Below are 144,179 nucleotides of genomic sequence, written 5' to 3' on the forward strand. Positions count from 1 at the left end.
GGAAATCATGTAAAATAAGGTTAAAATCATAATTAATAGTATTAGATATTAGATATTATAATGATGTCTAAGATAATAACAAAAAACTGCAAAATTTTTGTAAAATTACTAACTCAGGGGCAGCAACCCAATAAAGGGTTGTCGGATTCGTCTGAAAATTTCAGGGCAGATAAATCTAAATCTGATGAACATTTTTGCCACCTGTTAGATTTGCTCTAAATGCTTTAGTTTCAGAGATATAAACCAAAAACTGCATTTTGCCCCTATGTTCTATTTTTAACCAAGTCGGCCATGATGGTTGGAAGGCAGGGTCATCGGACAAATTTTTTAAACTAGATACCCTAATAATGATTATGGCCAAGTATGGTTAAATTTGTCTCAGTAGTTTCAGAGAAGAAGATTTTTGTAAAAGATTACAAAAATTTACGAAAAATTGTTAAAAATTTACTATTAAGGGCAATAACTCCTAAAGGGGTCGACTGACAATTTTGGTCATGACAACTTATTTGTAGATCTTACTTTGCTGAACATTATTGCTGTTTACAGTTTATCTCTATCTATAATAATATTCAAGATAATAACCAAAAACTGCAAAATTTCCTTACAATTACCAATTCAGGGGCAGCAACCCAACAACAGGTTGTCAGATTTGTCTGAAAATTTCAGGGCAGATAGATCTTGACCTGATAATCAGTTTTAACCTATGTCAGATTTACTCTTAATGCTTTGGTTTCAGAGATATAAGCTAAAATCTACATTTTACCCCTATGTTCTATTTTTAGCCATGGCAGCCATCTTGGTTGGTTGGCGTGGTCATTGGACACATTTTTTAAACTAGATACCCTAATGATGATTGTGGCCAAGTTTGGTTAAATTTGGCCCAGTGGTTTCAGAGGAGAAGATTTTTGTAAAAAAGCTAACAACGACGACGCTGAAGACGACGGACGACGGACGCCAAGTGATGAGAAAAGCTCACTTGGCTCTTCGGGCCAGGTGAGCTAAAAAAGGAAAAAAAATACCCCCCCCCCAAATTTTTTGAACCCCCTTATGATTCATCACCCCCAAACTCAATCCCAGCCTTCCCTTTGTGGTATGGTACCTTGCAGTACAATTTCAGAGAGATCCATACACTTGAACACAAGTTATTGTCTGGAAACTAGAAAAATGCTTGTTTTTAGACCCATTTTTGGCCCCGAACTCCTAAACGTTTAGGGCAATTACCCCCAAAATCAAACCCAGCCTTCCCTTTGTGATATGGAACCTTGTAGTACATTTTCAAAAAGATCCATACACTTACACACAAGTTATTGTCCTGAAATGAGAAAAATGCTTTTTTTCCCCCTTTTTGGCCCCTAATTCCTAAAATTTTGAGGCAATTACCCCCAAAATCAATCTCAGCCTTCCCTTTGTGGTATGGTACTTTGCAGTACAATTTCAGAGAGATCCATACACATGAACACAAGTTATTGTCTGGAAACTAGAAAAATGCTTGTTTTAGGCCCCTTTTTGGCCCCTTATTCCTAAACGTTTTGGGCAATTACCCCCAAACTCAATTCCAGCTTTCCCTTTTGTGATATGGAACCTTGTAGTACAATTTCAGAAAGATCCATACACTTACACACAAGTTATTGTCATGAAACTAGAAAAATGCTTGTATTTTGCCCCTTTTTTTGGCCCCTAATTCCTGAAGTTTTGAGGCAATTACCCCCAAAATCAATCCCAGCATTCCCTTTGTGATATGGAACCTTGTGGTACAATGTCAGAGAGATCCATACACTAACACACAAGTTATGTCTAGAAGTTACAAAAATGTTTATTTTTGGCCCCTTTTGGGCCCGTAATTCCTTAACTGTTGGTACCATAACCCCCAAAATCAATCCCAACCTTCCTTTTGTGGTATTGAACCTTATGGTAAAATTTCATAGAGATCCATTCACTTAAACTAAAGTTAGAGTGCGAAAACCAATGTGTCTTTGGACGACGCCGACGCCAACGTCATACCAATATACGACCGCAAAATTTTTTTTCAAAAAAATTGAAATCCAATTTGAGATAATACACGTGTATTGAGCCATTTTATTGCTTAAAGTTCAGAAGAAAATATATATACATACTCAACCCTACCATAATATTTGGCCTACTGCAAGTTGGTCAGTTTTCACTGTTACTCTTAAATGATGGGCGCTTGGAAAACCAAATAGTTCCGAATTATTTATCTGAAACGCTAAGCTTATGTTAGAGATTTTTTTAAACGTAAATCAACTTGTTTAATGCATGTTTAAATTTTTTTCAATAGATGCAAAACCTTAAAAAATTCAGGATAACTGTTATCTCATGTGATGTCCAATTTGTTTTAAAAAGACGACTTCTACATTAAATTATTTATTTTGCAATTAAAAATGATTTGATATATTTCGTGCTTTTTATTCCTAGCTAAGAATGATCATAATCAGAGCCGTGCTTCTTGTTTTAAAAAATGAATTCTCTGCTTTTGAGAAATATTTATTTTGTTTTCCAATTTTTCACCGCTTACAACATTGTACAACTGTCTGCCTCTGGTTTCATTTTATACATTAACTTTTAAGTAAAAGTAACTGTTTAAAATTTATTTCATTCTGTTTCGTTTCATTTCGGTTTTTTTATTCTGTTTTGCAGTTTACAGGTACCCCACTTTTCACCCCTTTTCAATTTTGATATCTTAATCAAAAATTTAAAATTCAAACTTTCAAAAAGCAAAATAATCAAAACTGCACGTTAAGATTAGTACTTCAAAAGTTTGATCAAATATCTTAACTATCAAATTTTAAAAAGATTTTTAGAATTTTAAAATTTTAATTATTTGGTGAACTTTTCAAAATTTCAAAACTTTAAAAAATTAAAATTAAAAAAAATTTGGAATTTTGATATTTGAAAACTTTGATCAAAATTCCAAAAATCTAAAATTTGAAAACTTTTTAATATTTTGAATTGATAAGTGTTACAAGGACCATTTAGATGATAACACAATGTTGACTGCTGTACCCCTATTTTTGACATTTTTACCTATTGTGTCTGTTTGTTTTGTTCACTCATTGTGTCAGTATAATGGAATTTGATGTGACTGTCATACAAGTGAGAGGTTAAGCTAGCTATAAAACCAGGTTCAATCCACCATTTTCTACATAAGAAAATGCCTGTACCAAGTCAGGAATATGACAGTTGTTAGCCATTCGTTTGATGTGTTTACAATTTTGATTTTGCCATTTGCATAGGCGGATCCAGGGGGGGCTGGTTGATTATATAGGGAATCACTGAAGCATGACTGGAGCCCCCCCTTTTAGGTCAGTCAGCGGCCCCCCTTACAAAAAGTTCTGGATCCGCCACTGATTTGATTAGGGACTTTCCTTATTGAATTTTCCTTGGAGTTCAGTATTTTTGTGATTTTACTTTTTTCATATCTTTCCAAAACCTTATGGCTCTATTCACAAAACAAAACCAAAAAAAAAAGAACATATGATTTAAATAAGCTATATCATTATTAAACATGTTAAAGTAATGACTGCATTTTAATTTAACTTCATATCTAGTGCACATTTTGTTTCTCTTAACATTTCCCCTTTTATTTGTCAGTTGAGAAGATGGTTATTCTACATAAAACTATTAACAAAATACCTGCAGATCTTGTCGCCATAATCAAGATACATGTATGGATATATATGTAATACAAACTGCCTTTGAATATTCCTGAAGGCATTCTGTTGATTCTTTTAATCTCTCAATATTTGATCTCCAAACTATAACATAAAAAACAAGAGTGCACACGCTGAAATGTCTCGCCTTCTTTACTAATCATTGATATTATGTTGATAGTCCTAAATATAAAGCTTTATTACAACTGTCACATAAACTTAACATTAACCAAGTAAACTAAACATTGACCAATGAACCATGAAAATGAGGTCAAGGTCAGATGAACCATGCTAGGCAGGCATGTACAGCTAACAATTCTTCCATACAACAAATATAGTTGACCTATTGCTTATAGTTTAAGAAAAACAGACGAAAACACAAAAACTTAACACTGAGCAATGAACCTTGAAAATGAGGTCAAGGTCAAATAAAACCTGCGTAACTGACATATAGATCATAAAATATTTCCATACACCAAATATAGTTGAACTATTGCATATAGTATTAGAAAAAAAGACCAAAACTCAAAAACTTAACTTTGACCACTGAACCATGAAAATGAGGTCAAGGTAAGATGACACCTGCCAGCTAGACATGTACACCTTACAATCATTCCATACACCAAATATAGCTGACCTATTGCATGCAGTATTAGAAAGAAAGACCAAACCTCAAAAACTTAACTTTGACCACTGAACCATGAAAATGAGGTCAAGGTCAGATGACACCTGCCAGCTAGACATGTACACCTTACAATCATTCCATACACCAAATATAGTAGACCTATTGCATACAGTTTAAGAAAAACAGACCAAAACACAAAAACTTAACTATAACCACTGAACCATGAAAATGAGGTCAAGGTCAGATGACACCTGCCAGTTGGACATGTACACCTTATAGTCCTTCCATACACCGAATATACTAGACCTATTGCTTATAGTATCTGAGATATGGACTTGACCACGAAAACTTAACCTTGTTCACTGATCCATGAAATGAGGTCGAGGTCAAGTGAAAACTGTCTGACGGGCATGAGGACCTTGCAAGGTACGCACATACCAAATATAGTTATCCTATTACTTATAATAAGAGAGAATTTAACATTACAAAAAATCTGAACTTTTTTTTCAAGTAGTCACTGAACCATGAAAATGAGGTCAAGGACATTGGACATGTGACTGACGGAAACTTCGTAACATGAGGCATCCATATACAAAGTATGAAGCATCCAGGTCTTCCATCTTCTAAAATATAAAGCTTTTAATAAGTTAGCTAACGCCGCCGCCGCCGCCGCCGCCGCCGGATCGCTATCCCTATGTCGAGCTTTCTGCGACAAAAGTCGCAGGCTCGACAAAAATCAAAGTGCTTATATGGCTTGTGAGCATTAAATGGTAAAATTGCATTCATTGTACAGTGGAAAGGCAAAGTTAAGCATTGCACTGTATTAAGTACCTTATAAGTATTATTAATGGAAGACAATAATAGTTGGTTCAACAACAATTATGGACAAATGAAGATAACTCAAATCTAAATATTACTTAATGACATCATTAATATTTTTAGAACAGATACTAGGCTCATACACCAGCACACTTTCTGTAATCTTCTTGACAAGTATGGTTATTTATATTTCTTTGCTAAATTTTTTTGAAATTTTCATGGATAAGATTGTGCTCAATGCACTATGATTTGTATGATTTATTTAGTGATAAGTTCTGGAAAATTGATAACTACATGTATCAAGCCAGCAACAGAATGGTTTTGATTGCATGATTTCAATCATAACTCCAGCAGCACTTCACTTATTAGTTCCCTTGATCTAGGTAAATAATCAAGTTTTAAGCTTAAATAAAAAATTAAAAAAGAGTATTAAGAAAATAAGAAAGATAATGGTCATGATGGTAGGAAAAAGTGTTAGTTTGAGAACTTGTAAAATTGAACATGTTGAATGAGCTTAGCCATTATATATAACTGATATGTGCTTTACCTTCCTTGCTTCCGTCTTCTTGTAAATTTCATCATCAATCTATTTTATTGTTGCAATGTTTTGTCCAGCTGACTACAAAATATAACCAAAGTATGAATGCACTGAAAAGGCAGTTACTTACAGGATCTGTGATTTTAAGGCCCGAATTGATTATAATCAAACATATTACTTATCAGGAAAGGCTCAGGGTTGGCAAAGTATTACCCAGGCGGGAAAACCAAGGTCCCGGTTTTCCGGGGCTGGGCAATACTCCCAGAAACGGGTAATACTGGGCAATACTAGGCAATATGATTTTTTAAGCTTATTTTTACACTGAATAGTAAAGACTTGTTGTAGTTCCATAGTATTATAGCTGAATATATACATGTTATACAGATAACCATTGAGAGTCATTTTTTAGAGCACTGAAAATTCAATTTCTTCCTTTTTCCCAATAATTCTATGTAAGTAGGTATAGAATACAAGTTTTGCATAGTTTGGATGCCTTGTTAATTTCCAAGCTTTCAATTATCCAAATATTAAATAAAATGCTCCGCTGGGCGCAGCTTGATACGACCGCAGAGGTCGAACCCTGAACAGTTGGGGCAAGTATGGACACAACATTCAAGCTTCAGCTCTGAATTTGGATTGTGATTAAATATTTGACACAGCATAGGTTTCTGACACAGAATGAATGTGGTCTAAGAACTTAAAAATTTTTAATTTACCTATTATGGTCCAATATCCAAAATCTAAATACATGGTTAGATTCAGCATATCAAAGAATCCAAAGAATTCAATTTTTGATGAAATCAAACAAAGTTTAATTTTGGACCCTTTTGACCTCAATAAGGACAAATTTGATAAAGGGGCCCAAAAAATCAAAAGACATGGTTAGATTCAGCATATCAAAGAACCCCATATATTCAATTTTTGTTGAAATCAAACAAAGTTTAATTTTGGACCCCAACTTGGACCAACTTGAAAACTGGGCCCATAATCAAAAATCTAAACACATGTTTAGATTCAGCATATCAAAGAACCCCAAGAATTCAATTTTTGTTAAAATCAAACTAAGTTTAATTTTGAACCCTTTGGACCTTAATGTAGACCAATTTAAATAAAATGCTCCGCTGGGGCGCAGCTTGATACGACCGCAGAGGTCGAACCCTGAACAGTTGGGGCAAGTATGGACACAACATTCAAGCTTGATACAGCACTGAATTTGGATTGTAATTAAATATTTGACACAGCATAGGTTTCTGACACAGAATGAAAGTGGTCTAAGAACTTAAAATTTTTTAATTTACCTATTCAAACCATATCATTTTTATTTGCTTTTATCATGTTTATATATAAATCAGAAATAACCAATTTAAAATAGAAAATTTTAAAGAAAAAAAAAATCCCCCCCCCCCATTTTTTGAACCCCCTTATGATTCATCACCCCCAAACTCAATCCCAGCCTTCCCTTTGTGGTATGGTACCTTGCAGTACAATTTCAGAGAGATCCATACACTTGAACACAAGTTATTGTCTGGAAACTAGAAAAATGCTTGTTTTTTGGCCCCAAATTCCTAAACGTTTTGGGCAATTACCCCCAAACTCAAACCCAGCTTTCCCTTAGTGATATGAAACCTTGCAGTACAATTTCATAAAGATCCATACACTTACACACAAGTTATTGTCCTGAAACTAGAAAAATGCTTGTTTTTTTGCCCTTTTATGGCCCCTTATTCCTAAAATTTTGAAGGAATTACCCCCAAAATTAATCCCAGCCTTCCCTTTGTAATATGGTACCTTGCAGTACAATTTCAGAGAGATCCATACACTTGAACACAAGTTATTGTCTGGAAACTAGAAAAATGCTTGTTTTAGGCCCCTTTTTGGCCCCTTATTCCTAAACTTTTTGGGCAATTACCCCCAAACTCAATTCCAGCTTTCCCTTTTGTGATATGGAACCTTGTAGTACAATTTCAGAAAGATCCATACACTTACACACAAGTTATTGTCATGAAACTAGAAAAATGCTTGTTTTTTGCCCCTTTTTGGCCCCTAATTCCTAAAATTTGGAAGCTATTACCCCCAAAATCATACCAGCATTCCCTTTGTGATATGGAACCTTGTGATTTAATGTCAGAGAGATCCATACACAAACACACAAGTTATTGTCATGAAACTAGAAAAATGCTTGTTTTTTGCCCCTTTTTTGTCCCTAATTCCTAAAATTTGGAGGCAATTACCCCCAAAATCAATCCCAGCATTCCCTTTGTGATATGGAACCTTGTGGTACAATGTCAGAGAGATCCATACACTTACACACAAGTTATTTCTGGAAGTTACAAAAATGCTTATTTTTGGCCACTTTTTGGCCCCTAATTCCTTGACTGTTGGTACCATAACCCCCAAAATCAATCCCCACCTTCCTTTTGTGGTATTGAACCTTATGGTAAAATTTAATAGAGATCCATTCACTTAAACTAAAGTTAGAGTGCGAAAACCAATGTGTCTTCGGACGCCGACGACGATGCCAACGTCATACCAATATACGACGTGGTATAAAAAAACCATTCCAGTTCATCATGATGGCTTGGTGTGAATTTATCTCAAAAACATTGAGTTATATAATAAAAAAATGATGTATCTCTAACATGTCTAAGTGTCCACTCTTTCCAAGAAAATCGTTATTCCTCAAAAAATTACTCTGATGTCTGAGCAAAAAAAGTAAACAATTCCAAGTATGACTCCAAGAAATGACCATGTCAGGTCACCAATTATTGTTACATGTATGCAAGCCAAGTAACTTTAGAACTAGAGGCTCTCAAGAGCCTGTGGTATTCACCTGTATCTACTGTGGGTTTGGAAATCATGTAAAATGAGGTAAAAATCATGATAAATAGTATTAGATACCCTAATAATGATTGAGGCCAAGTTTGGTTTAATTCGGCCCAGTAGTCAGTCAGAGCTCAGACATAAACAAGTCGATTTTTGTTTTTGACTTACATAAGTCAAAAAATGTATTTATTATAAAAATGTACTTTTATTTTGAGACTTATTTAAGTCAGAAAATGACAGACTTGTTTAGGTCTATTTATGTTTATGAAAAGACTTAATTTTAATTAGTGGCCAAAGTGCACCACCTATGACATCACAAACCTGTGTGAGAGTTCACAATGACCTGAGCTATCTATATTTAATTATCTAATTTAACATTTTTACTTAACATAGATTATTTTCCTCATTTTGTGTGATTACAGATGGTTGCATTGTAAGTAAATAAACAATTTTCCCATAGACTTCTATAGTAAACCCCTATTATCTATTTTTAGCCATAGCGGCCATGTTGGTTGGATAACAGGGTTATCGGATATATTTTTCAATCAAGACACCCTATTGAAAATTGTGGCTTAGTTTAATTCTATTTGGCCCAGTAGATTAGGTGGAGAAGATTTTTGTAAAAGATTACAAAAATTTACGAAAAATTGTGAAACCTTGACATTAAAGGGCAATAACTCCTGAAGGGTATGTCAATTGACAATTTTGATTATGTTGACTTATTTGTAGAGCTTACTTTGCTGAACATTTTTGCTGTTTACAGTTTATCTCTTTCTAATATAATATTCAAGATAATAACAAATAAATTGCTTCGCTGAGCGCAGCTGGATAGGACTGCAGAGGTCCGACCCTGAACAGTTGGGGCAAAAATGGACACAATATTCGCACTTGATCATGTTGATACAGATCTTAATTTGGATTGTAATTCAATATTTGACACATAATAGGTTTCTGACACCGAATAACTGTAGTCAAAGAACTTAGAATTGGTAATATGATTTGAATTTATATTCAATTTTTTGCTTTTGTGCAATACACTATGCTGTTGTGAATTGACCCCCCCCCCCCCCCCCCCCCAAAAAAAAATATAATTTACCACCCCAGCCTTTTTTCTTGCTTTTGTGCAATACACTATGCTATTACAAATTGACCCCCCCCCCAAAAAAATTTTTTTTTTTGACCCCCCCTTCTTTTTCCAAAAAAAAAATCCCCCCCTTTTAAAATTTATTAAAAAAAAATTGAGAAAATTTTGCTTTTTGATTTCTGAAATCTCGAGGAGAAAACATTGTGCCCCCCCCCCCCCCCCCCCCCCCCCAAAAAAAATTCTTTCCCTCAAGATATGGTCATAACTTCAATTCAAATTTCCAATGGAGTTTGCAACCATAATAACCCATTTAAATACATCATAAAAGTCTTAAAATAGAAAATGACGTACATAATCATGGCTAAAATTAATATACCTTAATCAGCATGTTTAAAATTATTAAAATAGTAACTACTGAAAATATATTGACAGCTAATCACCTCAGGACAATACAACATTTCTTTATACATAATTTAAAAGCAGTATAAGGGAGGTAATTCAAACACAACATTGTACTTAAGTAATTGTCCATTAACCAGGACACCCTTGTTTTTACTCACTTTTTTGCCCTTAATTCCTAAACGGTTTGAGCCATATCACCCCAAAGCCAATCCTAACCATCCCTTTGTGGTATGGAAACTAGTGGTATAATTTCAGAGAGATCCATACACCATTCCACAAGTTATTGTCTGGAAACTAGAAAAATACTTATTTGGGCCCCTTTTTGGCCCCTTATTCCTAAAATGTTGGGACCATAACCCCCAAAATCAATCCCAACCTTCCTTTTGTGTTATAAACCTTGTGTTTAAATTTCATAGATTTCTATTTACTAATACTAACGTTATTGTCCAGAAACCAAATGTCTTCAGACAACGACGACGATGTGATACCAATTTTGAAGTCGTATAAAAACTGCAAAATTTCCTTAAATTTACCAATTCAGGCAATTCAGGGACAGCAACCCAACAACGGGTTATCTGATTCGTCTGAAAAATTTCAGGGCAGATAGATCTTGACCTGATGAACGTTTTTACCCAGTCTGATTTGCTCTAAATGCTTTAGTTTCAGAGATATAAGCCAAAAACTGCATTTTACCCCCATGTTCTTTTTTTAGCAATTGTGGCCATCTTGGTTGATGGGCGGGTCATAGGATTCATTTTTTAAACTAGATACCCTAAGGATGTTTTAGGCCAAGTTTGGTTTCATTTGGCCCAGTAGTTTCAGAGGAGATTTTTGTAAAAGTTTACGGGCGACGACGACGGACACCAAGTGATGAGAAAAGCTCACTTGGCCCTTTTCCCACTGGGCTGGCCAATACATATAAAACCCGTGTTTTTGCCAACCCTGGAAAGGCTAATTACAAAATGTATAACAACATCAGGTATTTAGACGTTTTTCAATTATTATGGCATGGAAATGATGATGCTGCATTTCCAAAGAACATATTATTGTATTAGTATATTAATGCACTAATAGCTCTTGATTTAAAATTTTATCGTCTACCATGTCTACAGAACAACTAAGGATTGACTTTTTTCTAAAATCAAATGGATTTTTATTTATACTCAATAAAGTGCAAATGAATATGGAGTGTCAATTTCGATTTTCACCATTTGTGGTTATTCACATTTGAGATTAAAAAAAACCATTCCAGTTCATCATGATGGCTTGGTGTGAATTTATCTCAAAAACTTTGAGTTATATAATAATATATATGATGCATCTCTAAGTGTCCACTCTTTCCAAGAAAATCGTTATTCTTCAAAAAATTACTCTGAGCAAAAAAGTAAACAATTCCAAGTATGACTCCAAGAAATGACCATATCAGGTCACCAATTATTGTTACATGTATGCAAGCCTAGTAACTTTAGAACTAGAGGCTCTCAAGAGCCTGTGGTGCTCACCTGTATCTACTGTGGTTTTGGAAATCATGTAAAATGAGGTTAAAATCATAATAAATAGTATTAGATACCCTAATAATGATTGAGGCCAAGTTTGGTTTAATTTCGGCCCAGTAGTTAAATTTAAAGCAGGTGACCCAATTCTAGTCTTACAATAGTTACTGAAGACCCCTTATCATTATTTAAATTAGCTTTCAAGTTGTGACCATTTGAAATTGTTTTTTTACAATTTTCCCATAGACTTCTATAGTAAACCCCTATGTTCTATTTTAGCCATAGCGGCCATGTTGGTTGGATGACAGGGTCATCGGATACATTTTTCAATCAAGATACCCTATTGAAAATTGTGGCTTAGTTTAAATCCATTTGGCCTTTTAGTGGAGAAGATTTTGTACAAAAATTTACGAAAAATTGTGAAACCTTGACATTAAAGGGCAATAACTCCTGAAGGGGTCAATTGACAATTTTGATCATTTTGACTTATTTGTAGAGCTTACTTTGCTAAACATTTTTGCTGTTTACAGTTTATCTTTATCTATTATAATATTCAAGATAATAACAAAAAACTGCAAAATTTCCTTAAAACAAGAAATGATTGTAACAGGATGCTGTTACGAAGTCTCCCAAACGAAGCTCCCATAATTGGTAATTCCAAGGGTCGCCTGACATTGGGCAAAGTCCAGTCAAAATTGGTTTGGTCCAGTAAAGTTATATGCATTAGTGATGCCTGGGGACTAACCCTGTATATCATTCAAATCATCTTGGCATGACAAACCAGAATATATATGGTTTAGAGGTGGGGATCTCGACTATTTACAAGATACTAGAACATTGGGGGTGGGGGGAACCCCTGGGGACTGACCCTATATACGTCATTCAAATGTTTGAGACATGACGAACAGGAATATATATGCAGTCTTCACGCTTAACCACAAGTCCTACGGCATTGGCTTGTAAAATTGCTTTCGGGCTTGTAAAATTCTGCTCTACAAGCCAACAGAATCCAACTGAAATTTTCCAAAAATTGAGCTTCTGGCTTGTGGTCTCAAAAAGTTAAGCGTGAAGGCTGTATATGGTTTAGGGCTGGGGATCTCGACCATTTACAAGATGTTAGAACATTAGGGGTGGGGGAAACCCCTGGGGACGGACCCTATATGTCATTCAAATGTTCGAGACATGATGAACAGGAATATATATGGTTTAGGGGTGGGGATCTCAACCATTTACAAGATATTAGAACTTTCTCAAATGATAGGGGGTCGGGATGACCCCTGGGGACTTACCCTGTATATCATTCAAACTATCCTCGCATGACAAACCAGAATATATATGGTTTAGGGGTGGGGAATTCGACCATTTACAAGATACTAGAACATTGGGGGTGGGGGAACTCCTGGGGACTGACCCTATACGTCATTCAAATGTTCGAGACATGACGAACAGGAATATATATGGTTTAGGGGTGGGGAACTCGACCGTTTACAAGATACTAGAACATTGGGGGTGGGGGGAACCCCTGGGGACGGACCCTATATGTCGTTCAAATGTTCGAGACATGACGAACAGGAATATATATGGTTTAGGGGTGGGGATCTCAACCATTTACAAGATATTAGAACTTTCTCAAATGGCAGGGGGTCGGGATAACCCCTGTGGACTAACCCTGTATATCATTCAAACCATCTTCGCATGACAAACCAGAATATATATGGTTTAGGGGTGGGGATCTTGACCACTTACAAGATATTAGAACTTTCTTAAATAGCAGGGGGTGGGGGTGACCCCTGGGGACTAACCCTGTACATTGTATCTTTTATTAATTTTAAAACCAGTATAAATATACATGTATAGATTTGATTTAATATGTGAAGCCTCAGATACAATATCACGATTAAATCTCAAGACATAATAGCATACTATATCAGCCAGCCTTTCATAGAGGCTTAAGAAGTGCTAACAATATTCATGCAAGTCACAAAACATATGAAGAAATATTAACCATACTATTAAATGTACTTAGTTTATATTTTTCTTAAATCTGAGGTCATCTTAAATTTGAAACAGTTTAATGTATCTCTTCTTACGTCTTTGTTCTATTAAATAATTGAGGGTCACCACTTTTTCCCCTTTTGTGACCATCCGACATAAAGATTTATTCAAACTTAATTGTTAACAATAAAAAAAATATTAACTAACTATCCAATTTGTATACAAATATCAAATTACCACATTAATTTAAAATAAAGGGAATAATTTAAATTAAGGGACAATAACTCTTAGACTAGTAAACATATTACCATATGCTGAATTACCAATCATTGTCTTAATAATAGAGCATGCTTATATTTCAAATATACAATGTCCCTTTATCTATTCTACTTTTCAAGAAAGAAATTATGGTCTTTTTAAAGCAATTTAGGCAGACATGTTTTTGACTTTGATGCAGCTTTTTGTTACCTATTAATTAAATCCCAAAGGTGGATTTAGGGGGGGACAGGGGGCCAGGGCCCCCCTTTTTGTGGGAAAAATTTAGTTGCTTATATAGGAAATCACTGAAGCATGACTGGAGCGGGCCCCCTCTTAGGCAATCAGTGGGCCCCTCTTATGAAAATTTCTGGATCAGCCACAGAATCCCTAAATTTGTCAGCAATACATGTACACCAAACTACCAAACAACCATGACAACCTGGCATTCTGTAAGATCAATATATAAATGAGATGGCTGTAGAGCCTTATGAAAATCAAAGTTGATTTGGAAATGTTACACCAATTTTTAAAGATGACTATCTGAATTTAGCCTAAACTGAAAATTGTAGCTTCTTTTACCTATTAACTAAATCCATAAAAATGACAGCAATAAACCAAAGTCCCAAACAACCTGACATTCTGTAAGGTCAATATGTTAATGAGATAGCTGTAGAGTTATATGAAAATCCAAGTTGATTTGAAAATGTTATAAAAAATTTTAAAGATGACTATCTGGTATTAACCTAAACTGAAAATTTAAGCTTTTTTTTACCTATTTATTAAATCCATAAAAATGACAGCAATACACTAAACTCCCAAACAACCTGGCATTCTGTAAGATCAATATATGAATGAGATAGGTGTAGAGTTTTATGAAAATCCAAGTTGAATTAAAAAAGTTATAAAAAATTTTAAAGGTGACTATCTGAATTTAGCCTAAACTGAAAATTTTAGCTTTTTTTTCTTACTTATTAATAAAATCCATAAATTTGACAGCAATACACCAAACTATCAAACAACCTGGCCATGGTATTCTATAAGGTCAAAATACAATTGATATGAAAATCCAAGTGGTTTTGAAAATTTATATAAACTTTTAAAAGTGACTATCTGAAATTAGTCCGAATAGAAAATTCTAGCTTTTGTATTCTTTAATGAAATCCTTAAAATTGACAGAAATGAACTAAGCTACCAGTTTGTTGAGACCATGTCTTTTATGTTTTGTGTGCCTGCAAAAGAAATTTCCTACACACCTGCACCGATAAAATTGATAGCAAAATTTTTTCCTATAAAATAAGTTTTGGCCCATCCAAATATTTCCACAAAAAAAGTGCTTGCCCCGCCCCATTTTGCACCGGCCCATCCATCTGATAAATATTGAACAGTCCCTAAGAGGGTACACACTAGTACACCTTATCGCTATTTGTCCGCCATTACTGGACATCACACAGGTTCCCGTAAAATTTTGACTTCATAATACAAAATATCTGACGCCACAATGGAAAAGTGATTGTTGTATGACGTCAATAGTTCAAGCGGGACAGATTCTCGGGTCAGCCGGGAATAGCGATAAGGTATATAGAGGGGGGGTAGGAGGGGTCCTGATTCCGAAATCCCGGTCTTAAAAACATGGAATCCCGAGGTCCCGACATCCCGAAATTCGAAAAAAGAATTCCTGGATCCCGAAAGGATCAATCCCGAAATCCCGAGCTTAAAAACACCCGATCCCGGAGTTCGGATAAAGGTCCTACCCTCGCCCCCCCCACCCCCACCCCCTGTATACATATAGTATATTATAATTATTGTATGGCATTCTGAACTTGATGTTATGAAGCGTAAATGTTTTTTTCATATAGTCTCGATATATATAGAAGAGCTGGGATGTAAAATAGTTTATAATCCCACTCAGTGGCGATCCAGAACTTTTCATAAGGGGGGGGCCCGCTCCAGTCATGCTTCAGTGATTCCCTATATAATCAACCAAATTTTTCCCACGAAGGGAGGGGGGGGGCGGGCCCCCCAGGGCCCCCACCCTGGATCCGCCTATGCCACTCGGACTTGATTGGTGTCAGTGTAACTGTTAAAATCACCCTCCGGCCTCCGGCATCGCGTCCTTATGAGTTTACTATTACGAATGAAAAAAAATCTTATTAATTCCGGAGTCTTTTTGTCTATTGAGGCCAATTTTAGTCATTTTCAAGCATTTTTATATTCCTTTAGGCTTACCTTTTAAATGTGTCTGAAACAGTTTTGAAAATCGCCGTAACATGTGCAAAGTCAGGGGGCAAAGTTCTGTAGTTTATTTAGGAAGCAGAACAAATCGCCCCACTGGCAAATCGCCCCACACCAAATCGCCCTACTTTTCAATGGGCTGGGGCGTGTGGGGTTAAACATGTTTTCGTAGGTAAATAATATTGCTGTAGAACTTTTTTTTTTCATGAGAGTGTAATAGAGTATTAATTTCTGTTGGGTGGAATTGTGAAGTAGAAGTCAATACGTTCTTGCTCAATACTTTGTCGCTTTGAAGGCGTCATGCTTGTCATCCTCAGCCTAAGCAATGTGTTACTGTAATTTGAATTTAAAAATGACTGAGTGATTTTTTCGACGTTTTGGTCAACTCCACCGTAGCGAATCACATGACTTTGACATAATCAATAATATATTACAGTAAATACGAGCGAAAAATATCTTTATAAGTAAAGAATTGTCGCATAAAAATTAAATACACGGGAAATGGCAAAGTTCGCGAAGTCTAGTCTGATTAATCATTTTACAAAAAAAGAAAAAAAAAGTGCAAGCAAAGGGGGGGGGGGGGGGGGGGTCTCTGATATTGATAATTTATTAACGTCTCGCCATCAATATTACAGTATACAATTTCACATTGTAAAAGTAAAGTTTAAAAAAATATTAATGCCATTCTAGAAAGAATTAAGACGGATTAAAAAGGAACTATAGTACTTTACACATTCTCAAAAAGCTATTATAAAACAAAACATAAAACATATTTACATCTATTATCGGTATAAAAAACGTCTTCTACGGTCTAAAATAAGTTTGCAGGTTTTGGCACAATTGTCATTCGCTAAAAAAAAATGAAAGTTTTGCGGAATTCGAATTTTTATATACTTCTCTATGTTTATTTCTTATTTTAAACAAATCCATTCTATTTTTGTAGGTCTATTATCCACTAATGACCACTGATTAGTATATTGTGTGCTCATAATTATTTAATATGCATATCAAACAAATTGCCGTTTAAACAATTTCATATAATCAAAAATTCAAAGGACTAACGTTAATGATTAAAGGGAAAATTCGCGATGTTTTACTTATCATCTTATTATGTTCATAATACCATAAAAAACATATTCACCAAGTTTTATCTGGATATGAACACTAATATGCCAGCTTTACACTGAAATGCAGTCAAGTTTAGCGATTGATAATTCATTGATAACATTCTGGCGTATCACAAACAAACAACTTGTAACGTCTCACTTCATTGGCCGAAAGATTTAAATACAACAACAATTGTTGTGTGCACGTGAATTGACACAGGTGACCGACAATGGAATGTACTACGTTACTACGAACGTAAAAAACAATGATTTTTGGTCGAAATAATTAAATAAGTATTTTGTGAATTTCAAATAGTGGGGTCGAAATTTTATACTAATAATTTGTGTTAAGTAATATTCTTTATGCATGCAGCACTTGTACCGCACTATGAAAAATATAAGGATAAAATAAAATACATGTGCCGCTTTTATACGGATGAATGTATGAACCACTTTAATTTCTTTCATATTGACGCTAGGTTATTATCCAGACAATGTCGTAGTTACTTATAATAAGGATCTCATAATACTGATCCATTTCAAATTTATGATGGGTTGCACATTCCTCTTTTATTGTTTTCATGCTACAAAACGAAAATAAAGAAGCTAAGCGTTTGTTCTTCAGAAATGACGTGTCATAAACGAGCAAATTGTCCCCGAAAGATCGTACCATGTGTGCACGTGAATATAGATGTACTATGCAATGTACTATCATGGTCACCACGAAATTCAAATGTATTCAGTGAAGGCATGTTGGTGTAAAAAGGTTTGAAATGTTTCATCGGCGAAGATTTTATTTTTGCATGTGTGGAACTAAAAAATAAATAAATACTTGTGAGAAATGTCGTAGTTTATAAGGAACTATATAAATGTACTGTTTTCGATTTTGATTGGTTGAAAATTTATCCTTTAATTTCATACCGTAAGAATAGAGCTTTGCATAACATTGTTGAACAATCCGCCTAAGTAACGTGTGGCATGCGTGCGTATTAAAATGAAATACAAAATCAAACATGTATGATTAACTTATAAACGAAATATTAAGAAATTAAGGATGACTACTGTAAAAGTATGTACAAAAATGGAGTCACCTTTTATCAATACATTTAGTGAATAACCACACTGTTTAAAACTGATTGTTTTCTATGCAACTATTTAAATATTTACAATATATAATTTTCAACCGAGGATAGCAAAACAGTTAATTATAAATTAAGAAAGTATATCGCTGGAGTTTATAAAGTACATTTCCTTCCACTGTGCCATGGTTTGCCATCTCCATTTTTTCTCTAAACAAAGCATGGCTGGTTACATGTTCTGAATTTACTAAGAATTTCGGGATTTTTTTTTCAAAATCAAGTAAACTAAATCAGAAAAAAAATCACACTATCCTAAAACTTATGAAAGAATATGAATAATGAACATGACAGTTTATAACACAAACGGGCCCATTTACTATAAAAATCGAGCAATATCTTTAGTATGTAATTTGGTTATTTTTGTAGTTAAGTACGGTTTCATTTCAAGTACAACGTTAATTCATCAAGTCCATTGAATAAAAGATAAGGCAGGGTGAGCAACTTGACAAAAAAAAAGGCAGGATGACGATTTATGTAAAAAATCAGGATAAACGAATAAATATAGTCAGGACCTAACAGACTGAAAAATAGAAAGACAGGACAGAGATAACAACTAAAAAAAATGAAGGACAAAATGTTTCATCCAAGTCCTTCACCCCCAATCAAAATAAAATGGTAGCTCCCTTAATCCAGGACCAATATTGAGAGGAGACAGTTGAATTAAATATTTCGACGTGACTGTTTAGATTAAAGTTTAAAATATTACATGCACATGTATAAAAGCTAGAATTGCCATGCGATAATCAAGAACACAATCATGTTCAGGAATACGACGATGGAAGTTTTTAACGACCTTGACCGGCTACGTGAATACTGATCAGTCCATTCAGCTTTATAGTACGCGTGTTCTATTTTCGCAGGTGTGAGGTCGAAGGTTTGAATTGACCAATGAAAACGATCGTTCCTTAACGAGTTAATCTAATAAAGTTTGTTTGACTGATTATGTTGCACGACCTTTCGCTAAGCTTGACCGCAGTTCAGTGTAGCTGGCACCAGAGACATATTATATGTCTCTGCTGGCACTTATGGTAGAGGAGCATCGAATTGGAATAAAGAACGATAACTCTCTCTACATGATCAATCGGAACTACTCGGCCTTTCTGGTTGCACGAAATAGTTATTGTACTGCATAGCGAGAATGGCCGAGTAGTTACGATTGCCAGACAGTGCTGTCTGTTATCTAGGGGTTTCCCCATTATTTTTCCCGCCAAAATTGCACATGTGACATGGTTGTCAACAAAAGAAAACATGTGGTCAGGGAATTCATTTGATTACTGGATTTTACTGCTTTTGATTATTTAGTTTGGATATACATGCATTCCATTTAAGGTAATCAAGCATTTGTTTTTAAAAAAAAGTTTGCAAACAATTTTTACTTTTCAATTTGACAAAAACTGGGTCATGATCCTTCATTGGATGTAACCATGTTCAACCATGTGAGGCAATCAAAATGTATATAAAGCAATCAGCTGCCAATGTACTCCCTTGAGATTTCTTAATTGTCACTGACGAGATGTTTGTTCTTAAGAAATGGAAAACAGCTGCTGACAGATGTATATCAAAATTATTATATTCAATAAATTTATATCAGACACTTGGTCCTAGACCTAGATGACTCAGAAAATAACTGGACCAGACTCAAAATTACCTGACATTTGCCAATGTCTGACGGACCTTCGGAATCACTGATATATTGTCATTCACTGATCAGATTAGTAACGGTTTAAAGATGTAAACATATCATTGAAACTGAGTAAACAAGTTCAATATGATATTGACATAATGAAATATAATTATTAAATTCAAATCAAATTATAAAAAAGAAGATGTGGTATGATTGCCAATGAGACAACTCTCCAGAAGAGACCAAATGACACAGAAATTAACAACTACAGGTCACCGTACGGCCTTCAACAATGAGCAAATCCAACACCGCACAGTCAGCTATAAAAGGCCCCGAAATGACAATGTAAAACAATTCAAATGAGAAAACTAACGGCCTAATTTATATACAAAAAATGAACGAAAAACAAAATATGTAACACATAAACAAACGACAACCACTGAATTACAGGCTCCTGACTTGGGACAGGCACATACATACAGAATGTGGCGGGGTTAAACATGTTAGCGGGATCCCAACCCTCCTCCTAACCTGGGACAGTGGTGTAACAGTACAACATCAGAACGAACTATAAAAATCAGTTGAAAAATTAGTTTTGTTTTCCCAAGATATTGTGATTTACTGGACATTGCATTGGATAGTACAGACAGGGCTTTGTGACATATAGACATTCTTATTTTGGCTATCTTAAAACTGACAATCCTTTCTCTTGAAATGTTGAATACCAATTTAAACAAATAGAACTTTTTTTGTGTACACTTGTACTTTTTGATTAAAAAAATGTTTTAACATGGTTAGGGTTATCTGTATTTAAACAAGGATTTGATGGTCATATAGGCTAAGACAAGCCTGTACTTTGTACATTGTATACATCTTATGTGAATTAAAAATCATTAACAGATGTTATAGAATGAAAAAAAAAACATGTAACAGATTTTAAATGGTTGGAGCGCTTTTCTGGATTTACCTTCATCTGTAACACTCAAAGCTGAATATTTGAAAGACAAGAATGTATTACATAAATTATATATGCAGTACCAAATTAAAGCAGGTGGAGAGCTATTTAACTAAATCAGACTTAAAATAAAGAGGATCATGTCTCAATCTGTTATGATTTAAAAGTGTCTGTTTAAAATAAGAACAATCATTTCTCTTTCTCAGAGCTTTAGTGCTTTTGAAACCACTTGACTAAACAGTAACACTTATGCTTTATCATCAGGTAAAGAAAGGAGATGGGAAATGTAATGAATTCCCCATAAAGAAGTGTTCTTTTCATTTCAGATTAAAACAAATGTTACAGCTTGGAAAAGAAGGGTCATGGCTCAACAACTTAGGGAGTCCTTCAATAATGAGACCTCTCAAGAATATCAAGTATATCTGTCCCTACCAGTGAAACATCAAGGTCATTTACAAGGAGAGGTAGTAATTCTTTTGGTACTTGAAACCACTCATATGTGATAAACACAATTGTAAACATATTTTTTGGACTACATGTATATGAATAACTTCTTCTTGGCATACATGATTTCTGTCCTATGTCTATAATTCAACCAGTGTAAAACCTGAACCAAAAATATACAAGTGCAAACTAATTGTTCCAAGATATTTTTTTTACTAAGGTCATGCATACAGAACATAACCAGCAATTTTCAGAGCTTTTACATTATCAGACTGTCAGGTTAACAAATTACATATATTTAAACCCTCAAAAAATTCAAATTAACATTTTGGATTACAAATTTCCCCTTTTATAAACCCCAGGCAAAGGTTAAGCAGAAGTAGTTGTGGTTCCCATTACAACATGGGGAAGAAAAGAATCAGTCTGTATGCATTTTTAAGCAATATTGATTCTTTTTTATGGGTATTTTCATATCTTGGGGGAAAATTGTGTTTCACAGAGTCCCGTTCAGTTGCATTTCTTTTTTTTTGATTGGTTAAATTTTTAGCCAATTTGGATACTTCCAATGTGAATTTAGATATCAACAGAAGTCTGTGTATTTATATATTGAAGTTATCATTGCACAAAATGAGATTGTTAAATAGTAATTTTTCTAAAAGGCAAACAAATAAAATGTAGGGTTGCACTTTTTTAAACTTGTGTCAGTCACTGAAACTCATGAAAAAAATTCCAAAAACTGCCCAAGGTCATTTTTCCAAACATTCTCTAAAAAAAACCTTTTTTAATCAAATAGATCAGAACCAAAATAAGAAAAGGGGTAATCCGAAGGCTCTGACCTCCAAAATTTTGCCAAGGACCTATACCAGTTTTTAGCTTATGCCATCACTTGGCGTCCGTCGTCTGTCGTCGTAAACTATTTAAAAAATCTTCTCCTCTGAAACTACTGGGCCAAATACCTTCAAACTTAAATAAATTTTCCTTAGGGTATCTAGTTTATAAATTGTATCCGAAGTTTTGATCCATCGACAAACATGGTCGCCATGGCTAAAAATAGAACATGGGGGTCAAATGCAGTTTTTGGCTTATATCTCAAAAACTAAAGCTTTTAGAGCAAATCTGACAAGGGATAAAATTGTTCAATTGGTCAAGATCTATCAGCTCTGAAATTTTCAGACGAATCGAACAACCCATTGTTGGGTTGCTGCCACCGAATTGGAAGTTATAACAAAATTTTGCAGTTTTTTGTTATTATTTTGAATATTATTATAGATATATATAAACTGTAAGCAGCAATAATGTTCAGCAAAGTAAGATCTACAAAAAAGTTAATATGACCATAATTTTCAAATGACCTCTTAAGTAGTTATTGCCCTTTAAAGACAATTTTACACAATTTGTTCATCAAGTTTGCTAACATTTAAAAATCTTCTCCTCTGAAAATACTGGGCCAATTACCTTCAAACTTTAACTAGATGTTCCTTAGGGTATCTTGTTTATAAATTGTATCAGAAGTTTGTATCCATTGACAAACATGGCCGCCATGGCTAAAAATAGAACATAAGGGTCAAATGCAGTTTTTGGCTTATATCTCAAAAACTAAATCTTTTAGAGCAAATGTGACATGGGATAAAATTGTTTAATTGGTAAAAATCTATCGGCCCTGAAATTATCAGACGAATCGAACAACCCATTGTTGGGTTGCTGCCACCGAATTAGTAGTTTTAACAAAATTTTGCAGTTTTTTGTTATTATTTTGAATATTATTATAGATATATATAAACTGTCAGCAGCAATAATGTTCAGCAAAGTAAGATCTACAAAAAAGTTAATATGACCATAATTGTCAATTGACCCCTTAAGGAGTTATTGCCCTTTAAAGACAATTTTACACAATTTGTTCATCAAATTTGCTAACATTTAAAAATCTTCTCCTCCGAAACTACTGGGCCAATTACCTTCGAACTTTTAACTAAATGTTCCTTAGGGTATCTTGTTTATAAATTGTATCCGAAGTTTGTATCCATCGACAAACATGGCCGCCATGGCTAAAAATAGAACATATGGGTCAAATGCAGTTTTTGGCTTATATCTCAAAAACTAAATCTTTTAGAGCAAATGTGACGCGGGGTAAAATTGTTTAATTGGTCAAAATCTATCTGCCCTGAAATTTTCAGACGAATCAAACAACCCATTGTTGGGTTGCTGCCACCGAATTGGTAGTTTTAACAAAATTTTGCAGTTTTTTGTTATTTTTATTTTGAATACTATTTTAGATATATATAAACTGTAAGCAGCAATAATGTTCAGCAAAGTAAGATCTACAAAAAAGTTAATATGACCATAATTGTCAAATGACCTCTTAAGTAGTTATTGCCCTTTAAAGACAATTTTACACAATTTGTTCATCAAGTTTGCTAACATTTAAAAATCTTCTCCTCTGAAACTACTGGGCCAATTACCTTCAAACTTTAACTAGATGTTCCTTAGGGTATCTTGTTTATAAATTGTATCCGAAGTTTGTATCCATCGACAAACATGGCTGCCATGGCTAAAAATAGAACATAAGGGTCAAATGCAGTTTTTGGCTTATATCTCAAAAACTAAATCTTTTAGAGCAAATGTGACATGGGGTAAAATTGTTTAATTGGTAAAGATCTATCGGCCCTGAAATTATCAGACGAATCAAACCCATTGTTGGGTTGCTGCCACCGAATTGGTAGTTTTAACAAAATTTTGCAGTTTTTTGTTATTATTTTGAATATTATTATAGATATATATATAAACTGTAAGCAGCAATAATGTTCAGCAAAGTAAGATCTACAAAAAAGTTAATATGACCAAAATTGTCAATTGACCCCTTAAGGAGTTATTGCCCTTTAAAGACAATTTTACACAATTTGTTCATCAAGTTTGCTAACATTTAAAAATCTTCTCCTCTAAAATACAGGTGAGCGATTCAGGCTCTTGAGAGCCTCTTGTTTGTTGAGCCTGCAACTTTTGATCTCATTTTAAAGGTTCATTGGTTAATGTTAAGTTTTCAGGGTTAAGTTTGTTTCTTAGATACTATAGGCAATAGGTCAACTATATTTAATGCATAGATTTATTGTACATGTATATGTCTGTCTGGCATGGTTCATCTGACCTAGGTCTCAATTTCATGGTTCATTGAACAATGTTAAGTTTTCTTGGTAAAGTCTATCTCTTAGAAACTATAAGCAATAGATCAACTATGTTCTTTGTATTGAATGCTTGGAAGGTGTACATGTATTTCTCTTTGGTTTATCTGACCTTGACCTCATTTTCTTGGATCATGTTAAGTTAATGTGATACTTGTAGTAAAGCTTCATATTTCGGACTATCAACATAAAATCAATGGTTAGTAAAGAAGGCGAGACATTTCAGCGTGTGCACTCTTGTTTCTTTTGCAATAGAAATTATAGTCCAGTAGATTTTCTTCTGCATTGAAATCTTCAACCCCATTGATGCCTAGGTTAAATTCTGCAATTTAAAGCATTCATAGGTGTTTTGTCTTAAGATCAAATAAAGCGAGTCATTTCATGTTAAAACTCTATCTTATCTTGAATTATTCTAAACAATTCAACACTGTTAAAATATGTCTCATATTGCACTGGTTCTTGGTAGTTTGAAATTACAAGAACTGGTACTTCTGATCTGGTCAACAGGGCAAATATGCCAAATTTAAATTTCTTATGTTTTTAGCTCACTTGGCCCTTTGAGCTTTTCTCATCACTTGGCGTCCGTCGTCCGTCGTCGTCTTTGTTGTTAACTTTTTACATTTTGAACTTCTTCTAGAGAACCACTAAATGGAATGAAACCAAACATGGCATGAATGTTCCTTATGAGGTGCTGACCAAGTGTTGTTACTTTGTAGCTGATCCATCATCCAAAATGGCCGCCAGCGGGGGACTTAGTTTAACAAAGGACCTTAGGGGAAATACATACAAATGTCTTCTTTTAGAGAACCAGTTAATGGAATGAAACCAAACATGGCATGAATGTTCCTTATGAGGTGTTGACCAAGTGTTGTTACTTTGCAGTCGGTCCATCATCGAAGATGGCCGCCAGCGGGGGACTTTGTTTAACATAGGACCCTATGGGAAATACATACAAATGTCTTCTTTTAGAGAACCACTGAATGGAATGAAACAAAACATAGCATGAATGTTCCTTATGAGGTGCTGACCAAGTGTTGTTACTTTGCAGTCGGTCCATCATCCAAGATGGCCGCCAGCGGGGGACTTAGTTTAACATAGGACCCTATGGGAAATACATACAAATGTCTTCTTTTAGAGAACCACTGAATGGAATGAAACCAAACATGGCATGCATGTTCCTTATGAAGTGCTGACCAAATGTTGTTACTTTGCAGTTGGTCCATCATCCAAGATGTCCGCCAGCGGGGGACTTAGTTTAACATAGGACCCTATGGGAAATACATACAAATGTCTTCTTTTAGAGTACCACTGAATGGAATGAAATCAAACATGGCATGAATGTTCCCTTTGAGGTGCTGACCAAGTGTTGCTACTTTGTTGCCTATTTACTGTTCAAGATGGCCACCAGGATATTTTATTAAATGACGGGACCAATATTAAACCAAATTTGGCCTCAATCATTATTTGGGTATCTGTTATGATTTTTATCTATCTTTACATGATTTCTAAAACCAAAATAGAGTCAGTTTGTGACACAGGCTCTTGAGAGCCTCTAGTTATTATTCAAAAGAAACTTTCAAGCATTATTGTACTGTGATCCCAAGTCGCAAGTTTTCATTTTATACAAATATTTTACTTATTGTCAAAGTTACAGCTAGCTATACACCATGCTATACATTGAAACTATTTTGTTAAAAGTATGAACTTCTTTCTTGTTTGTTCTTTTTGACAGGGCCTGCAGTGGCAGTTGAAAAAACTTCAGAAACCATTTAGTATAAATATGCATACAACTTCGCTACTGTGGATTCCTTTTTATTTGTGGGATACCAATTTTCATGGTTTTCATTGGTACAGGTGCACCATGAATTTAAATGTTCCAACGAATCACAAATTTGCTATTGGGTTGTTTTAGGACTTTGACAAAACCATGTATTCCAATATCTCAAAAATGCAAGATTTCCTCAATCCACGAAAATTGCTACCCATGAAAATAATTGAATCCACAGTATTTTGTAATCAACTTCTCTCCATGAGACAGGCCACAACAACAAAAAATGTTGTAGTAATTTTATAAATCCTGTATAAGAGTTACCTTTGATTGTCACCTTGATTAATTATTGTTACAGCTTGCTGGTTTCTGTCTACCAGTTGATAAAAGATTAATTACAAAGATTAAAGATTTATACAACCAAGGAATACGAAAAGTGTGGGATGTTAGAAATATGTTAAAAATATTTGTTGAACAAGAGCTTAACATAGATGTCCCTCCCACAACTCGTAGGTTCAACCCTACAGACAAAGACATCCGAAACCATTTATTGCTAACAGCAGCAGCATCCAGGTAAGAGCAATTTATAATACATTATTTGAACTTTTGTTATATTTCAGACTCCGGAGAATAGCTAATTCTGAGACCAATGTTATTTTTCAAGATGAAGTAGATCAACTGAAGAAATCTGACATCTTTCTGCAAAATGTGAACTTTCAAAATTATTTTAGAAATCAATGGCTGAGTGATTCCAAGGTTTGTATCATTTGAGTTATCTTGAAATACAAAATAGAACATTCAAAAGCTATAGAATTAAGAAAACCAAAGTTAATGTTCACAAGAGAAATTATTGAAAAACTGCTGTCCTTAAAACACTGCCCCAAAAAATGGAGATTCATGGCGGGTTTAATTGCTCATTAGGCATTTAGGGTCACACATCTTCTTGTTCATTCACAATTTATAATCCACTTATCAATGGCTTTGTTGCAGTCATTTCTGTTAAAATTTGAGTTTGGTTGTTGTCTACAATTGACAGAGTCAAAAAGCATCACAGGTATGCAGTTTTGGGCGTCGGCATCAACAACAATGTATTATTTTGTGATTACGTCACTTCGGCTAGTATATGGTGAACCACCAGTGGTTGTTCAATGATATTTGGTTTGCAGATGTATAAACAGTTGCACTTGTCCTTTCCATGGTGACTATTCAGCCGCGCCCCTTTAGTCGTGGTCTGATAACTTTTAAATCTATGCTTTGGTTACATGTATTATTTTGTCTACAGCTTTAAAATATAGAGTTGTGGAGAATAAGCCATTGCTATATCTGCCATGTATCCACTTCCTATCTGGTGATTGTTTGAAATATACCAGCACTCATTGTACAAGGAAAACTTTCAATCAAAATCGAAAGGTTATGATCAGTTATGCTTCAGTTTACATAAGAGCCTACATTTTATGGTTTTTGTTTCCTTTTGCAAAGTATTTCTATTTCCAACAGAGCTCCAGATAAAATGTGTATTCACATGATAATGCAATAAAAACAATTGAAAACCCAATTCCATTGACAGTTTCAGCATTCAAAAAAAGAATTCATTAAAATGAAAACCCAATTATATGTCATAGCTATGCTTTCTAAACCCTACATGTCCATGATGTCACTGTAGTGTGTGTTATACACCCATATTTATAAATTGATGTTGCATAAATCTGTGTATGTAATATTAGGAAATCTACTTTCTTTTTATCAAATATCTGATATGGGTCCCTGTTGGAAGGAATTATCCATTACTCAAACTAGTATTCCCGGTAAACATAAAGGACCAGTTTCTAAAATGTTCTTTTGCAAATCATGAGTCAGAGTGGCAAAGAAATTACTGCTTGAAACAAAGTCGTATTTTCTATTGAACTATTGACAACAGACTGCAGTGCTGAAGCACAAAAGTACATGTCACATTATCAATTCCTTACTGGAGAAGGAGAAATCTTGGGTAAATAAAATCATTTAAACAGGGGTCTCGTATATATATATTGCTCTGAAAGAAAGTCAATTGTGATCCGCTGATACAAGAAATTCACAACATGTACAAGTGTTTTGGGCTACAAAGGGACCCCAAATATTTATATGTCAGCAGTGACAAGAGTAAATGAGAGCGCTAAACATGTGGATATCATCACTCAAGATTAACACATTGCAAAACTTTCCTTTAATAATGTATGTGATAATAATGAATCAGAGTCTGACTCAAACTTTATTTTTATAAAACATGGCAAGATTTTGTTCAAAAGTATTCACCATACTAAAAAAAAAATGTACAACAGCAATGTCAACTGAGTGTTATAAATCAACAAATATCTGGGGTTAATCATTTACCGTCTCACTAGTTACACTAATTTATTTAAATTGACAGAAAATACAAAACTGTCTGAATAGTTGTGGCCAAGTAGTCAGAAATTAAAGTAAAAAAATTGTTGGCAGTGTTTAAACCAAATATAACAGCTATGACATATTTACTTGAAAGACACATAATTAAGATAACAGGGAATACAATGATTAAATTATGACATTCCTCAATTCAATATTTAGATTTATAGAATAAAAAACAAAACATTTAGGAGCTTGGTGGTGAAAAAACAAATTTCATATTTGCTGGAGGGGTGTTTTGGAATTAATAAAAACTACTTCACTCAATTACTTCAAAATTGGTGGGTAAAAAAACCCATTACTGTATTTTTATCTGGAGTTCTTTTTCAATACTTATTTTTCATATTTTTTTTAGTGCTGGGTGTACTGTTTTCGTTCTGACATGTTTAATATAAAGATAAACAAGACCAATGGTTAAGAAAAAATGCATTGTGACTTAAAATCAAAGTACCTGAAAAACATACAGGATGGGAAATCATTATCTTCAATGGTATCAATCATAGTGAATGAAATGATGCCTGAGAGTAATAACACGTATGTATTTTAATAAAGATCTATTGCTGAATCAAGATATTTCACCTGAAGAATACAGGCATACATGGCTACAGTTATCATTCTTATGAGCAGTGAAATAAAAAAGAAAGGTGGATTTCTGCATAAAAATTGAAGAAAAACAGCACACTGGATAAAAACCTTTGTAAGATGCCTTGTCTCAAATTCTTTAATTTTTCTAAAAAGACGCATGCCTTTTCAAAATATTAAAAACAAGTAGTGACTCACCTGGTTTATTCATATAATAATCATGATAATGGTCATGAAGGACTCTCTCTAATATACATTATTTATATTCAGTCCAGTGATTATGTAAACCAATTCCATATTTAGGAGACTCACATCTCAGGATCACAACAACGATTATGAACTCAACCAGTCGATAAAGTACTGTATCAAAAATCCAAAAGATAAAAGTCTGAGACTCGCTTCTGTTTTACTTTAGACACTGTTACACAAATCACATTATAGTAACAAATTAATTTATATCATTAAAAATGTCTATTTCTTACCAACCAGAACACTAGAGCAAAATTATCTCTTCTGCAATATTTGTTTGTTTGTTTACAATTTGAATATTTTTATACAATATTATATAAATAAGATACAATTTGAATATTTTTTATACAATACTAGTATTATATAAATAAGAAATTTACTATCAAAAGAAAAAGGTGCATTTTAACCTGATTTCCCCAAGAAAATTCAATTATTGATTTGGGGAGATATGGCGGCTGTATGTTTTGATACACATGTCACTATAATAAATAATTTACTTACTTATTTACTTAGTTATTGTCAGGCATTTAAAAAAATTTCAAAATCAGTAACACAATTATACTTAATCGAGGTAAACCCCTCATGAACATGTCTGCATTTGTTTACTTAATTTTTCAGATACATAAGAAAGAATCTCTCCTATATGCATGAGAACAGGTCATATTCTTCGAATGTTCCATCATTTCTGCAAAATAGACCTAGACAGTTTGTGACACACTGTCTGGATAGAATGCCACCCAGTGTATTAGAAATTCCACCTGGCAGTATAATATGTACAGAAGATGGCTTCAATGTTAGAAGCCCTGAATCTGACAATTGGTACACTTTGTTTATCAATACTGGTGGACCATATTGTGTCTGAGAATTAATTGAACTTTATTTGTTTATAGTCTTGACAACAGATTTACTAAGTATTGCACAACAGCAAGAAATCTTTAATTGAATATAAATTCAATTCATATAACCAATTTCAAGTTCTTTGACTACATTTATTCAGAAACCTACACAGGCAAATTTTGTTCACGTAAATTTCACGTGAAAATCACGTGAATTTCACATGAAATTTTTCACGTGAGATTCACCTCAAACGAGCTTATACATGAAACTCATGTGAAATTTTTCACGTGAAACTCACGTTAAATTTATGTGAATTTCACGTGAATCGACCTTTCACGTGATATTCACGTGAAACTTTTCACATGAAATTAACGTGAATCGAGCTTTCACGTGAAATTCACGTTAAATTTTTCACGTGAAATTAATGTGAATCGAGCTTTCACATTATTTTTTTTAAATGAAATTAAGGTGAATTGAGTCTCAATCACACAAATTTCACAGTATTTCAGCATATTTTAGATAAGTAAATGCTAATCTAGTACACATTCTATTTTGATATATATAAATATTCTTCTTGGTCTTGAGGATGAATTCATACTTCCATTCTATTTTACTTTCTCTTTGTATCTTAAATTTCTTGGTCCTAAACAATACACATAATATTTATTCATCAACTCCAACTCACAATATCTTCAATGCAGCAGATAGATTCAATAAAACCAAGAAGGCAAGCAAATATCCAGGGCACCATAGTTCACTCCTAGAACATTTTTGGTTGTGTTCAGGTCTCAATATTTTTGTTAATTTGATGTATGGAAGGTGATTTATTTATAGAAGATGTATGCACTGATGTATATTTCATTTTTAATATGTATGTATAAGTCTTTTTGTGTTCATCAGTTTTGAGACATTCCAATCACATTATGGACAAGTATTACTTGCAAAAGATGCCAATTCTTCTTATGAGTTTTTTGAAGAAAAAAGGTAGTTCACCCTGCCACATACTCATGTACTCTGGTCAATTAAAACAGATCATGACATATTGTTTCGACACCTGTCTATTGTTGAGGACTTTTCAGGTGTTTTTGTTGTTGTGTTACTGTCGGATTGATTTATACCTCAAACCTCATTGTATTAATAAACTGAAATAGAAAGTTCTGTGAAATATATTTGATATACCATATTGAAAGTCTTGCTGTTATTTACAACCATTTCTTTCTTATTTCATATATGGTTTTCAGTTTTTCATTTTACCACTGATCTTAAGGTTAAGTCAAAAAGAAAATAAATGGTGACAAACAACAGGCATATACCATTAAAAGATCTCAAAGTTTGGCTTCACAATAAGCTAAAAATTCTTGTTATTTATATATTTATAAAAAATTCATTTTAAAACAAGCATTTTCCATTTTTAGACAGTAACTGTCATGTTGACACAATAATTTGAATTAGAATTGTATGATATACTGAAAGTACTTGTAGTTGAAAAAAAATATATACAATATTTAATTCCTGGTGTTTAGATTTCTAGAATGCACCACGCCCATATCATGACTACATGTTAGTAATGTTTAAGTGTTCTCTCCTGCATATGTAATTGCTACATGTATTTATACACAAGGCTTCCTTCATACATTTGCACTTATCCTTCTAAGATGTTGCTTCCATGATAAAATCCTGTAGTTGCATAATCAGCCATAAACTCTTGGAATACATTTGCTGTAATAAAAAAAAAAAACCAGCATATATTATTTTGTAAAATATACATCAAATTAAATATTGCCTTACTATTCAAGCAAAAATGATAACATCAATTTAATATTTAAACTTACCGGGTACATATATGTATATACTTTTATAAATTGAGACTTGGATGGAGAGTTGTCTCATTGGCACTCATACAACATCTTCTTATATCTATGTATATAATCATACATGTATATTGTGTGTCGGATTAACTGGAGTGGAATATTAATAGTTGTTGTTTGTTGCTGCACTACTTTTTGATTACCTCTGCTATGGAGCTTGTGGAGGTTTGTAATGGTTGAAATTTGCCATGAAATCTGGAATTTGTAAACATTACAGATGGAAATCAAAATGCTCTGATCATTCTGATGATATAAACCTATTTAATATTAATTTCATAAAATTCTAGCAAGAATTGTACACAAGAGCCATAACAATGCAATTTTCCAAATAATTAATGTTTCCAAGGGGCATAACTCTTTTAAAAATGAATGATTGGCACTGATTTTAAAACTTGTCAGACATTGTTGATATAACCTATCAAAATAAGTTTCCTAAAAATTTGACAAGAATTGTACAAGACATGCAAGTGAGAGCGCTTATAAGGCCAAAGGGATAGACAGACTCCAGGTATTTGTATGTCCCCTCTGTTTTATGGTGCTTGTCCTAAAGATACAAGAATAATTATAAGTTTACGATAAGGACCAAATATACTTAACATTACCAATGATTCATAAAAATATACTGTCAAGCAATTCATATTAAGGTCAAGTTCAGATAAACCAAGCCAGACAGACATGTGCACCTTACAACATTTACAATTATTGCATACACCAAACTAGAGGCTCCAAGGACCCTGTGTCGCTCACCTGATATTTTTATTTACAATTGATGCATGAAATAATGTAACTGTTATACTTTTGCTTTAGTTTCAGAGATACAAGTCAAAAACTGCATTTTCCCTTTATGTTCTATTTTTAGCCATGTCTGCCATGTTTTTAAAAACTAGATCCCCTAATGATGATTGTGGCCAAGTTTAGTTTATTTGTCTCTGTTGTTTCAGGAGAAGACTGTTGTGAATTAAAAAAAATTACGAAAAATTGTTAAATTTTACTTTAAAGGACAATAACTCCTTATCAGGTCAATTGACTATTTTGGTCATGATGACTTATTTGTAGATCTTGCTTTGCTGAACATTATTGCTATTTACAGTTTATCTCTATCTATAATAATATTCAAGATAATAACCAATAAAATGCTTCGCTGGGCGCAGCTTGATACGACCGCAGAGGTCGAACCCTGAACAGTTGGGGCAAGTATGGACACAACATTCAAGCTTGATACAGCTCTGAATTTGGATTGTGATTAAATATTTGACACAGCATAGGTTTCTGACACAGAAAGAATGTGGTCTAAGAACTTCAATTTTTTTAATTTACCTATTATGGTCCAATGCCCAAAATCAAAATACATGGTTAGATTCAGCATATCAAAGAACCCCATATATTCAATTTTTGTTGAAATCAAACAAAGTTTAATTTTGGACCCCAACTTGGACCAACTTGAAAACTGGTCCCATAATCAAAAATCTAAACACATGTTTAGATTCAGCATATCAAAGAACCCCAAAAATTCAATTTTTGTTAAAATCAAACTAAGTTTAATTTTGGACCCTTTGGGCCTTAATGTAGACCAATTTGAAAAACGGGACCCAAAATTAAAAATCTAAATACACGGTAAGATTTGGCATATCAAAGAACCCCAATAATTCAATTTTTGATGAAATCAAACAAAGTTTAATTTTGGACCCTTTTGACCTCAATATGAACCAATTTGATAGCGGGCCCACAAATAAAAAATCTAAATACATGGTAAGATTCAGCATATCAAAGAACCCCATATATTCAATTTTTGTTGAACTCAAACAAAGTTTAATTTTGGACCCCAATTTGGACCAACTTGAAAACTGGGCCAAAAATCTAAAATCTAAATACATGTTTAGATTCAGCATATCAAAGAACCCAAAGTCAATTTTTGTTGAAATCAAACAAAGTTTAATTTTGGACCCCAACTTGGACCAACTTGAAAACTGGGCCCATAATCAAAAATCTAAACACATGTTTAGATTCAGCATATCAAAGAACCCCAAGAATTCAATTTTTGTTAAAATCAAACTAAGTTTAATTTTGGACCCTTTTGACCTTAATGTAGACCAATTTGAAAATGGAACCAAAAATTAAGAATCTAAATACACGGTTAGATTCGGCATATCAAAGAACCCCAAGAATTCAATTTTTGATGAAATCAAACAAAGTTAAATTTTGGACCCTTTGGACCTCAATGTGGACCAATTTAAAAACGGGGCCCAAAATCCAAAAACTTAATACTTGGTTAGATTCAGCATATTAAAGAACCCCAAGAATTCAAGAATAAAACCCCATTGAAATTGATCAAGAAATAAGCAATTTATACGAAGTATCTTCTTTTGCACAATACTGTGCAATTGAATATTTCTTGCTATTGTGCAATACTGTACAATTGACAATTTCTTGCTATTGCGCAATATTGTGCTATTGGATATTTCTTGCTATTGCGCAATACTGTGCAATTGAAGATTTCTTGCTATTGCGCAATACTGTGCAATTGAAGATTTCTTGCAATTGTGCAATACTGTGCAATTGAAAATTTCTTGCTATTGCACAATACTTATTATATAATAATTTACACATCCTGTTTGGTGTGTATCTCCTACCATATCATTATTATTTGCTTTTAAATATTAATCAGAAATAACCAACTTAAAATGGAAAACTTTAAAAGAAAAAAAAAAGGAAAAAAAGAAAAAAAAGAAAAAAAAATCCCCCCCCCAAATTTTTTGAACCCCCTTATGATTCATCACCCCCAAACTCAATCCCAGCCTTCCCTTTGTGGTATGGTACCTTGCAGTACAATTTCAGAGAGATCCATACACTTGAACACAAGTTATTGTCTGGAAACTAGAAAAATGCTTATTTTTGGCCCCTTTTTGGCCCCTTATTCCTAAACGTTTCGGGCAATTACCCACAAACTCAATTCCAGCTTTCCCTTTGTGATATGGAACCTTGTAGTACAATTTCAGAAATATCCAAACACTTACACACAAGTTATTGTCATGAAACTAGAAAAATGCTTGTTTTTTGCCCCTTTTTTGGCCCCTAATTCCTAAAATTTTGAGGCAATTACCCCCAAAATCAATTTCAGCCTTCCCTTTGTGATATGGAACCTTGTGGTACAATGTCAGAGAGATCCATACACTTACACACAAGTTATTGTCTGGAAGTTACAAAAATGCTTATTTTTGGCCCCTTTTTCCTTAACTGTTGGTACCATAACCCCCAAAATCAATCCCAACCTTCCTTTTGTGGTATTGAACCTTATGGTAAAATTTCATGGAGATCCATTCACTTAAACTAAAGTTAGAGTGCGAAAACCAATGTCTTCGGACGACAACGACGACGCCAACGTCATACCAATATACGACCAAAAATTTTTTTAATTTTAGCGGTCGTATAAAAACTGCAAAATTTTTGTAAAATTACTAACTCAGGGACAGCAACCCAACAACGGGTTGTCGGATTCTTCTAAAAATTTCAGGCCAGATAAATCTAAATCTGATGAACATTTTTGCCATGTCAGATTTGCTCTAAATGCTTTAGTTTCAGAGATATAAACCAAAAACTGCATTTTACCCCTATGTTCTATTTTTAACCAAGTCGGCCATGATGGTTGGAAGGTGGGGTCATCTGACAATTTTTTTAAACTAGATACCCTAATAATGATTATGGCCAAGTATGGTTAAATTTGTCTCAGTAGTTTCAGAGAAGAAGATTTTTGTAAAAGATTACAAAAATTTACAAAAAATTGTTAAAAATTGACTATTAAGGGCAATAACTCCTAAAGGGGTCGACTGACAACTTATTTGTAGATCTTACTTTGCTGAACATTATTGCTGTTTACAGTTTATCTCTATCTATAATAATATTCAAGATAATAACCAAAAACTGCAAAATTTCCTTAAAATTACCAATTCAGGGGCAGCAACCCAACAACAGGTTGTCAGATTTGTCTGAAAAATTGAGGGCAGATAGATCTTGACCTGATAATCAGTTTTACCCTATGTCAGATTTACTCTAAATGCTTTGGTTTCAGAGATATAAGCCAAAATCTACATTTTACCCCTATGTTCTATTTTTAGCCATGGCGGCCATCTTGGTTGGTTGGTGGGGTCATCGGACACATTTTTAAAACTAGATACCCTAATGATGATTGTGGCCAAGTTTGGTTAAATTTAGCCCAGTGGTTTCAGAGGAGAAGATTTTTGTAAAAAGCTAACGACGGACGACGACGGACGCCAAGTGAGGAGAAAAGCTCACTTGGCCCTTCGGCCAGGTGAGCTAATAAATGGCAATTAGATGTAGATTTTTAATTACAAAGGAAATATATGCAAGTGTATATCTGAAATGATACTACTGCGCTTACTAAATTAGTAGATGAATGGTTAACAAATATAGACAATGGAGAAATAAATGGAGTTATATTTTTAGATTTAAAGAAAGCTTTTGATCTGGTTAATCATAAAATTTTATTGAAAAAACTTAAATATTATAATGTTTTCCAACTGTACACTAGACTGGTTTAAGTCATACTTGTTTTAAGGAAGTCAACAAGTTAAGGTCAATAACATCATGTCTAATACTAAATGCATAATAAAATGCTTCGCTGGGGCGCAGCTTGATACGACCGCAGAGGTCGAACCCTGAACAGTTGGGGCAAGTATGGACACAAAATTCAAGCTTGATACAGCTATGACTTTGGATTGTCATTAAATATTTGACACAGCATAGGTTTCTGACACAGGATGAATGTGGTGTAAGAACTGGAAAAAATTTAATTTACCTATTATGGTGGAATATCCATAAACTAAATTGTTTGTTAATTTCAATATATCAAAGAATATGTAGAATTCAATGTTTGATGTAATGTAATAAAGTTGAAATTTGGACCGTTTTTGTTCAATGTGGACCAATTTGGTAACATGTATAAATAATCAAAAATCTAAATACATGGGAGCCCATTTAAATACATCATAAAGGTATTAAAATAGAAAGTGACATCATAGTCATGGCTAAAAATAAACAAAAATCCTTAATCAGCAACATTTAAAGTAATATCTAAAAATAAAATTCCTTTGTAACCATAAAAGCCCATTTAAATACATCATAAAGATATTAAAATAGAAAATGACATCATAGTCATGGCTAAACATAGCAAAAAACCCTTAATCAGCATCATTTAACAGTAATATCTAAAAATGGAAATTACATCATAAAGGTATTAAAATAGAAAATGACATCATAGTCATGGCTAAAAATAAACAAAATCCTTAATCAGCATCAGCAACATTTTATAGTAATATCTAAAAATAAAATATATTCCTTTGTAACCATAAAAGCCCATTTAAATACATCATAACAGATATTAAAATAGAAAATGACATCATAGTCATGGCTAAACATAGCAAAAACCTTAATCAGCATCATTTAACAGTAATATCTAAAAATAAAAATTTCTTTGCAACCATAAAAGTAAAATAGAAAATGACATCATAATCATAGCTAAAAATAAACAAAAATTTTTTTATTGGCAAATTTTAAATGGAGTTTATTATACTAAAACAATAAATTTGCAACCATAAACATGATAAAACCCCATTTAAACACATCATAAAAGTATTAAATAATTCAACTACATCATAAGGCTATAAAAATAGAAAATGACTTCATAGTCAAGGCTAAAGGTAAACAAAAAACCTTCATCAGCAAAATGTTATATTGGCAAATTTCCAATGAAGTTTATTACACTAAAATTGTTGGCAAATTTCCAATGCATTTATTAACAATAAAGTTATTGGCAAATTTCCAATTTACATAATTTAAAAGCAGTGTAGATGAGATATTTAAATGAGTTTGAATTACCAACCTTACACTGCTTTTAAATAATGTTCTTTACTCAATTATTTGTCTATTAAAATGGAAACCCTTGTTTTTTAACCTTTTTTCCCCTTATTCCTTAAACATTAGAGCCATAACCACCCACCCCCCCCCCCCCCCCCCCCCCCCCAAAAGCCAATAATTACTTTCCAAAGTAACCTAAATTTCCAATATACATAATTTTAAATTTCAATTCCTCATGATATATAACCGCATCATTATTATTTTCTTTCATATATAAATCTGAAACAACCATCTTTAAATGGAAAATTTTAAAGAAAAAAAAAGGAAAAAAAAAAATCCTACCTCCCACACATTTTTAACCCCCTTTTGATTCATCATCCCCCACCTCAATCACAACCTTCAATTTGTGGTATGGTACATTGCAATACAATTTCACAGAGATCCATACACTTGAACACAAGTTTTTGTTGCAAACTACAAAATCCTTATTTTTGACCAATATTTGGGGCCCCTTATTCATAAATGTTTGAGCAATTAACCCCAAAACTCAATTCCTACTTTCTCTTCGTGATAAAAAATAACTAACTTAAAATGTAAATTTTAAACAAAAAAAAAAGGAAAAAAAAAAAATTACCCCTTTTTTGACCCCCGCCCCCTTATGATTCATCACCCCCACCCCCCTTTCCCCCCAAACCAAGCTCAATAACAGCCTTGCCTTTGTGGTATGGTACCTTGTAATACAATTTTAGAGAGATCCATACACTTGAACACAAGTTATTGTCTAGAAACTAAATAATGCTTATTTTAAACCCTTTTTAGGCCACTTATTACTAAACGTTTTGGGCAATTACCACAACACTCAATTCCAGCTTTCCCTTTGTGAAATGGAACCTTGTAGTAAAATTTCAGAAAGATCCATACACTTACACACAAGTTATTGTCATGAAACTAGAAAAATGCTTGTTTTTTGCCCCCTTTTGGCCCCTTATTCCTAAAATTTTGAGGCAATTAACCCCAAAATCAATCCCAGCATTGACCCTTTGTGATATGGAATCTTGTGGTACAATGTCAAAGAGATCCATATGCTAACACACAAGTTATGTCTGGAAGTTACAAAAATGCTTATTTTCGGCCCCTTTTTGGCCCCTAATTCCTTAACTGTTGGTACCATAACCCCCAAAATCAATCCCCACCTTCCTATTGTGGTATTGAACCTTATGGTAAAATTTCATAGAGATCCATTCACTTAAACTAAAGTTAGAGTGCGAAAACCATTGTGTATTCGGACGACGACGCCGGACGACGACGACGACGACGACGCCAACGTCATACCAATATACGACCTCAAAATTTTTTTGCGGTCGTATAAAAACTGGTGTACCACAAGGCTCTATCCTTGGTCCTCTGCTATTTATTTTATCTATCAATGATTTACCACTGAACATAGAAAATTCATTAATAGATTTATATGCAGATGATTCTACATTACATAGTAAAGGTAATGATATTCTTCAGTTAACTGCTAACCTTCAAAATGATATTTATGTAATTGAAAACTGGTGTTCGCAAAATTGTATGAAACAAAATGCCAAAAAATGTAAATCAATGATTATTGGTTCAAAACAGAGGCTTTATTCAACTGGGAACAGTTTAGATATCAATATTTCAGATGAACAAATATATAATGTAGATTGTGAAAAACTTCTTGGTTTATATATAGACAAGAACCTAAATTGGAATGAGCAAATAGATAAAATGTCAAGTACAATATCAAATAGAATCAACTTATTACAAAAGATAAGAAAATATTTACCTATGCATATATGTATTATTTATTTTAATGCTAATATTCTGCCATTGTTTGATTATTGTTGCAATATATGGGGAAGTTGTTATGAAACTGGAATAAATTAACTAGCTGTCAGTAACTGCGAGTACTCTCAGATCTGTACTAAGTGTCTTTTTGTTGTTTGAAGGTACGGGTGCCCGGCCACGTCCACTTCTAATTGTGGTGTTTGAGTTGAGCCTCTTTCAACTGATTTTTATAGTTCGTTCTTGTGTTGTACTGTTGCACCACTGTCCCAGGTTAGAGGGAGGGTTGGGATCCCGCTGGCATGTTTGACCCCACCACATTCTGTGTGTGTGTGCCTGTCCCAAGTTAGGAACCTGTAATTCAGTGGTTGTCTTTTGTTTTTATGTTACATATTTGTTTTTCGTTCATTTTTTGTACATAGGTTGGGCCGTTGGTTTTCTCGTTTGATTTGTTTTGCATTGTCATTTCGGGGCCTTTTATAGCTGACTGTGCGGTATGGGCTTTGCTCATTGTTGGGGGCCGTACGGTGATCTATAGTTGTTAATTTCTGTGTTATTTGGTCTCTTGCGGAGAGTTGTCTCATTGGCAATCATACCACATCTTCTTTTTTATAATTAATAAGTTATTAAAGAAATCTGCTAGGGTTATAGTAGAAGCTGACATAATGACATCCTCCAGTTTATTGTTTAATAGTTTAAACTGGTTAAATGTGGAAAAACGCATTCAATATCAAAAGGCAATACTTGTATTTAAATCATTAAATGATATGGTTCCTAACTATTTACAAGAAAACTTTCATTTTACCGATAATCAAAATTATAATTTATGTTCAGCTAATGTAAAACTTAAATCTTCAAAAGCCAAAAACAAACTTTTTGAAGAAAACATTTACATATTCTGGTTCTCAAATATGGAACAGTTTACCAAATGAAATAAAAAATGAGTAATACACTTGTATCTTTTAAAACAAGATGTTACAAATTTTTCATTAATTGTGCAAATTAATATGCTTTTTCATTATTATCTAGATTGTATATTGTGTATAATATGTCATTTTAATATTGTATGAACTTATAAATATGTTAATATTATTTTGAGGACTCTCAGGAAGATTAGTTTTAACTAATGGGATTATCCACTTGAAATAAAGATTAATTATTTATTTATTTTACAAGTTTGATCGTTTATATAAATATACATTGTTAATTTCCATTGTGAAGTGCAATGTAGGCGTACATATAATAATAATTTTGTAGCTGATATAATAGTTTTAGGTAAATAAAGTGAAGAAAAACTACGGTTTCTTATTGGTGCATTCTGAATAAAATTCGGATCTATCATAACTTTCATTCGTATACACCTCTATGTCTTGCATTGTTATGGACATAATATTCAATTTCATGTATGATAATATATAGTATCAACATATGCTAATCTTACTTCAAGCATACGGATTCATTTCATCTCTATGGGTAGCAGATTCTGCTTAACAAATTTTATTGGTTTTAAAAAATATCGGATGCCTATATAATTCTTTCATTGCCTTTTGTAGTTGAGAGGTTTTTTTATTCAATTAACAACTATTATTTTTGTATACAGGATATTTTAAAAATGTGTTGGCGGATTATACAAAATAAATGGAGAATGTGTCCCCATGGACACAGATGATGCCCCTGCTTGCATACAACATTATAAAGGGACATAACTCAAGAACAATAAAAGTAGCGCTACCCAAATTTGTACTTGATCTTAGTTTTGTGGTAATAAGTATTGTGTATAGGTTTCATGTTTGGTTGGGGCAAACTTAAGTTACAGAACGGAAACTAAAAATTTTGCAATTTTTCGATTTATAAAGGGGCATCACTCAATAATGGTTAAAGTGACACTACCCAAATTCAACTTGATCTGTGTTTTATCAGTGGAAGGCAAAATTAAACATTGCATTGTATAAAGCATTAATTGTAGTTGATTCAACTATAATCATGGACAAAGGAAGATAACTCCAATTTTATTAAAATGCTCCGCTAGCTTGATACGACCGCAGAGGTCGAACCCTGAACAGTTGGGGCAAGTATGGACACAACATTCAAGCTTGATACAGCACTGAATTTGGATTGTAATTAAATATTTGACACAGCATAGGTTTCTGACACAGAATGAATGTGGTCTAAGAACTTAAAAAATTTTAATTTACCTATTCAAACCATATCATTATTATTTGCTTTTATATATAAATCAGAAATAACCAATTTAAAATGGAAAATTATAAAGAAAAAAAAGGAAAAAAAAATCCCCCCCCCAAATTTTTTGAACCCTCTTATGATTCATCACCCCCAAACTCAATCCCATCTTTCCCTTTGTGGTATGGTACCTTGCAGTACAATTTCAGAGAGATCCATACACTTGAACACAAGTTATTGTCTGGAAACTAGAAAAATGCTTGTTTTTTGGCCCCTTTTTGGCCTCAATTTCCTAAACGTTTAGGGCAATTACCCCCAAACTCAAACCCAGCTTTCACTTTGTGATATGGAACATTGTAGAACAATTTCATAAAGATCCATACACTTACACACAAGTTATTGTCCTGAAACTAGAAAAATGCATTTTTTTTGCCCCCTAATTCCTAAAATTTGGAGGCAATTACCCCCAAAATCAATCCCAGCCTTCCCTTTGTGGTATGGTACCTTGCAGTACAATTTCAGAGAGATCCATACACTTGAACACAAGTTATTGTCTGGAAACTAGAATCAAAGAGCTGAAAGCTCTGAGGAAAAATGACGCCACTGTCTCTAATATTGTGATATTTTTTATGCAAGTCTTGATTTTCACATACCGTAATTAGTTTAACATTCCAACATGTCTCGTAAGCGTATAATTGATATTCGTATATGTGTGTGTTATGTGAAGATGACAACTGGCTGTTTTTTTAGTATAAATGTATAGGTCAAGACTACCTGAATGATCTACAGTATCCAATGACTACTGGCTGTTTTTTTCTATAAATAAATAGGTCAAGACTACCAGAATGATCTACAATATCCAATGACTACTGGCTGTTCTTTTGTACTAATAAATAGGTCAAGACTATTTGAATGATCTACAATATCCAATGACTACTGGCTGTTCTTTTGTACATATAAATAAAGACTACCTGAATGATCTAAAGTATTCTAAGTAATGTGATTTTTGTCTTACAATTACATTTTTCTAAATCAAGAATATAGACTACTAGCATCCTTTTCAAACCAAATGATTATGAAGAGCCTGTTGTTATCAAGCTCTTATACCCCACATACTCATTAAATAAGTTACTAGTGACCTAGTTATTTCTGTTACTTGAAGCAAATTATATTTCTGTAGATTTAGACAATAGTATAATATTGTTTTACTAGTTTTATTTCACCTTGAAGATTAGACAAATAGGGATACTCCTTTGATTTTTTATTTCATGTCAGTCAGGTCGCTTTATATGAAACTTGAAACCACTTCTCTGCCATATTGTTATTTCATAACAACTCTGCCCTTGACCATGTTGACCCATGTAATTGATATTCATTCTTTAACCATATATCATAGTCAGTTAGTTTTTGATTTTGCACTCCCACACCACCTTTCAGGCCAAATGTCTGTCTCCATTTAAGTTAATGACATTGAACAATCATGGTATTAAACACAATTTCAATAGTGATAATGCTGTTCTAGTAGGTCACCATATATTCAACTTGGGACGCATTCCAGTTATTGAAATTTGTGTCAGATTAGAACAATGATCTAGACCTTTAGGAATGGATCTTACAATTTAATATGGAGCCATAGTATGGGACCCCAACACGGTAACAAAAAAAAACAAGCTTGAAAGGATACAACGTCAAGCGGCAAAATCTATCACCAGAAATTACAAGTCAAGAGAGGATGGACGGGATACGTCTCTAAAATGCTTGCCTAACTGGAACTACAACAAGATCTCCAGACAAGACGAACAAGGAGTTGAAGCCAGAAGTTAATATTTATGTAAAAAGTAGTTGAGGGGCTGATTCCCGCTATTGAACCATACTGTCATTCTATAATATTATTGCGTAAGTATTTCTGTATTGTCCTTGTTATTGGTCCATGTCTTGGTGTATTGGTCTGAGGCGAAGCCGAAGGCCAATACTGCTGGCCGAGGACCAACAATAAGGCCAATACAGAAATACATGTAATAGTATCTTTATTAATTAACTGCAGTGTTACAATATTTTTTTATTTCATTTCACAAGAGATAAACATTTTTACCTTGAAGTGGAACTATCCAAATCTCAGTTTCTTTTTATAAGATGCAATATCTAATGATTTGGTGCCGTTTCCATGTATCTTCAGCCTTTTCTCATCTGATGAATTTTTCTACCCTTTCCAGTCACTATAAAGTGTTACAACTTTAATTTAGACACAACACATAAATAGTAATTGGAAAGGTACTGCCATTGCATGTGTAATGCAAATATATTTAAAAAAAAAATAATGTAAGAGTTGAAATTGATACAACTATCCATAAGCCAATTGACCAAAGAACGAAGATTTGCGCAGAATGCATATGCCTGGTTCGGGTTTAAAAATAAAAGACCGTTTACAAAACATGAGAAGCGAAAGTAAACAGTAAAAATCGATTTGTACCATCGACATGATGAAATTATGAGGTCGTCAAGAAATGAACTTTGTGATAATTTACTCGTTCCCCAAACCTGAAATAATTCCATCGTCTACTTTCAAAATGCTTTTCAAATGAATGGGACCGTCTTTAACATAACATATATGCCATACTGAACGTTTCAGCTTGTTTATGGTGAGTAAATAAGAACTGCGTCGTACAAACAACTGTTTACTTTCAGTTTGAGTTTTATCGTGACTTACGATCTAAAAACTAGAGACGTTCCGAAATCCTGTTTTGGCCGGATCAGAACTCGGCCAATACGGAAAAAAAATCTGTATTGGCCGAGTTGACATCTTATATTGCATATGCAGTTTTCATCATATTAAGTACAATAACAGTGTAGTTAATTAATAATGATACAGTTACAGACTCTGCTGCTATAACTTTGTAAACAAAGATTCATACGCACCGCGTGGGTATAACCGTATTACTAATTTCCGATTATTAAAATCTTCGTAAATCTGGATAAAGACCAGTTTCTATCCAATGAATATCAAGATGATTCCGATTATTACTTTTTTAATGATTGTAAAGTTGAAATGGCATGAAAGGCTGACATTATTTAGGAGAACTATTTTGTCTAGCGATTGCTGATCATTGGAGGGTAAAAAGTCCAACACCATAACAAAACGGATCTATTTATCATGTATACATACCGATTGTTTACGATTGTAAGACATGTGCATAAAAGTCAAAGCTCGAATAAATATGAAAAATATAACAAAGGGATAGCTCCAAATACCATTTAATAACAAAAAACATATGGACAGTTCAAGATATCTTTTTGGTAAATAAAATAACGTATGTAAACTGGTTCCCGTCCGACTACAACACTTTGTTCGAGTGTAGCGAAATACAATCAGATTCCAGTCAGAATGTTAAATAGTAAATATGAAACCGAGTGCGGTAGGCGGAGGCATAATCAACTTCCGTTAGTTCTGGTCAATGGTATCGGAAACATGCCGCTGATAGCGTCATTTTCCAAAAATGCTTATTTTTGGCCCCTTATTCCTAAACGTTTTCGGCAAATACCCCCAAACTCAATTCCAGCTTTCCCTTTGTGATATGGAACCTTGTAGTACAATTTCATAAAGATCCATACACTTACACACAAGTTATTGTCATGAAACTAGAAAAATGCTTGTTTTTTGCCCCTTTTTTTGCCCCTAATTCCTAAAATTTGGAGGCAATTACCCCCATAATCAATCCCAGCATTCCATTTGTGAAATGAAACCTTGTGGTACAATTTCAGAGAGATCCATACACTAACACACAAGTTATGTCTGGAAGTTACAAAAATGCTTATTTTTGGCCCCTAATTCCTTAACTGTTGGTACCATAACCCCCAAAATCAATCCCAACCTTCCTTTTGTGGTATTGAACCTTATGGTAAAATTTCATAGAGATCCATTCACTTAAACTAAAGTTAGAGTGCGAAAACCAATGTGTCTTCGGACGACGACGCCAACGTCATACCAATATACGACAGCAAAATTTCTTTGCGGTCGTATAAAAATTACTTGAACAATTGCATCATTAATATTTTTGGAAAAAAATGAAAAATTGCTATTGTAAAGGGCATAACTCTAGAACAGTAAAAGTAACGCCACCATAATTCAAACTTGATCTGTGTATTGTGGTGATAAGCATTGTTTATAAGTTTCATAACATTTGGTTGAGGCAAACTAAAGTCAGAGAACGTAAATGAAAATTTTTGCAATTTTTCCATTTATAAAGGGGCATAACTCTAGAAAGGTTAAAGTGACGCCACCAAAATTCAAACTTGATCTGTGTTTTGTGGTAATAAGCATTGTATATAAGTTGGTTGAGGCAAACTTAAATTAGAGAACGGAAACCAAATTTGGGACGTACGGACGTACGTACAGACGGACAAGGGTAAAACTAAATGCCCCCTCCGCTTTGGCAGGGGCATAAAAATATGGAAATAGCATATCCATCTTTGCAGGATGCTGATATGGCTTTATAAAGTTCCATATTGAACACACCATCATTTGGATGCTGGCATCTAACATAAATATAGACTTTGATATACCTTTTGTTTGGATGATGGCATCCCAATTACATGTATATGCATGCAGACTCAACTTTCTCTTTGGATGATGCCATCCCATGAAAAAAAATGGATGTTCATCCTTAATCTCAGGGATGCTGGAATCCCAGTTGTAAGTAAAAGTTGTCTCAACACATTATAAATTGAATGCTGACAGTCATTTCCTTTGGATGCTGGCATCTGTTTCTGTGAAAGCTGGTGGCTGTTTTGTTTAAAGGCTGACATCTTTGCATTATATGTTTCTTTATATATTTGATCAGGTGACTTAAGTTTAATCGCTCAATTGAAAAGTCTTTTATCTTTTAAAAACAAATTCACATATTTGGTGTTTGTTTATTATTTACAGTATATAAAAAATATATAGGAAAAGCACATAAATCTAAAACTGGTTACTATTATTGTGAGGAATTACAAAAATACAAATAAAACGAAACAGTAATATACAATATTATATTGTATTAAAGAGTGTTTGGGGTTACCAGGTTACTGAAAGTGAGCTTAACCTCATAGCCTGCTGAAATGATATCATAGACATACACTCTACTGTTCAGATTGGTGACTGCACTTTATTAAGGTGCTTCATATGAAGTCTGTAAGCCTGCGTTATAATTTTGTGTCTATGACAAACCCCCATTTTTAATTAAACTATATATTGGCATTCAATATATAAGATATCATAAGGCGATCTGTCTTCCCTAGTTGCCTGCATACAATAATACAGTACTGGTTTAATAACAATGCAAAATCTTTTAAATTTTTATTTTAATTATCAGTACTGGTCTCTTTCATCTGTACGTACTGGATATTGTCAATATCACTGGACTTGCTATATGCACATCATGTCATGATCTGTTTTCATTTCACAAGGAGATCTGTTTTCCCCAGTTGCCTACATACAATAATACATGTCATGCATGTACCACTTTGATAACAATGCAAAATCTTTTAAATTTTAATTTTAATGATACGTACTGGATATTGCCAATATCACTGGACTTGCTGTATGCAACTTCCCATGTGTAGGCACATCATGTCATGATCTACTTTCATTTCAATCACAAAACTTACATTTTCTGTATTACGATCATTGTTAAGCTTTTTTCTGTATTCAATATTTATCAATCATCTAATAAAATCGGTTACATGAACTAGAGCTTTCTAACTTTCTTTTATCATTTATTACTTATCTGAAATCAGCTGGAATCGCAAATGATCATAATGATCTGGTGCTGTTTGGATGTTTTGTCGCCTAAACTCAACCTGTCCAGTAACTATAAAGTGTTACGATACATAAGACACAACACATGAATAGTAACCGGAAAGGTACAGCCACTGCTTAAGAAACACTGAAACGAGAAATGAAAACAGTATAGTTTTTAATACAGATAAATATTCTGACCAATATAAATGTTTAAAGAAATTGCTTAAAATGAGTTTCCTGTTGCTTACATCTTTCATTCAGGACAATTTGGGCTCATATTTGTCTCTAAGGCAATTATACCACATCTCCTTAGTTTTACATTCACAGTAAAATATAAACTGGCCTCAAACAATCAATGATTCTATATTCTTCATATAAAATCTTGCAAATATATGACAGATTGTCAACAATAAATTTTTGTTGTAACATCACAATACTTTCAAAGTAGATATTCATGTAGAATATAGTGTTAAAAATATATTGCTTTCCTCCCAATGTTCAAAATGACTACTCGTGGTTGCAAAAAAAAACTACTTACACCCTCCCATCCTTTTCCACCTCCAAGAAAATGCATGATTGTTTGAAGAAAACCTCCATTTAAACTTCACTTTACCAAAGATTTCCATACCAAGCCTGGTGCTTCTGCGTAGTCACAGATAAATCTATTAAAAAAAAAAATCTGAACCACTAATTAAATCGAATTATAATTTAATATAACCCTAGTCCTAAAACACAAACATTGTGTGGCGATATTTACATTTTCTTTAATTTTTTTGTATTTTCTTTTTCATTCATTTTTCTATTTGCTATTTTCAACTTTTATAATCAAGCTGTAACAAGCTTCAAAATTAAAAAAAAAGCAAGAAATGAAAATATCAGCTTTAAAGAGGCATGAGCTACGAGATATGGTTTAAAAATACTTTTCCATTTTGTTCAATCATTAATCATTGTTAATGAAAGTGAAATAGCGAAATGATAATTCGCTTTTAGCAGCCAGTTTGATTCAATTTTGTCAAAATAAGCTAAGAAACATCGCTGATTAATTATTCACTTGCAAGTGAATAATTCGACCTCATTAAATCCATTTTTATGTGACCTTCAATAAAACCCCTTAGCTAGAGATTGATTAGACATAAACTAGGCATGTTCAGCTAATAAAAGGAAAAGAATGTCAACATTGAAACTCAAAAAGTGAAACAAAACTAAACCATTTGGTTGACCGATTCAATCAACAAAAACTCATTCTTATACAGGAAAAAACGATGATTAACATAGTTTTTTAACCTACAATTTGAAATCAAACAGACCAAGAAAAATCCATTTGTACGTGTTTACTATCTATTTGTATCTGTGTTTATGTTATATCAGGTTACATGACCGTCGGCAGTCTTGGAGGTCACCTCGATGGTTAATTAGAGGCGTCTAGACTAAAATACACACGAAATTCTGATACATATTATCGAGTTCCTATATTGCAAATTGTATATTTAAGACTTTTTTTAAATTGGGATATAAGTTTTAGTATGTTATAAATCAAATATGAGAATTTGAGTCATATTGGTGAACATGAATTTGACAGTTAATGCCCCTTTAAAAACACTAAATAACTAGATATCATTGAGATGGGAGCCATCTCTGTGGGCCCCGCTGTGAATAATGTGTGGTAAAAAATTTATATCTTTATCATTGGACATGGGGTTGTCAACTGAAACCGAAGTTTATGACCTTGACCTTTGACCTAGGAAGTTGTACATAAATTATGACACACCCTCTGGTGTTGGTTTATATACATGTCAAGTATAAACTTTGAAATCATAACGGTTCTCAAGATATAGAGCAGACATGATCTTTACCATAGGACAGGGGGTTGTCAACTAAAACCAAAGTTCTTGACCTTGACCTTTAACCTAGGAAGTTGTACATACATTATGACACACCCTCTGGTGTTGGTTAATATACATGTCAAGTATAAACTTTGAAATCATAACAGTTCTCAAGATATAGAGCGGACATGATCTTTACCATAGGACATGGGGTTGTCAACTAAAACCAAAGTTTTTGACCTTGACCTTTGACCTAGGAAAATGTACATACATTATGACACACCCTCTTGTTTTGGTTAATATACATGTCAAGTATAAACTTTGAAATCATAACGGTTCTCAAGATATAGAGTGGACACGATCTTTACCATAGGACATGGGGTTGGCAACTAAAACCAAAGTTTTTGACCTTGACCTTTGACCTAGGAAGTTGTACATACATTATGACACACCCTCTGGTGTTGGTTAATATACATGTCAAGTATAAACTTTGAAATCATAACGGTTCTCTATTTGTATAGAGCGGACACAATTTGTTAAGGACGGACGGACGGACAGACGGAGGGATGGACAGACTGATCACAATAGGGCGTCCGCCATTCGGCGGGGCCCTAATGAAAAGATGACGCATATATATAGGACTAGCTTGACCCATAAAAACATGTAGCAAATTAATTTCTTCAAGTACAAAAATATATGTATTAAGTAAATTTTATTTTAAGTGATAAATCTATATGTGCTCCTTTCTTAAACATTATTTACATAGTATTCATAGTGACATTCACCCTTTAATATTCATACATGACAATGCAGTAAGGATTTTGCTCATTGTTGAAGACCGTACGCGGTACCCTATAGTTGTTAACTTCAATGACATATGGTCTCAGGCTGAAGGAGAGTTGTCTCATTGGCAATCATACCACATCTTCTTATTATTATATATGCTGTAGCTCTGGTTCCTTAACTGATTTAGGTCCTTTTCAACATTTGTATTAGCTGTGGAATCGCAGTGACGGATCCAGGGGGGTGGGTGGAACCCCCCTTTTTTTTTGACGGTCAATGCATTTGAATGAGGACATAAAGTTGGAACCCCCTTTTAAAAATGGCTGGATCCACCCCTGAATCATGACACATATGATCTTTGTGATTTGATTCGACCCTCAGTTTTAATGATATGAACTATTAAATCAACCAACTTGCTAGATGAGCACAGTATTATCAGACTTTAAGGTAAGCCTCTATAGTAACAGGTGAAAATGAATGTTATGTCAGATAAATCCCCCCCTTCCCCCACAAAGAATTTCAAATACTTGTTCCCTTCAGACCCGTGCAATTAAGATGCGAACAACATATTCAACTTTCTGGTAAACTGGATAGACCTTATCGCTATTTGTCTGTCATTTCTGGACATCACAAAGGTTCCCGTAAAATTTTGACTTCACAATACAAAATGTCTGACGCCAAAAAGGAAAAGTGATTGTTGTATGGCGTCAATACTTCAAGTGTTCTGATATTCAATTAGCGATATGGTCTATTGTCTCCTGGTACGAGGAAAATTCTCCCTTAAATTACAAACCCGAAAATCAGTAATTCATGGAATTTCTTTTGGTTTATATGGCTTTTTTTTGTGAGGCATTTTTTTCAGGGCAAATTCAGTCTTTGAAAAGCTTCTTGACTTTCTAGACCGAAAATCAATCTTAAATCAAATTTCTTATACTTTACATTGCCTGTATTAAAATTAAAACTTGTAAGGCCTCTTACCAGTGATGAAATTTACTGGTGTAGGTTATATGGCTAGTGGTGAACAAAATAATTTAACTGACCAATTTTTATATTGGCCATGGCAGTAGGGCTTGTTGTTAATCGTAATTAGAGACATAGTCTTGGTGGGGTGTCATGTGCATCAGATTTTTGTCAAATCTATTTATTTCTCTGCAGAACAGCTTAATCCCACATATTTGCATGATAGGATACATATTTTTAAAATATATGAAAAGGGAAATGGATGGCCCAGATGCTCACCGCTACTACAAAAGGATCGAAGTGCTATATGCACATATCATTGGCCAAATTAACGACATGTCCTAATCAGTGTTTTTAAAACTTCTCAGAAAAATATTGACTGAAATGAGGAATGAGTAGTGAAAAATAAATGAAAACGGAACGACTCTGATTACAAAAACGGATGTTAGATATACTGTAGATTTGGGTTGATATAAATATAAACAATGTTATATTTTTGTCCAGTTTCCCAGGTTAAATAATTAAAATAAGAAGGTATTCACCTTGCAGCTTCATTTTCCGGCGATGCTGAAATATATAAATGATATAAAACAGGATAAGCGTCTTGGACCTACTTTATCTCTTTATTCGGATACTTGCGGTTATCTTCTCAAAGTTCAACAGGAATATAAGAAAAGAACCCGGATAGAACCAAGAAGTTGGGTTTCTATAACCAAACAACCCGGATGTTGAACCAGTTACCATGTCCTAATTTGGTGTAGATAAAACTTCGAGAAAAATATAGAGGGAAATAAGGGATGAGTGGTAAAAAATAAATGAAACTGACAGTTTCTTACCGACTGATTTGATGCAAATACATGAAAACTGAACCGATAATCTGTCCTGCTTTATAAACTATTGATGTCATGCAACAATCATTTTTCAATTGTGGCATCAGATATTTTGTATTGTGACATCAAAATTTTACAGGAACCTGGGTGATGTCCAGTAATGGCAGACAAATAAAAATAAGGTGTATAGGAAAACATGACCTAACACCTCGTTCATATAAGATGCAAATACATGGAAGCTGAATGGTTGAATGTGTTCAATATGAAAATAATAGTTAAAATGTCAAAATCACAAAACAGCCGTTGGACTATGAGTATGACTTTTGAGCAAATTTGGAGGGAAATGGGGAGTAGAGGGGGTCAAATAGTGTTCAAGGGAAGCAAATGCTCTTTAAATTATTCGTGTTTCAAAAATTGAGGAAAAATTACAGGGAAAGTTGGGTCAAAAACAGCCGTTGGACTATGAGTATGACTTTTGAGCAAATTTGGAGGGAAATGGGGAGTAGAGGGGGTCAAATAGTGTTCAAGGGAAGCAAATGCTCTTTAAATTATTTGTGTTTCAAAATTTGAGGAAAAATTACAGGGAAAGTTGGGTCATCTTTTCAGACTTTAGTTAAATAATGACTAATGTACTTACCTTCTATAAATTCTATCCAGGATGTACAAAAAAATCACAACTCAGAACAGGAACAATAACACTGTCTATTTTACTTTGACTACTGATCTGCAAACCTACAAACAGACACAAAAATATCATAAAATAGTGAAATATAAGATTGATTGCACTTTGTATGGATAATTCCCACACGTGTTACATGGGGAGCCGGTTTGTTTACAAAAAATAATGTCACGTGATCGCGCACTGACGTCACAAATTTGCATCGCCCTTACAATACACTACACAATTCACACATATATAACCCATTTATCATGCAAAGTGAATGTGATTGGTTGTCAAATAATACAAAAATATCGCATGTACAGTTAATGAAGAAATTAGTTCATCAAATAGAGAGAAGATTTTCACTCATGACACAAATCGACTGGGTTAACATTTCTGTCATCGGGGATAATTGATAAATGGGATTAAACTGACCGTCAAGAAGGTCTAGAGAACCACCTCTGGAGAACCTTAACATTGATAAGTAATACTTACCAAAATTACTCTATATTATTAAACGCTATTTAAATGAAATGTCAGACAGATTACGATAGAATACTGATGCAGGCAGTGATGCAGGTTATTTTGGCGCGAAAAATATTCTTACTCCTATTACTTGACGTAATAAAATTTGTATAGAATCAAATTTAACTAAAGTTCAGCGTAAACAAAAGTGAATATGCAGAAGCATGACAATATATTAATGATAAAATGTGTATATATTTCTGTAAAAGAAGTTGCCAGTATACTTCACTAAGAATTACATTTGAGCGCAAGGAGATCTCTATTTGTCAATTGGTTTATTAACCCCGGTTGAACCCGTGGTTGAAGTTCAACATGTTAACATATCAATGGAAATTTACCTAATTGCATTCGGAATTCTCATGACTTTTTATACCTTCAACGTATTTTGCATTCAGAATTCTCATGACTTTTTATACCTTCAACGTATTTTCCAAATCATTTATTTATTTAGTATATATTAACGGAAATTTACCTAATTGCATTCGGAATTCTCATGACTTTTGATACCTTCAACGTATTTTGCATTCAGAATTCTCATGACTTTTTATACCTTCAACGTATTTTCCAAATCATTTATTTATTTAGTATATTTATATATAATTTAAGAACATGTTCGCCCAACCTGTTCTTAATTTAAGGACAAGTAACATATTATAAGTTGGCAGTTGTTACTTAAAATGGTGTATACAGTTTCTGCAAGTCATAGAAACACAACTATTTTCATGACATGTCTTCAACTTAGAATTTTACACCATCTCCAAATCCAGAGTGATCACATAGATCCAGCTTGGCTGAATAAAAAAATGTGGTTACAGACAAGGGACATATAATGGATGAAAACATAAGGCATCTGTATACACGTGTGAAACACGCAGGTCTTCTACCTTTTGAAACCTGAAGCTTTATACAAATACTTTACGCCGCCAGATTGCAATTCCTATGTTTCACATTCTGCGACGAAAGGCATGTCAAAAATGATTTAATCTATTTAGACTGATTTTAAATGTACATGCTGCAACAATAAAGAAGTAAAATCTGGGGGAAAAAAACCTACTTTACAGTACCTGTTTTCAACTTTACTAACATAATTTAATAAGAACAAATAACTGTTATATTAGTAGGAAAAGGATAACTATATGCATTCACAGTAAGTGACTAAAGTATTGAGACATAAACTAATTTTAGCTGAAACATGTCAAGTATTGAAAGTGAATACCCTTTTTTTTGTCATTTTAAGATCAGAAACAACAAAACACTGCCTTCAAAAGCAAATGCATTTTCAATGTCTTCACATGTTTTAAAATTGATTTACATTTTAATGGGAGTTGATTGATGGAGTTGTTTTTTGCCTATTAGTCTTCCTCAGCTGTTCGTGATGTTTGTAGAATTGTTAAAGAAAATTGGAAGATAATCAACTGGTTTGTATTGTCAGTTCCACTCCATGTTATGTCTATTGATCAGCAAATGCAATAATACAACACATATTAACTTTAGAATATACTGTGTCTATAATGTTTGATCTACGAATGTATAATTTTTTGAGAAAAAATTATATGAATGCTGTTTGTAATTAAAGAACCTTAGTGAGCGCGCTCACATACCCCACGTCCTCACATTGTCATTGGAGAAATAAAATATGTGTAAGAAAAAAAAATTGAATCATAATTTCCTGTCAATATGCACATCTACATAGTATGTCCTTATTATCTACAAAGTTTCATGAAATTATGTTGTGTGGTTTCAGAGGAGTTGCGATGAAAAACTGATGCAGAAGACATTGAAGCAAATAAGTTCAAAATGGCGTAACTCCTAGAAAAAATATTGAATCATAATTTCCTGTCGATATGCACACCTACATAGTATGACCTTATTATCTACAAAGTTTCATGAAATTCTGTTGTGTGGTTTCAGAGGAGTTGTGATGACAAACTGTTGCAGTAGTACATTGAAGCAAATAAGTTCAAAGGGGTGTAACTCCTAGAAAAAAAATAGAACCGTAATTTCCTGTCGATATGCACATCTACATAGTATGTCCTTATTATCTAAAAAGGTTTCATGAAATTCTGTTGTGTGGTATCAGAGGAGTTGCGATGACAAACTGTTGCAGTAGTACATTAAAGTAAATAAGTTCAAAGGGGCGTAACTCCTAGAAAAAAATTGAACCGTAATTTCCTGTCAATATGCACATCTACATAGTATGTCCTTATTATCTAAAAAGGTTTCATGAAATTCTGTTGTGTGGTATCAGAGGAGTTGCGATGACAAACTGTTGCATAGTACATTGAAGCAAATAAGTTCAAAGGGGCGTAAATTCCTAGAAAAAAAATTGAACCGTAATTTCCTGTCGATATGCACATCTACATAGTATATGTCCTTATTATCTAAAAAGGTTTCATGAAATTCTGTTGTGTGGTATCAGAGGAGTTGCGATGACAAACTGTTGCAGTAGTACATTAAAGTAAATAAGTTCAAAGGGGCGTAACTCCTAGAAAAAAAATTGAATCGCAATTTCCTGTCGATATGCACAACTACATAGTATATGTCCTTATTATCTAAAAAGGTTTCGTGAAATTCTGTTGTGTGGTTTGAGAGGAGTTGCGATGACAAGAAACCGGACTGACGGACTGACGGACGAACAGACGGACAGACGGACGGACGGACGGACGGAACTCGTTGCGTGGGGTATAAAAAGAGTATTAGATCTGATGTACTCCTAACTACCAGTATTTCTGATCATTACCAAATTAGGATTCAAGTGATGATGAATTGGTAACATGATACAATTTATACCGGTTGCAGCTGACTATTACATGCAATGGAACAGATTAATAACAAATACACTAAAAACTAGAAATTAAAACTTGGTAACAATAAACAAATTAGAAACTGAACAAAACCAACTTTGAACTTTCTACCAATTGAGCAGCAACTGCTGCTCTGAACGTTATAGCTCACCAAGTGGGTTGAAGTACAAAATTTGCCTGACCTTAGGCAAAATTATCTGGATAAGTAAGGATATGGGTTTTTCATAATTAACACATAATAAAACAACTTGCAAACACTATGTAAAATGGCATGTAATCGAAATTGAATAATGTAATAATTTATTTAAGAAAATTAAGTAAGAACGTATGATATTGAAGGTATACACAAATAACCATCTTATGCAACTGTAACATGTGAACCTATGAAGGTTGATAAAGTAGATATCACCAATTTGACCAAGAAATCAGATGAAATATTATGCTTTGAATATTTTTTTCAAAAAGGGACAAATACCGGTATTTACAAGGATTATGGCTCCACAGATTTTGTCTATTTCAACATGGTAGGCCCGTTAGAGAGAGACAATATCAGAACTGCACACTACTTAATGCCCTGATTATGTTAACCCAATGAAAAACTCTTCAGTACACATGTATTATGAACTGATTATTTTTAATGTGTCATAGATCTTTAACTTGCTTACTCTGTGAAACTCTACATTACAAAGATCTGGACTAATGTTTTATCATTCCTTATGGTGGCTCATAAATATTTAACCGAAATTATAATGCTCAATGGGTAAGATAAAAATTGTATGTATTGTGAAAGTTGAAGTTACTGCCTGTCATATCGTAAGAGTGATTGTGATTTATTGCTTGCTACTGAAAGGTAGTAAACAGGAAGTTGATTTGGGAACAGGAATACATTCTTTGATCATATCCTTTGTTAGTGTACTGCAAATGTGTATAGTTTCATCAACATACAAAAGCCTTAAGTAATGAATGAATTAAGGAAGACACCCATAATGCTGCAATAGTTTTGAAAGGATTCAAATGAATTCCTCATACTAATAAACAGTAAACATCTTGGTTGAGATGATAACAACAGTTGCTTACATCAACCATTTAAAGAAATGGCATGTATTTCATTCTAATCAGATGATGATAAAGATAATGATAATGATGATGATGAGAGGCTGGTTAAGGTTTAGTAGGAAATCAAATGCATATTCAGGATGATAACATTCCAAGGTTTTATGGATATACAACTTTATTATGAACCAGCATGCTGAGAGGGATTTAAATATGCTGTTCTTATGTTGTGCTTTGACACCACATGTCTGAGGTTAGGGGCGGGTTGTGCACCTGCAAACATGTTAAACATGGCAACATTTTGTATACATGGTATATGTCGTTTCTAAGCAAGAAGCCTGTTATTCAGTGATTGTCATTTAGGATGCTGTTTGCCATATTTGTTTTTCATTTGTTTTGGACAGAAATCAAGTTGATAGTTTTCTGATTTGTTTAACATTTGTCATTTTGGTACATTTTACAGCTTACAATGCGGTATGGGTATTGCTTATTGTTGAAAGACATTAGGTGAACTGTAGTTGTTGACTTCTACATAATTTGGTCTAAAGGGGAGAGTAGTCTCATTGGCAATAATACCACCTTTTTTTATTGTATATTATTAATATCTTAAGATAACAAAATTATACAAATCCACCAATATTTCAATATACATTATATTCCTTACCAGTAAAACCAAGTGGTTACCTCCTTCATTTACTGCTCCAATTATATGTTCATAACTGTACAAATCCATCTTTAAGAATGAAACAACCAGTGAACATATAAACTCTCAACCTACCATTTCTTTATCTCACATGTCGGATACATATTTTTTTTAATATTTTATGTACCTTGACAAAAGAGTTTAGTAAACTATCATGTTGATCACATTTGAAACACAATGTATACTGCTTTTTGAAAAAGCATAAAAAAAATGTATAATGAATTTATTGCATGTGGTACTTTTTCTGCAGTAAAAAAATAAACAATGAAACACAACATTAATAGATTACGTCACCATTAACAGAAGATGTGGTGTCATGAATCCCCCATGGTCCATGGGGGTCACCACTTGACAGTGTTAAACCAATTACAACGTGATAATTTACCCGCTGTGCGATAATAGACTTTTTTGTAGATTTTGTCCAGCTAATCATTCTCAAGGTCTTAAATTTCTGCCTACATATTGAATTTTTCAACATAACAGGAAACTAGAGGCTCTAAAGAGCCTGTGTTGCTCACCTGTATTTACTGATGCTTTGGAAATCATGTAAAATAAGGTTAAAATCATAATTAATAGTATTAGATATTATAATGATATCTAAGATAATAACAAATAAACTGCTTCGCTGAGCGCAGCTAGATACGCCCGCAGAGGTCCAACCCTGAACTGTTGGGGCAAAAATGGACACAATATTCAAGCTTGATTCAGGTCTGAATTTGGATTGTAATTAAATATTTGACATATTATATACACAGGCAAATTTTGTTCACGTAAATTTCACGTGAAAATCACGTGAATTTCACATGAAATTTTTCACGTGAGATTCACCTCAAACGAGCTTATACATGAAACTCACGTGAAATTTTTCACGTGAAACTCACGTTAAATTTATGTGAATTTCACGTGAATCGAGCTTTCACGTGATATTCACGTGAAACTTTTCACATGAAATTAACGTGAATCGAGCTTTCACGTGAAATTCACGTTAAATTTTTCACGTGAAATTAATGTGAATCGAGCTTTCACATTATTTTTTTTAAATGAAATTAAGGTGAATTGAGTCTCAATCACACAAATTTGACAGTATTTCAGCATATTTTAGATAAGTAAATGCTAATCTAGTACACATTCTATTTTGATATATATAAATATTCTTCTTGGTCTTGAGGATGAATTCATACTTCCATTCTATTTTACTTTCTCTTTGTATCTTAAATTTCTTGGTCCTAAACAATACACATAATATTTATTCATCAACTCCAACTCACAATATCTTCAATGCAGCAGATAGATTCAATAAAACCAAGAAGGCAAGCAAATATCCAGGGCACCATAGTTCACTCCTAGAACATTTTTGGTTGTGTTCAAGTCTCAATATTTTTGTTAATTTGATGTATGGAAGGTGATTTATTTATAGAAGATGTATGCACTGATGTATATTTCATTTTTAATATGTATGTATAAGTCTTTTTGTGTTCATCAGTTTTGAGACATTCCAATCACATTATGGACAAGTATTACTTGCAAAAGATGCCAATTCTTCTTATGAGTTTTTTGAAGAAAAAAGGTAGTTCACCCTGCCACATACTCATGTACTCTGGTCAATTAAAACAGATCATGACATATTGTTTCGACACCTGTCTATTGTTGAGGACTTTTCAGGTGTTTTTGTTGTTGTGTTACTGTCGGATTGATTTATACCTCAAACCTCATTGTATTAATAAACTGAAATAGAAAGTTCTGTGAAATATATTTGATATACCATATTGAAAGTCTTGCTGTTATTTACAACCATTTCTTTCTTATTTCATATATGGTTTTCAGTTTTTCATTTTACCACTGATCTTAAGGTTAAGTCAAAAAGAAAATAAATGGTGACAAACAACAGGCATATACCATTAAAAGATCTCAAAGTTTGGCTTCACAATAAGCTAAAAATTCTTGTTATTTATATATTTATAAAAAATTCATTTTAAAACAAGCATTTTCCATTTTTAGACAGTAACTGTCATGTTGACACAATAATTTGAATTAGAATTGTATGATATACTGAAAGTACTTGTAGTTGAAAAAAAATATATACAATATTTAATTCCTGGTGTTTAGATTTCTAGAATGCACCACGCCCATATCATGACTACATGTTAGTAATGTTTAAGTGTTCTCTCCTGCATATGTAATTGCTACATGTATTTATACACAAGGCTTCCTTCATACATTTGCACTTATCCTTCTAAGATGTTGCTTCCATGATAAAATCCTGTAGTTGCATAATCAGCCATAAACTCTTGGAATACATTTGCTGTAATAAAAAAAAAAAACCAGCATATATTATTTTGTAAAATATACATCAAATTAAATATTGCCTTACTATTCAAGCAAAAATGATAACATCAATTTAATATTTAAACTTACCGGGTACATATATGTATATACTTTTATAAATTGAGACTTGGATGGAGAGTTGTCTCATTGGCACTCATACAACATCTTCTTATATCTATGTATATAATCATACATGTATATTGTGTGTCGGATTAACTGGAGTGGAATATTAATAGTTGTTGTTTGTTGCTGCACTACTTTTTGATTACCTCTGCTATGGAGCTTGTGGAGGTTTGTAATGGTTGAAATTTGCCATGAAATCTGGAATTTGTAAACATTACAGATGGAAATCAAAATGCTCTGATCATTCTGATGATATAAACCTATTTAATATTAATTTCATAAAATTCTAGCAAGAATTGTACACAAGAGCCATAACAATGCAATTTTCCAAATAATTAATGTTTCCAAGGGGCATAACTCTTTTAAAAATGAATGATTGGCACTGATTTTAAAACTTGTCAGACATTGTTGATATAACCTATCAAAATAAGTTTCCTAAAAATTTGACAAGAATTGTACAAGACATGCAAGTGAGAGCGCTTATAAGGCCAAAGGGATAGACAGACTCCAGGTATTTGTATGTCCCCTCTGTTTTATGGTGCTTGTCCTAAAGATACAAGAATAATTATAAGTTTACGATAAGGACCAAATATACTTAACATTACCAATGATTCATAAAAATATACTGTCAAGCAATTCATATTAAGGTCAAGTTCAGATAAACCAAGCCAGACAGACATGTGCACCTTACAACATTTACAATTATTGCATACACCAAACTAGAGGCTCCAAGGACCCTGTGTCGCTCACCTGATATTTTTATTTACAATTGATGCATGAAATAATGTAACTGTTATACTTTTGCTTTAGTTTCAGAGATACAAGTCAAAAACTGCATTTTCCCTTTATGTTCTATTTTTAGCCATGTCTGCCATGTTTTTAAAAACTAGATCCCCTAATGATGATTGTGGCCAAGTTTAGTTTATTTGTCTCTGTTGTTTCAGGAGAAGACTGTTGTGAATTAAAAAAAATTACGAAAAATTGTTAAATTTTACTTTAAAGGACAATAACTCCTTATCAGGTCAATTGACTATTTTGGTCATGATGACTTATTTGTAGATCTTGCTTTGCTGAACATTATTGCTATTTACAGTTTATCTCTATCTATAATAATATTCAAGATAATAACCAATAAAATGCTTCGCTGGGCGCAGCTTGATACGACCGCAGAGGTCGAACCCTGAACAGTTGGGGCAAGTATGGACACAACATTCAAGCTTGATACAGCTCTGAATTTGGATTGTGATTAAATATTTGACACAGCATAGGTTTCTGACACAGAAAGAATGTGGTCTAAGAACTTCAATTTTTTTAATTTACCTATTATGGTCCAATGCCCAAAATCAAAATACATGGTTAGATTCAGCATATCAAAGAACCCCATATATTCAATTTTTGTTGAAATCAAACAAAGTTTAATTTTGGACCCCAACTTGGACCAACTTGAAAACTGGTCCCATAATCAAAAATCTAAACACATGTTTAGATTCAGCATATCAAAGAACCCCAAAAATTCAATTTTTGTTAAAATCAAACTAAGTTTAATTTTGGACCCTTTGGGCCTTAATGTAGACCAATTTGAAAAACGGGACTCAAAATTAAAAATCTAAATACACGGTAAGATTTGGCATATCAAAGAACCCCAATAATTCAATTTTTGATGAAATCAAACAAAGTTTAATTTTGGACCCTTTTGACCTCAATATGAACCAATTTGATAGCGGGCCCACAAATAAAAAATCTAAATACATGGTAAGATTCAGCATATCAAAGAACCCCATATATTCAATTTTTGTTGAACTCAAACAAAGTTTAATTTTGGACCCCAATTTGGACCAACTTGAAAACTGGGCCAAAAATCTAAAATCTAAATACATGTTTAGATTCAGCATATCAAAGAACCCAAAGTCAATTTTTGTTGAAATCAAACAAAGTTTAATTTTGGACCCCAACTTGGACCAACTTGAAAACTGGGCCCATAATCAAAAATCTAAACACATGTTTAGATTCAGCATATCAAAGAACCCCAAGAATTCAATTTTTGTTAAAATCAAACTAAGTTTAATTTTGGACCCTTTTGACCTTAATGTAGACCAATTTGAAAACGGAACCAAAAATTAAGAATCTAAATACACGGTTAGATTCGGCATATCAAAGAACCCCAAGAATTCAATTTTTGATGAAATCAAACAAAGTTAAATTTTGGACCCTTTGGACCTCAATGTGGACCAATTTAAAAACGGGGCCCAAAATCCAAAAACTTAATACTTGGTTAGATTCAGCATATTAAAGAACCCCAAGAATTCAAGAATAAAACCCCATTGAAATTGATCAAGAAATAAGCAATTTATACGAAGTATCTTCTTTTGCACAATACTGTGCAATTGAATATTTCTTGCTATTGTGCAATACTGTACAATTGACAATTTCTTGCTATTGCGCAATATTGTGCTATTGGATATTTCTTGCTATTGCGCAATACTGTGCAATTGAAGATTTCTTGCTATTGCGCAATACTGTGCAATTGAAGATTTCTTGCAATTGTGCAATACTGTGCAATTGAAAATTTCTTGCTATTGCACAATACTTATTATATAATAATTTACACATCCTGTTTGGTGTGTATCTCCTACCATATCATTATTATTTGCTTTTAAATATTAATCAGAAATAACCAACTTAAAATGGAAAACTTTAAAAGAAAAAAAAAAAGGAAAAAAAGAAAAAAAAGAAAAAAAAATCCCCCCCCCCCAAATTTTTTGAACCCCCTTATGATTCATCACCCCCAAACTCAATCCCAGCCTTCCCTTTGTGGTATGGTACCTTGCAGTACAATTTCAGAGAGATCCATACACTTGAACACAAGTTATTGTCTGGAAACTAGAAAAATGCTTATTTTTGGCCCCTTTTTGGCCCCCTATTCCTAAACGTTTCGGGCAATTACCCACAAACTCAATTCCAGCTTTCCCTTTGTGATATGGAACCTTGTAGTACAATTTCAGAAATATCCAAACACTTACACACAAGTTATTGTCATGAAACTAGAAAAATGCTTGTTTTTTGCCCCTTTTTTGGCCCCTAATTCCTAAAATTTTGAGGCAATTACCCCCAAAATCAATTTCAGCCTTCCCTTTGTGATATGGAACCTTGTGGTACAATGTCAGAGAGATCCATACACTTACACACAAGTTATTGTCTGGAAGTTACAAAAATGCTTATTTTTGGCCCCTTTTTGGCCCCTAATTCCTTAACTGTTGGTACCATAACCCCCAAAATCAATCCCAACCTTCCTTTTGTGGTATTGAACCTTATGGTAAAATTTCATGGAGGTCCATTCACTTAAACTAAAGTTAGAGTGCGAAAACCAATGTGTCTTCGGACGACGGCGGACGACGCCAGACGACGACGACGACGACGCTGACGCCAAGGTCATACCAATATACGACCAAAAAATTTTCAATTTTTGCGGTCGTATAAAAACTACAAAATTTCCTTAAAATTACTAATTCAAAGGCAGCAACCCAACAACAGACAGATATATTATATATCATAATCTGATGAACATATTTTACCCAATGTCAAATTGTCTCTAAATGCTTTACTTTCAGAGATATAATCCAAAAACAGCATTTTACCACTATGTTCCATTTTAAGCAATGTCTGGTAGGCGGGGTCATCAGACACACTTTTTACACTAGATACCCTAATGATGATTGTGGCAAAGTTTGGTTAAATTTGGCCAAGTAGTTCCAGAGGAGAAGATTTTTGAAAAAGTTAACAGACGACGACGCCAAGTGATGAGAAAAGCCCCCCCCCCCCCCCCCTTTTTTTTTTACAAAAAACTCAATATCTCTAAAATAAAATTTTGAATCAAAACCAAAAGGTATACAGATCTTTAGATTAATATAACTAAGAAGTGTGTAAAATTTCAAGCAATAATCATAAATCGTTTTTGAGGTACGGAGCGACATGTGAAACCCCCCTTTTTAAAAAAAAATCAATATCTCTAAAATAAAATTTTGAATCAAAACCAAAAAGTATACAGATCTTAAGATTAGTATAACTAAGAAGTGTGTAAAGTTTTAAGCAATAATCATCAATTGTTTTTGAGATACGGCGCGACATGTGACGAAAAACCACACACCTGTTTTAGTTACTAAGTCCCGTAACTCAAAAAGTTTTAATCTTATTTTCACCAAAAAGTATACAGATTGTTTGACCATCATAAGAAACAACTATCTTATTTTTCATGAAATTTGGATAAGTCGTTCTCAAGTTACGGTGCGACATGTTTACGCCGGACAGACAGACGACATTTGTATACCATAATACAAAAAATGTACATCCCATCAAAACTTTGACGGATGTATAAAAAGCTGATCTTTTAATTGATTATACATGTAGCATGTATAGTATACACTAAACAGACTAAATTATTAAATCTTAATATTGACCAATGAACCATCCAAATCAGATCATGCATGGTCAGATGAACTCTGTCCAGACAGACATCATGGACATGTACAACTTACAATCATTCCATACATCATATATACTTGACATATTGCCTACAAGAAATAAAAGTTAACATTGACCAATGAACCATGGAAATGAGGTCATTGTTCATTCTAAACACCAAATACAGTTGATCTACTCAAGTTCTGCTTACTATATCTGAGAAAAGGACCGACATGTGTTAATCACGTAACTTTTACCTTGACAGCTCCATGAAGTAAGGTCAGGTGATCCTGTCTCACAGACATGTACGTGTACATATAAACATTGCAAGGAACCAATATTCCAAATACAGATATCCTAATTTACTCATAATGTAAAAAAAAAGAAATTCACAAAGCAAAAAAGCCTAAACTTTTTTTCAAGCAGTCGCTGAACCATTAAAATGTGATCCAACATGGCCAACCAACATATGATGGACAGAAACATTGTAAAAAAAGGCATCTGTATACAATTTATGAAACATCCAAGTCAACTACCCTATGAAATATACATTGTAAAGCTTAATAATACAAATAGTAAAACCCAGCAGCCACTACCTTATGCATGAACTTCCCTTTTTTGAAATTGCCTTCAGTATTTTTGTTATTGTTATACCATTTGGACTATTAATACTGTAACAAATATACATACCAGTTACATATACATGTATTGTAGATATAGGATCTCCTCTACGTCTTATCCCATCATTAATCATATTAATTTCATTGAAACATATGATGTGTATTACTTCCATTCCACTGACATCTGAGGAGTTAATTCTGAAAATTTAAATTCCTGTGATTATCACGTAAAACACCTGAAATTGATGCACTGCTTTCCGATAAAAAATAAATTGGCAATACAGTTCTCTCTTGGTCATGTTGGTGAATATTTCAAAAAAAATATTTAACGAGAGAGAAAATAAGTGTCAGTTTTTTAAAATTTTATATTACCAATACTGGTAATTAGAATGTCACTAGTTTTCTGATTTGAATTGACATTTATTGTTATTCATTTTTTCAGGATCTTGTACAGCTGACACTACAGTATGGTTTTGTTCATTGTTGTAGGTCATACAGTGACCTAAAATTTCTTACATCCCCTTCATGTCGACTGGCAGAAAGTTTTCTCATTGGCAATCCTACCCATCTCCTTATTTTTAAAATACTAAATATTTTCTATCTGTGACAATAAAATTTTATTGATTTAATATAAAGGTATTCTGATCAACACTATGAGGCAATGTTCAAAACACTCTGTCATTGTCAGCGATCAAATTTATTTTAACTCCAATGGCAATGTATTTGTGCAAGACCCAAAAGTACTGCACATGTACATGATATACCCACATACATGTACATATTCAATGTACTTAATAAATCAGTGAGACATAAAATGTAGGTCAAAAAGATATCATGCTGCATCATAATTTATACAATGCAAGTCATAATCATGTACATGATATTTGAACTTTATAATAGTAAAGGATAGATAGTCTGACCAGTAATAAAGCCACACAACACTGTGTGACAACAGTGAAATATAAGTCACCCATAGATCCACATACCATTATTGCAGGTCTTTTGTATATATACAATGTATACGTTTAAGGTTACTTAGAATTGGCTGTCGACATACATGTTCACATGCCAGTACTGTCATGCATTTTCAGAGTCATTGGACCCTAGGTTACTCCAGTCCATTATCAGTCAACTCCTCTGACCATTTGTTGTAATACAATGTACTGCTGAAAGGGAGAAAACAGTACTTTATTAACAGCGTGTAGATGCAAGACTATAAAAAGTATTCAAAGAGTTTTGCAAACAATTAGCTTATATATTTATTGTTTACTAATATTAAACACGTATTATCAAACATCAAAAAGCAATGGATTGAAGTTGCTATTAACATGATTAAGAACAACAAAGAAAAATTAAAATTAAATTTTTTACCCTTTGGACCTTTATTATGGTCCAATATCAAAAATCTAAATACATGGTTAGATTCAGCATATCAAAGAATCCAAAGAATTCAGTTTTTGATGAAATCAATCAAAGTTTAATTTTGGACCCTTTTGACCTCAATGTGGACCAATTTGATAACGGGGCCCAAAAATCAAAAATCTAAATACATGGTTAGATTCAGCATATCAAAGAACCCCCATACATTCAATTTTTTTTTAAATCAAACTAAGTTTAATTTTGGACCCCAATTTGGACCAACTTGAAAACTGGGCCCAAAATCAAAACTCTAAATACATGTTTGGATTCAGCATATCAATGAACCCCAAGAATTCAATTTTTGTTAAAATCAAACTAAGTTTAATTTTGGACCGAAAAAAAATCCCCCCCCAAATTTTTTGAACCCCCTTATGATTCATCACCCCCAAACTCAATCCCAGCCTTCCCTTTCTGGTATGGTACCTTGCAGTACAATTTCAGAGTGATCCATACACTTGAACACAAGTTATTATCTGGAAACTAGAAAATGCTTATTTTTGGCCCTCATTCCTAAACGTTTAGGGCAATTACCCCCAAACTCAATTCCAGCTTTCCCATAGTGATATGGAACCTTGTAATACAATTTCAGAAAGATCCATACACTTACACACAAGTAATTGTCATGCAATTAGAAAAATGCTTGTTTTTGCCCCTTTTTTGGCCCCTAATTCCTAAAATTTTGAGGCAATTACTCCCAAATTCAATCCCAGCATTCCCTTTGTGATATGGAACCTTGTGGTACAATGTAAAAAAAATGCTTATTTTTGGCCCCTAATTCCTTAACTTTTGGTACCATAACCCCCAAAATCGATCCCAACCTTCCTTTTGTGGTATTGAACGTTATGGTAAAATTTCATAGAGATCCATTCACTTAAACTAAAGTTATTGTGCGAAAACCAACGTGTCTTCGGACGACAACAACGCCAACGTCATACCAATATACGACTGCAAAAATTGTTTGCGGTCGTATAAAAATGTTGCAAATAAGAAATTTTGTCAATTTGTAGTTTTACCAACATTTTAAACATACAGTTTTAGTTTATATCTAATTATTAGTAAAATTGAAATAAATGAACCTTTTGCTTTATTTAAATAGCATGGTTTTTATACGACCGCAAAAAAATTTTTGTGGTCGTATATTGGTATGACGTTGGCGTCGTCGTCGTCGTCGTCCGGCGTCGTCGTCCGAATACACATTAGTTTTCGCACTCTAACTTTAGTTTAAGTGAATGGATCTCAATGAAATTTTACCATAAGGATCAATACGACAAAAGGAAGGTGGGGATTGATTTTGGGGGTTATGGTACTAACAGTTAAGGAATTAGGGGCCAAAAAGGGGCCAAAAATAAGCATTGTTGTAACTTCCAGACATAACTTGTGTGTAAGTATATGGATCTCTCTGACATTGTACCACAAGGTTCTATATCACAAAGGGAATGCTGGGATTGATTTTGGGGGTAATTGCCTCCAAATTTTAGGAATTAGGGGCCAAAAAGGGGCAAAAAACAAGCATTTTTCTAGTTTCATGACAATAACTTGTGTGTAAGTGTATGGATCTCTCTGACATTGTATCACAAGGTTCCATATCACAAAGGGAATACTGGGATTGATTTTTGGGGGTAATTTCCTCCAAATTTTGGGAATTAGGGGCCAAAAAGGGGCAAAAAACAAGCATTTTTCTAGTTTCAGGACAATAACTTGTTTGTAAGTGTATGGATCTTTATGAAATTGTACTGCAAGGTTCCATATCACAAAGGGAAAGCTGGGTTGGAGTTTGGGGGTAATTGCCCTAAACGTTTAGGAATTAGGGGCCAAAAAGGGACAAAAAAACAAGCATTTTTCTAGTTTCCAGACAATAACTTGTGTTCAAGTGAATGGATCTCTCTAAAATTGTACTGCAAGGTACCATACCACAAAGGGAAAGCTGGGATTGAGTGTGGGGGCGATGAATCATAAGGGGGTTCAAAAAATTTGGGGGGGAAGATTTTTTTTTCCTTTTTTTTTCTTTAAAATTTTCCATTTTAAATTGGTTATTTCTGATTTTTATATAATAGCAAATAATAATGATATGGTTTGAATAGCATACATGTGAACCTCCCGACAGGAGTACAATAATCCTGTTTTCAGGAGTCTCCTCCCAACCTCCGGTTGACCAGGAAAATTATAATCCCGTGTATGAAATTTTTCATGAATGAAAAATTTCTGCCCAACATATCATCTCAGGCATCTGGTGTAACTCACATTACCTGAAGTTATATTTTACCTGTAAATCAATTAACATGCATAATTATATGGCTTCACTTGTCAGCTTGGGTGTCAAACATACTGGTAATCAATGATTTTTTACCTCAGGCTAACTGCCGTTGTGTAACAAAAACTGTGTATTTATTGGGTTACTTCCCTTGATTTATCCTGTTTTAAGTTACTTTCCTTTTAATAATGAAAATTTTTAAAAGAATATAAATAAAATATAAATTGAACAAATAATCATAAAAGGATGGTAAATAAATGATTTTAAATGTCTTAGGACAAATAAAAAAATAATAATTTGAAAATTATTTGAGGATTCTATACTTCCTTTCAAGGCTTAAATTGAAATTTATATAATAACTATGACCCTTGATTTACAGTTAGAATGATTTTCTGAGTATGCAAACAAAAGCTATTTGCAGATAGTTAAACAAATGTTCTGGTTGCAATAAATGTTTTATAGAATATGAAGTAAAAAATTTAAAGAACATACTGAAAAAAAAAAATGTTAGATTGAACATGTAAAATATAAGGATGGAGAAACTTTATAAGTACAAGGGTACTATAAACATAATAAATTGGATGGAAAGTTGAAGAAAACACACTTTAAAAGACCATTTTTACAGCACACGGTTACATTTACGACAAAATTTATGTCGATTAAAAACCTCCTGATCTGAGTCCTAATCTCCTGACCAAAATTTCCCAATCTCCTGATCTGAGTTTCACAGTCCATCACATGTATGAATAGGTAAATTAAAAAATTATAAGTTCTTAGACCACTTTCATTCTGTGTCAGAAACCTATGCTGTGTCAAATATTTAATTACAATCCAAATTCAGTGCTGTATCAAGCTTGAATGTTGTGTCCATACTTGCCCCAACTGTTCAGGGTTTGACCTCTGCGGTCGTATCAAGCTGCGCCCCAGCGGAGCATTTTATTGCCTTTGATGCAATAATTCAGCTATCAATTTGATTTTTGATGAAAAAATGCTAAAATAAAGGCTTTAAATAATGAACTTTTCTTTCTTAACAGATAATAAACATTTTAATATTTGTTATCATGGTTTTATCTATTTCAATCATGCATGTATGTTTTTCAATTTTCAGAAATAATTGTTTTTTTAAAGTTGCATGTAAATTCTCAAAGTATAACCTGTGACGAAAAGTTGGTTATACAACTTCAACTAAAGTGTGTATCCTTGTGTTTGTGCTGTGTTGTTGAGTGTATTAGTTTCAGGTCGTGCCTTTCACTCGTACACAGTGTCACTGATTACAGTGTTACAGGATTACCCTAGAAAAGAACTGGTAGCGTGATTGATGGAATCCTGGTGTAGTCTGAACGAAGTCTTGCCAGTGAACATTAACACAAAGTTGATTAAAAGTTCAATTCTCATTACTGAATTATTCAAAATCCAAAGTAACAGTAATATAAGTTTACAACATCTATTAAAACTGCAGGCTCAACAATACAGTGGCATAATCTTAAATCTCTGAAGTACATTTCTCTGGTACACAAAATCGTAACTCCTTCTCTACAGCTATTTCTCTTTTTTATACCTCTATTTGCCCTAGTAACCTGATTACAATATGGTTAAATGACTCTGAACAAAGAAATAATCAACCGGAGCTAGGGCTACAGGAGCCCGGAGCTGAGGTCAATTCATAGAATCAAACATTATTTTTTCAAACCATGAGTTGGATGACGAAGATGGAATTTTTTCTTCGAGTTTTCTTGTTTTGTATCAACTTTTGAGTATACATGTGTGTGTGTCTAATAGGTGTTTATTTTAAACGGAGTTTTACAACTGTGAACTGATCAGGACAAAAGACGAAAAGTTGAAAAACATTCTCACTATTTCTGTTTATTTCTGCACTATTAAATCATTTATTTGAGTTACCTGTTTTATTTCCTCGAGTTTCTATGCGTTCATAACTCCTTGATTGTGTTTGTCTCGTTAAATAAACAGAAACAAGTACTTGTTCAAGTTGTTGTCAGTTGCAATTGGCTACCGGCGTCTTCAATTTGCATCATTCATCTGAATCATTCAAGCGTTTTAAAAACCGACCTCCGGTCCCGGATATCGTCACGAAGAATAGTTATCCATGACCATGTGCAAATAGTACATGCTGGTTTCCCCATTCAATAGTCTATTATAGACCAATATCCAGTGTTTCTTAGCATAATCAGCATCCCGACTTTACTGACTCAATTCATTTTTAAAATGATATTTACTGCTTAAAGTCCTGACTAAGTAAGACCAGAGACATATATATTGTATTATATGTCTCTGGTAAGACATATAAATGAACAAATAACAAATTCGTTTGTTTACAAGCATCATTTACATAGGAGCACCCCTTTAGTAGAGCATAAAGTTTAACCCTTAAAACTGTTTGATATATTTTAATATAATATAAACTATATTGTTAGATAGAATTTCAATGAAGTTATTTCATTTAGTTGAAGAATATATCGATATGTTTAATCCAATTAACAGCCTGTCTAATTGGCAATCATACCCTCACATTTATTACAGCTAAATAATATTAGAGACATTATTTAAATTAGTTTAATGCCTCTGGTAATAATTTAATGTCAATCAATAATTTTCGATAACATACATAGCACATTAATGCATTTGCCTGGGACACTATATAGGACTTAAAATATGTTTATTATCTATAAATTTTAAAAGATAATTAAAAATATTTGAAAATTATACAGCATTTTTAGGTGTAAAATTCCTGTTTTTTCATGTTTCAAGACTGTAGTTTTTTTTTTAATAAATAATATCAGATCTATCGAAGTTGTAAATTTAACCAACCATTCGCTATAAATTAACAAATTATTTCAGACAATCCTTAATTTTCTCCTTAAAACATACTTATTAATAAGCCAAATAAAAATATACATTGGCGGATTTAGAACTTTTCATAGGGTGGGAGCACTTACTGACCTTAAACATGGTGGGGGGGGGGGGGGGGGGGGGCTCCAGTCATGCTTCAGTGATTCCCTATATAATCAACCAAAATTTTTCCCACAAGGGGGGGGCAGATGATATATGTAGTTACCCTAACTACCCTACTTTTTAGTCTTAATAATAGCCTACCCTAAAGATTTTTTTGTCATTTTTCATTAAGCACTGTTAAGTCAGAATGTTACTCCCATAGACTCATTGAATGTAAAAAAAAAAACACAACATAAAATTTAAATAAATCCCTACCTAGTTACTACTGAAATTATAAAATTAATATTTAGTTTAAAATTTTTTCCCCATTGATTGACAAACCCTGACTACTCATTAACTCAAAAGGAAAAATTGAGAAATCTTGATCATTATAAAAAGGTTTATAAAATATTTTGAAGTGTACCAACACATAAATTGCAATCCAGTTGATACACATACAATCCCTGAAAGAAGATATTTTCTTTTTTCTTTCTTTTTTTTAGATGAGGGAGTAGTTAGCATTTACCGCTTTTGTATAATCATATTAAATCAAACATTTTTCATATTTCTGATAGCAAAGCAGTTTTAAAAATATACTGCACTTCCAATATGTATACTTTGACATGTTTGATAAACATTCAATTTAACATTTATTGACAACATTTGGCCCAATAAAATTCTTTTCAGCACACTTACTTATTTTTATTCATATGTCCTATTGTTAATCTTATGTGTGGTTCAAAGCTCAAAATTGCACTTGACTTATAAGTTTGAGGAAAAGTTTAATACACAGCAAAAAAGGGAGATAACTCAGGTTTTGAAGTGATATTCATTATCAATTTTTTTCTTTGCAATTATGGAAAGTAAAGGATCTTAATTACAGTAACAGGAATCTATTTCAAAAGCTGGAGTTACCTCCCATATTTTATAAGAGTACAAAAATAAAGGAAACTTTAAATGTGTGAAAGAAATTAAGTTTACTGATAAATGAAAATAGAAATATTACTGATAAATCAATATTAGCCCATCAATATATTCTAAGTATCTTAGGAATTTGAAATCAAAGATACAAATTCTACCATTATTGCTCTACTAGAGATAAATATAAACAGTGATAGAAAATACAACTCAAAACCAACACTGATCTTTTTGTAGTTGCATCTTATCCACTATCAAGGGAGATAATTCATGCGAAATAAAAAGATAAATATTAATCATTTGATGGTTATATGTCCCCCTTTAATGTAAATTATATTAAAGTGCTAGTAAAAATGTTCTCCTGAGTATGTTTTTAAAATGTTTATTGTGAAATTTTGTTAGAATTTGTTAATTTTTGTATTTCAAACAAATAAAATATCTATATTCTTATTCTAATTCTTCTTCAATAATTATTTTTACATTTTGGCGATTATGTCAAAATGGCAATAATTAGTGCACACACTTAATTATTTTAAACAGTGATTTTATCTTGTGCAAAACCAACCACGTAAGCACATTATATAAAAAATTAGCCTTGGTCAGATCAAATGAATTTCACGTGAATTTCACGTTAGTCAGATCATGTGAAATTCACCTGAGTCAAATCATGTGAAATTCACGTGAGTCAAATCATGTGAATTTCATGTGAGTGAGATCACGTGAATTTCACGTGAAAAAAAGTTTATGTGAAATTCACATGAATTTCACATGAGTTTCACATTAACAAGTTCACGTTAAATTCACGTAAGTCAGATCATGTGAGTTTCACGTGAATTTCATGTGAATTTCACGTGAAAACTGTTCACGTGAAATTCACATGAAAAATTCACGTGATATTCACGTGAGCAAAAATTCACGTGAAATTCATGTGAAACTCACGTGAATTTTACGTGACTTTCACGTGAAATGAGACTCACGTGAAATTCACGTGAACAAAATTTGCCTGTGTATAATATGTCAAATATTTAATTACAATCCAAATTCAGACCTGAATCAAGCTTGAATATTGTGTCCATTTTTGCCCCAACTGTTCAGGGTTGGACCTCTGCGGGCGTATCTAGCTGCGCTCAGCGAAGCAGTTTATTTGTTATTATCTTAGATATCATTATAATATCTAATACTATTAATTATGATTTTAACCTTATTTTACATGATTTCCAAAGCATCAGTAAATACAGGTGAGCAACACAGGCTCTTGAGAGCCTCTAGTTTCCTGTTATGTTGAAAAATTCAATATGTAGGCAGAAATTTAAGACCTTGAGAATGATTAGCTGGACAAAATCTACAAAAAAGTCTATTATCGCACAGCGGGTAAATTATCACGTTGTAATTGGTTTAACACTGTCAAGTGGTGACCCCCATGGACCATGGGGGATTCATGACACCACATCTTCTGTTAATGGTGACGTAATCTATTAATGTTGTGTTTCATTGTTTATTTTTTTACTGCAGAAAAAGTACCACATGCAATAAATTCATTATACATTTTTTTTATGCTTTTTCAAAAAGCAGTATACATTGTGTTTCAAATGTGATCAACATGATAGTTTACTAAACTCTTTTGTCAAGGTACATAAAATATTAAAAAAAATATGTATCCGACATGTGAGATAAAGAAATGGTAGGTTGAGAGTTTATATGTTCACTGGTTGTTTCATTCTTAAAGATGGATTTGTACAGTTATGAACATATAATTGGAGCAGTAAATGAAGGAGGTAACCACTTGGTTTTACTGGTAAGGAATATAATGTATATTGAAATATTGGTGGATTTGTATAATTTTGTTATCTTAAGATATTAATAATATACAATAAAAAAAGGGTGTATTTTTGCCAATGAGACTACTCTCCCCTTTAGACCAAATTATGTAGAAGTCAACAACTACAGTTCACCTAATGTCTTTCAACAATAAGCAATACCCATACCGCATTGTAAGCTGTAAAATGTACCAAAATGACAAATGTTAAACAAATCAGAAAACTATCAACTTGATTTCTGTCCAAAACAAATGAAAAACAAATATGGCAAACAGCATCCTAAATGACAATCACTGAATAACAGGCTTCTTGCTTAGAAACGACATATACCATGTATACAAAATGTTGCCATGTTTAACATGTTTGCAGGTGCACAACCCGCCCCTAACCTCAGACATGTGGTGTCAAAGCACAACATAAGAACAGCATATTTAAATCCCTCTCAGCATGCTGGTTCATAATAAAGTTGTATATCCATAAAACCTTGGAATGTTATCATCCTGAATATGCATTTGATTTCCTACTAAACCTTAACCAGCCTCTCATCATCATCATTATCATTATCTTTATCATCATCTGATTAGAATGAAATACATGCCATTTCTTTAAATGGTTGATGTAAGCAACTGTTGTTATCATCTCAACCAAGATGTTTACTGTTTATTAGTATGAGGAATTCATTTGAATCCTTTCAAAACTATTGCAGCATTATGGGTGTCTTCCTTAATTCATTCATTACTTAAGGCTTTTGTATGTTGATGAAACTATACACATTTGCAGTACACTAACAAAGGATATGATCAAAGAATGTATTCCTGTTCCCAAATCAACTTCCTGTTTACTACCTTTCAGTAGCAAGCAATAAATCACAATCACTCTTACGATATGACAGGCAGTAACTTCAACTTTCACAATACATACAATTTTTATCTTACCCATTGAGCATTATAATTTCGGTTAAATATTTATGAGCCACCATAAGGAATGATAAAACATTAGTCCAGATCTTTGTAATGTAGAGTTTCACAGAGTAAGCAAGTTAAAGATCTATGACACATTAAAAATAATCAGTTCATAATACATGTGTACTGAAGAGTTTTTCATTGGGTTAACATAATCAGGGCATTAAGTAGTGTGCAGTTCTGATATTGTCTCTCTCTAACGGGCCTACCATGTTGAAATAGACAAAATCTGTGGAGCCATAATCCTTGTAAATACCGGTATTTGTCCCTTTTTGAAAAAAATATTCAAAGCATAATATTTCATCTGATTTCTTGGTCAAATTGGTGATATCTACTTTATCAACCTTCATAGGTTCACATGTTACAGTTGCATAAGATGGTTATTTGTGTATACCTTCAATATCATACGTTCTTACTCAATTTTCTTAAATAAATTATTACATTATTCAATTTCGATTACATGCCATTTTACATAGTGTTTGCAAGTTGTTTTATTATGTGTTAATTATGAAAAACCCATATCCTTACTTATCCAGATAATTTTTTCCTAAGGTCAGGCAAATTTTGTACTTCAACCCACTTGGTGAGCTATAACGTTCAGAGCAGCAGTTGCTGCTCAATTGGTAGAAAGTTCAAAGTTGGTTTTGTTCAGTTTCTAATTTGTTTATTGTTACCAAGTTTTAATTTCTAGTTTTTAGTGTATTTGTTATTAATCTGTTCCATTGCATGTAATAGTCAGCTGCAACCGGTATAAATTGTATCATGTTACCAATTCATCATCACTTGAATCCTAATTTGGTAATGATCAGAAATACTGGTAGTTAGGAGTACATCAGATCTAATACTCTTTTTATACCCCACGCAACGAGTTCCGTCCGTCCGTCCGTCCGTCTGTCCGTCTGTTCGTCCGTCAGTCCGTCAGTCCTGTTTCTTGTCATCGCAACTCCTCTCAAACCACACAACAGAATTTCACGAAACCTTTTTAGATAATAAGGACATATACTATGTAGTTGTGCATATCGACAGGAAATTGCGATTCAATTTTTTTTCTAGGAGTTACGCCCCTTTGAACTTATTTACTTTAATGTACTACTGCAACAGTTTGTCATCGCAACTCCTCTGATACCACACAACAGAATTTCATGAAACCTTTTTAGATAATAAGGACATATACTATGTAGATGTGCATATCGACAGGAAATTACGGTTCAATTTTTTTTCTAGGAATTTACGCCCCTTTGAACTTATTTGCTTCAATGTACTATGCAACAGTTTGTCATCGCAACTCCTCTGATACCACACAACAGAATTTCATGAAACCTTTTTAGATAATAAGGACATACTATGTAGATGTGCATATTGACAGGAAATTACGGTTCTATTTTTTTCTAGGAGTTACGCCCCTTTGAACTTATTTACTTTAATGTACTACTGCAACAGTTTGTCATCGCAACTCCTCTGATACCACACAACAGAATTTCATGAAACCTTTTTAGATAATAAGGACATACTATGTAGATGTGCATATCGACAGGAAATTACGGTTCAATTTTTTTTCTAGGAGTTACACCCCTTTGAACTTATTTGCTTCAATGTACTACTGCAACAGTTTGTCATCACAACTCCTCTGAAACCACACAACAGAATTTCATGAAACTTTGTAGATAATAAGGTCATACTATGTAGATGTGCATATCGACAGGAAATTATGATTCAATATTTTTTCTAGGAGTTACGCCATTTTGAACTTATTTGCTTCAATGTCTTCTGCAACAGTTTTTCATCGCAACTCCTCTGAAACCACACAACATAATTTCATGAAACTTTGTAGATAATAAGGACATACTATGTAGATGTGCATATTGACAGGAAATTATGATTCAATTTTTTTTTCTTACACATATTTTATTTCTCCAATGACAATGTGAGGACGTGGGGTATGTGAGCGCGCTCACTAAGGTTCTTTAATTACAAACAGCATTCATATAATTTTTTCTCAAAAAATTATACATTCGTAGATCAAACATTATAGACACAGTATATTCTAAAGTTAATATGTGTTGTATTATTGCATTTGCTGATCAATAGACATAACATGGAGTGGAACTGACAATACAAACCAGTTGATTATCTTCCAATTTTCTTTAACAATTCTACAAACATCACGAACAGCTGAGGAAGACTAATAGGCAAAAAACAACTCCATCAATCAACTCCCATTAAAATGTAAATCAATTTTAAAACATGTGAAGACATTGAAAATGCATTTGCTTTTGAAGGCAGTGTTTTGTTGTTTCTGATCTTAAAATGACAAAAAAAAGGGTATTCACTTTCAATACTTGACATGTTTCAGCTAAAATTAGTTTATGTCTCAATACTTTAGTCACTTACTGTGAATGCATATAGTTATCCTTTTCCTACTAATATAACAGTTATTTGTTCTTATTAAATTATGTTAGTAAAGTTGAAAACAGGTACTGTAAAGTAGGTTTTTTTCCCCCAGATTTTACTTCTTTATTGTTGCAGCATGTACATTTAAAATCAGTCTAAATAGATTAAATCATTTTTGACATGCCTTTCGTCGCAGAATGTGAAACATAGGAATTGCAATCTGGCGGCGTAAAGTATTTGTATAAAGCTTCAGGTTTCAAAAGGTAGAAGACCTGCGTGTTTCACACGTGTATACAGATGCCTTATGTTTTCATCCATTATATGTCCCTTGTCTGTAACCACATTTTTTTATTCAGCCAAGCTGGATCTATGTGATCACTCTGGATTTGGAGATGGTGTAAAATTCTAAGTTGAAGACATGTCATGAAAATAGTTGTGTTTCTATGACTTGCAGAAACTGTATACACCATTTTAAGTAACAACTGCCAACTTATAATATGTTACTTGTCCTTAAATTAAGAACAGGTTGGGCGAACATGTTCTTAAATTATATATAAATATACTAAATAAATAAATGATTTGGAAAATACGTTGAAGGTATAAAAAGTCATGAGAATTCTGAATGCAAAATACGTTGAAGGTATCAAAAGTCATGAGAATTCCGAATGCAATTAGGTAAATTTCCGTTAATATATACTAAATAAATAAATGATTTGGAAAATACGTTGAAGGTATAAAAAGTCATGAGAATTCTGAATGCAAAATACGTTGAAGGTATAAAAAGTCATGAGAATTCCGAATGCAATTAGGTAAATTTCCATTGATATGTTAACATGTTGAACTTCAACCACGGGTTCAACCGGGGTTAATAAACCAATTGACAAATAGAGATCTCCTTGCGCTCAAATGTAATTCTTAGTGAAGTATACTGGCAACTTCTTTTACAGAAATATATACACATTTTATCATTAATATATTGTCATGCTTCTGCATATTCACTTTTGTTTACGCTGAACTTTAGTTAAATTTGATTCTATACAAATTTTATTACGTCAAGTAATAGGAGTAAGAATATTTTTCGCGCCAAAATAACCTGCATCACTGCCTGCATCAGTATTCTATCGTAATCTGTCTGACATTTCATTTAAATAGCGTTTAATAATATAGAGTAATTTTGGTAAGTATTACTTATCAATGTTAAGGTTCTCCAGAGGTGGTTCTCTAGACCTTCTTGACGGTCAGTTTAATCCCATTTATCAATTATCCCCGATGACAGAAATGTTAACCCAGTCGATTTGTGTCATGAGTGAAAATCTTCTCTCTATTTGATGAACTAATTTCTTCATTAACTGTACATGCGATATTTTTGTATTATTTGACAACCAATCACATTCACTTTGCATGATAAATGGGTTATATATGTGTGAATTGTGTAGTGTATTGTAAGGGCGATGCAAATTTGTGACGTCAGTGCGCGATCACGTGACATTATTTTTTGTAACAAACCGGCTCCCCATGTAACACGTGTGGGAATTATCCATACAAAGTGCAATCAATCTTATATTTCACTATTTTATGATATTTTTGTGTCTGTTTGTAGGTTTGCAGATCAGTAGTCAAAGTAAAATAGACAGTGTTATTGTTCCTGTTCTGAGTTGTGATTTTTTTGTATATCCTGGATAGAATTTATAGAAGGTAAGTACATTAGTCATTATTTAACTAAAGTCTGAAAAGATGACCCAACTTTCCCTGTAATTTTTCCTCAAATTTTGAAACACAAATAATTTAAAGAGCATTTGCTTCCCTTGAACACTATTTGACCCCCTCTACTCCCCATTTCCCTCCAAATTTGCTCAAAAGTCATACTCATAGTCCAACGGCTGTTTTTGACCCAACTTTCCCTGTAATTTTTCCTCAATTTTTGAAACACGAATAATTTAAAGAGCATTTGCTTCCCTTGAACACTATTTGACCCCCTCTACTCCCCATTTCCCTCCAAATTTGCTCAAAAGTCATACTCATAGTCCAACGGCTGTTTTGTGATTTTGACATTTTAACTATTATTTTCATATTGAACACATTCAACCATTCAGCTTCCATGTATTTGCATCTTATATGAACGAGGTGTTAGGTCATGTTTTCCTATGCACCTTATTTTTATTTGTCTGCCATTACTGGACATCACCCAGGTTCCTGTAAAATTTTGATGTCACAATACAAAATATCTGATGCCACAATTGAAAAATGATTGTTGCATGACATCAATAGTTTATAAAGCAGGACAGATTATCGGTTCAGTTTTCATGTATTTGCATCAAATCAGTCGGTAAGAAACTGTCAGTTTCATTTATTTTTTACCACTCATCCCTTATTTCCCTCTATATTTTTCTCGAAGTTTTATCTACACCAAATTAGGACATGGTAACTGGTTCAACATCCGGGTTGTTTGGTTATAGAAACCCAACTTCTTGGTTTTATCCGGGTTCTTTTCTTATATTCCTGTTGAACTTTGAGAAGATAACCGCAAGTATCCGAATAAAGAGATAAAGTAGGTCCAAGACGCTTATCCTGTTTTATATCATTTATATATTTCAGCATCGCCGGAAAATGAAGCTGTAAGGTGAATACCTTCTTATTTTAATTATTTAACCTGGGAAACTGGACAAAAATATAACATTGTTTATATTTATATCAACCCAAATCTACAGTATATCTAACATCCGTTTTTGTAATCAGAGTCGTTCCGTTTTCATTTATTTTTCACTACTCATTCCTCATTTCAGTCAATATTTTTCTGAGAAGTTTTAAAAACACTGATTAGGACATGTCGTTAATTTGGCCAATGATATGTGCATATAGCACTTCGATCCTTTTGTAGTAGCGGTGAGCATCTGGGCCATCCATTTCCCTTTTCATATATTTTAAAAATATGTATCCTATCATGCAAATATGTGGGATTAAGCTGTTCTGCAGAGAAATAAATAGATTTGACAAAAATCTGATGCACATGACACCCCACCAAGACTATGTCTCTAATTACGATTAACAACAAGCCCTACTGCCATGGCCAATATAAAAATTGGTCAGTTAAATTATTTTGTTCACCACTAGCCATATAACCTACACCAGTAAATTTCATCACTGGTAAGAGGCCTTACAAGTTTTAATTTTAATACAGGCAATGTAAAGTATAAGAAATTTGATTTAAGATTGATTTTCGGTCTAGAAAGTCAAGAAGCTTTTCAAAGACTGAATTTGCCCTGAAAAAAATGCCTCACAAAAAAAAGCCATATAAACCAAAAGAAATTCCATGAATTACTGATTTTCGGGTTTGTAATTTAAGGGAGAATTTTCCTCGTACCAGGAGACAATAGACCATATCGCTAATTGAATATCAGAACACTTGAAGTATTGACGCCATACAACAATCACTTTTCCTTTTTGGCGTCAGACATTTTGTATTGTGAAGTCAAAATTTTACGGGAACCTTTGTGATGTCCAGAAATGACAGACAAATAGCGATAAGGTCTATCCAGTTTACCAGAAAGTTGAATATGTTGTTCGCATCTTAATTGCACGGGTCTGAAGGGAACAAGTATTTGAAATTCTTTGTGGGGGAAGGGGGGGATTTATCTGACATAACATTCATTTTCACCTGTTACTATAGAGGCTTACCTTAAAGTCTGATAATACTGTGCTCATCTAGCAAGTTGGTTGATTTAATAGTTCATATCATTAAAACTGAGGGTCGAATCAAATCACAAAGATCATATGTGTCATGATTCAGGGGTGGATCCAGCCATTTTTAAAAGGGGGTTCCAACTTTATGTCCTCATTCAAATGCATTGACCGTCAAAAAAAAAGGGGGGTTCCACCCACCCCCCTGGATCCGTCACTGCGATTCCACAGCTAATACAAATGTTGAAAAGGACCTAAATCAGTTAAGGAACCAGAGCTACAGCATATATAATAATAAGAAGATGTGGTATGATTGCCAATGAGACAACTCTCCACCAGCCTGAGACCATATGTCATTGAAGTTAACAACTATAGGGTACCGCGTACGGTCTTCAACAATGAGCAAAATCCTTACTGCATTGTCATGTATGAATATTAAAGGGTGAATGTCACTATGAATACTATGGAACGCCACAGCTGTCTTATGTGAAACTCTGATATTACTTTATGTTGTTTTATTATTACTTGATGATATTTTGTCTTTACTTAATATGGTTTTGACATTACGTAATGATGTTTTGATATAACTCAATATGGAATAGTCATTACTTAATGATATTTCGATATTACACGATATGGTTTCGTATTGACTTGATATAGTTTTGTCATTACTCAATATGGTTTTGTCATTACTCGATGTGGTTTCACCATTATTTAATGTGGTTGTGTCATTAGTCAATGTGGTTTTAACATTACTTGATGTGAATGTGACTTAACGTTATGTAGTTGTTTCATTACATGATGTGGTTTTGTTATTTCGTAATGATGATTTGCCTATTCTTTATATGGTTTTAACATTACGCAATGATGTTTCAAAATTTGACGATTTTACACTATATGATGTGTTTGTTTCATTATCTGATGTGGTCCTGTCATTCTTTGATGTGGTTATCCCATTACTTGATGAGGTAAAACCACGTGACCAATTCGGAAAAAAATATGTTCTATTTTTAAACAGATTTCAATATATCATTTGTTTAATGTGCTTTGGATGGGAATCGCTATCCATTGAGTTAAAGTTCGAGTGGTTGTTCAGAGTTATTTGGTATGAAAAAGGGGAACGGCAGACAATAATAAGAAAAAAAGTATTAAAAAGTTTACAGTATTTCGGACATAATTGGGATATCCCAAACCACTTGGTCCTGTTGTTTTCATCCTAAGTTCTCAAACGGAAGCAGTATTTTTGTAATAAATTTGTAAAATATTCCACGGAACCCTGTGTCTCGCCTGATATTGCTGCTGTAAGTGTAAAAGCGTCATGTTGATCGGCTGTACATTTATCACCACATTTATCGGGGGAAAAAAATTTAAAAAAAAAAGGTTTTTCTGTAGATGCTTTTTCTTGAAATTGAGGAATAACTCCTATACAAGTTTTAAAACACTTCATGGAGGTTTACAAATTTATCATGTCAAAACAGTTAAATTCGGTTTTATTTAACTAAAACAAAACTGTATGGTTTTCAACAATGAGCGAAACCCATACCCTATAGTAAGCTATAAAAGGTCCCGAAATGAAAAATGTAAAAACCTAGAAACCTAACGATCTATAGATAGATAGATAGATACTTTATTCTCTAAAAACTAAATACAAGTTTACAGAGAAACATACAATATAAATACAGATACAATAGTCGAGGTAAACAAATCCAGTATGATATTCTAAAAGTAATATACATGGCATACATGTTTAGTAACATGTATAATGAAAGGTTAAACTCAATAGAAATTTAAAAAATGGAGATGGAGACGCCGACGCCATTATCGACGACGGAATATAGGTTTTTTGTGTCTCACTGCCGCTACATTGATGTCGCAGGCTCGACACAAATCATTGTTAACAAATGAAACACTTCAAATCAACTCACACTAAAGTTACAGGGAAACGGGGGGAGGGGGGCTCGGACTAAGCGACAAAGCATCAATACTATAAAATAAGAATTCTCCGAATTTTTTTTAGCGTAAATGATCATTTGAACTTATACGAATATCAATCTTTTATTTGTAATCAATTGAATTCCCTGATCTACCTCGCACTAATTGAAAAATAAACTTTTTGGAATATCTGTTTCATATGTGACGACGGACATGTTCCAGTGGTCGTAACCATAAAACCGTCATCTTTTCCTTGAATGTAAACTACCAAATAAAACCAAATCACTGGGTTTGTACTTTCTCGAAAAACACGACGGGTGCCTTTCTGGAGCATCCGAGATCACCCCGATGGATTTATATTACCCAGTCATACCGATCTATTGAAACAGCCAAATGAAACTGTTCTGTATGCCACCGCAACTGAAAGTTGGGGGGGGGGAGCATATTGTTTTACCCCCGTCCGTCCGTCCGTCTGTCCGTCCCATTATGGGTATATAGTTATTCCGCATAACTCCTCCTACAGTTTGAATCCTAGGAAGTTTTCTCTTTACTGTCTGTTTGTACATATATTGAAGGTGTACATGTGGTCAGGGTTTTTTTTGCTCTTTTGGGAGATAATTGAACTTTTTTTTGTCATTTTTGGGGTATAAGCGGTTAAATGAGTTGAGTGCGGGGGCATCACTTTGTCTAGTTTACATTTTTTTCTCGTGTTGTGCTGTTACACAACTGTAACAGTCCGATGTAAGGTTAGGATTTAGCGCTCACATACATGTTAAACTCCGCCACGTGCAATTTCTTTATGTACCTGCCCCAAGTCAGGAGCATGAAGTTCAATTGTTGTCGTATAAATGTGTGTTATTTTTTTTTTGTAGATTGTTTATTTATAAATAAGACCGTTTGTTTTTTCGTTTGAATTTATTCACATGTTGCATGGTGGCCTTTTGTAGCTGACTATACGGTGTGTTGAAGGCTGTACGGTTGCCTATATATGATTTCTTACATCCACTGCATTTAAACTCTGATGGATAGTTGTCTCATTGTCAATCACACCACATCTAACTTTATTTCAACTTCTATGTTGCGTTTTGTATACTGTAACAGTGTTTATCTTTTGTACGCATACCCCGGGGACCTCTTTTCGGAAGCCCGAGCAAAAGTCCTTGTTCCGCGATAGAAAATTTAATTACGAACTCATGTAAGATAGCTCGAATTTCAACTCAAAATCTTAATTAATCTAAATGAGACTTAAATTCGAATCTTACTCAAACTCTACCTCAAAAAGTGACTCAAATTTAATGTTGTAACTAGAACTCTACCTCAGTTAAATGTGACTCAAACTCGAAGTCCAACTCGAGACTCAATGCTAACTAAAACTTTAATTCTAATAATGACTTGAATTCGAAATCGAAGACTAACTCAAAGTTTAACTCAAACAGTAACCCGAACTTTAATTTGAACTCTAATTCGATGGATGGCCACACTCATCCAAGGCACATACAACATGGAAATATATCTAAAAAAAGAACAGGTTTTTCCGAATTGGTCACGTGATTTTACCTCATCAAGTAATGGGATAACCACATCAAAGAATGACAGGACCACATCAAATAATGAAACAAACACATCATGTAGTGTAAAATCGTCAAATTTTGAAACATCATTACGTAATGTTAAAACCATATAAAGAATAGGCAAATCATCATTACAAAATAACAAAACCACATCATGTAATGAAACAACTACATAACGTTAAGTCACATTCACATCAAGTAATGTTAAAACCACATTGACTAATGACACAACCACATTAAATAATGGTGAAACCACATCGAGTAATGACAAAACCATATTGAGTAATGACAAAACTATATCAAGTCAATACGAAACCATATCGTGTAATATCGAAATATCATTAAGTAATGACTATTCCATATTGAGTTATATCAAAACATCATTACGTAATGTCAAAACCATATTAAGTAAAGACAAAATATCATCAAGTAATAATAAAACAACATAAAGTAATATCAGAGTTCCACATAAGACAGCTGTGGCGTTCCATAGAATACTATGTAAATAATGTTTAAGAAAGGAGCACATATAGATTTATCACTTAAAATAAAATTTACTTAATACATATATTTTTGTACTTGAAGAAATTAATTTGCTACATGTTTTTATGGGTCAAGCTAGTCCTATATATATGCGTCATCTTTTCATTAGGGCCCCGCCGAATGGCGGACGCCCTATTGTGATCAGTCTGTCCATCCCTCCGTCTGTCCGTCCGTCCGTCCTTAACAAATTGTGTCCGCTCTATACTAATAGAGAACCGTTATGATTTCAAAGTTTATACTTGACATGTATATTAACCAACACCAGAGGGTGTGTCATAATGTATGTACAACTTCCTAGGTCAAAGGTCAAGGTCAAAAACTTTGGTTTTAGTTGCCAACCCCATGTCCTATGGTAAAGATCGTGTCCACTCTATATCTTGAGAACCGTTATGATTTCAAAGTTTATACTTGACATGTATATTAACCAACACCAGAGGGTGTGTCATAATGTATGTACAACTTCCTAGGTCAAAGGTCAAGGTCAAGAACTTTGGTTTTAGTTGACAACCCCCTGTCCTATGGTAAAGATCATGTCTGCTCTATATCTTGAGAACCGTTATGATTTCAAAGTTTATACTTGACATGTATATAAACCAACACCAGAGGGTGTGTCATAATTTATGTACAACTTCCTAGGTCAAAGGTCAAGGTCATAAACTTCGGTTTCAGTTGACAACCCCATGTCCAATGATAAAGATATAAATTTTTTACCACACATTATTCACAGCGGGGCCCACAGAGATGGCTCCCATCTCAATGATATCTAGTTATTTAGTGTTTTTAAAGGGGCATTAACTGTTAAATTCATGTTCACCAATATGACTCAAATTCTCATATTTGATTTATAACATACTAAAACTTATATCCCAATTTAAAAAAAGTCTTAAATATACAATTTGCAATATAGGAACTCGATAATATGTATCAGAATTTCGTGTGTATTTTAGTCTAGACGCCTCTAATTAACCATCGAGGTGACCTCCAAGACTGCCGACGGTCATGTAACCTGATATAACATAAACACAGATACAAATAGATAGTAAACACGTACAACTGGATTTTTCTTGGTCTGTTTGATTTCAAATTGTAGGTTAAAAAACTATGTTAATCATCGTTTTTTCCTGTATAAGAATGAGTTTTTGTTGATTGAATCGGTCAACCAAATGGTTTAGTTTTGTTTCACTTTTTGAGTTTCAATGTTGACATTCTTTTCCTTTTATTAGCTGAACATGCCTAGTTTATGTCTAATCAATCTCTAGCTAAGGGGTTTTATTGAAGGTCACATAAAAATGGATTTAATGAGGTCGAATTATTCACTTGCAAGTGAATAATTAATCAGCGATGTTTCTTAGCTTATTTTGACAAAATTGAATCAAACTGGCTGCTAAAAGCGAATTATCATTTCGCTATTTCACTTTCATTAACAATGATTAATGATTGAACAAAATGGAAAAGTATTTTTAAACCATATCTCGTAGCTCATGCCTCTTTAAAGCTGATATTTTCATTTCTTGCTTTTTTTTTAATTTTGAAGCTTGTTACAGCTTGATTATAAAAGTTGAAAATGCAAATAGAAAAATGAATGAAAAAGAAAATACAAAAAAATTAAAGAAAATGTAAATATCGCCACACAATGTTTGTGTTTTAGGACTAGGGTTATATTAAATTATAATTCGATTTAATTAGTGGTTCAGATTTTTTTTTTTTAATAGATTTATCTGTGACTACGCAGAAGCACCAGGCTTGGTATGGAAATCTTTGGTAAAGTGAAGTTTAAATGGAGGTTTTCTTCAAACAATCATGCATTTTCTTGGAGGTGGAAAAGGATGGGAGGGTGTAAGTAGTTTTTTTTTGCAACCACGAGTAGTCATTTTGAACATTGGGAGGAAAGTAATATATTTTTAACACTATATTCTACATGAATATCTACTTTGAAAGTATTGTGATGTTACAACAAAAATTTATTGTTGACAATCTTTCATATATTTGCAAGATTTTATATGAAGAATATAGAATCATTGATTGTTTGAGGCCAGTTTATATTTTGCTGTGAATGTAAAACTAAGGAGATGTGGTATAATTGCCTTAGAGACAAATATGAGCCCAAATTGTCCTGAATGAAAGATGTAAGCAACAGGAAACTCATTTTAAGCAATTTCTTTAAACATTTATATTGGTCAGAATATTTATCTGTATTAAAAACTATACTGTTTTCATTTCTCGTTTCAGTGTTTCTTAAGCAGTGGCTGTACCTTTCCGGTTACTATTCATGTGTTGTGTCTTATGTATCGTAACACTTTATAGTTACTGGACAGGTTGAGTTTAGGCGACAAAACATCCAAACAGCACCAGATCATTATGATCATTTGCGATTCCAGCTGATTTCAGATAAGTAATAAATGATAAAAGAAAGTTAGAAAGCTCTAGTTCATGTAACCGATTTTATTAGATGATTGATAAATATTGAATACAGAAAAAAGCTTAACAATGATCGTAATACAGAAAATGTAAGTTTTGTGATTGAAATGAAAGTAGATCATGACATGATGTGCCTACACATGGGAAGTTGCATACAGCAAGTCCAGTGATATTGGCAATATCCAGTACGTATCATTAAAATTAAAATTTAAAAGATTTTGCATTGTTATCAAAGTGGTACATGCATGACATGTATTATTGTATGTAGGCAACTGGGGAAAACAGATCTCCTTGTGAAATGAAAACAGATCATGACATGATGTGCATATAGCAAGTCCAGTGATATTGACAATATCCAGTACGTACAGATGAAAGAGACCAGTACTGATAATTAAAATAAAAATTTAAAAGATTTTGCATTGTTATTAAACCAGTACTGTATTATTGTATGCAGGCAACTAGGGAAGACAGATCGCCTTATGATATCTTATATATTGAATGCCAATATATAGTTTAATTAAAAATGGGGGTTTGTCATAGACACAAAATTATAACGCAGGCTTACAGACTTCATATGAAGCACCTTAATAAAGTGCAGTCACCAATCTGAACAGTAGAGTGTATGTCTATGATATCATTTCAGCAGGCTATGAGGTTAAGCTCACTTTCAGTAACCTGGTAACCCCAAACACTCTTTAATACAATATAATATTGTATATTACTGTTTCGTTTTATTTGTATTTTTGTAATTCCTCACAATAATAGTAACCAGTTTTAGATTTATGTGCTTTTCCTATATATTTTTTATATACTGTAAATAATAAACAAACACCAAATATGTGAATTTTTTTTTAAAAGATAAAAGACTTTTCAATTGAGCGATTAAACTTAAGTCACCTGATCAAATATATAAAGAAACATATAATGCAAAAATGTCAGCCTTTAAACAAAACAGCCACCAGCTTTCACAGAAACAGATGCCAGCATCCAAAGGAAATGACTGTCAGCATTCAATTTATAATGTGTTGAGACAACTTTTACTTACAACTGGGATTCCAGCATCCCTGAGATTAAGGATGAACATCCAATTTTTTTCATGGGATGGCATCATCCAAAGAGAAAGTTGAGTCTGCATGCATATACATGTAATTGGGATGCCATCATCCAAACAAAAGGTATATCAAAGTCTATATTTATGTTAGATGCCAGCATCCAAATGATGGTGTGTTCAATATGGAACTTTATAAAGCCATATCAGCATCCTGCAAAGATGGATATGCTATTTCCATATTTTTATGCCCCTGCCAAAGCGGAGGGGGCATTTAGTTTTACCCTTGTCCGTCTGTACGTACGTCCGTACGTCCCAAATTTGGTTTCCGTTCTCTAATTTAAGTTTGCCTCAACCAACTTATATACAATGCTTATTACCACAAAACACAGATCAAGTTTGAATTTTGGTGGCGTCACTTTAACCTTTCTAGAGTTATGCCCCTTTATAAATGGAAAAATTGCAAAAATTTTCATTTACGTTCTCTGACTTTAGTTTGCCTCAACCAAATGTTATGAAACTTATAAACAATGCTTATCACCACAATACACAGATCAAGTTTGAATTATGGTGGCGTTACTTTTACTGTTCTAGAGTTATGCCCTTTACAATAGCAATTTTTCATTTTTTTCCAAAAATATTAATGATGCCATTGTTCAAGTAATTTTTATACGACCGCAAAGAAATTTTGCTGTCGTATATTGGTATGACGTTGGCGTCGTCGTCCGAAGACACATTGGTTTTCGCACTCTAACTTTAGTTTAAGTGAATGGATCTCTATGAAATTTTACCATAAGGTTCAATACCACAAAAGGAAGGTTGGGATTGATTTTGGGGGTTATGGTACCAACAGTTAAGGAATTAGGGGCCAAAAATAAGCATTTTTGTAACTTCCAGACATAACTTGTGTGTTAGTGTATGGATCTCTCTGAAATTGTACCACAAGGTTTCATATCACAAATGGAATGCTGGGATTGATTATGGGGGTAATTGCCTCCAAATTTTAGGAATTAGGGGCAAAAAAAGGGGCAAAAAACAAGCATTTTTCTAGTTTCATGACAATAACTTGTGTGTAAGTGTATGGATCTTTATGAAATTGTACTACAAGGTTCCATATCACAAAGGGAAAGCTGGAATTGAGTTTGGGGGTATTTGCCGAAAACGTTTAGGAATAAGGGGCCAAAAATAAGCATTTTTGGAAAATGACGCTATCAGCGGCATGTTTCCGATACCATTGACCAGAACTAACGGAAGTTGATTATGCCTCCGCCTACCGCACTCGGTTTCATATTTACTATTTAACATTCTGACTGGAATCTGATTGTATTTCGCTACACTCGAACAAAGTGTTGTAGTCGGACGGGAACCAGTTTACATACGTTATTTTATTTACCAAAAAGATATCTTGAACTGTCCATATGTTTTTTGTTATTAAATGGTATTTGGAGCTATCCCTTTGTTATATTTTTCATATTTATTCGAGCTTTGACTTTTATGCACATGTCTTACAATCGTAAACAATCGGTATGTATACATGATAAATAGATCCGTTTTGTTATGGTGTTGGACTTTTTACCCTCCAATGATCAGCAATCGCTAGACAAAATAGTTCTCCTAAATAATGTCAGCCTTTCATGCCATTTCAACTTTACAATCATTAAAAAAGTAATAATCGGAATCATCTTGATATTCATTGGATAGAAACTGGTCTTTATCCAGATTTACGAAGATTTTAATAATCGGAAATTAGTAATACGGTTATACCCACGCGGTGCGTATGAATCTTTGTTTACAAAGTTATAGCAGCAGAGTCTGTAACTGTATCATTATTAATTAACTACACTGTTATTGTACTTAATATGATGAAAACTGCATATGCAATATAAGATGTCAACTCGGCCAATACAGATTTTTTTTCCGTATTGGCCGAGTTCTGATCCGGCCAAAACAGGATTTCGGAACGTCTCTAGTTTTTAGATCGTAAGTCACGATAAAACTCAAACTGAAAGTAAACAGTTGTTTGTACGACGCAGTTCTTATTTACTCACCATAAACAAGCTGAAACGTTCAGTATGGCATATATGTTATGTTAAAGACGGTCCCATTCATTTGAAAAGCATTTTGAAAGTAGACGATGGAATTATTTCAGGTTTGGGGAACGAGTAAATTATCACAAAGTTCATTTCTTGACGACCTCATAATTTCATCATGTCGATGGTACAAATCGATTTTTACTGTTTACTTTCGCTTCTCATGTTTTGTAAACGGTCTTTTATTTTTAAACCCGAACCAGGCATATGCATTCTGCGCAAATCTTCGTTCTTTGGTCAATTGGCTTATGGATAGTTGTATCAATTTCAACTCTTACATTATTTTTTTTTTAAATATATTTGCATTACACATGCAATGGCAGTACCTTTCCAATTACTATTTATGTGTTGTGTCTAAATTAAAGTTGTAACACTTTATAGTGACTGGAAAGGGTAGAAAAATTCATCAGATGAGAAAAGGCTGAAGATACATGGAAACGGCACCAAATCATTAGATATTGCATCTTATAAAAAGAAACTGAGATTTGGATAGTTCCACTTCAAGGTAAAAATGTTTATCTCTTGTGAAATGAAATAAAAAAATATTGTAACACTGCAGTTAATTAATAAAGATACTATTACATGTATTTCTGTATTGGCCTTATTGTTGGTCCTCGGCCAGCAGTATTGGCCTTCGGCTTCGCCTCAGACCAATACACCAAGACATGGACCAATAACAAGGACAATACAGAAATACTTACGCAATAATATTATAGAATGACAGTATGGTTCAATAGCGGGAATCAGCCCCTCAACTACTTTTTACATAAATATTAACTTCTGGCTTCAACTCCTTGTTCGTCTTGTCTGGAGATCTTGTTGTAGTTCCAGTTAGGCAAGCATTTTAGAGACGTATCCCGTCCATCCTCTCTTGACTTGTAATTTCTGGTGATAGATTTTGCCGCTTGACGTTGTATCCTTTCAAGCTTGTTTTTTTTGTTACCGTGTTGGGGTCCCATACTATGGCTCCATATTAAATTGTAAGATCCATTCCTAAAGGTCTAGATCATTGTTCTAATCTGACACAAATTTCAATAACTGGAATGCGTCCCAAGTTGAATATATGGTGACCTACTAGAACAGCATTATCACTATTGAAATTGTGTTTAATACCATGATTGTTCAATGTCATTAACTTAAATGGAGACAGACATTTGGCCTGAAAGGTGGTGTGGGAGTGCAAAATCAAAAACTAACTGACTATGATATATGGTTAAAGAATGAATATCAATTACATGGGTCAACATGGTCAAGGGCAGAGTTGTTATGAAATAACAATATGGCAGAGAAGTGGTTTCAAGTTTCATATAAAGCGACCTGACTGACATGAAATAAAAAATCAAAGGAGTATCCCTATTTGTCTAATCTTCAAGGTGAAATAAAACTAGTAAAACAATATTATACTATTGTCTAAATCTACAGAAATATAATTTGCTTCAAGTAACAGAAATAACTAGGTCACTAGTAACTTATTTAATGAGTATGTGGGGTATAAGAGCTTGATAACAACAGGCTCTTCATAATCATTTGGTTTGAAAAGGATGCTAGTAGTCTATATTCTTGATTTAGAAAAATGTAATTGTAAGACAAAAATCACATTACTTAGAATACTTTAGATCATTCAGGTAGTCTTTATTTATATGTACAAAAGAACAGCCAGTAGTCATTGGATATTGTAGATCATTCAAATAGTCTTGACCTATTTATTAGTACAAAAGAACAGCCAGTAGTCATTGGATATTGTAGATCATTCTGGTAGTCTTGACCTATTTATTTATAGAAAAAAACAGCCAGTAGTCATTGGATACTGTAGATCATTCAGGTAGTCTTGACCTATACATTTATACTAAAAAAACAGCCAGTTGTCATCTTCACATAACACACACATATACGAATATCAATTATACGCTTACGAGACATGTTGGAATGTTAAACTAATTACGGTATGTGAAAATCAAGACTTGCATAAAAAATATCACAATATTAGAGACAGTGGCGTCATTTTTCCTCAGAGCTTTCAGCTCTTTGATTCTAGTTTCCAGACAATAACTTGTGTTCAAGTGTATGGATCTCTCTGAAATTGTACTGCAAGGTACCATACCACAAAGGGAAGGCTGGGATTGATTTTGGGGGTAATTGCCTCCAAATTTTAGGAATTAGGGGGCAAAAAAAATGCATTTTTCTAGTTTCAGGACAATAACTTGTGTGTAAGTGTATGGATCTTTATGAAATTGTTCTACAATGTTCCATATCACAAAGTGAAAGCTGGGTTTGAGTTTGGGGGTAATTGCCCTAAACGTTTAGGAAATTGAGGCCAAAAAGGGGCCAAAAAACAAGCATTTTTCTAGTTTCCAGACAATAACTTGTGTTCAAGTGTATGGATCTCTCTGAAATTGTACTGCAAGGTACCATACCACAAAGGGAAAGATGGGATTGAGTTTGGGGGTGATGAATCATAAGAGGGTTCAAAAAATTTGGGGGGGGGGATTTTTTTTTCCTTTTTTTTCTTTATAATTTTCCATTTTAAATTGGTTATTTCTGATTTATATATAAAAGCAAATAATAATGATATGGTTTGAATAGGTAAATTAAAATTTTTTAAGTTCTTAGACCACATTCATTCTGTGTCAGAAACCTATGCTGTGTCAAATATTTAATTACAATCCAAATTCAGTGCTGTATCAAGCTTGAATGTTGTGTCCATACTTGCCCCAACGGTTCAGGGTTCGACCTCTGCGGTCGTATCAAGCTAGCGGAGCATTTTAATAAAATTGGAGTTATCTTCCTTTGTCCATGATTATAGTTGAATCAACTACAATTAATGCTTTATACAATGCAATGTTTAATTTTGCCTTCCACTGATAAAACACAGATCAAGTTGAATTTGGGTAGTGTCACTTTAACCATTATTGAGTGATGCCCCTTTATAAATCGAAAAATTGCAAAATTTTTAGTTTCCGTTCTGTAACTTAAGTTTGCCCCAACCAAACATGAAACCTATACACAATACTTATTACCACAAAACTAAGATCAAGTACAAATTTGGGTAGCGCTACTTTTATTGTTCTTGAGTTATGTCCCTTTATAATGTTGTATGCAAGCAGGGGCATCATCTGTGTCCATGGGGACACATTCTCCATTTATTTTGTATAATCCGCCAACACATTTTTAAAATATCCTGTATACAAAAATAATAGTTGTTAATTGAATAAAAAAACCTCTCAACTACAAAAGGCAATGAAAGAATTATATAGGCATCCGATATTTTTTAAAACCAATAAAATTTGTTAAGCAGAATCTGCTACCCATAGAGATGAAATGAATCCGTATGCTTGAAGTAAGATTAGCATATGTTGATACTATATATTATCATACATGAAATTGAATATTATGTCCATAACAATGCAAGACATAGAGGTGTATACGAATGAAAGTTATGATAGATCCGAATTTTATTCAGAATGCACCAATAAGAAACCGTAGTTTTTCTTCACTTTATTTACCTAAAACTATTATATCAGCTGCAAAATTATTATTATATGTACGCCTACATTGCACTTCACAATGGAAATTAACAATGTATATTTATATAAACGATCAAACTTGTAAAATAAATAAATAAATAATCTTTATTTCAAGTGGATAATCCCATTAGTTAAAACTAATCTTCCTGAGAGTCCTCAAAATAATATTAACATATTTATAAGTTCATACAATATTAAAATGACATATTATACACAATATACAATCTAGATAATAATGAAAAAGCATATTAATTTGCACAATTAATGAAAAATTTGTAACATCTTGTTTTAAAAGATACAAGTGTATTACTCATTTTTTATTTCATTTGGTAAACTGTTCCATATTTGAGAACCAGAATATGTAAATGTTTTCTTCAAAAAGTTTGTTTTTGGCTTTTGAAGATTTAAGTTTTACATTAGCTGAACATAAATTATAATTTTGATTATCGGTAAAATGAAAGTTTTCTTGTAAATAGTTAGGAACCATATCATTTAATGATTTAAATACAAGTATTGCCTTTTGATATTGAATGCGTTTTTCCACATTTAACCAGTTTAAACTATTAAACAATAAACTGGAGGATGTCATTATGTCAGCTTCTACTATAACCCTAGCAGATTTCTTTAATAACTTATTAATTATAAAAAAGAAGATGTGGTATGATTGCCAATGAGACAACTCTCCGCAAGAGACCAAATAACACAGAAATTAACAACTATAGATCACCGTACGGCCCCCAACAATGAGCAAAGCCCATACCGCACAGTCAGCTATAAAAGGCCCCGAAATGACAATGCAAAACAAATCAAACGAGAAAACCAACGGCCCAACCTATGTACAAAAAATGAACGAAAAACAAATATGTAACATAAAAACAAAAGACAACCACTGAATTACAGGTTCCTAACTTGGGACAGGCACACACACACAGAATGTGGTGGGGTCAAACATGCCAGCGGGATCCCAACCCTCCCTCTAACCTGGGACAGTGGTGCAACAGTACAACACAAGAACGAACTATAAAAATCAGTTGAAAGAGGCTCAACTCAAACACCACAATTAGAAGTGGACGTGGCCGGGCACCCGTACCTTCAAACAACAAAAAGACACTTAGTACAGATCTGAGAGTACTCGCAGTTACTGACAGCTAGTTAATTTATTCCAGTTTCATAACAACTTCCCCATATATTGCAACAATAATCAAACAATGGCAGAATATTAGCATTAAAATAAATAATACATATATGCATAGGTAAATATTTTCTTATCTTTTGTAATAAGTTGATTCTATTTGATATTGTACTTGACATTTTATCTATTTGCTCATTCCAATTTAGGTTCTTGTCTATATATAAACCAAGAAGTTTTTCACAATCTACATTATATATTTGTTCATCTGAAATATTGATATCTAAACTGTTCCCAGTTGAATAAAGCCTCTGTTTTGAACCAATAATCATTGATTTACATTTTTTGGCATTTTGTTTCATACAATTTTGCGAACACCAGTTTTCAATTACATAAATATCATTTTGAAGGTTAGCAGTTAACTGAAGAATATCATTACCTTTACTATGTAATGTAGAATCATCTGCATATAAATCTATTAATGAATTTTCTATGTTCAGTGGTAAATCATTGATAGATAAAATAAATAGCAGAGGACCAAGGATAGAGCCTTGTGGTACACCAGTTTTTATACGACCGCAAAAAAATTTTGAGGTCGTATATTGGTATGACGTTGGCGTCGTCGTCGTCGTCGTCGTCCGGCGTCGTCGTCCGAATACACAATGGTTTTCGCACTCTAACTTTAGTTTAAGTGAATGGATCTCTATGAAATTTTACCATAAGGTTCAATACCACAATAGGAAGGTGGGGATTGATTTTGGGGGTTATGGTACCAACAGTTAAGGAATTAGGGGCCAAAAAGGGGCCGAAAATAAGCATTTTTGTAACTTCCAGACATAACTTGTGTGTTAGCATATGGATCTCTTTGACATTGTACCACAAGATTCCATATCACAAAGGGTCAATGCTGGGATTGATTTTGGGGTTAATTGCCTCAAAATTTTAGGAATAAGGGGCCAAAAGGGGGCAAAAAACAAGCATTTTTCTAGTTTCATGACAATAACTTGTGTGTAAGTGTATGGATCTTTCTGAAATTTTACTACAAGGTTCCATTTCACAAAGGGAAAGCTGGAATTGAGTGTTGTGGTAATTGCCCAAAACGTTTAGTAATAAGGGGCCTAAAAAGGGTTTAAAATAAGCATTATTTAGTTTCTAGACAATAACTTGTGTTCAAGTGTATGGATCTCTCTAAAATTGTATTACAAGGTACCATACCACAAAGGCAAGGCTGTTATTGAGCTTGGTTTGGGGGGAAAGGGGGTAGGGGGTGATGAATCATAAGGGGGCGGGGGTCAAAAAAGGGGTAATTTTTTTTTTTTCCTTTTTTTTTTGTTTAAAATTTACATTTTAAGTTAGTTATTTTTTATCACGAAGAGAAAGTAGGAATTGAGTTTTGGGGTTAATTGCTCAAACATTTATGAATAAGGGGCCCCAAATATTGGTCAAAAATAAGGATTTTTTAGTTTGCAACAAAAACTTGTGTTCAAGTGTATGGATCTCTGTGAAATTGTATTGCAATGTACCATACCACAAATTGAAGGTTGTGATTGAGGTGGGGGATGATGAATCAAAAGGGGGTTGAAAAAATGTGTGGGAGGTAGGATTTTTTTTTTTCCTTTTTTTTTCTTTAAAATTTTCCATTTAAAGATGGTTGTTTCAGATTTATATATGAAAGAAAATAATAATGATGCGGTTATATATCATGAGGAATTGAAATTTAAAATTATGTATATTGGAAATTTAGGTTACTTTGGAAAGTAATTATTGGCTTTTGGGGGGGGGGGGGGGGGTGGTTATGGCTCTAATGTTTAAGGAATAAGGGGAAAAAAGGTTAAAAAACAAGGGTTTCCATTTTAATAGACAAATAATTGAGTAAAGAACATTATTTAAAAGCAGTGTAAGGTTGGTAATTCAAACTCATTTAAATATCTCATCTACACTGCTTTTAAATTATGTAAATTGGAAATTTGCCAATAACTTTATTGTTAATAAATGCATTGGAAATTTGCCAACAATTTTAGTGTAATAAACTTCATTGGAAATATAATATTGCAGTTAGCGAGACAGGTCGGTAGTTTGATGCTTGGCTACGATCATCTTTCTTGAATATTGGGACTACATTTGCATTGTCCAATCAGGTGGTAATGTGCCTTGGTCGACGGAGGCTTGAAAAAAGGTGGTAAGTATTGATGATGTTTCAGGAGCTATTGATTTCAATAATCTTGTAGAGATTTCATCTGGCCCTGATGCTTTATGTATGTTAAGATTTGACAGCAGTTTGTGTATTCCATTTTCCCAAATAGTGATGTTTTCCATTTCATTTTCTTTATAGTAGTCTTGTCTTCATTGCTGTTAAATACTGAGGAGAACTGTCGAGTATATGCCTTCATTTTTTTACGAGTGTTGCAGATCCTCTTGTGGGGAATGTTACCACTTGATCCAGACAGCAGTTATTTACCATATCTACAAACCTATTACTGATTTGTGTAGAATATTGGTTGCCACATACTGAATTTGATTTCCAGTCAATATCAGGAAGATTTAGGTCTCCTCCTAGCCATAATATTGATGATTTATTCTCTTCAATATTTCATCTGTTGTGTTACACATTTTATCAAGGTAGGTGATACCACTACTGGGTGGTCTCTAGAGACATCCTACTATGATAGATTTACTGTCAGGTGTTGTTACTCTTACATATAATGATTCTGTGTCACATTGTATGGGTAGTTCTTCGCTGATGATGATATCTTTTACAGCTATCAATACCCCCCCCCCCCCCCCCCCCCGTATCCATCTATACGATCTTTTCTATATACTGAGTATTGTGGTGGAAATATCTCATAGCTTAATATGTCAGGTCTTAGCCATGTTTCCGTCCCTAATATAATTCGGGATTTGAAGTTTCTATCATGTTCAATAATTCTTCTTTTTTATTTGGTTAAACACTCCGTTAGTAGTAGTATATTATATATAATAAACAAAAACCATATTTGTGTATTCAAAATGAACAAAATTTAAGGTTTTTTTTTAAGACAATATTAGAACCCTTTAGTGGTAGGATATCAGGTCCTAAAAACAAAAGTACAATAATCACCTGGCATATATGTTCACTTTCGTCTACATCCGACCTCTCGCTAAACAAAGCCGAGAAATCTAATCCCACTTACAACACCGCAAAAGTTAATATAAAATATACAATACACATATATTCATATATCTAAAAATTACAGAAATTGAATCCAACTAACGCCATTTAGGGACTTTCCGTTCTGAAATTTCCTCGGAGTTCGGTACTTTTGTTATTTTAATTTTTACATAGAAAAGAGTTTTGATATTCTGTTTCTATCTACTTGCTGTATTTCAATATAATATATAAAACCCCTTTGTGACAGAACACCGCTATTTATTTGCAAACAATTTCTCTGAGATTTGTGCCGCAGTAATAAAAATATCACTATTAACCATTGTACAGTTAATATTTCGTTCTTTATTCGAAAGCGTTTTTTTGTTTGTTTTACCCTCCACTTGTTCTTTTGGAGTTTTACCTTTTTCCTAGACACTTCATCTATTTTAAAACTTAATGCCAGTTTTTATTGTCTTTATGACTGCATTGAAGTGTAAAACATGCTGTTCTGCATTCAGTCCTTGCATACAAACCCATCGATTAATAATTATGATAAACCAAATTAGTAAACAAAAAGTGATTCACAAACCAATAAGCCACTTATTTTCGACACTATGCATCCGGGTAATACTAACTTTAGCACATAGTTGGATCCAAACCTTTGTCAAAATTGTTGATATGGTGATGTTGCGAAACTGCAACAATAAGTAAATGCGCCATGAGTGCATGACACACCCGTTTATGCACTTTGAAATTGTTGCAAGAAATGTATTACATATATATTTAGAAGGCATCTAACCAGAACTTTGAGGAATGGCACTGCAGAAAATGCATGTATATATCCGTTGGCATATTAATACTGTGTCAAATTTGACTGTTAAAAATCTCATAACTGAGGAAATACAAACCATTTACTTCATACCGAAGATCATGGTTCACTAACATACCAAAATTCAGCCCAATACTGAAGACGTTTAGACAAAAAGTCCGGATAACTGTGATTTTCAACAATTTATCAAAGTCCAAAGTCCATAATTTCGGCAAAAATTAGCAGAGTGGAACGAAACTTGATCTGTAACTCATCATGGTTAACTCACATACCAAAAATCAGCCCAATATCTGAAGGCGTTTAGAAAAAACGACCGTATAACGGTTTGTTGCGGAATGACGGAATGACAGAATGATAAATGACGGAATAACGGACAAGGGTAAAACTATATGACCCCGACAACTTTGTTGCGGGGCCATAAAAAGTATCTTTCCTTTCTTTTTTATTTGACACTTTACACATATAATCAGAATAATAACAGATATCATTTTTGGAGGTGTTTCGTGTGATTTACCTAATATAGACCAACAGTGTATATTTTGTATATTCCAATTGTTTGTCCTTGCATATTTTTAATCCATACTGTTTAGTTAATTTTTGATAATATACTTATGACGTGGCTCGGTACTTAAACATTCCGCCATTGGGTTATTGTGGTATGGTCAATTTTGAATTCTTCTCTTTCATTTTTGCTTATGTACTATGTCTATATGCCATTTGGTGTTTCTTTGTTGAAACAGTTATTTGTTTGAATAGTGATTAAGATTATAATACTATGTTGACTGCTGTACCCCAATATTTGACGTTTTTACCTATTATGTCTGTTTGTTTTGCCCACAAATTGTTGTCAATATTATTGAATTCAATGCGACTGTCACACAAGTGAGAGGTTTAGCTAGGTATAAAACCAGGTTTAATCCGCCATTTTCTACATAAGAAAATGCCTGTACCAAGTCAGGAATATGACAGTTGTTTTCCGTTCATTAGTTGTGTTTGAGCTTTTTATTTTTGCCATGTTATGAAGGACTTTCCGTTTTGAATTTCCTTTGGAGTTCGGTATTTTAGTTATTTTACTTTTTTGAGGACATCAGTTCAATAATACTTGATTTTATAGTATCCAATATGTGAAAATTGTTTATTCTGAGGGTTAAACTCTTGAATGCCAAACTGGTTTTTTTTTCAAAACAAAAGGCATCCTTCTTCCGCTTATCCGTATTGTGTTAACATGGTTCGAGCGAATTTTAATCATTGTAACAAGTGTTGACGAACGGACAGATAACTCTATACCATAAAAAGTCAGGTAACAGAATGGCGTATAAAAATGTCAGTGATCAAGACACTATTGTAGCAGTTTCATTATAATCAAAATCGTCACTTAGGACAATGACCTAAAACTAATTCCGGACATGTTTGAGCCCTAAGATACTTTCGAAGACTATGATATATCCTAGTTATATTTTTGCAACTTGTTTAAGATAAGATAACTCCTAATATATATTGCAGAGTTAAGACATCTAAATATGTCTTAAGATTGTCTGGAGATGATCAGGATTGTTTTCCGTTTAAATTGTATTGATGAAGCATTTATTTTGCTACACTCAGCCTTTTCATGAAATCTTGAATTGAGATTAAGAATTTAAATACTTTTAACGACAAATGATAAATATACAATGTCCATTAAGTGTTTTTTCATTAATTTATCGTGTAATGCTAATTTATGTTTTACTGAATTATTCTTCGTTTCAATTTAATTTCTTAAATATATGCACATGTAATAAAGATTTGTGTTAGTATTGATTGTGAAAAGAGCACATGGAAGAATTGATTATGCTGCATATATGCATACATTATTGAACCCTAATTTTCAAAAATAGTGTGAGCATTGATATCTATTTAAAACAAAACTTTTCGCAATCGCATTAAACTACACCAAAAGGCTTTAAATATTATTTTTATATCTTTTATGAATATCCAACCACAAAATTTACTTTGAAACAACACCTTGAATAAGTTTTCTTTATTTATTTCCTCTATTCTTTTTTATGCCCCACTTAGATGCATCATGTTTTTCGGTCTGTGCGTCGGTTCGTTCGTCCGTCCGTTCGTCCGTCTGTCCCGCTTCAGGTTAAAGTTTTTTGTTTAAGGTAGTTTTGATCAAGTTGAAGTCCAATCAACTTGAAACTTAGTATACATGTTTCCTATGATATGATCTTTTTAATTTTAATGCCAAATTAGAGTTTTGACCCCAATGTCACGGTCCACTGAACATATAAAATGATAGTGCGAGTGGTGCATCAGTGTACAATGGACACATTCTTGTTTCTTTTATCGTTTGAATCAGAATACAGATTAAATGCATGCGTTTCTAGTCACAATATAATAATATTACTGTGATACCGTGTACAATGTTTGAAAATGTTCTTATTTAGGCGAGTGACATTTTTCAAAAAGACGCTTAGTTCACGACTTTAATGCACCCACCTAACATACGGCTATATTATATATCATTCGAAAGCTGATTATCTGTACTTTCTATTTGCCAGGTTCTCAATAATTCGTACGGTGCAATTTTCGTTAAATCAAGGTCAAAGGTCAAGAATGAACATTCCTAAATTTTGCAAGGATAATACAAATGACCTCTTCTGGTTTTTGCATGGTGATTTTCTTCAATTAATCATATAAACATGATAGGACAGAATACCTTAATTCCAAATCAAACACAAATTAAAATGTTAATTGCGCAATATTTACAGATAATCACACTTCTTAAAAAATACCCCAAAAATGATAAAATTGAGCTAAAAGCAAAATTTTTCTTGAGGTATCAATATTTATATGTCAAAAATACAATAAATGTATTGTTTATAAGTCAAGGAAATTTTTGTCATCATTTTAAACTGCAATTTATATAATATTGGTCAGGAATCAGCCTTCTAATGAAGCTTTTGCAGTTGCCCTAAACACCACCATCTGCAAATAGGGATCATTTTGCTTTTTTGTTTGTTTCGATAACACATCACTTGTTGTCAATATCAGGAGAACATAATTTATCTTATTTGAAAAAGAAGTTATAAAAGTGTGTTTAGGAATATACAAGGTATATACATATCATACAGTAAAATATGGGTGTTTTTTTTCGATGTCGAAAGCGGAACACATGTTAAGAAGTTTAATCTCGTTCCATATTCGAATGAATACTGTTTGCACCACGCGCTTTTCAATTATAAATCTAGCTAAATTTTTTTTTATGTTAGCATATTATTGCATAGTTGTTTTGACACATATGTCTGAAAATTATAATTGTGGAAGATTGAATACCCTTCATGAGCAACTGCGATCACCAACGTTTGAAGGTCGTGTTCATACATATCGATCAGACCTGGGGTAATTAAAAATGTAATTGTTATTAGCCGTTATTAATTACAATTTGGAAAGTAATTCAATGTAATGTGTAATTGAGCATATTTTCAATTACATGTAATTGAAAGTAATGAATTACATTGCCATTTTGCCATGTAATTATGAATTACTTTTCAATTACTTTGAATTACATTTAAATAATTGCATGGACATTTTAAACGTTTTTGGCTTTTCTGATGCAACTTATAATTTTTTTCCTTCATTTAGTATGCAATTGGTACTTTCATTTTGCTCTTTAAACATTTAACATGATGGAAAAAATATAACATTCCTCAAGATATTTTATTTGTCATTATAGCATGTACAATAATCTTTATTTGTATTTAATTCGTTTACATAAAAAATATAAAAATTAAAAACAATACCAATTTAATAACATACAATTTGTAAATATGTTGTTCTAACCATTAACAATAATCTTAGTCTCAGGTTATTCCTTTCACTTAACTAGTTATTAAGTACAAATTTGTCCCTTGATTAAAATGCCAAAGGCAATGCTTTTTTAAACCATCATATTTATATGTTAGAATCTGTACAGATGGATATTATTTATACACTTTCTACAAAATTTTAAATACAATAGTCAAAAGAATACAAGAATGGAGTCCTATATATATACTTGACAATTTTGACTTATTATAAAACAAGTCTTGAAAATGCTACCATTACTCTTCTGTAATAAATGGAAGCTTTAAAGTTACTTCAAATTTCACATGAGGTACATAAGAAAACCTTTGAAATATAAATTAACATTTTTAGTAGAAACTTGAAATTTTAAGAAAAAATATTAAGAATAAGAAATATATAAATCTGTATGTTTATATATGTATAAATCTTTATAAATTGTTTTCCTATAAAAATAAGAAATTCATTCAAATAATCAGCATTAAAAATCTAATTGTGATTGAATGTAACAATGACATTAGAATAAAGTTAAATCACAAAAATACTGAACTCCGAGGAAAATCCAAAACGGAAAGTCTCTTATCAAATGGCAAAATCAAAAGCACAAACACATCATACGAATGGACAGCAACTGTCATATTCCTGACTTGGTACAGGCATTTTCTTATGTAGAAAATGGTGGATTGAACTTGGTTTTATAGCGCTTAACTTCTCATTTGTATGACAGTCGCATCAAATTCCATTATATTGACAACGATGCGTGAATAAAACAAAAAGACATGATAGGTAAATATGTAAAATAGGGGTACAGCAGTCAACACCGTGTCACAATCTTAATCACAACAAAAACGAACAAATATTTTACAAAGAAGCACAAAAAAGCATATATTACATTTAACAACCTCGTTCATTGCTTACTTTTTTTTGTATTTCATTTATGTATGCCAAATCAACCCATAAAGGATCGAGGGATTTTAAGCTCTAAGACCGAATCGTAATTTTAACATTAGCTCTGGCGTAAAATGGCGTGTTTGACGTCAGAATGTAAACGTCACACAGGTAGAGATATAAAATAATTTTGTCGTTCAAAGTATGCAAAAATTATAATAGAACAATAACACAATGGCGGGATGTTTAAAGTACAGAGACACTTCATATGTATCAAAGAAACATAAAAAGTCACGGAGAAAGCACACAAGTAAAAATGAAAAATAATACAAACAACACAATGACGGGATGCATAAGTACAGGGCCACGTCAAATGTATATCACCAAAAACAGACCAAACAGTAAAAGTAATATTAATAAAGACAAATAAAAGAAAACTTAAACACGTTATTAGAAATTTGAAAGTTTTTTTAAAAAAGAAAAATCTTATTCAAATGTTTTCGTTGTTTAAAAGTGAAAATACCAGTATATATATATATATATAAGTTCATTCAATTCTAGCCTGTTGTCATTTTCATGATTTTTTTCTAAATGATATAGCTCTTACATGTCTTTGGATAAAAGTAATTGAAATGTAATTAATTACATTGGTAATGTAATTGTAATGTAATTAATTACATTTGAAAATCAATGAAATTGTGATGTAATTAATTACATTTAAAAATCAATGTAATTGAAAAGTAAGTAATTTACCATGTCATTGACCCCAGGTCTGATATCGATGTAGGACTTTTGTTTGTCTGTCCTACTTTTTCGCTTTGGTCATCAGTGGTGTTTCTTCGGATATGGTTTGAGACTGTCTCCTTGTTATCTTCTTCCTCCTTTCAACCAAGGAAAAACTCATTTATAGATATATATTATATTTGTGTGTGTGTGTGTGTGTCTTTAGCGGAAATGTAAGAAGCATCTGTCCCTACGCCCATTAGTCTGTTCTTTTCATTCATATGTCCATCCATTAGTCTAAAAAAAATGTAATGAGCAATACTCCTCCTACATCGCTTGGTAGATTTTAGTGAAGTTCGAAGTTTTAAAGTTCACGAAGGGATTTTATTCATGATAAACCAATTCAAATAGAATTAAATAGCAAGCAATTCAAATTTACCACCACAGACCTGGTTTTATTTCATTTTAACGCTTGTTTTGTTTATATTTATATATACCATTTTGTATGGGATTTTTATCATGTCAACTAATATCAGACACTCATTACAGTTATGAGATCTTCACGTCACTACAAAACCAAAACGATCAAATTATAGCATGCAAAAAGCATTTGAATGTGAAAACAAAGGAGATTACTTATTGTTTGGAGAAAGTTTTAGAGGTTTCCTTTTTAATCTCATTTTTGGGAAAGACAATACTTCAAACCAACTAATTTTGGCAAGCAATTTATTTACGCGACTTTTGGGATAAAAAAAGAACAACACGACTATAATAAACCTCGTCCTTCTTTAGCATGCAAATAAAGCGGGAAAATTTCCAAAAAAATCGCTGCCAGGTCAACAGAGGACTTAACGCAAAAAAAACAAATGTTCACGAAAATAAAATTGAGAATGGAAATGGGGAATGTGTCAAAGAGACAACAACCCGACCATAGAGCAAACAACAGCCGAAGGCCACCAATGGGTCTTCAATGCAGCGAGAGACTCCCGCACCCGGAGGCGTCCTTCAGCTGGCCCCTAAACAAATATGTATACTAGTTCAGATGATATATATGAACAAATATGTATACTAGTTTAGATGGTATAAAACCAATTACAAAACATGATAAATTCAACCACAGTTTTCATTTCTCATAATTGTCTAAAAATTAAAGCTTACGCATACTTTCATTGTAACTATAGATATCTCCTAATTGTACATGTATTATCTTTTGATATGCCAATTTTCAGATGTTCTACTAAAATAGCACTCTGGTTTTCTGAATGACTTAAATGAGAATACTATGTGGCACATCTACCATGAAATTTTAATGCAAAATCATGGCAAAATAAATTTGGAATAACATTGGTCTAAATACATATTTATCGTTCAGTTTCAATTATGCAAATTTATTTGTTACATGTATCTGTAGTAAACAGCAATATCACAAGTGCTATTTTTTGTCAGACTGTTGCCTACTTTTACAAAACAATCTTGATGCTGATTGGTTGAATTGTTGGTTTGACATCTACACAGTAATTTGTTTCTTTATACTACTAATATTTTAGCAATTTTGGAAATCTAATTATAACTAGAATCAATGCGAATTGCTAGAACTTTCAAGTCAAAAATAAGATATAGACTGTAAGTTAATGTACATGTAACTGCAACATGTCAATTATTTACAAGAAAAATTGCGTATTTTGAAAGGGTTTCTTACTTCCAACAAGCACAAAGAATATTTTCAGTGTCTAGTATATAATAGTGTTTACTTCCTTCGTCAATGCATGAGGCCGTTGAAGCAACCAAGAAAACTAAATTTCTAATGTGTATAAGAGAGAAATATTTGAAATCAAACTTTTCATTAATCAATTAAATAACTATGTAATTATCAATTTATGAATTTAGTTTTGTTTTGGGCTAGCTTAATATATATATACATGTAAATATAAAGTCCTTGTTAATCATGAAATTACTAATAAACATTTTCGAAAACTATTCGAGACCGACGCTTACACCTACACCTATGCCTACAGGTAACCTTTTTGAGAAGGAGTCATCTCAAAATGTACAACGACCACAGGCATTTATATATATTTTTTTTTCTAATATACAATTTAAATTCTGTATAAAACTTTTCATTTTGAATTATTTGCTACTTTATTATCTCTGCTTAGTAGCTGGGAATTAACAGATCTTAATATTGTACTTTGTAAAAAGAAAAGGGTGCTTTGTGTAAATAAGTAGGCTTTTATAGCGCGAAACAGAACGTATAAATATATAGATAATAGTATGTTTTATCTTAGTGTAATCAGGGGTGTACGGAATTTTACACCGGTGTTAAAAATGCATTTGAAAATTCCGTACAACCCTGATAACACCAAGAAAACGAATTCATTAACTTACCTTTACTAATTGTCACTTCACATGAGTTAAACACTGGAATTGCAGTGCGTTGTCAAATATAATTTTCATGTACATATATTTTTGTTGTAAAAGGGGGAGGGGGGGGGGGGCAACATCTATTTTTTGTGTTTAGTTTAGGGTAATTTAGGCAAACATTTTTTTTTTCACTTTGGCAAAATTTAGTTATTTTTTTTTTTTATTTTTTAATTGTTTTATTATTTTTTGCATTTCGTTTTATGATTTTTGCAGTTATTTTTTACTTTTTGGCATTTTATTTTTGGTGGAATTTTATACTTGAATCACCGATACGTCCGTTACAAATCCTAAGACCTGTTGATTTACATTGATTTAATATGTGCTGCTTCATAAGAAATAAGACACTTTATTTATGTTCCGAATACTTTCTAGCAATTCAATTCGAAAATTGATTATCCCACCGCAATACTGTATTCCGTTTTAATGATGCAAAAAAAAAACCAGATGGAATACCACAAATTCATACTAAAATTATCCAAGACTAATTAGAGCATTCGGTTTTTTAGCGCCGATTTCGAATAAAAATTATATAAGAAAAAATACAGGAATTATTTTCTTTTTATATCGGCAACCAAGTTTTTCGAGAACATTCATTCAATATGTTTCGACATTTTGATGCCGTCCCAATATTTTGTAGTCAGTGTACGTATCGGTGTCGGTCTAAGTGTCTGTGAAGACTACTTTTCGAAAATGTCTAATAGAATAACAAAAAAAGACGGAAGAGTTGCTCTCAAGCTGGTAATTAGAATACATATCGAAATATCAGTTTCGCTCCCTAAATTCCTTTTAAAGTATGAATCCCGGGTGTTATTATTTCTTTTAAACATTTTTGCTCTTTTAAGATTTGTGTTTCCTTAACCTTATATTATCTACATACAATGTTTTTAACGAAGAACAGATAAAAAGCTATCTTTTTGCAGACGATGGTATTTTAGGCAACTGTATGAGTTGTTATGATTGGCTGTTCAATTAGCCAGAAGCGAGATTGCCGTAATTTGATAATGTCAAACACTTCATTAGCACTAAATAAAATATGTTATTTTGTTTTATGGTGAAAAACATTTGAATCACAGACACATATTTTGTTTTTCACTCCATTTTATCATTTTCACTGGAGTTTCTGAAAAAGGGCACTATTTATTAAAACTACGCCATTGATATTTTGAAGACAGAATATGCAAAAAATACTGACATCTTGTAAAATATGAAATTGTCCGTCCTTGACCTTTCATCGTGATTTGACGGAAATTGCACCGTGCGAATATTTGACGACCGGGCAAAAAGATAGCGTTGAAATCGTGCATTTAAATGAAATTTCATGGTTAATATCACTCGTCTAATTATTAAAGTAAATTAGAATATATGGTGTGTACACGTTTCTTCACGTTGATTTTTTGTATACAGGTAAATAATTTCTTGTTCGAGGAACGTAATTTTTTGTAATAGGGATTAATGAAATTTACCTGTAAATGGGGTTACAGTGAATCCAGCTCAAATGATCTTTTTAATAATCGTACGGATTGATTGTTAAAAACTGAGTCAATAAAAGCACTTATATATAAACAGTGTTAACTATGAAACTTGTTTTCAATAGTGTAAAATTATTAACAATATTAGCACTGGCCTGGGACTCAATATTACTATTCGCAGCACTAATCATGATGGACAAAAACATTACATTATCTTTAAATTATACACAGGAAAATGCTACTTATTACTTACACATTATACAAAAAAGTAAAATCTTTTAATAAAGTACAAGAGTAAAAATATAAATGAGGTAAAGGCCAGATGAACCCTGCCAGACCGACATGTACACGATAAAACCATACCATACACCAAATATAGTTAGCCTATTGCTGAAATATAGTACCCGAAAAATATGTATTGGGTGTAGTACAACAAGCAGCTTCTCTAGGTAATGCTATCGAATGCTTGTTAGGCGGAATAACCAGTAGCTGTCTGTAAAGAATATATGTCGTGCAAGTTGGAGTTAGTAACTTTAGCATGTTGAATATACGGTCGTATGTCTGCATACTGTTATTTGGTAGCAGACTAAAGATGAGTTGGTTCATAGCTTCAAAGATCATTGTGTAGTGAGGGGGCGTATCCCCTTCTTTCAAAATTCTGGATCCGCATCTGTTTAGGATTAAGTTTATTTAGACTAGATCTTAACTTTCCATATGCATATTCAAAATTTACAAACGAAGTGCGTGAATATTTTTTTTCTACGCATACGGCTGGTTGCGCCCCATCTGGTTCTTGTAATTAATTCCATACAATTTAGTATGAAATTAATTACAAGAAACAAATTGGGAGTAACCAATCATACACTTACAATAAAATATTAATCTTTGATTGGATAAAAAATTGATTATTGTTGTGAAATAAATAATTGAGCTTCTTTTACAACTAAAAAATGTTTAGATAACATTCAAACTCGGGCAATACGTATATGTAACGGCTAAATGAGATCTGCTTCTTTGAAATCTTTACCGGACCAAGCTACAATGGGGGATCCCCATATCAAATAAGAAGACAGAGTCTAACTAAAGATGCGGAACGATACTGCTATTTTTTATTGTAACTCTAAAATTGTCAAACAAAATCTTTTTTCAAGCTGTCATAAATATTTTTATTATAATTTGAATTTGAACAGTATTAGAAGAATGTTTATAAAAATAATTCATTTATTTTTGAATTTTTCTGAATTAATCTATTATTTTACATTTACTATTAAAAGTACAATATGAAAATTTATTATCCATTGTATACACTAACATTTATTGAAATAGAAAACTCTTAAAAAACACTTTTTCTAACAACAATAGTTATTTATCAGAATCTAATTCTAAAAAAAATCACTGCATTTGCCCTTACTTTTCTTTTACAGTACATATTATACCCCCACCCCTGTTTCAATTTTTTAAAGAATTTGAAACAAGATTTAGATTAATGTCAGCTTACCCTATGTGCATGTTTCTGACGTGAAATGCCTAGAACCTGTATGAAACTATCCTGATAACAAATTGAAATCATTTCAGAATACTATAAATGTAAAGTTTAGTAGTTAATTATTACAACATTCAACATTATATAAAGTATCCAATCCTGCCTCTGTCTCCAGTCCACATCTTACTGTATGCCTATTTATATTTAAAAGTTCACAATTTCTGCCTCAAATAGACAGTGAAGAATTCTTGTCACAATAATATTATCTCTTACTATATATCTAACATAATTTGGCTAATATATGACTAAAAGTGTTTAAACAAAGCCATATTTGAAAAAAATTGAATGTTTAAAGTTACCAGTCTGATATATGAATTCACTAAAAGTTTTATAGAACTGACTGCTGGAATATGATTTTTGCCTAAATTCAAAGCACAGTTATTATTTTCTATAAAAAAGACCTTTATAATAATAAAATCTTAGCCTTTACAGACTAAAATATCTGTTTTATGACCCAGTGGTTAGGGATTTTTCTCTGTTTTTTGCTCCTGGGGCCTCAATTTAGCAAAAAAATTCTGCTGTTTTTCTGAATATTGAATATTTAGTTCCTTTTTAGGATAGAGCATACTATTGTTAACCTTATTGGGGTATTTTTGTATCTCTAACATGTATTGTTTTATGCCGCGGTCACAAGAACCCACATTCAGGTGTTACGGCTTACGTTTGGGTTTTCATTAAAACTCTGAAGATAAACCAGATTTGGTGAAATTCTACATGTTCTCTTTTTTCACCCAATATAGGTTGCACTTCTGTAAATATAGACAATGCAATTTCCCATTGAAAGTCCTTTTACGTCTTAAACTGTACCACTTTTACGTTTAAGTTTCGAAAACAAATATATCCTAGAATGAAAAACTATTATGCGCCAATCTTTTTTTCAAAGGTCAAAATATAGGGCCTTGCGGCATATTTTCAATATATATATGCCTCGAACTTCTAAGAGTTAAAACGTATACTAAAATTCTGTACTCACCCTTCCTCAGTTTTAGTCTCCCTCAGAATTCAAGGCAACCGCTATTTTTGTTTATTTTTACTGGTAACATTCCCAAGTTATGTCTCTATGAGATGAAACATAGAGATCATATCTGGGAACCATTACGTAAACAAAACAAAATATCTATGAATATTATATATCTCCCCAAAAGAGGAGTGGTTTGTGAAACAGCTGTATTTACAAAGTGCAACCTACAGTTCTCACAATAAATCCTCATAAACTATTTAATTGTTTTAAACACCAAGCCCTTCTATTGTTTGACACTTGTTGGATAGACGTGAGTTGGTTATTTTGAATGTTGAAGAAACGTGAATAAACCGATTATATTGTTTCAACATAGAAGACGAGATAGAAGGTAATTATAACTTAGGATTGTCTGGTGACCATCATGATCAGGACCATCTTATGACAGCTTTGCATTACAATCTATGACGTATACTAAGAGGGTCATATGATAGTCTTTGAATATGTCATTAGATGTCTAAGGATACATCCGAAAACCAGGCCCCAGTTAATGTTAGACGATAATTAAATTCAGTGAACTCTTGGCAATGTTGATGAATTTTGTGAGGTATTCACAGATAGTTTTCTTGACATCTAAAAAAAGAAAGAATATTATGTATCAAAACATGATTTGTTTAAGACAACGACAAGCTATGGTTTGATAATTAATTCGAATAGAAAACAAATATTATTCGTCATCATTCAATAGCATTAACGGTACCAATTTTTCTAGATCTTCACCAGATGCTAAATACGACAATACATATCTCTTTGGTGATACTCGGGGCCAATATATTTGAAAATCCAAAACTTAATAACGGAATGAAGATTTTATAAACCAGAAAGTATAACCAAAGCCGGGCAAGGAACTAGAACTCTGCATACGGGAGATATATTTCATGGAACATTTAAAAAAAAAAGTACAGCATAGCAGTTTTATCTGTTTAAAACTCGTGTTACAGTGATTTTACTTTGTAGACTATAAATCTTGACAAACAAATCAATTGGGATATATGTACTTCATAATTAAAGGTGATGTTACCAATCAAAAAAAAAGATTTTAATGTGAACTAAAATAAGGTACAAAATCATCACGTTGGACATAAAAACTGCACCCTTACGTTATGATAGGGGTAATGATAGGTATACATCTAACTTAAACATGATCATGATAATGAAATGTACTTATATTATAGTTTATTGCAATAAATGAAATGTAGCATTTCTGAATTCATCATTATTAGAATATAAATCTCTTCATAGAAACTAAAAATAAAAGAAGCTGTGATCATTGATCTTATTTTTTTTAATTAACCCCTAGAAAACTGCTGTATGCGAGGAAATATATTAAAACAATTTAAAAAAAAAAATCTTTTGGGTTTTTGAATTCCATATCTCATTCTAACCTCTTGTATCAAAAACATTCTCAATATACTCCAAATGACCTTCTGTAGTTGCTGTGAAAATAAATTCTCAGAAATATGAAAAGAGGCCCTTGGAAATCTTGACAGACCTAGCGTCATTGATGAAACTTGCGCAGGTTTGGCAAGCAATAAATACTTATGAGTTCCTCAGGCGAAGTCGTTATTGTAAGGTTTCCAAGTATGATATCAGCGCATAACTTTTAACAAGCAATAGAATGTTAAAACAATAGGTCTGAATCAAGTAGCTATAATTTAGATTAATACTTTAAACATCTTAACAGCCATGCAAATTTCCCAACGGCCAAAAAAAAAATATTTTTTTTTTTTTAAAGGAAGATAGTCTATAACCGTTTAATTAGAGACCAATTTCACTTATAATTTGTGTTAGAAAAAATATTGGTCGAGTCGTTTGTAAAAACGTATTCAATGTTGTTATCCATTCGTTTGATGTGTTTGAGCTTTTGATTTTGCCATTTGCTTAGGGACTTTCCGTTTAGAATTTTTCTCGGAGTTCGGTATTTTTCTTATTTTACTTTTACTTACAACGATATAAAGTTTTTTCTGAACATAATTCTGGTAATCTTCCAATATGTTCAACAGTTCATCAGAAATTAGCAATTTCAAATGTATTTTAAATTCATTAGACATACAGTGATAAGCTGTATTCTTTTTTTTTCTGTGTCGATTCTAAAGCTTCCGATGAATTGACATCAAGGTTTAGTACTATAAATGAAGTCTTACAGTTTCGACAGCCAGTAAGTAAATTGGTTTAATAGTTACTGGAATAATTTGTTTCTAACCATTGGCATGTTGCAGTGGGTGAGCCACGTGGTTCTATATTAAGATTACTTTTTGAATGTCTTTATTATTGATATTGCAGAAATCTTCCCCCTGTATGTGTTTTTTTTTTTCAGATGTCACATCTTTCAGTCATTTTGATCATGACACGTCATAGATAACATCAACTATAGGTTACGACTTCAGTGAGCTAATTGATTGATCTAAGAAATAGTTGATGTCCTTTAATGCCGAAAACGGAAACTAATTTTTAACATTGAAACCTCAGAATGAATTTCAAATTTAATGGAAAGAATATACAAGTTACAGATGATCATACGCAATTAAGTGTAACGTCTAATCTTGACGCTAAATGGGCACATATTGAAGGGAGAAATATCTATCTTGAAAGAAACTATTAACAAATTACAATGTTTTAAGATAACATTTTTTTCTAACATTTATCAATATTTATTTCATAATGAATTTATACATTGTATTTTATAGTATAAAATTAATCAAAAATGCAATGCAAGCAATTTAAGAAATTTAAACATTTTGGTTTTTTTTTGGCAAATTATAGTTCGCGCGTTTTGTCTAGAAAAGACTCATCAGTGGCGCTGGAATCAAAAGCCACTGATGAGTCTTAGGTAGACAAACGGAGTCTGGCGTACAAAAATATAAGCTTGGAATCTTTGATAAGTTTTTAGCATATGTTTCTTTATCTCTTTCTAAAAATGTCCCACTAATCATTCAGTACATATATATAATATAATAAATTCGAACTACCTAAATAACTATAACTATAACATACAAACACATTCACGTATGCTTAACTGTGAGATAAATCATATGGGGTAAAATGCAACAATTCATCAGTCACATTTTTAAAAAATGTGACGTTAATAAACATAAATGTGTATCATGCTTCATTTTACCTGAATTGACGTACAAATAGTCATGGTCGCTGTTCCAAGACCATCATGTTGTAAGAAAGCGAGTATCTTACACTTAGCCAAATCGAGATCTTACAAATTTTGAAAAAAATAACCATAATTGAAAAAGAAAAAAAATATTGTGTTGTAGCTGAAACTTAATAACTTTTGGTTTAGATAAATATCAATGACAAATATGTTTTTCCAGTTTTCACCTTAAATGATACATCAAAAGTATGGCAGGAATCTTTAAAACACTAGACAGCTCAGCAGTGACTACTTGCAGCTTTACTGACAAAAAATATGGAATGAAATCTTCTAAATACGGAATCTTGGAGGATCCTATTTCTACTGTTATTTGTAAACTTTTTTAAAGTCAGTTCTTAGACGGTTTAATAGAAGCCATCCTGTTTTGTTTTATCATTTGTGAATCTCTGTGTCACAGATGACCATGGATGCTCATAATAATTTTCATAGCCATAATCCTATCCCGACTCATCATCAGATTTTACTTGTGGTGAGTAACAATACAGGTGCTACTAGTAGTGCAGACTCTGTTTACCCTTTCAGAGCACTTGAAGTCACTCTCAATATTTTCTTAGCATCACCGTTCTTTGTCCTTACATTTCTGTAAGTTGCGTTTGCAGTGTTGTTTGTCTTTTCGTCGATTCTATCTTGGTTATTGTGATGTGCGTCTTTCTTCGACTAAAGTTTTGATTATATTTTTTTTGATTCAATCAATATATTCTCTATTTGTGATTTACTTCCTACGCCTTATTTTTAGCCTGGATTTTTAGTATTCGTATTGTCATCTGATAAAGTCATGCTCATTATAAGGTACACTGTTTTTCAAAATTTTCTGTTTAAACCCATTCAGTTTTTCTTACTACAGATGATAATATGTATGCCGATGAGAGCGGACGTGAACATTTTTTTCTAGAGAGAATCCTTCAACATCTATGAAATTGCTTTGTCAAATAAGTTTTATGGATAATTCTATATATCCTTACGTCGTATATTTTATGTTTCGGATTATATTTTTTTGTTGAGGTATGTTTTTGCAGATATTTTTAAGTTTGTTTGAGACATGTACTCATAGGATCCTTTAATAGTTTCCACGTGGGAAACTATCAGCCCAATCTATGTGTTGTCTGAGGTGTTTAGCTGTTCCCCTAATTGATCGTTAGTTTCTTTCTGAGATCCTTTATCGTAGGATTTCAGCTTTCCTCTACCAGGAAAATAGCTGTGTATTTAGAGGTATCGGTTTGGAATCAAAATATGTCCTTTCTGGTTTTCTTTTCGTTGTCATGACATTTGTGCGGCATCCAGGGTGACCTTATCACTTATTTTGTAGAACAAATTATTTTTATATCATGAGCGAATCAGGTGAGTGTAAGGTTGTATGTTTAATTGCATTGTACTTATTGTTTTAGGGGAAAGTTTACTTTCTGGTAGTAAGACACGTCATGGCCAGGCTGGGAAACTGGGTAGGCAAATGCTCACAGTAAATTTGTACAGATACAGTGTGTAAATATATATAAGAAGATGTGGTATGAGTGCCTACGAGACAACTCTTCATGTTAAATTTCCTCCTTTATCAAATGTCCTCCTTTATTAAATATCCTCCTTAACCCCATAACCCAAGCTAAAGGAGGGAGATACAGAACATATATACATACATACAACATGAAACTTCATGTGACATATACTATCGGTGTCAGTATCGGATTGGACCCGAAACTTGTTAATTATTGGTATTCTAATTATTTGGAAAACAAAAAAAATTGTATACTAGTTCTAATCCATTGTTACTTGAAACTCAGAGGGACACTATTCTTCAACAGGATAATCCTTTTATAACAAAACCTAATGAGAAAGATGTGGGTTACTGTGAGGGACCTTTAACAATGCAGGAATTTTTGTCTTCTCTTAAACATATGATCACCTGGTATAAATGGATTCACTGTTGAGTTTTACAAATTTTTTGGGAATGATATAAAGATACCACTGGTAAGATGTTTAAATAAGGCTTTAGAATATGGAAAGTTCTCTATCATTCAAAGACAGGGAATCATTACTTGTATACCAAAGGAATGTAAGTCAAAATTTGATGATCTGATTGAAAAGATGGAGGAAGATGACATTCCTGGATTTTTAAAAAGCTATCGACACAGTCGAATAGTCTTTTATATTAGAGGCTTTGCAGTTTTATGGCTTTGAGCATACATTTATAAGTTTGATGAAAGCATGCTACTGTGAAGCCTCTAATTCAGTGTTAAATAACGGATATATTTCAGAATTTTTTTTCATTGAAAAGGGGGGTTCGTCAGTGCAGCTATTAAAAATTACACAGATGTTGCTGGTGTAACAATTAATGACTCTGAATTTTTGTTGAGTCAATGTGCTGACGATTCTTCCCTAGTCCTGGATGGTGACCAAAAGTCCCTAAACCAATGTTTACATTTTTTTGTTTGATAAATTTTCAGAATGTGCTGGACTTAGGTGTAATGTTGACAAAACTGAAGCTATATGGATTGGGTAAAAAGAGGGTAGTATGGAAATACTTTTGCCAGACAAAAATTTTGTTTGGAACCTTTCTGTGAGGTTCAAACTATTGGGTATATGGTTTGAGCTTGCTAAAGTGGATGAGACTCTATGTAATTTTACAGCCAAGACAAACAGTATCAAGTCATTGCTGAAAACTTGGGTTTACAGAGAACTAACATATATTGTAGTAATTAAAATTTTAGCAACGAATTTCTGGTTATAATAAAAGTGCATGGAGTAAATAATATTCCAATCTTCAGGCCACACCAATTTGATTAATAGTTCTTTGGATTTTCCCGCTCCTGTTTTGGAGAAATCAAGTTTTTAACCAAAAAAAAATAACTACCGCTTCCGTATTTTTTTGGTCCGCATGCCGCTCCGAAATTAGTCTTGCCTTGAATTTTTTTTTTCTCACTGACGTTTTCTTTTTGCATATAATCAAATCTCGGTTCAAACGCACGTGTGATCAACAATAAAATGTGAAAGGAAATATTAAAATTTATAAAAATGGCAAGTCCAGTTGTTGTGGTTTCGGCTCAATGCCGTGGACAGACTATCATTGAACAAACAGCTATCCGTTGTTCGTCATCATTTACATTTGAAGATATTTTCTATGAAGCGAAAAGGGCAAAGTTCGTCAATATTTCTTTTGATGATATCAAACACATACAAATTCGTCAACAACCGTCGGCATCACCTATCAATGTTTGCACTGACATGGATATTTCTGTGTTGGGCGAGTTAAACTGTAAATTTGTGAATTTTGAAATAGAAAGGCGAACACCCTCAGATCCAAACAATTATTTAAGTGAATTACCAAGAGGTCCCCCTAAAAAGAATGCATTTGCAGTGTTAATGAAAAAAACAATAGAACTTCTTAAAAAACCTAAACCAAAAACGTGTGAACAGGGCAAGGAGAAATTGATAGGCCCAGAGAAACTGTTGTATGACCTTATTGACATAGCTGGTACAATGGAGTGTGGGTGGACATCAGATACTTTGGAATCGGGGACAATTGTATTGAATAAACTAAAAAATGCTTTGTGGTATATAGACCATATCCATAAAAGACTGCAAGAAAGTGGATGTCAAGTTCCAACTATGTTTCAGTCGTTTCACGGGTATAATAGTTTCTGGAAATTTCATCATAAGTCACCTTCTGTGACATCTGAAAAACTTGATATTATTTGTTCTGATCTTGCAAAAGCACTCAGTTTCCCATCAATGCAAACTTAACGCAATAAGGTGTTGTATGATAATATTGAGGCTCTTCTTCAGTGTTTAACTAAATATAAAACAAAACCAGACAAAGATAGTTTTAGACATAAAACTGTGCACCATGAAAGAATGGAACTAGCAAGAACTGTAGAACAGGGTTCTATGACTAAATGTATTCCTGCAGTGCAGAATGTAGATAACCGATACGGAAAACTAGATTCTGCCATTAAGAAAGTTGCTAATTTACAGTTTAATGATCTTGATAATTATTCACCAAAAGATCGTATAAAACGACGGATTTATGTTAATGAGTTGGGACTTTCTTGTCCAATTATGCTTTTTCGAATGGCTTATGGTGGTTCAATAGGCACTCTAAATTTTGTTTGGCAGACCTCATCAGAAGATAGTGTTGAAACCTCAGAGCGTAATGCCAAAATAATTGCTAAAATTACTTCAACTTTGCCTAAATATTCTAGTAGAGCTATCAGAAGAGATTTTATAAACAAGTATTCACAATTCATTAAAACTCCAAAAAGTGTTTTGAGGCATATTTTTTCTGACTTAACTGGTTGTGAAATTCAAGCTCAAAATAAAGTACAGGATGAAGTTAATCAACGGGTAAATGAAATATTACTAGGAAGTGATGACCCTGAATTATTACTTGATTTCAGGAAGCTTAATGGCAAAGAAGTTGATACTAAATTTGATGTGTTTTATGATGAACTAGGAAAGTATTTTGATGAACAATTGATGCAAGTTCATGAAAGGCGACATTCACAAGAACTGTACATGCCACAGAGATCACTAAAATATTGAGGGAACATTATTCTGATAATAATGTCGATTTAAATACACCTGTCCTTTGCTTACTTACTGATGGTGGCCCAGATCACAGGGTCACATTTGAAACTGTAAAGATATCTTTGGTACAACTATTTATGCAGCTAGATTAAGACATGCTAGTTGCAATAAGGACAGCTCCAAATCATAGCTGGATGAATCCTGCGGAACGCTGTATGTCCTTATTAAGTCTTGCTCTTCAACATGTAGCTTTAGAAAGAAACACCATGGATGAGAAATTTGAAAAAGCTATCAAAAATAAATCTTCACTAACAGCTATACGTAATCTAGCCGAATATAAAGAAGGCTTTAGAGCAGCCTTTTCAACCAGCATTAATCAAGTTATTGACAAAATTAATAACAGGTTCAGTCGAATGAAACTAAATGAGGAAAACATAATAACATACAAAGGTGTAAGAAAGGAGAAAATTGAAGACAGTCTAGATATTGTACGTCCGTTTGTTCAAGCAGACCACACAAAACTTAATTCATCAATGAACAGTAAAGCATTGCACAAATTGAAAGATTTAAAGGTATGTTTAACATATATTTGTATTTTACCCCTTTAAAATATCAATTTTAATATTTATGCTTTGTAAAAATGTTTTAAAAAGACATACTTTTTATTATTATAACAAAGCATTGAAGGGACATGTTTATTTGAATAAAAGGGGTATTTGTGATATAAATCTATGAGACAGTAACCCAGCAACAAAAACAATCAAAAGACCAAGAGGACAACATACTGTCTTCAGCAATAGACAATTGTTAAGCTCTATATTGTCATGAGTCTTTAACCAGAAGCAAGATCTGCCATCATCTGAAACCTAAAAATTCTTCCAATATTTAACAAAATGATTAAAAAAAATATACTGTCATGACTGTCTAAATATATGATGCTCTTTATTAATAAAATAGCTTTTTACATGTATCCCCTTGTAATCATAGTAATGAAATACAAACAATTTAACATTGTAAACATTTTACCAACACGACTTTAAATTGGATGTTCACCAAACCTGCTACATGTATATGCTTAAATATAACATTAGCAAGAAACTCATTGCAATGCAGTCAGAGGTCAAAATCATACATGTACATGTAGCATCACTTCTAAATTTTGAAATAGGTTGCACCATTAATACATGTTCATTTGTATGTGCTTTTTTCTGTTCTTTATTAAACACAATTCAGAATCAGTGTGCATAGGAGGTGTAAAGCAACCACCAATCAATCAATTCAGAAGCAGAAATCATATACAGTGTACTTGTATTGCCCATTTAGCAAATAATTGCTTTTGATATAAATTTAATTTGTTTTCCTACAAGTAGAAGTTCTTTTTTAATATCAGTAGACATATTATGTGATATTGATTGTACATACTTCATGTACTTGATTATCTGTGTAATTGAAATGCATTTAATTTATATATAAAACAGGAGTTTATTGAACGGCATGGGAAATCTTGTCACTACGGATTTCAACTGAAAAAATGTGGAAATTGTCTATATTGTGTCTTAAATCCAATAAGACTTGATGATGCTGAGTTCAACAAGCTTCATTTTTTGCCAGATCCTATTCCTGATGAAACAGGCCAACATTATAAACCATTTGATCAGGTATTGATATACAATGCAATAGTTAATATTAAAATAAAAAGATGTGGTATAATTGCCAATGAGACAACATTCCACCAGAGACCAAATGACATAAAAATTAACAACTATAGGTCACCTGACAGACTTAAACAATGAGCAAAATCCATACGGCATAGTCAGCTTAAACTCAGAAAGTTTTCTCATTTACAATCAATCAACTTATGTTTGAAACCTTCACCAGAACACACTTCTTAATGATTTATAATTATTAATTTGGGTATATATACATAAATAACTAATTCACATTTTCAGTTTTGCATTTTAATAGAAGTAAATCAAATTTTAATGTACACCATGGACCCTTTCAAAGACAGTTTTGTATGTTTAAGGCCTTTTTGGTCTCTGGACACATCTGACCATGATATGATTCAGCTCTGAAAATTTGAATGAAAAAAAAATCTGTGTTAATATCTTCATACAATATTTATTAGACAACAGGCATTTATATGATAGAAAGCCAATAAATTAATTGAAAGAAGCACTTTTACTTCTTTATCTATATTAACAAGATCCTATCAGCCAATTCTTTTTTTTTTTGTTGCAGAACCTAGTTCATACATTTAATGAAAACTATTCACTATAATATTAGTTAAATATTGCATACTGCTCAAATAGTAACGCAGTTCAAATGTCAATGCTACTTTGGTTGTCATTTATTTTCAACTCTATGGAATGATGACTAATGACAAACACAGACCTTCTTTTGTAAATGTGCAGGGGCTAGAAGCTGAAGCAGATAAAATCAACAGGGATGTTTTAAAATCAGGAAAAAGAAGAGATGTGATTTTGTGTAGTGAATGCTTTAAACCAAGATGTGTGTATAGCAACACTAAAATGACAAGAGAGCAGGTATATTATCATTTATTTTTTAACATTTTATCTGATAAAAAGTAAAGGATTTATAATAGAAAATCAGCTTTTCTCATTTAAACACAATGATATGAGAAAGAATGAATATGGGTTAATGGCGCAAAATCACTATTTAATGTTACACACATAGCAGACCTCCAAAAGTTTATAAAGCAACTAGAATGTTTAAGGTTCTTGACAGTACAGATAGACCCAGTGTAAATCCATTCTCTTTTTTCTCATTTTGATACACAGGAAAAATGCAAACCATCTTATAGAGATTTGCTTTAGAGATTTTCATTTGTTTGATTACATCTTATACTATTTAGCAAGATGTGACTATGAGTACTCATAAAACTGGTTTAATCCAACTTTATTTTATGCACTAGGCCCACTTCAGTATCATAAAAATGAATGTCCATATGAAGAATTAAATATAATACTTTTCAGTCCTTATATTTACACTAGTGAAACTTTTTTTATTTAAAATCTTATATATATATACATGTGTATTTTATGAACAGTGCATGTATATTTTGAATTTAACTCTTGTGTTACAGGATGGAATACTTCTTCGTATTAGAGAAGAGGATAACTACACATGTGGAGATGCCTTTCCTGTAGATAGCGGACTGTTTGTTCGTGAAAGTCTGTCATGTAACTCTGAAGTAGAAATCAATTATTATGGTGCTACTATGCGACATTTTGTTCCACCATGCTGCATTTACTGTGGAAAAACTGAAGATTTACTAGATGATGTGGATGACTATATACAAAATGTATATACTATGTTTTCAGTTGTTCGACCATTATGTAAAACCTGTAGAACTGCAGGAAAAGAAGCTAAAACATGGGGGAAAAAGTTTTTGCAAAAAGGTCATAGACAATTCAATTAACTTGATTTGAAGAGCAGTACATTTTTACTGTGAAATATGTCAAAATCCTACTATCAAAATAAAACTATCTGATATTAAGAATTTATTCATTCCCAGAGTGCATCTTACAATTCACAGCAGCGGTTGGTTTTGATGAGAACTCATATCCTTCTGTTTGTCTTTTAGCATCCAAGCAGAGCTCTTAATATAATAATAAGGAGATGTGGTTAATTGCCAATGAGACAACTATCCACCAAAATTCAAAAGAAGTGGATATAAGCAATTATAGGCAACCAAACAGTCTTCAACCATGAGAAAATCCCATGTTTTGTTTTGGTGGAATTTAATTAAACCTCAAACATCATCTAAAAAGGCTGTTCACCAAAAAGTAACAAACTGAAAGTATCAATTTAATTGTCATGTGATTTGCATGCTCTTTACATTTGTGAAGGTCATTGGCATTGTCAGTTCTAAGTCACATTTAGGATTTTTTTTCAAATTTTTGCTGCTGCAAGGTGTAAGAGTTTACAGTTGTTTGCTTAAGAGTCAGAATAATGTATTCAAATGGGATAACAGGCCGTCAGCTTTGAAAAGGAACCATGTTAGATAGCCAATTGAATATCTTGCATGTTCTAATGTAAACCAAGAAATATTTCATTCACTAATTATTTTGGTCCTGAACTTGCATGAATATTTATCAAATAATCTCATATATATATATACTGAAAACAATAACAATTCATACAAAGGCTTGATTAAAGAAAATGAATAAACAAAAATAAACTATACCACAGTGGATAACAAAAGACACTTATTTGCTGTGATGTTAGAGTATTTGCCTGGCATTGAAGACCTCATTGTAACTTTGAGATGAAGAACAGCAATAAAAGCCCTATTCCTTTGATTTTTGTGTCATGGATGTGTACCTTACATCCTTTCTTTTCAATGATTTGGTACAGGCAAATGAATTTTAAATGTATGCATCATAACATCAGTGCTTTTCCTTCATATTCTGTTTGATAACCCTAGCATGTATCACTTTAAAAAAAAAAGATATCGCTCGCTCCACTCGCCTGTCAAAAACTCATTTTCAAGAAATATATAAAAACAAAAAAATTTCGCTCGCTCGCCCCATTTTTTTTTAGAGCAAATGTCCAAAGAACTATTTATCAAATTGGTGTGGCCTCAATATGCATATTCAAATCTATTTCCCATTTATTAAGGGATGTATATATTCTTCGAGTATGTCCTGCAATTTTAAGCTAACTGGAACTAAGGTTCCAACACCGTCAGTCAAAGTTGACCTTAAATGATTTTAATTTTTTTGTTAATGTTCGTTTTGGTCATATGGCACCTAATGTTGCAGCGTATTTACGAATCTCTGGCTTTTAAATGTTAAGGTTAAAGTGTTCCTAATGAATGTAATCGCAGCAAAGCTCTTCCGACGAATGCAATTCATAAAGGGTTTATTTGATTAAATAAAAGGACAGGGTAATGTTTTACCCAGATGACACTCCAGGTAAGCAAGTACGACGATTATTTTAGAGTGGTGGATACACCTTGATACTTTTTATTGCTATTTGTCTTTCATTATTGGACGTCACAGAAGTCGACGTTCCTGTAAAATTTGGACATCGCAAGAGAAAAAAAACAAACTTTGCCACAGTTATATTGTTTCGTCATTTTAGTTTTAAAATGTGTACGATGATCCTGCCTTCTAACCAATATGACTGGCATGATGGATAAGTATAGAACAAAGGGAGCAAAATGCAAGTATATTATCTTGAAAACGTCTATGATTAGAGAAAATCTGACAGGGAAAGAAATGCCCAGAATTGTACCCTAACAAAATGTCGGGCGACTTCAGCATTTTTTTAAATGTAAATGGACAGTGGATACATCGCACAATTCTTGACATTTCTGTCCCTGTCAGAATTTCTCTATTCATAGAGGTTTTCAAGATGATATGGATACTTTACAAGGACAATTATTTATATATAGACTAGGTTTGTACTTGGTATAACTTAATTATGTGTAGGTTGTTTTAGTTTTCTACTTTTGTTCACATAAAAAAAAAATGAAACATTTTGATTTTTTATCAAATCTATGTATCATCATAAAATTGTTTCCATAGCGACACTGTTTAAACCATAATACCAGTATATATATAAATATACTTAAGATGTTTGTTTTAATTTCAAATTCTACAATTAATACCTTTTACTTTTTTTTCAATGCAGGATTGGGTTTTGAAACAATTTTTTTCTTAAATTTTGCAAAACTGGATTCAAAAATAAATGAGAACCAAGGATTTTGTATCGATGGTTACAACATGATAAGACAAAATTCCCCATTATTTTTAGCTTTAATTATAAGATGAGATGATGGTGCTTTTTGAATTCACTAGGAACGTTAATACAGTTAACCTAAAAAAATTGAAGAGAGCATTCGAAAATGTCCTCAAGAGTAATCCAGATGAACAAGTTTGTTTGCACTCAGAGTTAACTTTATGGTGTAAACACGGAAATTTAAGCCTAAAAGTCCAGATGAACCTTACATGTGATGGGAATTGTTTTATAAATCACATAAACAAAACAAGTAGTATATACATGTAATATAAAGTGATTGCTACAACAAATGACCACCTCTCTATTTGAACATAAGACATATATCAGGTTCAAAATTGTAAAATTGCGCTGAGAAAGCGATTATGGGTAGGTATTAGTGGTTTTCCTTTCAGGAGTAAATTTCTTTTTTTGCATTTTTGTTGAGAGCTAGCTTACACAGTATAATTCTGATTATTCTGGTCAAATACAAAGCTCCGTATATTGAAGAAAATATTCATGGCAGCCGAAATGTTGTCAACCATGAAACCCCTATACACACGATACTGTTTCGGCTGTTCTGTCTTGACAACCTTGTTTAGTTGCCAAAGACGATGACATCATTTGGCGGCATTTTCGTTTAATGACATTTTACATCAAAATGATAACTGAAATGGAGTGATTTGTTTATTTGCATAGGAATAGAGATAACCGTATCATATTTGGAGCTTGGCCTATGTAAAACGTCGGTTTAACTGTCGAAAATTTAGTTTTCTTTGTGTCGTGTAAATAAGATTGGCATAACGCGGAACAGGTTATTTTGTGTATTAATGCGTCTGCAGTAAAAGTAGATACTGTGGTTATACTGGTTGACGATATATAGGATGTCGTATTAGAATCTCATGTCATTTTAATGTAATCTTGCAAAATGTGCTTTAAAAAATTTTAAAATCTAAGATTATAACTGAAATTGGACCTCATTTAAGGTAGCACTACAGTCTAACAATGATTTTTTGAAGATATTTTTTTTATCACATTATTTTGAAGTAAGTATTATTCTGCACAGTTTGTAAAAATTCCAAAGTCATTATCATATCACAACAGGGAGTAAATTGATAATGAACGTATGTAAATAAAAGCACATGTAATTAATCTAAATATATAGGCATTTGGGAGGGGCTAATATGTCAATCATCTGTTGATACCAGTGTCCAGCTGTTAATCCCTGACCACAAGATAAAATCTCATTGCATTGCAACAAAACTAATTTATAAAACATGGAAGTTTAGAACAGAGAAAAAGAAAAAGATATGAATAGGAAAAAATTTAAAGGGAAAAAATCTACCAAAATGAAAAAAAACTATGGAAAAGAGTGTGAAAGTATCTTTGAAAGCCCTGGACTGCCTGTATAAATTTCTCGTCTTTGGTCTTCTACATTTAAAAATAATTTTAGGCATTTTAACTAATTTTAAGTTTATGTGAAATTTTTTAATTCCATGAAACTCATAAATCATGTTGGACAGTCTATTTTCAAGAAGGGGATGGTCTTGATCTTTTTATGGACATGTATTTTAATTTTAATATTTTAGCTAATTTCAGTCATCATGGTCATATTATATAAAAAGTTCAAATGAAAAGTATTCTTTATAGTGAGAATAATGATGTTAAATATCAATTATGATGCAGCTGGCCAATCCTGTTATTCTCTTATCTTAGACTGTCTGGACAGAGGCGGAGCTTTGTCTTTATTTAATTACTACAACACAGATGTTGGTCAAATCTGTGACGTCAAATTCCCGCCAAATGCCAAGTTAGTGTTATACAGTGCACACAAAATGCAAATTTTACAGCATTAGAGCATCAAAGACACAATGTGTGTGGTTCTATTGATAAAGTAATGGTGTCAGAACACTCCTGGGGTGTTCCCAGTGGAATTTTTGTATTTATGTGGCATTTATAGGGGTTCTTAAGAGGAAATTCAGTTTTAAGGTCATTTCTCAGAACAATTTTTCATGAGAATTGTAAGGAAAAAATGAAAATAGAAACTTTATGGGTACCCCCTTTGGCTTGACTTTGATATATGTGATTGAAGGGAGTATTTTCTACAATACCATGTCCCAGTTTTTGGATAATTTGTTTCTAAATGAATTTATAGGTCTCCAAAGATGAAAGGTGAAATGAGGTTTGGCATCCAGCAGTAAAAATAATATATCTTATTACTGGAGGCATATATCAAAAATCTGAGACACGGTTTTGTAGATTGTGAATGGTTGATTAAAGGGATGAAAACAAATTTTTACTACCATTTGACCTGAATGTGCCATTTTCATCCAAGTTGGAAGACCACTTTTTTGGCAATTAATGAGCTATATTTTGAGATTAATCATACCAAAAATAAATTTATCTATAGATTAAGAAAGAGTTATATTTCAGCTTTAAAATGAGTTAAAGATTTTTAAAAAACCATTGAGTAGTTTTGGAGAAATTAATCTTTAAAGACTGTTAGTTGGAGTCAGAAAATTCTGACTGTAGTGCTACCTTAAGAATACTATCATGTTAAGAAGTTCATTTAAAACGATAAATTCTAAAACTTAATGTTATTGATTAAGTGACAAGTTGATGTATTCTGCCTTGTTCATTTGCGGATAAATATAAGTCTGAGGCACACTATCATTTGTTTCGTTAAAGTCGTTCACGTCATAATCCAGATTCCAATTTTCTTGGCCATCATGCGCATTTGTTTTATCTGATAAAGAATCTTCTTCTAAGATTTCACAGGCATGTCCACAAGCAACATTCTGAAAAGGAATTGCATTTTCATATTCTGACTTTTGTCTAGTAGTGAGATAAACATGATCGTCTTTTACTTGATCAGTAACCACCAGCGTGGTGTATGGCTGTTCATATCCATCGTCTAAATATTCTGAAGAATCTCTATCATTGTCTGTTGATGTAGTCGTTTGTTCTGCCGACACTACGTCTATATCTATATTGGTCATTGACATGATGGAGTTATCATTTTCTGCAATCATTAGAACCACAATATATCATTTGCATATTTGAACAATAAAACTTCTGTAAATTTAAAAAAAAGTGAACGTCAGAGTTTCCGGTTGCAATCGTTAATAAACGTTAAGAAGCATACCGGATATATGCAAGTTTGGTTTCAATTTTTATCATCTTTTTCAATAATTGAATAATATAATTTGTGTCCGTTTTCCTTACAACTCTATCCAAATCAAAATATGATCAGAAGACGGTGTTAATTTGACTGTATATTGTAAAGACACAAAAGGTTTTCTGAAGAGCCTGGAAAACTGTACAATGTTTTCTCCAACTATGAGTACGTTTTATTTGGCGCATATATATAAACAATGTATTTACGACTGGTTTTTTTATTGTTGGAATTTACCCCACTTTGTGCTATCATGGCTAAATCATACAGGCTAGTTGTGTTTTGCTGCAGGGTGCAAGAGTATCCGGACAGAATAATCAACCGTCGTCAAGTACATTTGCATCATTGTCAAATATCATAGGAGTCGAGCATTCTTCGTGAGGAACGCAGTTCGAACTCGCCATATCAGAAGTGCAGGCTATTTATCACCGTAGATGATACTTCAGACCAGTCAGTCACGATTACCCCTTTTTAAGCTCATCTGACCGGTTTAGCATCACATACATTACATAACGTATGACGTCTGTCATCTTTTTAGTTTAGAAGAAATATCATTCTCTGAAACTACTGAACCAATTGAAACCAAACTTGGCCATAATTATCATTTGGGCATATAGATTAAAAAATGTGGCCAATTAACTCTCTTTTCAACAAAAATTGCTGACATTGTTAAACATAGCACATAGTGATAACATGCTGTTTATGTTTTTTATCTTCAAAAACCTCTTTAATTATAGAAATCTGAGGGGGCATAAATGTTCAGCATGCCAAGATCTTTATACTGTCTATTCGAATCGAACTGTTAGGTGAATTCTTTATTGCCTTAAATGATGATTCTTATTATTTTGTTAATATGTGTGTACGATTGTTTTGTATTGCTTATATGATCTTGACAACTATATCAGATAAATAGAAACTAAAATTAACCAGCAAGACAACATCCACAAATGTGCCAACATGTCCGAAATTGTAGGTCGACTCGTTGTAGGAATAACAGACCAAAATTACAAGGTTTTACAAGAATTAACATTTTTGACCAAAACTATGGCAGATAAAACAATACTGTCAACAGAAAAAATGATAAGTGATACAAGGTCTGCACTTATATCAACATAGCTAAAATATTCAATCGACTCCTTAAATAAATGGTTGACTTTTAATGATGATCATTAACCATTGTGTTCATTTATAAGGAAGGTTATAGAAGATAAAGTAAACTGTACCCCAAAACAACGAGGAACAAAAATTAATTAGTCAACTTTACCGATATTGGCAGATGACTTCTAATTGTTTATAAGTTGGGCAAAACGGATAGAAAAACACCATTGACAAATTGTAAAAAGCAAAAATAATCAACAAGACAATACATACACACAGGTCAACAAAACTCTGAAATACTAAGTCTACTAAGTTGCCTTATGTTTTGGGTAAACACTAGAGTAGATAGAAGTACACAGAAACAAGAAAACTGATCAGCAAAACTTATTTTTAAAATCAAAATAAAATTTGCCCTCTTAAAAATAATTTTAGTCATTAGTGAACCTAGATTTGCTTCTTCATTATGTACAACATGACGACCGCAAATAATCAGATCAAAGACCTGAGCTGTGTGGAATTACTACTAAAATCGTGTACAAGATACGTAATACTGAAATGTCCTTTATTAAACACATTTGAGACCAATCATTCAACTTTTCCACTGAAATCTAAAACGGAAAATAGAAGCATGAAAAGAAATAAAGGAGGCACAGAGGCAGTCAAGTATCTTTAAGGCAACATTTTCCAATGAAATGCTCAGCTCAAACTTTACTGCAAATATACGAGGAAAGAAGCCAGTTCATTACTACAAAATTTCATTTAAATGAAATAAGAAATGAACCAATCATAACATGGTTAATTGAACCTTTTAGGTTGTCTATCCGCATTGGTACCTACTAACAGGTAGTAAACATCGAATTGGAATGTTTAAACTTCTTTGGTATTGTATAAATTAAGTGCATTGCGATGTGGGTTGTAGGTTATCAATTTCAATTATATCTGTATAATGAGCACTTTCACCGAAAGTCCCTTCAGGTGTTTGGACATTTATTGCAGGTTCCATCCTAAAATGATTAAATGACATGTGTAAACTTAAACTAAATTGCAAATATTAACAGCAGAAATCATTTAAAATTATCATGAGAAACACTATTTATTCAAAAAATGTATTGCGTTCCCTTATAACAGCATAAGCAAATCATTGCTCACTCAACCGTCTTCTGGCCTATTTATATCTATGTTTATGTTTATATCGGGTTATATGACCGTCGGCAGTCTTCGGAGGTCACCTCGGTGGTAAATCAGATGGCATCTAGACTAAAATACACCCGAAATACTGATATATATTAATAAATCCTTGCATCAAAAATAGTTTATTTAAGACTTTTTATTATTTGGATATACGTTTTAGTATGTTATAAATCGCCTTTAACTGTCCTCTTGCCTACAAAAACAACGTGTCCATGTTAAAGTAATTGGCTTATTATCTTCCCAGTCTTTAACAATCATTTCCTTATTTGTTGTTAAATGTTTAATCGGCCAGCGGAAGAACTACTATAACAAGAAGGAATGATTGATAAAAAAGCAAGTCCACTAGTCCACAAACAAGCAATAGTAAGTTTTGGACATTTTTAAAACCGTTGATTACAAAACTGATTTATTGCCAAAAAGATCAATACAATATTACATGACTAAGATCAATTATAATACAGGGTTGCAACTGTTCTACATTTGAAAAAAAACACCAACATTGTTCTCTAGAATTTTATAAAATTATGTTATATATGTTAACACAACATTAAACACACCTGTCTCTGTACCTCTGTTTCAGTCTACCTGAAATTAAAACATGGAACAAACCTTTAATATCATTAATTTGCATTCAGTATGTAATTTTATAATCAATTTTGTGTAATATTTACATTGAAAATAGATAAAACTGGTATCACTCAATTACAGAAAAACATATTTTTTTTATACAGAGTTCATTCCAAACTTACAAAGTGTTTAATACAGTCAAAACGGAACCGTAAAAATATATACGATGACCTTTTGAGACATATATACTTTATTTGTAATAACATTTCTCTAAAAATTCGTATGGTGCGTTATTCAACGCAATACATATATAAAGACCACATTTCTTCTGATGAATAGTCTGTTTTATTTGGCATATGCTTTTCTTGTGTGCTATATTACGTTGCAATTATGTGTTTGATATTCCCCAAAAAATGTCTTTGGATTAACAAATAGCATACTTTGAACTTACGAACATATAATCCCATCCCAGCTACCGGAAGTACTGCAATGATAATCACTAATGATAAAATGACGACGCTTTGGACAGAAAGGGATGTTTCTACAATTGCATATTTGTCTGAAATAAATCAAGCATATGTGCAAATGATTACATTGTAAAAAGGTAAACCAATAATCCGGATATTTAAAACGCATTTTGTATTCTAGCGTTCATCACATAGCAAAAAACCCAGTAAAATCACAAGCAAAATGACTTTAACAAAATCGTATATTTGTGACAATTTTAAAATGTATCTTTGAAAATCACCATATTTTCAAAATTTGTTATAGTCGAGGGACATTACCCATGAAATTTCATTTTTAATGCATTCACCTAACATAAGGCTAAATCATATATCATTTGAAAGCATATCATCTGTACTATCTTTTTTGCCCGGTCTTCAAATATTCGTAAGGTGCAATTTCTGTCAAATCACGATAAATGGTCAAGGACGGATACTTTCTTATTTTTCAAGACGCCAACATTTTTGCATATTCTGTCTTCTAAAGAATAAAATTTTGTATGGAAGTATGAAAAACTTTTAAAACAGAGACTATTGGTCAATTGTTAAACGCATTTTGAAATATTGATGACGTATTTGATATAAATAGCGCCTTTTTCCTGAAATTCCAGTGAAAAGGATAAAATGAGTGAATACCAACAAGTTTGTCTGTGATTCAATAGGTAATCCCCATGAAACCAAAAAACATATTTCATTTAGTGCAAAAGAAGTTTTTGACATAATAAAATTACTGCAAACACGCTCTTTGCTAATAACACTGCCAATCATAAGAACCCATACAGTTGTCCAAATACCACCATCTGCAAAATGATAGCTTTTCAGCTGTTCTACGCTACAAAATATTTTTATGTAGTCAAATTTAGGTTGAAGAAAAAACACATTCAAAAAAATAAAAAATATTTGAAGGAAACAATTCACTTGGGATGCATGCTTTTAGGGGAATTTAGTGATTTAAACTTTGATATTTCAATATGTAGCTTGATTGCCAGCCTATCAAAAAAACTTTTCTTGTTAATTTGTTTGTTAAGACGTATACAGATTTAACATTGTTGTGCTGATATTTAGAGTAATTATGAATATAATATGTGTTTTCAGCCGTGTATCACCTTCACTGGTGATCCAATGGATGGATCTGTCGTAGAGTTGTCACTTGTTTAGACGTACTTATATATATATAAACGCCTAAAAAGTGTACAAAACAACACCATTATTAAACAAAGGAAACATTAAATGTAATTATCTATAAATATTTCAGATAACAGACATCCTTAATCAGTATGATTATGATGTAAAATGAATCATATCAATCTTTTCGGATTTAACCATAACAATCTTGAAATTCATACAATTAAAACTGAACACAACTACGCTTGTACAATTCTAAAATTTCAAAAATGACGTAGGTTAGGTATTTACAACAGGGACTGCAAAGATATGCTACTAACGATATGAACAGATACATTTCTAAAATTTAAGCAGTTTGATAATGATTAAAAAAAATAATTTTGAAACAGGTTAAATAATTGAACGTGGCTGCGTACTTATACATCACAAATGAATAGCACCCTGCGATTATAACTGGTATAATTCTAGAATTTTAGAGTTGACAAAGGTAAAGGAATAGCAACAGAGACTGCGTAGTAATTTGAAATATAACCCAAATGAAAAGCACTGTGCGAATTAGAACAAAACCTTTTCATTGATCCCATTTGGTGCCAAATTTTTTTCTTATCCAAAATTTTTCCTGAGCGAGTCTATCCTCCCTAGACCAAGCAGTGTTGTGGTCTATGATTGTAATGGTCATTCGATTGAGATCTGCCTTAGTGCGGCCAGGGGGGGGGGGTCTCAAATATCGACTGAGAGGAAGGTCTGGCTTGCATTCATAGTCGCTATGATGGTCGTTCATATGTTTATGAAATGGCTGTTCTGACTCGCCAACATACTGTTTACCACATTTACACTGTATGAGATACACAGCATTTGGAGTCTTACAATTAACATTGCAAAATATGATGTATTCCATACCATCGTAGTGACTGTTATAAGCCTGGGTATTCAGTATTTGCTTGCAAGTCAGACATCGTTTGTTTCCGCGTCCCTTGCAGGAGCCCACATACGAAGAGCCTGATAGATCATTGAAGCACAAGCGTGAATATATATGCTTTAGTCGCTTCTCAGTGGGAGTATAAAAATGTTCATAAGTTGATATTGAAAAGGCAATGTGAAAGGATTTAAATTAATAACCCCGAATGGTATAATTACAAGAAACACAATTTATCAAAAAAATTTAAGAAAATAATAAAGGCTTAAAATATGAAGTGGAAATCAGTAAAACGACATAGTTCGAGGTAAAAACAATATTTAATAAAGATCAAAATAAAACTAATATTCTGTATTTTCCTTTACATGTGAAATGAAGGCGGTTCTTATTTTTGTTTAAAAGAAACATAATTATATTTGAGTAACGTAAATTATGTTGTTTTTTTTTCGCTATGGTGTCATTGAATATTATTCTGTATGAATAATATTTTTCGACACGATTCTACCACTGCTGGTTTAAGCTTGTCATATACACGATTTAAATATAATAAAAAATATATGTAATAAATTTGTATTAATTGCATCTACTGCATTACTACATTACCCGTTTGGATAAGAATTTCTTCTGTTCTATTGCTGTCATCAATCATGTTTCTTGAAAACATTCGAATGAGGTATTTAGTTGCTGGCTGTAATCCACCAATAACTATCAAGTTGAATGAACGCGTTGTTATACTTTTCCAGTATATTTCTCCTATTTCTTTATATTCAACGTTAAACCATTGTGAAAAACCACCATTAAATCCTGGTATCCACAAAACAAAGATCTGTGTTTGTTTTGCTGCTGTTTGAAGAATCTTGGGCATGAATGGAGCACCTACAGAAAACAAGAATTAATGTTACTTTGTATCGTATCTGAATCAGATATTGTAAAATACGACCTTGATACATGTATACAGTTAAATTAAAATATTAACTAGAACAATATAGAAAAGTCATACTTTGTATGTGTGTACTCAACTGGAAAAGACAACTTTATGCTGAGATGTAAAAGTTCTTTAATGCAATTCAGGTGACTTGTAAAATGACACAATAAATAATTAAAGGGTAAAACTTTTGAAAAGTGAAAAAAATATTTAATTTGTTTGATAAATGTACTTTTATATATAAATTTTGTTATTAGAATATCAATTTAAACTTACTTGCAGAAACAAGGTCTATTGTATAGATTGAACTTCCAATTGCATTCTTGACAACTATTTTATACGAGTTAAAATCATCTATAGTGTCTATTTGTATCTGTAAAGATATGATCCAACCTTTCACCGAAACATTTTTACCATATATATTATCCGTTAATCTCATATTTTTTTGAACAGTTGGAGTGTAATCTGCAAATTTGGTTCCATTCTTATAGACATTGTAACTGTTATATTCGGGAACACTCACAAACTTTATCTTAATCTCTGCTCTCTTGAGATAAACTCCATATTGGGTGTTTTCAGTAGAGCTGACAAAATAAGGTGTGCCTAAAAGAAGTTGTTATGATAGAAAATAAATATTTTTAAATGATAAATAGAATTTGTCTAAAAAGCCCAATTTTCAACTTTAAGGACATTAAATATATTATTACTTTGTACTTATCCTTCACTATACATATTGTTGTATTATCTTAAGAGCACTCTGGCGGATTCATTGGAATTTTAACAAGATTGATTTAGCTCCATACGGCTTTATATTGTCAATCCTCTAAGATTGAGAACATGATAATATAGTCTGAACATTAAAGTGCAGAAAGGTGCTATTGATGTCACCTTGACGTCATACCTATGGTGAAATTGTAATATTTGACCAAAAATGGCAATTTTACACATAGTTTTGGACAAATTCTCTCACATTTACATGGTCGGGGCATTAGCTGCCTATTTTTTTTTAATATATACTTAAATGTAATTCAGAACGACAAAAGTTAATAAGATGCAATGGTCACCGATAGTTAATTAGATGGTGTCCACTCAGAAATACGATTTCAGGCTTTGAATATTGTTTTCTTTTGAAGTGCTGAAAACTGGGTAAACCATGAAATTATTAGTATCCTACATCCACTTCATTTGAATTTTGGTGGATAATTAAAAAAAAATTCACTTTTTAAAAATTTTAACCTTTAGTTATTTATTGTGTCGATTTGCAAGTCACGTGCATTGCATTAAAGACATTTATTCTTATGAGGCTGACTTCATACAGGAACTTATTAGGAAGAAAGAAAAGAAGTTAGCAGTATCCTTTAACTTTTCTTTCCTCTATATAGATGATGTTCTCTCACTAAATAATTAAAAATTTGGTGACTATGTTGAACATCGAACTTGAGATAAAGGATACAACAGATACAGTTAAGTACGCCTCATATCTTGACTTACATATAGAAATTGACAATGAGGGTAGGTTGAAAACAAAACTTCACGACAAAAGAGATGATATCAGCTTCCCAATTGTGATCTTTCCATTTCTATGTAGCAACATTCCAGCAGCGTCTGCATACGGAGTATATGTCTCTCAATTGATACTATATTCCCGGGCTTGTATTTCCTATCATGATTTCCTTGATAGAGGGTTGCTGCTCACAAGGAAGCTATTAAACACAGAGTTGCAAATAGTGAAGTTGAAATCAGCCCTTCGTAAATTTTACGAACGCCATCACGAGTTGGTTGACCGTTCTGGAATATCCGTTTCACAGATGATATCGGATATGTTCTTATGTCGTAACTACAATCCCGTCCCCTTTTCACGAATGTGACCTACTGAATTAGACTTGTTACAGGGTTTGTACTAACATGAGTAACACGACGAGTGACACATGTGGAACATGTGGAGCAAGGTTTTGCTTACACTTCCGGAGCACCTTAGATCACCCCCAGTGAGGTTCGTGTTGCTTAGTCTCTAATTTTCTATGTTGTGTTTTGTGTACTATTTCTTGTCTGTTTGTCTTTTTCTTTTTTAGCAATGGCGTTGTCAGTTTATTTTCGATTTATGAGTTTGAATGTCCCTCTGGTATCTTTCGCCCCTCTTTTGTCTCATTAGCAATCAAACCACATCGCCTTATTTTTATATTATAAAGTGAATAGATTTCTTTACGAAAGTTTATACATGACTTAAACGTGCCGAATCATTAAGTAGATACTTTATTGTTATCCCGCTTTGATTCTCAAATGACATCAAGGTTATCATGATTTCGTGGTTCAGTTTTAGCCTATGTAATCCAGACTACTGGTAAAAATATTATAGAATATAGTTTTTTTTATCCATAATGGCATTGATATCCAACTTTTCCCTTTATTTTTTAGGCAAAAAACGAATCCGAAACGCAGCTTACCTGACTGTTTTAATATTCATTCAAAAACCGCAATTAAAAAATTCCTATAATAAAGGTGACTTAGACTGTAAAGAACCTTGTTATATTCCTGTTCGGTTCATACTTTGATTATGAGATACCGATAATGATGTAGACAAAATAGCAAAAACCCAAACCCCAAATAGAAATTATCGACTGAATTCCAATGAAAACCTGACATGGACAACATAGATGTTCTTTACCACATATGAACATAAGGAGAATGAACTTACCATTCAAATTCAAATTATACTTTCGCATTACATACATTCCATCAGTTGAAGATATGTTATTCGAAGCCCGACAAATGTATATTCCTCTATCGCATTCCAGTCACATTTTGAGGAAAAGTAAAAATTGCGTTATTCCCCTCCTTCGTTGTCGCCAAAAACCTTACATGATCGTTGTATTCCGTTGTATGTTCCCAGTCTTCAAACATGTATCTATCGGGGACACCATTTGGAAAACACTTCATTTTTCTTTCTGTCGGAAAATATCGAATATCGATTGTGGGAGCATCTGGAAATTCAACAAATTCATTTGTGTTTATTTGTACAAGAGAATGAAACATTTCGTAAAATCTATAAAGACCGCAACACAGAATTGTACAGATTACAGAACATTCATATTAATTTAAAAGGGTCGAAATGGGATTTAAAAGCTTATAAGTTTTGTATACGATTTGCATATATACTCATAGTTTAATGTCACCTTTATCCTTTGTTTACACTTCGAAAAACCATACCACTGAAACTACTTTCGGAACCAATGTTAACACTATTTCGATTTCACTGTGATATATATTTATTCGCGATACAAATAAATTGAATTCTGGGGTAACAAAAAAAGTTAACGTAGAAAGAAAAAAAAAATTTTGGATCGGGAATTATAAGGTTGACCACATTTCTTAGAGGTAATTTGCATGTAAACTGGATCGCTGACTCATAAAAATGGGAGCATACGCTATAAATTTATTACTTTGGGATACCATACGGCATATTTTGTTAATAGTAAACAAAAAGGTAAAACATGCTACAAAGAAGAACAAGTGATCAGTATGCTGGAGTTTCTTATTGACAACATATTTGTTGAATTTGGAGGTAGACTTTTTCAACAAATTGTCGGCATTCCTATGGGAACGAACTGTGCGCCTCTCTTTGCCGACCTCTTCTTATTTTCGTATGAGTCACAGTTCCTTCAGACACTTTTTAATTTAATTTCACATTCAGATTTATTGATGATGTTCTTTCCATTAACTATCAAAAATTTTCTGATTGGGTTCCATTAATATATCCTCCAGAAGTAGAAATTAAAGAAACAACAGACACGGCTTCATCTGCCTCATTTTTAGACTTATACCTCGAATTTGATATAAGTGGTCATCTAAATACCAGAGTCTATGACAAACGAGACGAATTTAATTTTTAAATTATCAATGTCTCCCACATTAGTAGCAATATGCCAACTTCACCTGCATATGGGAATTACATTTCCCAACTCATTCGGTATTCAAGAGCTTGCAGCTGCTACTCAGACTTTATAGAACGTCACCAGTGTCTGAGTAAAAGTTGATGAACCAGGGTTATGTCAAAGAACGTCTCGTCTTTTTTCTTAAAAAAAAGTTCATCGGAAGATACCGAGACCTTGTTGGTTAATATTCCGTATCAACTTCACAAATAATACACGATTGTCTTATATAATATAAATATAAAATAAGTATAGATTCTAGGTACTGACGTTGTTTATCATCTAAATTACGTGTTAAAGTGTTTTTTTATTTGTCTTTGCAAATTATTACCTTTACTGTTTAGTCTATTTTTGGGTAATATCCATTTGACGTGGCTCGGTACTTATACATCCCGTCATTGTGTTATTGTGCTATGGTAAATTTTTGTATTCTTGTCTTTCGTTTTTGCTTATGTGCTATGTTAATAGGCAAGTTATTTTAATATCTTATTTTATGCAGATGACGGAAATTTTTAGCTTTATTATTATTTAAATTTTGCCTATCCCTTTGGGAGCCCCTGCATTAGATTTTTTGTTGCAGTATTTACACAACACGTCACAGTTTTACACATTCTTGATAATCAACACGATTGATAATTATGTAAACAAGATTTTATTTGCGATTTTATCAATTTTATATTATTCTATTAAAGAAGTTTACGTCTGGCCATTTTGCATGCTATAGAGTCATAGTGTAGAGTAGTTGTTTCTTTTCATCTAGTATGCTTGTTGAGGTTAGTTTACTTATTATTTGCATGAACAGAGAATAATGACAAAAACAAAGTTGTGAATGTTGTCATATACATTGTATTTTAAATGCACTTTCTAATTTTTTTTACATCCATGTACAATTGTACATGTATATAATTTGTTGAATTAAATAACAGATGAATAATAAATATACATATTTGCATGCAAACGAATAAATTACAAAAGATTATACATGTAATACAAAACACTATAGGTAAGCTAACATGACATGAATACGTTGTACATGTACAAATGTACATGTACTATCGATTTAAATATCCACAGCTGTTTTTGAGATGTTTATTCAGAAAATATGTTTTTGAAGAAGGGATAATTATTACATGTATTTTTCATGATATTAATATGTTAATATCTAGTTTCTATATTTTCAGTTTATGAAAGTTAGTTATACTACAGTACACGTTTGTATATTGTTTGTAAATATTTTGATGAAGGTGACTCAACTTTAATTTTGTTACATCAGGTAAACATTACATTTTCATAATAAGCTTGAATGGACTTGAACATTTAGTAAACAACACACTAATCATGCTTATGGAATGAACTTGTTTTACAAACTTGTATAATAAGTCTATATTTGATTTGAAGTCTAATAGTTAGAGTACAATTTGATTAATACAAGTACATACGTATATTAAGACCACCAACTATCTCTATAAAGAGCATTTAACAAGCTTAATTCAGAAAGGATACACGTAATAGCATTTATCATTAAAAGTTGTTTCATGTCATTACCTCATTTGGTCTTAAAGCACAGACATACATGTAGAATACAAATTTACTAAAAAGCATGTATTTTAGTCAACAGAATATGACATATATAGATATAAGAAGATGTGGTATGAGTGCCAATGAGACAACTCTCCATCCAAGTCAAACTTTAAAAAAGTAAACCATTATAGGTCGAAGTACGGTCTTCAACACGGAGCCTTGGCTCACACCGAACAGTAAGCTATAAAGGGCCCACAAAATTACTAGTGTAAAACCATTCAAACGGGAAAACCAACGGTCTAATCTTTATAGAAAACGAGAAACGAGAAACACTTATGAACCACATCAACAAACTACAACTACTGAACATCAGATTCTTGACTTAGGACAGGTGCAAACAAATGCAGCGGGTTTAAACGTTTTAATGGTACCAAACCTTCACCCTTTTTCTGAAACAATAGTGTAACATCACAACATACTATACAATATCAACTGAAATAGCTTAACTCAATCAAAGGACATATTAACACCAGTGAACATACACTGAACAAATAAATTTGACCTATGACACAATGTAAATACGTATAATATCATATATTAATTTGTACATAGACCATGAATGTGGTCATTATTGTATGGATGTTGATTATAGACCATAGTTTCAATCAATAAATATTATGTATAGACCATGTATTTGGTCGTGACCATGGTTTTGGTCAATAACTGCAATTTAGAGACCATGTATTTGGTCAATAGAAATTGATTATAGATCATGTATATAATTATAGACCATGTATTTGGTCATGACCATGGTTTTGGTCAATAACTGTTATTTAGAGACCATGTTTTTGGTCAATAGAAATTGATTATAGATCATGTATATATTTATAGACCATGTATTTGGTCGAGACCATGGTTTTGGTCACTAGCTGTTATTTATAGAACATGTATTTGGTCAGTGCAAATTGATTATAGATCATGCATATGGTCAAATGATTTTAATTATAGGCCATGGATTCGGTCAATAGCAATAGTCCATGTATATATTTGGTAAATAGAAATTGATTATAGATCATGTATATGCCTATTTGGCCAAATGATTTTATTAGACCTTGGATTTGGTCAATAGCTGTTATTTATAGTACAAGTTTTGGTCATTGAATATTAGTTATACTAGTACATACTTATACATCCCGTCATTGTGTTATCGTGCTATGGTAAATTTTTGTATTCTTGTCTTTCGTGGTTGCTTCTGTGCTATGTTTATATGCCATTTTGTTTTTCTTAGTTGACATTTTTGTATGTTTTTATAGTGATTAAGATTGTAACACAATGTTGTCTGCTGTGCCCCTAATATTGACATTTTTACCTATTATGTCTGTTAGTTTAGTTCACACATCGTTGTCATTATAATGGAATTTTATGCGACTGTCATACAAGTGAGAGGTTTAGCTAGCTATAAAGCCAGGTTTATTCAACCATTTTCTACATCACAAATGCCTGTACCAAGTCAGGAACTTGACAGTTGTTATCCATTCGTGTGATGTGTTTGAGCTTTTGATTTTGCCATTTGATAAGGGACTTTCCGTTATGAATTTTCCTGTGAGTTTGGTATTTTTGTTTTTTTTACTTTTTCGCATCAATTATCCCGTAGATGTGTGGTACGGATAAAGTAACGCAAACATGTGCATGTATGACCTTGACCCATTGTACTTGGACCCTGCTACTTTAAATTTGAATAGACTTGTGTGTTTATATATATAAGATGAAAGTGACAGCTAATAAGTAAATATAACAATTTGTTTCCTAAAAATATGTAGCATGTTAATAATCGGAGAAGATTAATGAAAAACGCAAAGAAGGTTGAAAAGGCCAGGAAATGTAAACGATTTTAAATAGCTTGAACAACAAAGAAATTATTAAGATATATTATGAAAAGTAACACTTTCTCGATATTCTTTGTTGTTTTGGCTTTCTCAAATTATTTGATGTCGTTAGATGTAAAAACATATCATTTGTGATTGAAAAAATCATATTCGTATACAAAAAAATTAATTATATAAAACTTTCAAATGCCAAATTTAAAATGCATCACTTACACTGCACAACAACTTTTGCATTGTCTTCATAAACACCGGTTTTTGTGTAAACCCTGCATGTGTATAGGCCTGCATCTGTCCGGTTAATACTTTTGAAATTTAATTCATCATTTTGGGTGATAATTGTGTTTGTAGGTTGTCGTTTCCAAACAGTAGTTGCGCCCGGATCGTTCCCATCGTTTTTGCAAATCAGTTGCGTTTCCGCACCTTCTTTCACAGTTAACGTTTGATTGGGGCTGAAGGTTATCTTTGGAATATCTGAAAGAATAATAACGACCAGATTTATTATTATTTATATTATCATTAATAACAATTTTGATAATAACAATTATAAAAACAATGTCATTGAATAATAACTGCTTTTTATTGATTTGTAATATAATTGTGTAAGCTTTTAGCAAACAATATTAGTTAAGACAAAAAAGGCTTCAGCTGTTGTATGAATGTAAATAAAATGCTAACTTTGAATAAAATGTTCAGTTCTTCAAAAACACTAAAGGACTTCCAAAGTAAGTTTTTACAAAAGGTGGTAGTATCAACGATGGTATTAGTAGCCTATACACGAAAAAAAAAATGATATTGTTTAATGGGGCTTTTTTGTTATATACAAAAATACAACAGTGAAGTAAGATAAAGATGGACGACCAATTTCCCCTAAACTTACTTCACATAAAGGCCATTTTCATAATATTTAGTTATATTTACTTACAATTCACAGCCCTATGTATGTACCATACGGTTCAAACAATATAAGGCCCGTTTCTTCATAAACAAATCACAAATAAACGCCCGAAGAAACCTCATAATCGCAATTTGATAGATTTTAGCAAATTTTGAATATTCAACAAAAAGTATAATGAGGACGAACTTAACAAAAACCAAAATTCACTTGAAAATAAAGCTGTATAATAATAAATACAAAAATAGGAAGATGTGGTATGATTGCCAATGAGACAACTCTCCACCAGAGACCAAATGACATAGAAGTTAACAACAATAGGTCACCATACGGTCTTCAACAATGAGCAAACCCCATACCGCATAGTCAGCTATAAAAGGCCCCGAAATGACAAATGTAAAACAATTCAAACGAGAAAACTAACGGCCTTTTTGGATGCAAATTATACGGTTTTTGTTAGAAACGCCCTTCAATCCTTAATTTTACAAAAACACGTTTTCGTAATTTTGTATCAAAATGCCTCCAACAACAACATGTAACTGCTGAGTGACGTTTTGATCCAGATTGGTAAATTGGTTTTTCGGTAAATCTTGGTGTCACTATAGGTGTTGCAGTCGTTACAATTCCTTTTTTCTGTAATAAAACTTACAGAAAATAACACTGTTTGGACCTGTATAGAAATCAGTTGTAAAGGCATTAGGTCTTTTACTTGCTTAAATTGTGTTTGTTTTGTGATTAATCTTTTTTAAATTTTCGAAGAAACACTATTTCATAGATATTTCTAGCAATACCTGCAGATATTCATACGAACTATTTCTTTAAACAATCTTAGTTAGTTTTACCTTGATAAATAATCTAGCACAACTCGCACTTAATAAATCCAAGTACCGTTAATTTTCTTTCCCTTGATAGAGTGTTCCGCAAGCACCTTCTGGTGGAGTGTATAAATAATACAGTTGTTTCGTTATTTGCGTTTTTGGAGTGACGTCTCAGATTCAATACGCGTATTATTTTCTTTACAAAATTACTAAATACTTTTACATCAGGCATACAGATATCATAAATTTATCGATTTTTTCTTCTTAAGAAATGTTTAAATAAGTCGTGGACGTATTAAACAGGAAT

At 32.7% G+C, this 144,179-nt stretch overlaps 2 protein-coding genes, 1 long non-coding RNA gene and 1 pseudogene across 4 annotated transcripts; 2 read left to right on the forward strand and 2 right to left on the reverse strand.

Moving 5' to 3' along the window:
- Positions 1–31,593: 31,593 nt before the first annotated feature.
- On the reverse strand, positions 31,594–71,329 carry LOC127738715 (uncharacterized). 2 transcript variants are annotated; one of them, XR_008000145.1, is made up of 4 exons: positions 70,987–71,329; positions 66,404–66,583; positions 65,488–65,615; positions 31,594–31,957 (listed from the first exon to the last, which is right to left on the reverse strand). It is a non-coding gene; the product is annotated as an uncharacterized LOC127738715 (long non-coding RNA). The 2 variants fall into 2 exon arrangements; XR_008000144.1 differs by lacking the exon at positions 31,594–31,957 and adding an exon at positions 59,830–60,193 and having other exon boundaries at positions 70,987–71,328.
- A 48,516-nt stretch (positions 71,330–119,845) lies between these two features.
- Positions 119,846–121,354, forward strand: LOC127737104 (uncharacterized; annotated as a pseudogene).
- Positions 121,355–121,936: 582 nt separating this feature from the next.
- LOC127738712 (uncharacterized) lies at positions 121,937–123,364 on the forward strand. The gene is made up of 2 exons (XM_052250059.1): positions 121,937–122,127; positions 122,688–123,364. Exons 1-2 carry the CDS (start codon positions 121,951–121,953, stop codon positions 123,021–123,023), a joined length of 513 nt encoding a protein of 170 aa, XP_052106019.1. The 5' UTR covers positions 121,937–121,950; the 3' UTR covers positions 123,024–123,364.
- A 7,127-nt stretch (positions 123,365–130,491) lies between these two features.
- LOC127737105 (uncharacterized) lies at positions 130,492–142,627 on the reverse strand. Its single transcript, XM_052247637.1, has 7 exons — positions 142,376–142,627; positions 137,522–137,807; positions 135,103–135,429; positions 134,505–134,777; positions 131,809–131,916; positions 131,348–131,375; positions 130,492–130,603 (listed from the first exon to the last, which is right to left on the reverse strand). The coding sequence occupies exons 2-7, from the start codon at positions 137,556–137,558 to the stop codon at positions 130,492–130,494; spliced, it is 885 nt and encodes a 294-aa protein (XP_052103597.1). The 5' UTR covers positions 137,559–137,807; positions 142,376–142,627.
- Between the last annotated feature and the right edge of the window lie 1,552 nt (positions 142,628–144,179).

Source organism: Mytilus californianus, unplaced genomic scaffold (genome assembly GCF_021869535.1).
Source record: "Mytilus californianus isolate M0D057914Y unplaced genomic scaffold, xbMytCali1.0.p SCAF_4, whole genome shotgun sequence".
NCBI classification, from domain to species: domain Eukaryota; kingdom Metazoa; phylum Mollusca; class Bivalvia; order Mytilida; family Mytilidae; genus Mytilus; species Mytilus californianus.

Bases quoted from the DNA above. Each gene is read 5' to 3' on its own strand.
- LOC127738712 (XM_052250059.1), top strand. From the start codon at position 121,951: ATGATGACTAATGACAAACACAGACCTTCTTTTGTAAATGTGCAGGGG. The intron at 122,128-122,687 runs GTATATTATCAT...CTTGTGTTACAG, and splicing joins CTAAAATGACAAGAGAGCAG to GATGGAATACTTCTTCGTAT.
- LOC127737105 (XM_052247637.1), bottom strand. From the start codon at position 137,558: ATGTATGTAATGCGAAAGTATAATTTGAATTTGAATG. The intron at 131,376-131,808 runs GTAAGTTCAAAG...TTTTAATTTCAG, and splicing joins TGGGATGGGATTATATGTTC to GTAGACTGAAACAGAGGTAC. The intron at 130,604-131,347 runs GTGTGTTTAATG...TAATCATTTTAG, and splicing joins AAACAGAGGTACAGAGACAG to GATGGAACCTGCAATAAATG.